Raw genomic sequence first — 129,154 nt, forward strand, 5'->3', positions numbered from 1 at the left:
TTACTGGTGAAAACCTTTGGGCATAGAGCCACCTCTGAAAGCCTGAGCCTGTGCTGCCCACAGACATGGAGAAGAGTGAGGTGCAGCCTGGTAACAGTAGCAGTGAAAAGGTAAAAATTTCATAATCTACTGCCTTTGTCTTGAACTCACCCCACCTAGCCCATCTTCCTGCTTCTTGAGGAAGATTTATTTGTCATCCCTAAAGACCTGATCATTATTTTGTTTACCACACACAGCAGCTCTCATTGCAAGGATACAACCAGCATCCCTCAGCTCCAGTTCTCCAGGGATTCATGCTACTTTTGTAGCCCTGAACCTCTCCTCTTCCTGAGGGCAGGACTCCTAAAAAGAACTGCATGTTTTATACACAATTTCAAGGTTGCTAAAACAATCAGTCCACCACAGATTTCCTCCTTAATGTATGCAGCTCATTAACCACCACAGCTTTATGTTCGTAATTCAGCCATTCTACTGGAAAAAAAAACAGCCCAAAACCTGTGTCAGGTAGAGGGACATGCTCTGAACTCGGCTGGTGGAGCACATCCAGTTTTATATAGCTGTATCCAAGATCAAAATTTGATTCCAGCATTACCTTGAGCTTAACCAAAACCTCGAGTTGGGACCTGCCAGGAACAATGGGGTCTAAGAGGAAGAGACTTCGCTGGCTGGAAGTTCTCCTGCAGCTTGCCTAGCATTCTTGGTAGCTCCTATGGGGAACTCTATGTTCAGATATCCATCGACAAACACTCACATCTTCTGAGTGGGTATTTTGTGGGATCTTTTGAGAACTGTTGATGTACTAGCCTCCAAAGGGAAGAAAGAAGGAGAAGGAGAAGGAGAAAGAAGGAGAAGAAGGAGAAGAAGAAGGAGAAGGAGAAGGAGAAGGAGAAGGAGAAGGAGAAGGAGAAGGAGAAGGAGAAGGAGAAGGAGAAGGAGAAGGAGAAGGAGAAGGAGAAGGAGAAGGAGAAGGAGAAGGAAGGACAAGAAGGAGAAAGGGAGGGGAAAGGGGAAGGGGAAGGAGAGGAGAAGGAGAAGGAGAAGGAGAAGGAGAAGGAGAAGGAGAAGGAGAAGGAGAAGGAGAAGGAGAAGGAGAAGGAGAAGGAGAAGGAGAAGGAGAAGGAGAAGGAAGGACAAGAAGGAGAAAGGGAGGGGAAAGGGGAAGGGGAAGGAGAGGAGAAGGAGAAGGAGAAGGAGAAGGAGAAGGAGAAGGAGAAGGAGAAGGAGAAGGAGAAGGAGAAGGAGAAGGAGAAGGAGAAGGAAGGACAAGAAGGAGAAAGGGAGGGGAAAGGGGAAGGGGAAAGAGAGGAGAAGGAGAAGGAGAAGGAGAAGGAGAAGGAGAAGGAGAAGGAGAAGGAGAAGGAGAAGGAGAAGGAGAAGGAGAAGGAGAAGGAAGGACAAGAAGGAGAAAGGGAGGGGAAAGGGGAAGGGGAAGGAGAGGAGAAGGAGAAGGAGAAGGAGAAGGAGAAGGAGAACGAGAACGAGAACGAGAACGAGAACGAGAAGGAGAACGAGAAGGAGAAAACAGCAACTCGGGTTTTAAAGTTTCTCAAAACTTCAGCCTGGAAATTGCACAGGGGCTAAGGAGTCAGGCCAGGCCCCCCTCCATGCTCGACCAGATCCGCATCCAGCATTCCTCTCTATGTTTACAGCTGCGGAGAAATTGAATTACCTACATAGTATTATTTTAGCATAAACGAACAGGAAGACTGCACCAAAATTGATGACCCAGCGGGTGTTGCCCCTCCCTGACTGTACTGTATATGCAGAGCTTTCTAGACTCCAATTTATTGGTTTGTCAGAAACTTCAGTTATTTTCATCAAGTTGAGTTTTACATTAAACATTCCTCCACTTAATTGGAACCATGCGGATACATTTGGGCTGCATCCATATTCCTGCTCAAATAAAAGGGGTACTTTGTTACAAATTCAGCATACTTTGCTGTTAAATTATATTTTGCTAGCAATTACAATTAAATATGAAGTTCACACTTAATAGCAGACCTTGTAATCGTGTGGGAGTAGTTCTCCTTCCGTGAACATCATGCGTGGGTGGGAGAAGGGAGAGCCCTGCAGCCTCATTTTAATAATGAAATAAACAGTTCTGCTGGTGAGTAATTCAGGGATCTTAAAACAGGCCAGTGGCAGGATGGAAATTGTTTAAGAAGCTTATTTAACCCTCTCACCTGCTACTTCTAGCTCTCTCAAGAATTACCCACCCAACTGCAGGCAGACAGGAGCAGCACCAAGAGATTTGGGAAGGGATTAGGGAGTGAGGCAGGGGCTTGTGTCACACCTGGTTTTATTCTTGCTTTTAGTACCCTTTCAAATATTGTTCAGGATAGCAAAGTCATATTTGGAGAAAGCTTTTAAAGATCTCTTTACCCCTCCCTTGAATTCTGAATTATAGTAACAATTCTCTAAAAATGTTCTGCTTTTCTGGCATTTGTCTTGGAAAACAGGTAACGTTGGTCCACAAATCGAGATTTCATTTACGGTTTTATATTTTTTTATGCTTGTTCCTGTTAGCCATAAGTGTGCTCGTTGTGCAAAGGTATCAAGTGGTTTCATCAGAAGATGCAGAGGAGACATTTTGCTATGGAAAAGAGGATTTGATACTTTAGTCAGTACAAAGCAGGCTCTTTCAATTTTAAAAATGGAATGCGAGATACTGCAAATGTTACACGTTATGGTGGTATTTCTACTGTGCTGAAATGTTTCTACTGACATGTCATGGAATTATAGAATACAAATCACACTGAAAAATACAAAATATAAACCTTACAGGAAAACTTTCACATTCTAAATCCAATTTTGTTTTGTTTTGTTTTCTGGAAAGAAAGCTTTAAATTTGGATTTGTACATGAGGAAAACTTACAAAAGAATCTAGGTGACTAGTTTTGAGGAGACACTGGTGTGAAATCTTCTTTACTAAAACAAAGAAAACCCAAGATTAACCCAGTTAAAATATATCCACCCAGCTCAAGCTGATTTCCTAGTCTTTGCCCTTAAAATCTCTTGCTGACTTGCAAATGAGCATGATTTCCATGCTGCCCATTTAGAAGCAATTGGAGCTTGTCCTCCATGTACAGTTGGCACTGCCCAGCTATCATGACCCATCATTCAATCCAAAGCACGCCCTCCTTTCCCTCTGCTAAGCCAGGTTTGGTACGTTTGAAAGACAGCTCCATGCGTGTCCGACTCAGAAGAAAAGCAGATGACAAGACTGATGCTGTGTCAGCAATTCAAAGAAACTGCCCTTCCTAATGTTCATGGTCACACGGCAGCAGCAAATAGAAGAGACCCACGTACCACATGGGCTGCAGGAACAGGATTTGTGTCCCCAGACACACAACTTCCACACCGAGACTTGCAGCACGTACCAGAGAAATTTGCGCTGAGCACTTCCTCGCTGCAGCGTGGTGTTTAAAGGAGTGTTTTCCTTCTTTAGCCTGCACGCATATCCCATTTCTTTCCACCATTGTTCCTGCATAACGTGCACATGGAGAAGCCAGCGCCATGCAGGCATAAGCCTTTCAGTTCTCTAGGATGAGGGAATTAAATAGCTATGAGAGCTACAGAAAGCACCATCCTACAATGCTATCATCCTATTTCTGATATGGCACCGGGGATTTAAACCCACAAGAGCACACTGTTCCCACTGTACAGCCCGTCTTACTGTTTCCCTGGAGCAAACTGCTGAACTCTTCTGGTCATCTCCAGAGCTGGCATCTCTCCTGGGGGTTGGTCATCCACAGAGCTAATGTATCTCCTGAGGGTTCTGTGGGATGGCAAAACCCAGGTTCCACCTATTCTGCTTTTACCTCTCCTCTCTGCCTGTGCAGCCATTAGACCTGTAAATACTGGAAAGTCCATCTATCTCAATTATGGGTGGGTGAATCTGGTGGTGTTCCAAGCATTGAAGATCCTTTGAAATTCTTTGAGGGTTCCCAAGCTAGTTCCAACTCAGAAAACACTTTCACTTGGTACAATTTAGCTCCATGTTTCTCTCACCACGCTGTTTTCCAGTTGCAATTTCATTCTAAGCTGGGAAAAAATATTTTCTTTACACTGGAGCTTTTCTAAAAAGATGACAAACATGACTGCATAGACAGCACATGGAACTTTGGAATCTGTGCTGTTTGACTTGTGAAATTTTACAAAGTAATCATCCCTAAAACATCCTAGAAGTTGCTCCACTCTGTTACAAAGTCCCGTCGGCTCCCAAAGGACTTCCCTGGCCAGCACCTCACGGGTTTTTTCACAAGGATTCTCAGTGCCATGCTCCAGCTCACGCTTCAGAGGTGGCCAGAGTTTCCCAAAGGCAAACAGCACAAGAAAATTGCAGCTGAAAGGACAAAACCAGAAATAGTCTACTGAGCCTGAAGCACTGTATTTCTTTCAGAGCTTGGATCCAAGCCCCCATCATCCTGCAAACATGCCTGAAAGGGTATTGCACTGAAAACGACTCCACTTCTTTAAACAAGTCCCCTTCAACAACACATATTCTCATCTGTGCATTTTTAATAGAAGCATAATTTTTGTCATATGTTATAATGAATAGCATACAACTAAACAGTGCGTATAAGACTGTAATTCCATCTGGGAGTTTGTTGACATTGAGAAACCACTTGGGTTTTGCTTTTGTGGTTCATGCTATTACAGCAGCTCAACAAGATTACAGTCCTGTTAGGTATAGCTGGTTATAGGCATTATACCATATGATAATGACTGTATATTTTATTAAAGAAAAGGTTTAAATTTAAATGTGCAATTGAAAATTCTCATCAATGGTCTGATAATACGGTGTTTAAAATTATCTTTCTGTTATTACCTGAGTGGCTTGTTTATTTTATTTAAGATTCCTCATCAAGGGCAGTGAAAATACTTTAGGTGGATTTAATTATATCTATACTGAGGGACCAAAGCATTTCCCTTGTAATTTTGTGGCATCGCTACTTTTATAGGATATGAAAACCAGAACATTGCACTGCCCATAAAGGAAAGTGAACCAGACAAGTCCAGTAATTTCATAGTCTAAACTGAGTTAAATAGATACATAAAAAAGCAGACAAACAGTGAAAACTGCGGGTTTATTTTTTTTTCTTTAATTTCCAGACACTAAGAGTGATACAGTGGCACTGCTAGGGATTGCTTAAAATATATAATAATGTTTTCCTTTAATTTGATTACAATTAATAGATTGGCCAGTCCATGTGTGCATTTCCTCCAAAACGAAGCTTACATTGACACATTTCCCCCTTGTCTGCAAGTAAAGCTATGAAACCCGTGTGAACAGGAGCTTTCATTCTTCTGCACTTTAGTCCCAGGTTGTTTGGATCACCACGGGTTTTAAAAATTTCAGCCGAGCATCCTGTTTCTAGTGTGGCCTCACTCTGCTAATTGCCATTTAGTTCACAGTGAAATAACTGCACTAATGACTTCAGCAAAGTCCAGATGTTCTAGGCTGGGCAGAAGGGAAATATTTCTGATGTGAATTTTTCTACTCAGACAAACCTACTTACAGAATTAGACTTACAGACTGAGGGCACTAAGTCTGATGTCCGGCTCTTTGGCTCTGCCCAGTGTGCTCTGTGGAAAGGTTATTATCTGTGACACCCCTGTACTGGATTTCCAGATTCCACCTTTTGCACCAAGTAAACATTTAGCAGCACCGGCAGAAAAATCACCGAGACAGATCATGGCAGCCCACAGGCGCAGGGCACACGAGACAGAGTGCAGGAAAGGCTGTGGATGTTGTCTGCCCAGACTTCAGTAAAGCCTTGGACACCGTTTCCCACAGCATTCTCCTGGAGAAAGTCACTGCTTATGGCTTGGATGGGAATACTCTTCGGTGGGTAAAAAACCGTCTGGGTGGCCGGGCTCAAAGAATTATGGTAAACAGAGTTAAATCCAGTTGGCGGCTGGTCACAAGTGGTGTTCCCCAGGGCTCAGCACCGGGGCCACTTCTGTTTAATATCTTTATCAATGATCTGGACAAGGGGATGAAGTGCATCCTCAGTAAGTTTGCAGACAACACCAAGTTGGGTGGGAGTGTTGATCTGCTTGAGAGTAGAAAGACTATACAGAGGGATCTGGACAGGCTGGATCGATGGGCTGAGGCCAATTGTATGAGGTTCAACAAGGCCAAGTGCCAGGTCCTGCACTTGGGTCACAACAACCCCATGCAATGCTACAGGCTTGGGGAAGAGTGGTTGGAAAGCTTTCTGGCAGAAAAGGATCTGGGGGTGTTGGTCAATAGGTGGCTGAATATGAGCCAGCAAGGTGGCCAAGAAGGCCAACAGCATCCTGGCTTGTATGAGAAATAGTGTGGCCAGCAGGACTAGGGAAGTGATCATGTCCCCATACTCAGCACTGGTGAGGCCACACCTTGAATGCTGTGTTCAGTTTTGGGTCCCTCACTGCAAGAAGGACATTGAGGTGCTGGAGTGTGTCCACGGACTACAAAGCTGGTGAAGGTTTCAGAGCACAAGTCTTATGAGGAGTGACTGAGGGAACTGGGTTTGTTTAGCCTGGAGAAAAGGAGGCTCAGGGGAGACCTTATCGCTCTCTACAACTACCTGAAAGGAGGTTGTAGCGAGGTGGATGTCGGTCTCTTCTCCCAAGTAACAAGTGATAGGACAAAAGGAAATGGCCTCAAGTTGCACCTGGGGAGGTTTAGATTGAATATTAGGAAAAAATCCTTCACTGAAAGGGTTGTCAAGCATTGGAACAGGCTGCCCAGGGAAGTGCTTGAGTCACCACCCCTGGAGGTATTGAAAAGTCATGTGGACGTGGCACTTAGGGACATGGTTTAGTAGGGACTTGGCAGTGCTCAGTTAATGGTTGGATTTGATGATCTTCAAGGTCTCTTCCAACCTAAATGATTCTACACTGCTTCTCCTTCCCACCGGTGGCTTTACTGAGCTGCTGCTCACCCAATGCCCACACATCAGCCTCAGATGACCCACCACTGCTCCCAGATGTTTGCTCTGTTCAGTCACAGGCACTATTATACTGGGAGAGAGAGGAAGTACTCACACCATCTCCAGTCAGCAAAATTAGGGGAAGAAACTAGAGGGCAAGACTGCCCAAAGAGTCGGTGGAAGCTCTTCTGCTGGAGCCTGCATACTCTGGATTACTGTCTGGAGTCTCTGCAGGTGATGAGAAGCTTCCAGACAGAGACAATATTTGCAAAGCATCTGCTCTAAAGGCCAAGCTGCCGTTTAAAGTGTTAGGAGATATTGGGGTACATTTGCCCATTTATCACAATTTTATGCAGTTGCAGACTCCACTCTAGACTAGAAAAACTGAAACTTAACTTCCAACATAATGGTTCTTCCACCCTGTGGCTAGGGCCTTCTCTGTAGTACAAGATCTTTGCAGACGTTGCTTTCACAACAAAGTCTCCAAGTGGAGATGTGGTGTATACTGGCAAGAGATTTTTGCTGGCAGTGTTTATACCAGCTGCCCAAATGGCATAAGTTACATCCCTCGATAGAGCCTTTTGCTGGTATAAGAACATTTACCAGAACCGATGATTTAATCGGTGGCATGTTTCTTTTCTTCTCTTCCCATGCTCTTAGCTGACAAACCTGTATATGCAAAATGTTTGAATGCAGACAGACCGATTACTTCTGGGGAAGCAGCGCAATGGTCAACAAGTGATTCCAGCACTGATGGGGGAGGGAAGGGGGCTGAAGCAATACAGGCATGACGTGTGATGAAGCAGCCTTCTGACGGATCCTGGGCAATGTCCAACAGTAACATACAGAAATCTGGGTGGGATTTAGGGCTGCATGTTGCTCTTACAGAAGTTCTCCAGAGCCAAGGTGGAAGGAAACAGAAGACAACCACCAATTAAGCTAGTTTCTCAGTGATTTAAGATGCCTAAATCCTCTCACTCAACATGTGTACTAAATTCTCATTAGCCTTAAAATATCACAATGATCAGAAAACCTTCAGTATGGCACTTTCCCACCAAACGCTGTCTTTGTCATCCAGTTGTACCTCCTCACTTGACTAACCAACACAGATTTTTCCTCTGTTAACACCCTGCAATTACTATGACTCCTGGGAGGGCGAGATGGAAAAGGAGAAATGCTTGGGGGTCCAGACTCTATTCACTCTTGCACGTCGTTTACAGCATTGTCAGCTAAGTAATTAAATCATCCTCATTATAAATGCAACACAGAAAGAACACAACTGGATTCCAGGTGAGATCCACAACACTGTCAATTTTTTAAAATATTGTTTAAAGTAGGCAAATTTGATCTGGAGTCTTAGAAAGAATAAATTTGGAAGACCACCAGGTCATTTTTACCAAATCCCTTCTGTAAATGTAATGGCACTTTAATGGAAGAAGTTACCCTATATACACACATAAACAAGAGAAAATTAGTATATATCAGTACTGAAAAATTACTGGAAAACTACTTAATAACTATGTAATGTTTCCTAATACTGTCAGCTGAGTGATTTCCTGCTCCAAGGGGAAACACAGTCCTGCAGTTAATTCCACCAGGTTGCACTCAGGGATTGTTCCTATGCATATAAGTGCTCTTAGTAGTTACCTCGTTTGTGATGACATAAAAGGGGGTACAGAACCCACTCTCTGCCAAAACCCAGAGACATGAAACAGTTTTAGTACTACAGGCAGGCGGAGAGAAAAGGCCAAAGAGAAGATTTCGGTATTTGTTTTCGAAGCTTTAGTTTTATCCTAGGATGAGGGAGCCTGAGTGTCTGCCACAGCTGAACCAGGAATGCTCCAAGGTTTATTGACAGCACCACCACTGTAGAACAGCTACAAATAATTTACTTACCTCAAGACTGACAAATGAAATAATTCAGAAGAAATCAATCAGGAAGCATACAAGCAAGACTAGGTAACTCAGATGCTAGGGCAGATCTGCAGCATGAGTACATTTCCCAGAACTGTTGAGCGATTTGCAGTTGGCATTGCCGAGCACAACTAGAAGGTGCTGTCTTCTGAAAGTGGTACAGCTGTGCTGGAAACCCTCTTTAGCTCTTTCCTCCTTCTTCCCTTCATGTGGATCACTATTCGATCAGAGCTGCATCTTCCCCGTACCACGCTGATCTTGGCACGAGTCTGGACTGAAAAGAGTTTAGACCTTATCTGTTCTGCATCATGTAAGGGTCATTTCGTTTCCTGTGTTCAGTGAAAGCAAAATTGTGTGTCTTTCCTAGGGCTGGACACATTCGTGGTTTTGCCCACGTTACATATTGCTACAGCTAGATACAACTCCAAGTCCTAGCAGCTGGTTTGTACAAAAGGCGGGCACACAGTTCTGGTTTGTTATTACGAAGGGAGGAGAAACTGACTGTCCTCTGGTCTTTCAGAGTGTTTCAGAGGGGAGGAAACCCTCTAGCCGTTACTTTTTAAAACATACCATCCTGAATAAACACGCTGTGGAAGAAGTGGCAAGGATCTTCTGCTGCATTAGGTGTTTTCATTCCAAATAATTCTATTTCTAGGATTAAATAGTCTCCAAACCTGATTTAAGAGTTTCTATATCACCTTCCAGTGAAGCCAGTGAGGATGAAGGGCCCAGCTGCGTACATCTACTTGCCAATTCTTCCTTTAAAAGCAGGGGCAGTTACAGCGTGTTCACATTTACCAGGATTTGTTTAACTGACTTCCAGCGTACCTTACTGGCCGTGTGGGTTTGCAGTCTCATGGATTGCAATTTGAGCTTTGGGGTATATCCAGATTGCATGCTGAGAGCAAAACTGCAACTTTGAACAGTTTTTAGGTGGCTGTGGTCAGGGCAAAGCAGCCAGTTGGTACTGCGTACACACTATTTTTAAGCACTGACCCCACCTTTGATCTCCTTCCAATACCTTCCCTACATACAGCTCGCTCACTGAGCACAACACGCTTCTTTCTCTGTGGGAATTCCTGCATTTCTTATTCTTTTTTTAAGGAGGGAGATTCTCCCCATTCTTAGCAAATTTGGAAAACTGACAAAGGTTAGTGGCTGCTATCAAGAATGCAGTAGAAAAAAACATGGAAAAGGAAAACTAAAGGTCATTCAATTCAGGCTTTTCCTGTAACATATTAAGTCAGGGCTACTTAAATGGAGGACTCTGACCCAGACCTGGCCTGAGGTAGTTTTGTTCACAGCACCCCAAGGACCCATGCACCAGAGGTGTGCAGACATCTGGGTCAGTTGTCAGAGGCTCCCTTTGCAGTTCCTGAGCAGTAGGTGCTTCATTTCACACACCATTTTAAAGACTTACTTTAAAATGAGATTGTGACCTCCATTTTTTGTTTTCCATTGGCAAAAAGGTGAGTCAGGGGTGATAACTGTAACCTGGTAGATACATAGGTTTGACAAACTGGCCTTGAAGTCATAAACAGAGACAGCAAGGAAGAAATGAGGGCACATACCAGAAGGAAGTCAACAGCAATCCTGACATTTTGTCCCATAAACTGCTTCTGCATTTTACTTTAGAGAGTCATTAAAGAAAAAAAAAAACAAATTCCCAAGAAGTTACTTGGACTTCAAGGACTAAACTTCTCTCTCCCCATACCCAGTTCAGGATTGTATCCACTGAATTACAGACCAGGATCTCTCCCACTTCCTCTCCTTCTTGCCCCAAGACTTTAGCATTCCTGGCTGCATAGGTCCACCTTCAGCACGGCAGGAGGGACACTACCTACATGGAGAGACTGAAAAGGCTGGATTAGTTGAGAACAGAAATCAGTAAAAATCACTTCCACAGAAACTTTCTAACAGAGGAAACAGCTGAAAAAATGGGCATTCATTTGCTAGAACAAAAATATACCCAACTAAAGTATCACACATTTAAAAAATTCTTAGGCACTAAGATTTTTAAGCACAAAGGAGTGTGAAACTCTGACACCATTATTATTAAAGTCAAGAAAGAAACAGGCAGAGATAACATGAATATCTGCAAGCACATTACCTCCTTCAGGGAGGGAAACACACGTGTACGCACATTTGTACCTATATGTGTGCGAACACATGCAGTGGGGGAGTCAGGAAAGGAAACAATTTTAATTTCCTAGACTCCCTAGGAAAAAGAAATTCAGATCATGGTATATTTTTCCTTAAATAAACAAACTAAAAGTTGCAAAATAACAATGTAGAAATTTCTCCTTTGTGTCAGCACAGATTTCTGAAGTATTAGACTATAATCCATTTTATAATATGATGAATTTGTAAATGTTTTCAAGAGTCAAAGAATATTATCTCAATCTAATATATTATTTTAATATAACTGAAGAAAGAGAAAACATTAACTACTTGATGCAAACGGTAGCTGCTGTCTTGATTTTATGCAGACAACAAATTAGCTCATGTTTAAAGCTGTAGGGATTTGTTTGGGCTTCTCATAGTCTTTCTGTTTGCCTTAATGTTATCCTACCATACTATCTTCTAAGTACAGGAAGTTTACTTGGAAACATTTTTTTTTTTTCATTAGACCACGATTCCTTGGAATAATTGTTTTAATATTGCCTTTATGGCTGGGCTGTTTGAAGTCTATGTAGCATACCAAAATCATCTTGTGAGAAAACGTTGAATTTCTTTGAGTTTTCTCCCAGGATTCAGAACTTTAAAAATGCTGTTCTTTTCTTCTCTGAGGTCGTTTTCTGGTGGTAAGAGCTAGTGGGCTTCTAAGCTCTCCATTCAAAGCATCTTCAAGGCATTTCCTTCCACCCTGTTCTTTGTTTTATGAATTTTCTCATGGCTACCTAAGTAATTTTCACCAAGGTTCAGCACAAAGTTTCACAAACGACTGCTCAACGATGATCCGTGAGCAGGCTCCAGGTTTTCCAGGACATTCAGATGCTGCAAACTGCCTTCAGACCTGGGAGCTACTGCAGCTAGAAATAGCCAGCCCCTCAGAGACGCAGCACAGGGACAGATTTGCACTAAGTTTCACGGTCATCACTGGCAAAGCTGGAAAACGATCCAAGACCCGTATTCTAACTATAACACCATGCTTGCTTTCCTGGCATAAAGAGAAACAAGAACATGCCAGAGATGCAAAGCAAACGCCAAGCTGTAGAATGGGCCCCTAAAGTATTTTGTTCCCTGGAGAGAGATTAAAGTGTTGCAGTACATATAAACACCTGCCTAATGATGACAGAATAGAATTTATTGCTTCATGCAGCAAAAATGCCTCAGAAATAAGATACTAGACGCACTGTTGAGATCATCCAAAACACACCATGTGTTGTAGTTATCACAAACTTCAGGTGATCAGTCTAAAACATCTGCAGCACAGGTACTATCTGGTGAACACCAAGGCACAGCTTGTAGAAACTCTGCCCAGGACCCTCTAGAGATTGTAAAGTAGCTGAGACATGATAGACTCGAAAGAACACCTCACTTCATGAACCTCCACCACTACCCCAGCACAGCAGCTCCAGTGGAAGCACTGCCAAATGTCTGAGCTGCGCACCCTCTCCTTCAGCTTATTGCACTCTTAGGTTAGTGAAAACACATTTCTGAGGCTGGGATAGTAAGTCTGAACAGAGACCTTGACACAGAACTGCTGCACCTTTTCCTTTGGGAATCAACTATCTTCTATAAGCACACTTAAGCCACAAAGCGTTTCTATAGGAAGAAAACTGGACTTCAAAAATGTTAATCAAATGCAATATTTTAAACAAATCTTTCTAATCCCTCTTGATACCTCCACATGGTCAAAACCCAAAGCTATATGATAATGAGGACCTGTTGGAAAAAGTAGTATCAGGGCCATACAGAAAATCTTTCCAGCTCTACTGGGTTTAAATTTGGTATGAGTAGGGGTAATTTCCATTAAACTGTCTATACTAAATCTGACAGTCATGTTAAAGGTGAGGTAGTGTAATTTATATATCGGCTGTAATATGGTTAAAATCCCAGTACAAATGGCAAAACAATCTACACTGCAGTCATCTGACATTGTTGGGTTTGTTTTCTCTTATGAAAAAAAAGATTTCATGGCTTTTTATTGATGGGAGATGTAATCAAAATGGTCACTCTTGACTGAGGAGAGTTAATCATGCAGGTTGAGGAGGAACCATATTTGCAGATTGTAAATTAGGTGAAAAAGATCCATGTTTATTTATTTTCATTTCTTCTCCTCTGGACAAAAATCCCTATTTTATTATCCGGAGCAACTGGCAAATATTTTAAAATACAGTCCTTACAAATTACAAATTTAGCTTCGCTCCTCAGATCTCAAGCCAACAACAGCTAAGAGAAAGAAAAAAACAAATAAATCCTTATTCCCACTCACCCTTTCACCACCTTCACGATTCTGTTCCTCTCAGAAAAAATGAAGAGAACCGGTGAACTTTGCAGCGTGCCAGAGAAGCTGGTGCACATGGGCTATTTTAGATCAAAGGGAAAATGAGGTGCCAAAAGCTCCCTTACTATTATACCAAAAAAGCGCCAGTTTACCTTTTCTGCTGGATGAAATACCACGGAGAGAGGAGCTGATGTCTAATATGGGCAGGCCTGGGTCATTGAAGACCCTATGGAGTGGAAAAAAAAAACCACCTTTCAACTCCTTTTGGAAATAGCCCATCCCAGTACACAAAGACAATATATTTGCAGGGCAATAGCTGGTGTGTGTCAGACTCAGCCCCGGACTGAGTACAGCTTCCGAGCTGGCACGATAAGTAGTTCCAAGTGAAGTGCATCACAGCAGTGTAATTCCCAAGATGACACAGGCACAGAAGGCATGTCCTCCGCAAAACCAGAGCAACCTCAGAGGGAAAAAGCCCAAGAGCTTTTCAATGCAATTACCTACAAGTAAAGCTGACTGGATTAGGTACGTTCACAGTTCTAATATTCTCTACTGAAGTAATAATAAAAAGGCTTATAGCCTCTTTCACTTCCATAATCTACCACCCTGACTCACCTTCAGTTTCTGCTAGCCTTCAGTTTTAACCCAGCTGCTAATCAAGCAGATCCTTGAAAAAGTATAGCTTCTTGACTTCCAAAGGATTGAAGTAGCCACCTCCTCTTTGCTTGCTTTCTCTGCAAGTACTAATTCCTTTTGTACATTTTTATGGCTGTGACCACCAAACCAGAGGTTTTAGGCATCCATTTGGGCTCTTTTAACACCCTCAGGAGACTGTCTATCATATCTTTTCCTATAAGAAACGCTCCACAGGGTGAGATCAATGTCCATCGCCCAGTTTTTAGTCTCCCACAGTGGCTGCTGCAGAAGTTGCTTAGGGAGAGCATGTGAAACGAGCCACTATCTGAGGTCCAATCCTCATGTTCACTTGCATCCTGCTATTAGATTTCAGATGTCAGAGGGAACATCACTGCCTATTCCCAATAGTATCTGGTTTGCACTTTTTATCCATTAATTTGTCTACTCCATTTTGAACCTCTTGATGTGTTCAAGTTGTAGAAGTTTATCACGTTTTGAAGAAAGACATTTTTAAAAAGCTGGTTTAAATTACCTCCTATCAGTTTCAATGCATGTTCCCTGATCTACTATTGTAGGATTTGGTAAACAAGTTTAGCACTCGTCTTCTGCACTGCCTTCTTGATTTTGTAAATCAGCTTCATTCCCGCTGAGCCTTCTCTCCAAAATGAAGTGAGACCATAAGCCTGCTGTTACTTCTCCTTCATAGATTTGGATGTTCTTTTTCATAGTTGGTTGGTTTTGTTTGGTTGGGTTTTTTTTTTTTTCAAGAAGCTACACTCTTCTTGAGAAGTATGCAGTACTCAAGATGTGGAGGCAAGAAGATTTTCTACAGTGGCCAAATGTAATCTTTGGTCATGTTCTCGGTACCCTTCCTGATACGGGCAATTTAGGCTGCAGTTGAACACCGAGCCAACAATGACGAAGAACTGCTAACTCAGCATGGCTTGGATTATTCTAAAGCACCACAGAGTTGTTTTGGAGGCGCTCAAATTAATTCCAGATAAGAAACTAGATCGCACAACAACACAGGATAATTCCATGCAGAGATACTTGCTTAAGCCCTGGAAGATTTATAACTACATTAATGAAGTATGCAGACTCCTCCTAGATTTGGCAGTACCTTGCCCAGTTATGGTGCCTACAATCACAGCGCAGTGGATAAAATGGGTAGGCCAACAGTCCCTCTTGTGCATCTGAATGTCTTCAGAACAATACTTCTCTTTTGAGGAGCCTTCTCCTTTCCCCGCAAAGCAGCCAGAGCTCCGTATCTGATGCGAACAACATCTGAAATCCATGTACTATAGAGTTAATAATTATCAATAAAAATCAGCGACTAACAAATTCTCCCCAATTTAAAATGTGTTTTCAGTCACTGAGAAAATTTACCAGTACCCCATCTGAAGGCCAAGGCATAGCTGTTATGTGACAGACGAGGATGAAAACTATGAACTACTTCCTCTTCACCCAGTGCTGCACGTCTTCTCCCTCCCCGTGTACGCCACTGATGCACCTCAAAAAAAATATTTATGAGTTCTCATTCAAATACTTCAGCTGATAAATTTAATATCACATTCCCTGGGGTAAGCAAAAAAAAATAAAATATTGCATTGGCCTTCGCACATGTGGAGATTATATTACTTTACAATGAAAGCCAGCAAGCTGCACGTTACAGTTTTTACCACAATCTCCTTGGTAGGAATGTTTCAAATACATTGCATATGTGTGAATACCATATAAGCATACTGAAACGCTTTGAACACTGTAATACATCAGAGACTCGATGCGGGGGTTGGGGGGGGAAGCCTTCACCTATCTTGGCTCTTATCTTAAGTCTGTATCGTCCTTTAAGTGCTTAATTTGACACTGGTGTTCTCTAGTCTCATAAACGGTGCTACTTAAAACGTACCAAGCGAACTTCCAAACAACTAACTACTCAAACGTAACCCCCAGAGCTCTGTAAGTTTGTACCTTCATTTGCTCATGAAACATCTCCGAGAGAAAGCAGACGAGGCTGCTTGCTCTGTGCGGTACGACGCTGAGAAAAGCAGGCTGAGGGAGCCACAGCTGGACAGCAAAGCCCTTCGCTTTACGCAGGCACGTTTCCACACGCCGTAAAAAGTCCGAACATCTGACGGACTTGGATTTTACAGGGCTACAATGCTGGAAAATACGCGGAGAAATCGACAACGTTCAAAGGCATTAAAGACTTTCATTCCACATTTGTTTCCTGTGTCGTCAGCTCGCCGGGATCACGGCAGCACCTGCCGCTGGAACCGCGGCCCCGGGCGCCCCGCGGGCCGCAGCGCGGCTGCCGCCTCCCGCCCGGCCGGGGAAGGGCCGCCAGCGGAGGGGCCGACCAAAAACCGCCGCCCCGGTGAAGTGCTGGGCAGACAGAAAGGGATTTGTCCTCAGCGTCCTCCCGAAGGGGGTTATTTCTCCGTTCTGCACTTTTGGGAACCATAAAACACAAGCTACAGGCACCCATCCACGTGGAGCAGCCAATCCGAGACTCTTGTAAACTTTCCTTCTTCAGGAACAAAAACATGCTTCGTGGCTATGCTTAAAATACAACGTCAATAGCTGTGAAGGCTCACCATTCCTACAGAACAAGGCGCAGGCAAGTTCGTGCACCCAGAAAATGAAAACACACCATCAGACCCCCTTTGTGAACATTTCTAAGTGACTTACCGACCTCCACGTAGGTACTCAGTGGAAAAGACATACAGAATCATAGAATGGTTTGGCTTGGAAGGGACCTCAAAGATCATCTAGTTCCAACCTCCCTGTCATGGGCAGGGACACCCTCCACTACACCAGGTTGCCCAAAGCCTCATCCAACCTGGCCTTGAACACTTCCAGGGATGGGGCATCTACAACTTCTCTGGGCAATCTGTACCAGTGCCTCACCACCCTCAGAGTGAAAAATTTCTTCCCTATATTTAATCTAATTCTGCCCTCTTTCAGTTTAAAGCCATTACCCCTTGTCCTATCCTACACCACCATTTTTAACCACAAAACCATAGTCTTTTTTTTTTTTTTTTTCCCCCATACACAGCAGCCTTCACAGAAGAGCTCTGGCTCATTTGCAGAGTCTGCTTTGTCTTCAAATTATGTAAGACAGTTGTAGAAACAACAGCCTATGACTGTGCTTAAAGAATATATATATGCCAAGAGGCTTGAACGGGGTTGCACATGCAGCCTTTTTTTTTTCCTGTTACCTGGAACTTTGTAATTTGCCTTTGAGATGGCAAATGCATGTGTATGTGTGCAGGCATCTCCACCCCTCCGCTGAATTCTTCTGTCCCTTGACAGCTGTCCTCCCTACGGACCACTGCTAGAGGACAATGAGAAACATACCCTTGCCACTCGTTTCATGGATGATTATTGGCAAGAAATCAGTGTTGAGACAGGGGCCTCTTGAGGCTCAATACGAGATTCTCCTGTGTCTCATTGACTCAGTCTCTTGCTATTCCTGTTCCGTCCCCACCTATTATTAATTACGTTGACCACTCTGCTGAACTACCCATCGCTTTTTCTTTCCTACGCATCCAGTCCTCCCCCTTCACTGATCATCTGGAAGTGCTCCTCCTCTCTCTCCACCTTCCTATTACATCTCAAGTCCATGAACGGAAACACTTCAACTTCCCAATGAAAAGATTTTAAGAAGTTGGCTGGGGTTAAAAAAAGTAAACAACCCCCTGTCAAACAACATACACACAACAAAAGTCTCAGAAACAGCTATGTTGCTTTAAGTTAAAAAAAAAAATATTTGAGATGAACTATCTACTAGGAATATTTTCAGGTTATGGAAAATAAGCAATACAATGTAATTAGGATCTTACGGGAAGGATTAGCTATCATCATCTATATTCACAACCACACTAGCTCAGACAATAGCAACATGATGGATTTTATTGTAATATAATGGAGACAGCCATACAAAGGGCACTGCAATTCCATCCCTGTTTCTTGACTGTAGACCTGTTTGGCTAAAAGTTTTTCTTCTCTTCTGAATATATGCAAAATCACTCATAGCTCATGCCCAAGCAGCATTTTTAGGGGTGTCTTCACACAACTACAAGTAGCAGAAGCAAGTATATTCCGATTAACTTTCATTTGAAGAGGACATGTAACAGGCTATGAGGGTCAGACAGAATGATGCTGCGGCTCACAATGATCAGAAAAGGATCAAAACATGCTGGTCTTAAAAGGAAATGTTAAAAGCTGTCATGCTGAGTTTAAAACATATGGTTAGATAGCCATGTGGGAAGAGTCAGAACCAGCTGAGACTTTGGATATAAAACATATCCATGGAGGGAACGGAAGGGTGAAAGTCAGTCTCTGAAGAAACAGGAATTGAATTTATATGCTTTTAAAAGTACAGTAGCTTGCTAAATTCCATGCACATAAAGGCATTTCTTGTACATGTGCTGACAAACATATTTTGCTGTTCTGAAAAAAGCAAAGCTGAAGGGTGTTACTTGAATATTGTCCATTCAAATAAATGGATGAAAAAGAGAATATATACCATAGCTTGTATTGACATACAAATACTTCTATATATATGGATATCTGAGGGTGTTTCATTTTTTTGTGAAGGGGTTCTCCAAAACATGACCTCTATTCCCTTAAACACATACTATTAAAACTAGAAACACTTCAGGTTTTTTTCCCTATTTGCCTTCCTAAACCTGTCCTAAGCATCTGTATTATGTTATCCAACACAGTGGCTGCTAACAATACAATCAATATAAAAGGTTACTTAGGGGACATGGCTTCTTTCTGTCCTCAAAATAAAAAGCTTATTTTAACAGGGATTTGAACTCTTTCACTGTGGAAAATGCCTGTAGAACCATTGGGGGTGGGAAGGAAAAAATGAGGCATACTGGAACTACAATTTTTTGGAGTACAAAACCAGGAAATTTGCTTTAATAAACATTTTTCTGCATGCCAGCATAAAACATATTTTTTCAGTTTCATAACTGGACTGTAAAATTTTACAGGGCAAGAACTGGGCATGCCAGGCACTGACCTAAATGCCTATTATTTAATTGCTTTTAGAAAAGAATATCTGACTGCTTACGCATTGGTATTTTTGTTGAGTATTGACATACTCATACTGTTGTGCTTCAAACTTGTAAAGCAAAACGTACCTTACAGACACTAACCTCAGTCAGGCTACAGCAGAGATGAACAAACTCCTCACATTGACTGAGCTGGAAGACAACTTAGAGTTAAACTCCCACTCAGATGAACAAAACAACAGCTAGGCTGATTTGCACATAAACGTTTTTCCCATCATCTGCTCAATTTGTAAACAAGACTCTTAAACATTTGCTTGCTGACCAACAGCTGAAAAAAAAAAAAATCCTGTGTATTTCCTTAACTGTCTAAAACTATTGAGAACGCAATTTGCCATTTCTATTTTCTTTCAGACCACATATATCAAACCACAACTGTGCTCATCCAGCACCTGGTTCAATGGCCTAACACAAAGTTGAAAGTCCTACTGAAGCTTCACATCCCAAACAGATCATCTCCAAAGGAGAAGATAAGGCTGACAAATGGATGTATGTTCAGAATTCCTTTACAACACTGGATGAGACACCTTTATGAGGTCTCCAGGAAGGGGAGCAGGTTTTGAGGACCAGGTTTTGAGGACCATGTCTGCACCAGCTTCAGTAACATGGACACAAGAGGGGCACTGGCTCACAGCTGGGATATCCAGGTTCTTTAGTACAAACAAGGAACAAAACTGACCAGGTAGAGGCAATTCTAAATCAGGAACCTTAGTTAGAAAATGCTGGGGTTTATGCTTATTTGTGACAAGGTGTTCAGGATACTGTGTGTTTCAATACTAAACATTTTTTCTTCATGTGGGATTAGTGTTCATACTCCATAAAATACTTTCTGCGTGAAGTAAGACCGGAAGATATGCTTTTCTCTTGGCAAAGGAGGCAGAATAAACAACACTCTCCAATGGAGTGGTTGGAGCCCACAGAAGTGCTCCTGCAGCGTGGCCATCTGCCGCTGACAAGCCCTGATGCCCCAACGTTTGTGCTACTGCAAAACACATCAACATGTTACAATGGGAGATCCTGATGTGAATGAGCTGTCCCGATAAGAAATTACCTTCAAGTGAGCACTCAGGCTCCCACTGTGCAGTTACAAGCACAGGTACTTCCTTCTTATCCAGAATTAGCACGGAGTAAGCGTGGAATAGCACTGCAGTTCTCAGACTCCAAGGGACAGAAGCAGTAAAACAGGCACTGTCATGGGATAGTGTGGATGGCAGGGACAGCCAACTCCCCTGCAAGAGCCACAGTCAGGGCCACGATCCATCAAAGTCGGAGCTGTACAAACATGTGGTGGTGGTGGTGCTGTCCAGGTGCTCAAGCTTTTATGATTTAAGGCAAAATGCACAAGACAGAAAAGCAATACCAGCCAGGATGACACACACAGCTCCAAAACGAGCTTAACTGTTCTCAAGATATTTCTTTTAGACCTCACGTAGCAAGTTCTTTCAATACTGTCTAGAAGCCTGTACTTGGTACCTTCACAAGAACTTACCAGCACTTCTTCAAAGCACATTGTTAGCTTTCTACTTCACATGGAAATCTAAGAATTTAGGCCCAGAAAGGACTACCAAAAACTGGTATTTTAATCCAGAAAAAGAAATTCCTTCTGCCAACCAAAAGCCAAAAACATGCATCATTGAGCAACCATTCTGCATGATCCCCGCTTCACAAGGAAAATCTGCAAGGGACACTAAATATGATCAGCAAGAGGAAAAGTCAGCATCAGTCCTGGAACTCCAAAGTTTTTAATTCCCAGTCTCATGTTTAACACTGTATAAACACATCCTTTCAGGGGACAGGTAACTGGTTCCTTTAGGTTGATTACTACAGATGGCTATAATTTAAGAAGTAATCCAAAGTCTACTCCTCTGAAATCTTATCTGAAGTCCTGCAGGAAACACCAAAACCAACACATTTTCTATGATAAAACAAAAATACTATCTACCAAGAAAGTGTGAAGAAACTGGGTGTCTTTGGTCTACAAAGCAGAGGTCCCAGAGAAGCATACGCTAAGTCTTCCAGTATGAAGGAGGACTAGCCATCACTTGTCTTCCTCAGCCAATTTAAATAAAAAAATTAACTTCCATGAAAGATCACGGTGAACCAGAAAGTTTGGGTGCAACTTCGTTCTCAGGAAATTTTTGAAAATAAATTGAACACTAGGGACACTCAGTATCCTAAGTATCAGGCATAATACGTATAAAATAAACTGAGAATTTCTCAGTTCTCCAACATTGATCCTGTATAGGTCTTAAGGCCACTTCCAGGAAACAAAATGTTACAGGAAAAAACATAACTTAATACCCAAGAATTTTGACCAGAAAATTAATAACTCAACCCAATTTCTTCTGAAAAAATATTTAGGAAGTGTTGGTTCCAATGAAAAAAACTTGGCATGAAGAGAGTTGTCATTCCCTAGTATTCATATTAATTGCCATGTAAAATGATCAGGTGACTTATTTAAAAAAAAAAATATAACAAGCCCTGAACTTACATTGAGGTATCTTTCCATTGTTGCAAAAGAAACACAGCCTAACAAACTTGCTCCTGGACTACAGCTCTCCCTACCTGAACCCCTCGGGTTCCTAAGAGTTGATGAGTGATGATACTTGATAGCGATAAAGAGGAAATGGAGGAAATGGCTACCCCTGCTACTGCTGAAGTAGCAATTCCAACATCCCATAGTATAAATGAAACTTAGAAACCATTTTGATAATGAAGATACTTTAAGATAACAAGATACTTTTTTTCCTCCTACAAGTTAAATCATGTTAAATGAAGAATATTCTGTAAAACTGAGCAGTTGGAGTGTGCTGGATTTACTTCCCAAATCCTCTGCAGGTTTAAAAGATGTAAAACTCCTTAGGGACCTATTTGTATTACCATTAAGACTAATAACTTGGCTTAACATATCAGTTCACAATGTGCTAACAATTCTTAAGCGTTGTACAACTATAGATTCAGTGTGTATCTTCCCCATATATGGCTATTTAAAAAAAAAAAGTTGTAAAAGATTTCACTGCTCCTGTCAAAAATAAAGAGCAAATCCATGAAAACAGACACCTCAAATACATTTAGCATATATCTTAAACTGGTGCTATTGTATTATTCTAGCCTAACCAAAAAGAATACAGTCCTATTGCAGCCTTCTTGTAGGTTGTGAATGCTCATAGAACCTCTTTACCTGGCATATCCTACTTCTCAAAGATCTTCCTCTGAAACACTGTAAATAAATACATCCTGAATTAGGAAGTTATCTCCTTACATTGCTGTAGATCGTCTATTCTTAAGGATAGACACTCCTCCACTTGTAGGCCACACAACTCCATGACTATGACCTTGTTCCTAAAACGCAATCCCAGAAGAGATGCTCTACAGTTTAGTTGGACAGTTGGATGATACTGGAATGCAGCATATTATTTAAATATTAGCTTTCTCCATAAAGAAACATTGAAGGAAGTGCAAAGAGGAACAACTGCAGATATTAAACACACAAGGTGAACAAACTTCCCCATCCTGAAAGTATGGAGGTAAAGAAATAAAAGCCAGACAACTTCTACAGAATTTTATTAAAGCAACAGGTTATCACCTTTATTTTTACTCATCCTTTTCAGCAGTAGTTCTTTTCCTTTCACTTCAAGATCATCTCAGAATCACAATTCACCTGGACACAAACATTCCCTCTTTCCTCTTCCACCAATAACCTTTCAGTTTCCACCCCCAATATCAAATTAGGAAATAGTCCCCTCTGCAACTTTAGTGCGTTGGTTTTAGTGCTTCACAAGATACTATTAGATTTATGAGAAAGTAAGTTGTATTAGCAGAAATTTCCATGTTGAGCTGACCTCAAGCTAAATTAAATCTTAAGGTCTATTTTTGTCCCTGCTAAAGTAACCAAAATTTTACCAAATGAACCTAGAACTTTAAGCAAGTTAACTTCACATAATCATATACATCCAGAAAGTAAGTATCCATAACATGCTTTACTTGCCTAAACTCCCTTTGTAGTCAGTGAAGTGTATCTGAATTAGGGACCATTCTCTGTGGTTACTTTGTGTTAAAAAAATAACAAGAAAATGAAAAACTATTTTATCCAAAAAGCCAAGCATCTGGAAAATCTGTTTGCTTGCACAGGCTTGGCAAAGACTTCCTCAAATTTGAGAACATAGCTTGATGGATTTCATCTCTTAAAAATCTTCACCCACTAGCCTGGAGGGGCTTATTGGACTGCACATTTGTTACTCTGCGTCCAGAGCTGTAAGGGATTAAGAGGACTTTACTACAGAAGCATGTTCAATGAAGAAACAATTTTCAACCTCAGCAACACACAGGCCCTCGAACTCAGGTGTCGAGCTCCGGGTTCAGATCCCAGTTCCCTTTGTCAATTTACCTCTGATAAACAGCTAGCCAAAGAAAAGACTAAATCCTACTAGACTGCCAGCACCACCATTCCTCTAGAATGTAGCTGCAAACATTATAAAAATAGGAATATCACAACTATTTTATCCAAATCTCTTAAAAGACACAGCTTCTTAAGACAGGCAAAAGTGTGCTTCTGTATACAAGAGAGCCAGATACTCAAATGAGTTAAATTCAACTGACAATTAAAATTTTTCAATAGTGTTTCAACTCCATTTTAAAAGGAATATTCTTACAAATTATTCCTATTCTCAGTGTTTAGAAACCTCTAGTAATTTAATGAAATCAGACCTGCAACTAAGGCTCTTATCTACAGGAGTACTTCCTTAATTTCAACTATATTCGAAAACATCTAAAAATAAAATGGTAACATTCATACATTTGCATAAGGAACTCCCTTCTATTTGTAATACTAACTTGGCATTAACTAAAATGTTAAAAGCTACTGTGTATAACTCCTTTACTGAGATACTCAGGCAAGAACTGAACACAAGTTCAGCACAAGGATACATTTCTTGTTTTTAGCCAGACTTGGAACAGGTTATTCCATTGAAGTACACCTGAAAAGGCTACTACAGGAACCTCTTGAAAATCCAAGTCACCCACGTCCAGCTACTAGAAAGCTGTAACAGGGAAAAAACAAAACACCACTTCAGCCTTAATGAGAACTGCAAGAAGCACACCTGATCCCAGCACCTTGGTAAGATGCCTGCCTCTATGCTTCCTGACTGACCAGGGATGTCAAAAAAGGGGTTACAAACTAATGAAAATTCAAGCCTAAGACCCTGAGAAGTAAACAGACATGCATTCCTGTGCCTCAGTCTACAGGTACCCAGCCCCATATACTCACATTTATGTCCTCCATATCAGCACAACAGAGCAATTCCTATGACTCCTTAGAGCTGCTCCACAGAAAGTGTAAGACAAAACTTGCAAGACAGGGAAAAGAAAGTAATCTTGAATTCCAGTCCCAATCTCACCTTGTCGAAAGCAAAAAAATTGACAGAAAACACAAGTTCCATACATCATCCAACGACCAGGGAAACCAAGGCACTGGGGGCAAGTCGGAGTTCAACATTTCCTCGTCTGAGTAGTGAGATCTCAACGACTCAGCTACTTTGACTACTGAGAACAACAGATTCAGATCCAGAAGTACATGACAATACTTCTCATGAGAAACGAATTCCACCCACAATTTGCTTCAGAATTGGGAGGGGGACAGACACAACACCCAAAACACATCTCGTGTCAATTAAGTTCCCTGAGCAAATTCAGACAGCATTTTAAAAATTCCTGCAACATCTCAGAAGATTTGGGTAACGGTTAAGACTGTTCTCCTCACTTATTTCAGTAGAGGGAGCCAAATTTTCATCACAGATGCAGCAGCACTTGAGACTTCCCCTAACAAGTTACTCAGAATCTCTGCCTAAGTACAGGCCTAAGCACTGTACTTACTGACTACCAAGGTAGTCATCACCTGTCAGCATTTCTGCAGCTGAGAAGCTGTGCTAAGCTCCGTAAGTTGGCAATCTCTGAGGTAGGAACACAGAACAGAAGCACCCTAGAATAGGAATGGCAGGGATCACCGTTATCTTTTAAGCAACTCTTGTCAGCTTAACACACTAAACAAGAACACCAAAACCTGCACAGCATTTTCATCTCCTGATGTTATCCTTTGCAACTCAATGAACTGTTTTGCAGGTACCCACCCATTAATCACACACACACAAGTCAGGTTCAAAATTTATTTTCTGTTCATTTCTTGCACTTGAAGTACTCTTCGATGACATCTTTGGCCTGAGACTCCTTGCCATAGTCCTGCAACACACAATAACCTATTAGTAACATACAGACCCATTCGAAATTTTACAACCTATTTGCAAAAGGACAACTGAGATTCTGACACTTTTGCCTCAAGGCGATCTTAAATATTCCCAAAATTCCATACAAGTAACCTCGAGCAATCTGCCAGCTGCTTTCCCTTCATTCTCTAGTAAAAGGCTATTCTAATAAAGGACTCTCCTGTTTCATTCAAGCATAACGCCCATTGGTATGGATTCCAAACCAATTCTTCATTCCTGCTCACAGAAAGCCAAGTACGTGAAACAGCAGCAAAAGAAGGAAAGCACACGCAGAAGGCACTAGTCTTTATTGCAAAGATGTGGCCATCTCTTGGGACCTCAAAGACAACAAAGTCTTCAAGGCTCGTACCGTGGCTTCACTTTACCAGTGTCATTTTAAAATATGCTCTGCAAAACATTGGCAAGTTGAGCAGACACATTGAACTGGCATTTTTTTCTGAAGCAAAACGCTTTCTCTTCCAGTTAAAAGGTCTTTAATGCTTACTGGCAAGCGGACATAGATACTTTAAAGATACAACCATTAACTCACAAAATTAATGTATTTTAAATAAACATGAATAGGAACATAGAACAGGGCAGCAGTTTGGTTTTACTATCAACAACGGAAAGCAGCTGTTTAAAAAACCAACTAAGAGCTCTATTTAACAGTCCCTTATCTAAAGCAACCCTATTCTTTACTGCTTCATTTCAGAAGTCAAGAAAAACAGATACAATCAGCATCATCTTACTTTGACAACCACACAACTGCAGCCCACCACTTTGCGAGGTTTTCCTTCTCTGTCGATCTTGCAGAGACCCACCCATTCACCCAGCTTCTTGTTGTCATCGACCTGTGTAAAACACGGCATCACATCAGAACCAGCCACTTCTAAGGTAACCAGGCTCAGCAAAGCTCGCTGTACTCTCAGAAGCACTGGGTAACGGGTGGCTGCTTTCCTCACGAGTATCAGTAGAGGGAGCCAAAGGATCATCATTGTACAGCTTGGAAGTGTTTCCATTTGAAGCAAAAGTCATGTTAAGACTCCTCCCACGCTCCATGAGCACTGGCAGCATTAACTCTCTTATTATACAGGACACAAATTTTAACTTTGCAAAATACATGACCCATACTTTGCCATTAACATCCAGTTTTTGAGCTGCTTCTGTGACAACCACACAGAACTAAACCCATCTCTGCTACCAAGAATTTAGCTTAGGTAAGCCATATACAGAGTTACAGAGTAGTGTTTCAAAGGTTCAGCTTTCCAGACACTGAAAGCGGCTCACATTCCAAGCAGGATAGCTGTTCCAAACTCACGTGCGAAGTCCTGATACTCACCTTTATTAAGTTGATCTGATGTTCTGCACAAAGCGCTTCGACTAACTTTACGTAGGTGGGTTCATCGCAATTTGAAGCCAGGACACAAAGATGGGCTTGGCGTCTAAAAAAAGTGAGAACTGACAAATGTAGCTTCAGACACTGCTTAAGCTTTCTTTTATAATCTAAACTGCAAAGAACAAAACCCAGCATTTCTAGACAATCATGTCCTAAGTTTAATTCCTGGTTTTAAGACACCATATGCTTTTGAAATACTAAATATGTGTTTGCTACGATCTATTACTTTTCACATTTTTCATACACATAACAGACTACTCACACATTATTAGCTTTATTATCAGATTCTGTTCCAGTTTTGGAAGTTTCTAAGTCCCACTAAATAAATTCTCAGCCATCAGAAAAAGGTGTAATGACTGGACAAACACTAGGTCCCATAAAGAACTGGTGTCACTATTAGAAAGCAACCAAGTTACAAGTTGCTTTTTCTTGTTTACCTCAGATTACAATAATTTAATATTAGAATTCTAATTATTAAAAGCTTCCATTTCCATGTCAAGTTGTTACAAGCTCTTCAGAACAATCTTTTCTACTTACATTCCAAAAAGCTGCTGTGACAGGGCCCCAGTTCTAATTGGGATCTGTATACTGTGGTACAATGTTAAGAATACCAAAGGGATACCTGACAACAGAGAGAGCTGTATGGGTCTTCTATACTTAACCTGACACAATTTGACCACTGCAAACAGTCGTTTTTCACTACTGACTTCATCATGAGTTTCATCAGAATGTTTCAGAAACGTTTCCACGCAAGAACCATCACACACAAACCCATACAAACCAAACCTTGTACATACATTATTATCTTAACTCACAGCATACAACATCATAGCTGAACCCAAAACAACTGTTACAAACCAGCTGTCAGCTACCCAAGTTGTATTTCTCTTCGTTTGCTACCTTGTCTTGGAGCTTTTGGCATACAGGTTTGTCAGACTGCTGTTCTCACTCATATGCAGAGTGAAGGGGTATCCGACAAATCATGAAGTCATCACCCAAACACTGTAGCATCACACTTAAGCGCCATCTATTCATAAAAGCATGTGCCTATGCATAGGCACACACACAGGTGTCTATGTATGCGCATACATATACAAACATATATATATGTTGCAGCCTTCCAGGACTTAAAGGGGGCCTACAGGAAAGCTGAAGAGGGACTTTTTGCAAGGGCATGTAGCGATAGGACAAGGGGCAATGAATTTAAACTGAAAGAGGGGAGATTTAGATTAGATATAAGAAAGAAATTTTTCACTCAGAGGGTGGTGAGGCACTGGAACAGGTTGCCCAGAGAAGTTGTGTATGCCCCATCCCTGGAGATGTTCAAGGCCAGGTTGGGTGAGGCTTTGGGCAACCTGGTGTAGTGGAGGGTTTCCTTGCCCATGGCAGGGGGGTTGGAACTAGATGATCTTTGAGGTCCCTTCCAATCATAACCATTCCATGATTCCATGATATATAAAAAGTACTTTGCCCTACCAAGAAACCATAACTGCCATGGTTGGCACATATATGACAAGTTTAATATCGTTTTGATATTCTACCAAAGCAATTATTTACAGTTGCAACACCAAAAAATGAAGCTAGCAAAAAAGTAAAGGCAAGGTACGAATTTCAGTTCTTCATAAAAACTGAACCAACTCTTCCAGGTTAACTCTGACGTACATATTAACCCTCACAATTAAAATTCTTATAGTTTTGAAAAGAGTTCATCATTTCTTAAAACACAAGGCTCTTGAGCCCCAGATTTCCATAGCTACATACTACAAACAGCACTCCATCTTCTTCACAAAACCAATCCACATGAAACCTAGATGGCACTGAGGTCACAAAAAGGGATAACTTAATACACTAGATGCTGCTATTCTTGAGTCACTGAGTTCAGCATCTGCATTTTAAGACCTCAAAGACCCCAAAACAGAGACAGGAAAAGACAAAAAACTCCTTGGCAAGAAAGACATGGTCTTGCAAAAGCTTTCAACTGAACATCTGCACAAGGCAAGCACCGTATGTGTTCAAGGTACCTCACCACAACAGACCTCACTCAGTTCTGCTATTTACCACAGACAAAATGGGAACAACACTTACTTGTCCAAGGCTTTGGCTGCTTCACGAATACCACGAGCTAGGCCATCATGGATAAGTGCGGTTTTCAGCACTTCTTGCAGGGCGGTGTTAACATCCATTACACCTCCAGCAGTAATGCTAAAGAGGAGACATATTATTGCTCTGATTGTGCCAACATCTTACAACCACAATCAAAAGCTTCCCGTTCACCTGCAAACATTCAATAATTAAAAAAAAATACGAAACACAAGCTAAACATACCTCTGCTATGGAGACAGGCTGAGAGAGTTGGGGCTGTTTAGCCTGGAGAAGAGAAGGCTCTGGGGTGATCTTATAGCAGCCTTCCAGTACTTAAAGGGGGCCTACAGGAAAGCTGGAGAGGGACTTTTTACAAGGGCATGTAGTGATAGGACAAGGGGCAATGGCTTTAATCTAAAAGAGGGCAGATTTAGAATAGATATAAGGAAGAAATTTTTCACTCAGAGGGTGGTGAGGCAGTGGAACAGGTTGCCCAGAGAAGCTGTAGATGCCTCATCCCTGGAAGTGTTCAAGGCCAGGCTGGATGAGGCTTTGGGCAACCTGGTGTAGTGGAGGCATGACGGGGGGGTTGGAACTAGATTATCTTTGAGGTCCCTTCCAACCCAAACCAATCTATGATTCTATGATCCTAAAAAATTATGCCAAAAGAGAAACTGGAAAAAAGAAATTCAAAGAGAGACGAAGTCTCCCGGCAAGGCAGCCAGCTGTGCCCTCCCCGCGCTCCTTCACAACACGCGGACGCCAGGCACGCAGCGACGCCGCCAGCCGGCCCCACGCCCAGCACCCAACCCGCAGGAAGCGTGCGGCAACGCCGCGGCGGGGCCTGTCCGGGCCGCGAGCGGCCGCAGCTGCACGGCCCGACACGGAGCGGCGCGGAACGACGCCGCCGGGCGAGGCGAGACGCGACGCGGCCCCCCCGCCCGCCGCCCCCGGCCCCGCTCACCCTTCCTCGGCCATGGCGCTCTCGGTGGGTGCTGTCCCCGCCCGGCTTCCTGCTGCAAATACAGACACAGGCCGCCCCGGTGAGTGGCGTCGGCCGTCCCTGCGCCCCCGCCCGGCCCGCTCCCGCCGCGATGCCCCGCCAGCCGCGGGGATTCCGCCCGGCGGGCCCCGGCGCCATGGCAGCTACTCACCCCGGCCCCGCCGCCGGCCGCAGTCGAAAGGGGGGGCGGGGTTTCCGCCTCACGCTTTTATGCCTGGCGAGGACCCCGCCCGCGCGGGCGCGGGGGCTGTCCTCGGCGCTGCCTGATCCGCCACCCCGCCCGCCGGCGTAGCCATGGAGGTGGCGGCGCGGCGGTGGGCGCTCGCTCCCGCCCGGCCTGGCCTCCCGAGGAGGAACCCGGCGGCAGCCGCGGGCTCGGGGGGCTGCGGGCCGCCTGGGGCTGGGTCCCGCCATCTTCCCCAGGGCAGTAAGTGCTGCTGAAGCCGTCTGGCCTCAAATAGCACCCACGGTTGCTCAGCAGCCACGGGGAAGGCGGGGAGCGAACCTTACGTAGATCCCTGCCGTCTTTCCGTGAGGGTTACGCGCTTGGCTGTGCCTCAGAAATCACAAAGTGCGAGGGCCGTTCCCGTTCCTGTCAGACGCTCGCACGACGCGGCGTTCACAGGCGATTCAGCTGCTGTGCGTGTGCAGCGCGGCCGCCACGTTTCAAACGCGTTACTTGCTCAGGTGCTGCCGGTCTGACGCGGGGTCTCGTCCATCTTGTCTGCTTCAGACTTGGCAGTTTGACCGTTGAGTGGCCTAAGTATTGCCATCTCTGTGAAAAATACATGGTGATGAAATGTAACAAAAATAGGTAACAAATATTGATAGCTTTGGCTCGTGGCTAAGGTAATTGAACACTTTTGTCACCAATGTTGTCAGTTGCCTTTGCTATAATATCATAGAACCATAGAATCATACAATGGTTTGGGTTGGAGGGGCCTCAAAGATCATCTAATTCCAACCCCCCTGCCATGGGCAGGGAAACCCTCCACTACACCAGGTTGCCCAAAGCCTCATCCAACCTGGCCTTGAACATCTCCAGGGATGAGGCATCTACAGCTTCTCTGGGCAACATGTTCCAGTGCCTCACCACCCTCTGAGTGAAAAATTTCTTCCTTATATTTAATCAAAATCTCCCCTCTTTCAGTTTAAATCCATTGCCCCTTGTCCTATCACTACACGCCCTTGTAAAAAGTCCCTCTCCAGCTTTCCTGTAGGCCCCCTTTAAGTACTGGAAGGCTGCTATAAGATCACCCCAGAGCCTTCTCTTCTCCAGGCTGAACAGCCCCAACTCTCTCAGCCCGTCAATATGTCCTCCTTTGATCTTCCTGGCATCTTAAGAGGCAGGCAGTAGGCTGAATGCAGGTGGTGAGGAGACACTGCCCACACAGTGACCCGCCAGGGCTGGTGAGGGCAGGGGAGGACAGAGAGGGAAAGCAGAAACTGCTCCGATAGCTCAGAACTGCCCCACGGGCCTCCACCTCTGGCAGCACAACCTTTTGGAGTCTGCCCAGGGGAAAGGCCTGGCTGTGGGGCTGTGGCTGCAGCATTCCCAGGCTCCAGCTGTCTCTCTCCCTGCTAATGTCAGCTCTGAGGCAGTCAGGTATGTACCCTTTACATTACAGAGATCTAGAAGGGACAGAAGTAACCAGAGCCCTCTGAAAAACAGTCATGGAGACAGAAGTGTAGTGTGGGGGCACTTCTCTCCCTGCACTCTGAGCTGCCAAGGGCAAAGCTAGTAGGAACAACACTGCCTGTTAATCATGCTGACAGCTCCAATGTGCATATGGCCACCTCCAACTACTGCCATATATTGCTTGAAACTCTGAACTGCAACCCCAAGACAGGTATTCTTATTTAGCACCTCCTGTGAGACATTTGGCCATGACTTCTCCCCTCCTTCCTCCACAAGAAGTGGGAACATATAATTTCCTTCATGTTGCTCAGACCCCAGAAAGCACACAAACACACACAAATTATAATGCCCATCTTCTTTCCCTCTCCCCAGGGAGAATGTTCTTCCCTATATCCATCTATCACTTAATCTTCCTGTGCCCATTAAAAAGCCCCAAAGATGCTTAATCTATAGTGGAGTTTTTGTACTGAGTGGAACAACAAACCATTATCTCCCTCAAGGTCATCTGAAGAGAACAAGCAGCCCTTAGCCAGCCATACGACTCACCAGAATCGCCGGAGAAGTGCAATACATGTTCTGTCCAGGAGATGGGAGAATGCACCTCTGAAAGATTTGTATTACAGCAAAAGTGATAATCACAGTCAAATTATAACCTAATGTTCTAGAAGTCGAACACGCACAAATAGCTTTCCCAGGACAGTTGCAAGAAAACAAAGCTGTGCTGAGATAAAATGTTATGTATATGTAGAGGGGAGGTTTGCATTGGCACTGAACTCTGTGTCGCAATATTGGTATAGCACAGTAGGCATACATATTTGTGTGTAATAATTAATGGCTGTGTGTCATCCTGTTTGAAAGTCCACTCCGCTGGACAGTGTGCTAATATGAGCTCAGCTTTCATAGAATCATAGAATGATAGAATGGTTAGGGTTGGAAGGGACCTCAAAGATCATCTAGTTCCAACCCCCCTGCCATGGGCAAGGAAACCCTCCACTACACCAGGTTGCCCAAAGCCTCATCCAACCTGGCCTTGAATGCTTCCAGGGATGGGGCATCTACAACTTCTCTGGGAAACCTGTTCCACTGCCTCACCACCCTCTGAGGGAAAAATTTCTTCCTTATATCCAATCTAAATCTGCCCTCTTTCAGTTTAAATCCATTTCCCCTTGTCCTATCACTACAGGCCCTTGTAAAAAGTCCCTCTCCAGCTTTCCTGTAGGCCCCCTTTAGGTACTGGAAGGCTGCAATAAGATCACCCCGGAGCCTTCTCTTCTCCAGGCTGAACAGCCCCAACTTTCTCAGCCTGTCTTCATAGCAGAGGTGCTCCAGCCCTCGGATCATCTTTGTGGCCCTCCTCTGGACTCGCTCCAGCAGCTCCATGTCCTTCTTGGGTTGAGGACTCCAGAGCTGAGTCAATACTGATTTATATTTCAATACTGATTTGAAAAGAACAAAGAGCTTGATGTCATGATAACTGAACAAAACAGTTTGCTGGTTTTCGTTGCCTTGCACAGATTCTGCACTGGACTCTCAAGGATGTGGTTACATTAGAGCCATTTTAAACTCTTCCCAAATACCTGTGTGCAGCCACTATGACTTCTGGCAAAAGAAATAGCAATATGATGCAAATAAGCCCTGGATAAGTGATTTCTGGATTGTAATGCAAAAGTATTTCTAAGATCTCTACAAATATACAGAATAATAGGGGATATATATTCCCACCTCTGCCGAGCATTTCAGAATGTCCTGGATACCTATTAAGGAAGCTGTTCTTAAAGCAATTGTTCTTAATATGTTTTCATCTTGTGGACATAAGCAGTGGACATAAACTCTATTTGTAGTATTTATAAAGGGCTCAGTGCTCCAAGGCTTGAATTCTACATATGATTTGGGATCTGAAAGGAAAGATTATTTTTTTTTTTAAAGTTGCTACAGACATGACATAAGCAAGAAAGGCTTGTATGTGTTTAAAAACAAATATTTTTGATAGTTTCCTTTTGGAAAAGATATGAAGAATTAACAAACATGTTCCATCAACCAGTTTCTTCTGAAAATGATAAGCAGTGCATAAGTAAACTGTGCATGTATAGGGAGTTCATAGCCCAGTTTCACTACTGGAGCCATAGCTCATGCTGATCACAGCACATGCTGCTACTTCCCACACTTCAGCCTTCTACTGCACACATGGACATGGTGGACATCTGACTCTATGGACTTTATTGGATTAATCATTACTCACATATAATTATTAGTGAGAGGAGGACTGGGTTTTGAAAGTAGTTGGAATCTGTTGAGTCAGAGTCTAAACTGAAAAGAGCAAGTAGTTAAAAGTGAAAACTGCTTCATCCCCTGAACATAATTCACTATCTCCAGCCACAAAATGCAAGCTTTATTCTCTCCACAATTCTAATCTCTCTCTACAAGTTTGTCTTATTTGCTCTATTTGTGTGTCATGCTTCACATATATCACCTTTTTCCTATTATCCTTTTGCTGAACTCAGAATGACTTGCAACTGCTCTTCCTCTTTTTTTTGGGGGGGTAACGCTGTGCAAGGGGTAATATCTATGAAAAGGATTTAAATTTCTGCGTTTTTCTGGAGGCAGACAGGAAAAGATCAAGGTAGTTCTTAGAGATTTTTCAACTTTACAGCCATGATATATGCCACACACAATATATTGTCAAAATAGCCTTCAGCAAATGAAAGTGTGGCTGTCATTCTTTGTGGCTGCTAAATAGTTTTTAAGTTTCCTCATCTTGTGATAAGAAAGTAATTCTGCTTTTTCCTGTCACATGGAGTGTGGGATTCTAAAGTTAGGTACATGGCAATGTTTGCTCCGAAATGTCCTTATTATGCATCTTAATATTATAACTAGTGACTAGATGGAATTCTGACGGCCGAGTTAAAATAGTGCTTTTAAGAAGTAATTACTGTTTTTTCTCTTCAAGCAACAGGTCATCTGTCTTTTACTACATTTTGAAAAGGTCCTCAGCTCATGCCTGATCCCCTTCCTCACTTTCCTCCCCTCCTGATAGGAACTCCTTCCTCACTTTCCTCCCCTCCTGATAGGAACTTGTGTCAAATGCGTTGATTGTATCACCTCTTCCTCATCTCCAGCCTAAATTTACTCCTGGCCAGTTTACAGCTATTAATTCTTGTGACAACGTTGTCATTCAGCTCTTCTGTTACTGTTCCATGGTTCCTGTAACCTGCTGGAGGCTGTGTAGATAACCATCGATCCTGCTTGGTCCATCAGTCCTATGAAGCCCTCCTGAATCTCCCTTTGGTACGAAGACAGAGACGTTACAGCTCTTTTTAGAACGGGTGGATGCTTGTGCTTAAAGGAAAATCAGCAGTCCTGCAGCAACTGCCAGCCACCCCCGAGGAGTCCTGGAGAGTGAAGCTGGGTCAAAGTGGGTAAGCTTTCAGGAAATGTAATCGGGTTAGTCAGCTGTACCAAGGCAGACTCCCTGGAGCTGATCCCTCCTTCACCATCCAAATTTCGTGGGATGTACATCTTGGATCCCTGACCCCAGCTCCCCACGGTCCTGAGCACTCACAATAACGTAACGTTCATAAACTGAGCTCCTCCTGTTGTAATACGCTTGGGATTTACACTTCCATTGTGAGGCTTTTCTGTAATGTGTACTGTTCTGCTTGCCGGAAACATCTTTCTGATGTCCAGGCGAGGTAGAGTTGTGTTCAGCAAGTCCCCACGTCTTCTCGGGAAGAACCTTCATCCGCTACCGCCTCGCTTCCCTTCACCTGTGCCCTGTCGGAGCCGCTGTACCTCGAGCATCAGCCACGCTCCGTGTTTTACCGGGTCCAGCACGCAAGCGGTTCCCGGGAGCCAGACGCGCAGCGTTCCCTGCAAGCCAGCGAGCTACCATCACACTGCCCAGCGCCCGGCCCCAACTCCCGCCGCCCGGGCTGGCACGCCCCGCGGGCGCAGGGCCCTGCCCAGGGGAGGCTCCCGACGGGGCGCGGCCGGCCGCCTGCCGCAGGCCGAGCATGCTCAGTGGCGGCGGCCGCGGCCGCTGGCGTTGGCCCGGGCTGTGCCGCCCGCCCGCCCGCTGCCGGACGGGGCGGCGTCGCCCCGCACGGGCCATTGCGGGCGCGGCGCTCCTTCCCCATGGGCAGCCGGGCGGCGGACGGCGCGGGCAGCGAGCGGGCCCCAGGTGGGAGGCGGGGAGCGCCCCGCGTTTCTCGGCCGGCGATCGGCGGCACGACCGGGACTAGGGAGCAGCTGCCGCGCCGCAGGCTCTGCCCGCAGCGGCCAGACCGGTGCCGAAGGGCCGCTCCGCCGCGCCAGAGCCCGCGCTGGGAAAGGGAGCGGGGTGGGGGCGAGGTCGGGTCCCGCAGCGCCGCGTCCCGGGCTGTCCCCGGGCGGTGCGCGCTCCCGCCCCCGGTGTGCGCCGGGAGCGCGGCGGGGCGGCCCCTGCGACGGCCCGTGGGCTCTTGGGGCGGGCTGAGGGGCGGTGGCGGGCGGGCACCGCTCCGGGAAGGTGCTGCCGTTATCGGCGAAGTCCGCTCACCTGCCCGGGGGAGAGTAGTGCGCCTTGAGGTGATTCCCCAGAGCCGGGGAGGGAGAAATTTTGTGCCGATTTTAATTTTCAAACCTGATTTGAAAATTGTAATTCCCTCTATCAGTTTATAATACTTTTTTTTTCCCCCTTTTTCTTTTGTATTTTAAGAACATGGCGTGCCAGAAGCACTTGGTGAGGAGTCGAGAAGGCTTACCAGAGAGCAGCTCTTTACAGTGGCTGCGACAGCTTCTATAAACTTCAGTTCAATGCTATGCTTCTCAATCCTGGGACCCTTTTTCCCCTCAGAGGTAAAGAATTTGGCCAGCTGCTCTTTAGGCAGTTTTTCACATGTCGAAACTTTTTAAAAGGATCTTGAGCACCTGGGACCTTTATGGCTGTCTGTAAGCTCTGAGATAGGCTTTTCAGTTGCGGGAATTCATAGTGGTAGCCTGATGCTGGGTAAAATAGATTAGAGTGTATGTTACAATGACCAGGATCCTCTCCATGGACTATTTTCATCTTCCCTGTGGCTGCAGAGGAGACAGCAAGCAAACAATAAGAGAGAGAAGTTGAAATGGATACTCCGAGAAGTGGAATAGTTTTTTGCCCAGTGTTCCGTAGCAGTTTGGTAGTAGAGCTGAGATTTCTATTTCAGTGCCTTAGCCACTCACTGAATTCTTATTTATAGCTATCTCTCTGTGAACTCATGCTGGGCCATCATTCACTGTGTTAAACTTCCTGACCTAGCAACCGGTGGGAAAAAAAATAATGGCCACTTATGTTGAGTGAATGTAATGCTTAAATACAAGATGAAAAAACAAAAGGTCGAGGTGCCTTTGTAGCAGAATTTAATTTCTTTCATGACCAAGTTGTTCCCAAGTATTAACAAAGAAACATAAAGATTATTTTTGCTGTCAATGTCCCAGTGTACTGCTTGTACTGGAGGAAATGTATTTTTTCAGTTGAGTAAGTCAAAAATTTGCCTGGTGCTTGTTATGGGGAGGTGTGATACAGTAAAGATAACAGATGTCTCTGTTCACTGCCCTCTTACCACGAGGGATCAAAGCTTTGTGCTCTGTTGCCCACCATCTGAAGCCACTTGTATGAAGGCTGGTCACCTGTTCAGTCGTTCAGCAAACAGCGCAGTGATTCTGTTCATTGGGGAATGACTGTTGCTTTTTCCTTGATTACATGTAGCTTAAGTGCAACATGTCTTTAAAGTGCTGTGTTGTCACTTATGAGTTCCTGCTGCCTTTGAGAAAGGAATTTGCTTTCTAACTGTGCTAAGAGAGAATTTAAAAAAAAAATAAACTAAATGTACAAGGCATGAATGTCATTCACCTCAAGAATTTGCCTCCATCTTTACATAGTTGTGATCTTTTTTGCAGGCAGAAAAAAAGGGTGCCAGTAACACTGTTGTTGGCCTGATTTTTGGATGTTTTGCTTTGGTCAATTTCTTGGCTGCTTTAATCTTGGGAAATTATGTAAGTACAATTGAAGCTGTAACTTATTTCTGTGATATCACAGGTTGGTACATGAAGGCAGTTCTCTAAGGCTGAGAAGAGAGATGTCTCTTCAGTAGCACACCTGCAGGCTTGTGTCTGCAGTAACTGGAGCCTGCTCAGTCAGTCTGAATCTAATCTGTCTTGTCACTACAATTTAAAAATTACTCTTTGGCAGTTATTGAGGATAGTATAGGGTGGTGGACATGTAGCTGTTTTGTTTCTCTGGTTAACTGTTCTGTTTGCTTTGGAATAATCTGCTTATCAATTCTCCTTTCTATTACTTCCTTTCCCCCACCCTCCATTTTATTTACTGCACTTATATGTTCTGTTTGCCTTTGGCAATGTTCTTAAGGTGTTTTTGTTTTGTTTTTCTTTAGTTAGCTGCACCCCTTCTTCTTTTCTGGTATGTTGTCTTTTTCTTAATGTTCTCTCCTTTTATGACTCTCTGCTGCTTAGCTCTGTTTCCCCTTCCACTTCATTATACAGCAATACAAGATAAATGTCTCCAGTTCATGCAACTTCAGTTTTCCCACAAGTTGAGGACTTTTTTCATGCTGGAGAAATTACAAATAAGTTCTAAACCAGTTTGTTTATATGATGGAGCACCACTGCCTGTGCGTTTTTGGCTAGGGCTGCTCAGGATCGTACCCTAAAGTTGAGGCTGCTGCAGTTTCACGGTCTTCTCTTTCTTTGACTGAACAGTCTCTTTGCTGACCCCATGGTGAATGGTTTTCTCTGTTCTCTGGTGGTGAGGTGGCTCATCAAGGTGTCACACAAGTGCCATTGGTAAGTCCAGTCTCAGTGCCCGTGATGGCATTCAACTATGGCACAGCCTTCACCAAGTACTTTGCAGGGGAGAGAGAGAGTGAGTGCACCATCCTCACTGCAGACAGGTGACACGAGCACTAATAGAGGTGGGTGGTCCAGCAATCAGAAGTCCTGAGGGTTTCAGTGAAATTTGGCAAAATACAGGCTTTATTAATATGGCCGAAACATAGGGACTTTGTCCAGGCCTGAACAAGAAAAGAGTCTGAAATACCTGCTTTCCTTAGGGGAAGTTACAGCATGGAATTTGAAGCTCAGTTGTTCTTTGTTACAGGATTGAGTTAGCTTTACGGGATGCCTCTTGTTGTCCTTCACCCTCGTGATGGAGTCTGAAATGAGGGAAGGTGGGGTCCTTTACCTAGTAATGAATGGGGAAGCCTGAAGCTAACGTGCTTCCTACGTCAAAGCTTTGTGCTGTTAAAGGTTGCGGTAAATTTGCTTTAAAATCAGCTTCCATTGACTCTTCTGAGCTATATACATGGCAGATATTGCTGACTTGGCATCACCGACAATGCTGGAGGGGAAATCGTAGAATCATACAATGGTTTGGGTTGGAAGGGACCTCAAAGATCATCTAATTTCAACCCCCCTGCCATGGGCAGGGAAACCCTCCACTACACCAGGTTGCCCAAAGCCTCATCCAGCCTGGCCTTGAACACTGCCAGGGATGGGGCATCCACAACTTCTCTGGGCAACCTGTTCCAGTGCCTCGCCGCCCTCTGAGTGAAAAATTTCTTCCTTATATCCAATCTAAATCTGCCCTCTTTCAGTTTAAATCCATTGCCCCTTGTCCTATCACTACACACCCTTGTAAAAAGTCCCTCTCCAGCTTTCCTGTAGGCCCCCTTTAGGTATTGGAAGGCTGCAATAAGATCACCCCGGAGCCTTCTCTTCTCCAGGCTGAACAGTCCCAACTGTCTCAGCCTGTCTTCATAGCAGAGGTGCTCCAGCCCTCGGATCATCTTTGTGGCCCTCCTTTGGACCCGTTCCAGCAGCTCCATGTCCTTCTTGTGTTGGGGACTCCAGAGCTGAAATGTATCACTTTCTGTTTGTTTATAGTGAGGAATCCTGCTGTAACCTGCCGCTCTGTGGAAGCTGCAGCATGCTGCTGTGAAATGGTTAATGGCACCGTTGTCTTACCGTTCTGAAAACTGGGTTAAGTCACTTAACCGTTTAGAATATTTTTAGGTTCAGTATTGCATGAAGGCAGGCACACTGGCAGGAGAAGTGTCTCCAGATCTGCTATAAAGTGCCTGTGTTTTGTTTTCTTAACAGTAACTTACTTTGAGAGATTTTTGATCTAAGCTTGAAGTAATAACATGTAAACCTGGTATTTAATTTGCAGCTTACGCACATTGGAGCAAAATTCATGTTTGTGGCAGGGCTGTTTGTTTCAGGATGTGTGACCATCCTGTTTGGGTGAGTAATTTTTGTTTGTTGGTTTTGTTGCATATGTCTTCTAATCATTTTCATCCATTTGAACAGATGGACATTAAACAAAACCGGAAACTCTTGGGCGTCTTTTGGGTGTTGGTTAGGTCACCTAACTTCTTGCATCTTCACTTTTTATCTATCCCTTGTAAAGCAGAATGAACGCTTCTCCCTTTTAGTAGGTTTCAAAGCCTGGTTAGTACTTTGAAAGTGAAGGAGGAAGGTTCTACATATTTAAATAACTACCATAATTGATGAACAGCAAGAAGTCTGTCAAAGTGCAGCAATGAGGGAACTATTTATGAATAATGTTTTAATTATTCTTTTCTTTAAAACATTGAGTGCAAATGAGAAGCTTTGCCTGGCAGTGGGAGAGGCTAAGCCACTCATTTTAGCAAAATAAAAGTTTTATTAACAATGAAGGAAGCTCTTACCAGGTAGTTGTAACTCATTGCGTCAGGCTCCTTGCGCAGTTGCTTGGAAAAGCTATGAAATACAGCAGAAGATGACCTTGGAGTTTTTCACAGGGTACGTTTTTCATGCTCTTTTCACCACCAAAGAAAGGGTAAAAGGAGAAAGCTGCCAGAAATAGTTTGGTGGAGTTTGAATGGCTTCACCGACGTGATTCAAAAAGTTGTGGCAAAAGAAAGCATTGAGTATCTTGTAACTATGTCATTTAATGAGTAAGAAGTGATGCTCCAGGGCCTTTAGTAGATGACTTGTTGCATCCTGAGAGATCTCCGTTTACTGGTTTGTTTTTTTTTTTTCAGAATGCTGGACAGGGTGCCAAGTGGACCAATGTTTATCAGTTTGTGCTTTTTAGTAAGAGCAACGGATGCAGTAGGTTTTGCAGCAGCAATGACAGCATCATTTTCAATCCTTGCAAAGGCATTTCCCAATAATATAGCTACTGTCCTGGTAAGTGCAAAAAACATCATTAGAGCTGAGTACCCACAGGATGGTAAATTGCCAGTAGGCAGCCTAAAACCAGGAGGAGAAAATCTGCTGTCTTATGTGCAGGCATATTTGAAATTGTCACATAATGTTTGTTTGTAGTCTAGAATCACAATCCTAGAACAAGTTTAGACCTTAGCATAACTTCAGTGAGATGTAAATTAAGTGGTATGTATTAGTTGCTTATGTTTTGAGGACAGCTGAGCATTGATGGCAGTAGCTACCTCTTAAGTTGAAATCAGATCATTAAAATACTAATGCAGCTTTTAGTGACGACTCCTACATGGATGGTAAGAATCCATGTGGATTGATTCAAGAAACTTGATTAATTCATTCCAATAGTGTTGATTTAAATTACTGAAAGATGCAAAACTGAAAATAATTTTGGTTTAATTTTTCTAATACATTGATAAAAGTGGGATATGAGACGAGGAGAGCTAGAACTTCTTGAAATCTGGAGGGCACTATTTCTGGTCATCAGTGATTCATTTCAACTAGAGATATTACCCATATTTAGTTGAGTTTTATGGTGTTAGGAAAAACAAGTTTTTTATCTTTTGTAGCATTTGTAAAATGCTGCTTTTTCTTTCTCTTATTCAATAAATTCTGGTTTCAATTCAAATATAGACTCACAGAAATAACTGTTAAATTTTAATGGGCGAACAAATGTTAAGAACATCCTTCAGAACATTTAATAAAATTGGAAAAGTTGATGCTTTTATTGATATTGTTGTTAAGCTGTATAGTTACTTCTATAAATAAATGTCTATAAAAATATGACCTCCTAACTATCAGAAAGCTACTAGATTTTATCAGCAGTGAAGAGCTAGGAATTTCTTTGGAAAGCAGCTTATATATTGTAATCATGTTCAGGATTTACTCAGTCAGTAAGGTTAAGTTTTCTTGTTTTCAAATTTTAAAATATAATTTAAATAGGTAAATAAAGTAACCTTGACTTAAAGAGACTTAGTTATCTGTCTTATAATCGAACTTAAAAATGCATGAAACTTCTGTGGTGGCAACACAATAAACATGATAGGTAGCTGAAAATGGTATGTGGTGATGAAGGTCCACTGAAGACCACAGTCAGAAACCCTACACAGCAGTGGCTTGGTAGCTACCTTAGTTTAAACTCAAGAAAGGGTGCTGACAGAAGGCAGATCACTTTTAAATACTGGTCTGTTTGCGGTATTATGTACTCTAATATCTTGTTCTGCATGAGAAAAAAAGCTTTTCAAATTCACTCATGTAGACTTACTGTCCTAAAGTACCACCGGGGACATCATGGAGATTTCTCCTTACTGTGAGCTCTGCTTGTGGGGGTGGCAGAGGCAGGAGGAGGAACTGATTAGTTGAAGCAAGGTGCATCCTATGGTAAAATCATAAAGCCTGTAGGAATGGATGAGGGATTTTTAGCCTTGCTTTCTGTTGCCCTTCTTGATAGTGCTAGATACTGAAAAGCACTTTTCCTCTCTTTATCCTTTTGTTACCAGTTTTCAACCCACCTTTTACCTATTGGGTACCCTAGAGAATGTGTGGGGAAATTACTAAGTGTCGGCATGTCAGAGTTGTAGATGTGGGAAGTTCAGCATCTGTCAACAAGATCCCTCTGTTGGAGGAGGTACGAACTTCAGAACATAAGCAGTATCACTTTTCTTACAATATCAGGTTTACCTTATTCTCCCCTGATCTGTAATAATGCAATGCCTCAGCTCCGCCCCCCGCTCCCCAATAATTCATTAACTTAGAAGGGCTAAACGAGGTACAGTCTGACTTGAACTGAAGTCTCACCAATCATAAATATTTTTTATGGTTGGTGAGCAACATAAGTAAAAGCATTATTTGGATGCAGTTATGTTAAGTCATGGGCATTCCATGCGTTGAAGTTTACCAAAATGTCTCAAATCGATCTAGAACTATTTTGAGGCCTTGTGAGTCATATGCTGTTCTTAGTTATTTTCTTTCCTAGGAAAGGAAAAGGCTGGGACCTTAGGCTGACCTAGGGCAAAGAACTTGGCTGTTGCTGACCGTGCCTGATCTCAGGCCATTTGGCTTAAATCAGTAGAATTAAAGATGAGGATGAATCTCTATGTTGTCTTTCTGGATCCCAGAAATTAGCAAAACTTTAACTGTAAGCAATTATTATCACCAGCTGTTACTTATTAAAAGGGGGTGGTCTAAGCACTGATTAGTCAAGTGTTGAGGCAGATGTTGACAGTGGTGACTGTGGTGTTGTAACACAAGATTTAAGTGTAACTGTGTTATTGTCCTTTTGAAAATTAGTCTCTTATAAAAATGCCCGATTATTAAATTACAGACAAAATAACCTGAGTGATCCCCATCGCAATTACACTGTTATTTCCTGCCCCTAGTCAGTGGATCCAAACAGCTGGAGAGAAAGGTTTAACTTGGCACATGTACCTCATCTCGAGACAATGACCCATCCAGTAGGCTTGTTTGTGTCCTCCCCCTCGGGCTAGAGTGTAAGTGAAGGTGGGAGAGATGATCGCTTCAGCCCCAGTGATCCTACACGTGCTTCCCATCAGTAGAGCATTTGTCTTGCCTCAGGACTGGGATGTGTTAGGTGACAGCAAAGTGGCTGACACTGCAGTACAGGTGGTTCCCCCATAGTGAAGCAAAAGAAGCGATTGCTGTCACGAGGACAGCTGTGAAATTCCTTTTGCTATCCCATTTTGCGAGGGTCTCTGCTAGCTGTTATCCCCTTAGTGATGCTGTGCTGCCTTCTTTTCACTAGCCTGACTATGTTGTGCTGCTCCTCAGGGAAGTGGATTGCATTTATTGTTACACTAGAGTTTCTCAGCATTCCTTTTTTTGCTTGCTTTCTTTTTCATCCTTTAGGGCAGCCTTGAGATTTTCACAGGACTCGGACTGGTGCTGGGCCCGCCTTTAGGTGGCTTTTTGTATCAATCGTTTGGTTACGAGGTCCCTTTCATTACACTGGGATGCATAGTGCTGGTCTTGGTGCCTGTGAATATGTACATTTTACCAAAATATGGTAAGCACCCTTCTTCTTGTCTCTTTCACTCACCTTAATTTCTTGTGCATATAACTCTTTTAGGAAAAACACCAGTTTCTGAGGTCTGGTACAACTTAGAGGGCAGAGCTCCAGCTGAATTAACTTGTGGTCTTGATCAGGCCCGTGTTTTAACGTGAACTAAAATTAATGCGTGCAGATGGCCTGGAATGAATCCAATGCCTCATGCCCATCTCTGGAAACACTAAGAACTCTGTGTGGAAGTGAACTGAGACAAATTTTTGCTTTCTTTTGTCTCTTCAGGGCTTGTAAAGAATCAATTGTGTTTTCTTTGTATCAGCTTGTCATTGCAGCTAGTTGAAAAGCTGAAGATAGGTTTTGCCTAAAACAAGAGAACTTGACATGTTTGAGGGGTAACAGGGGAAAAACAATTACAGGGAAAACAGAAAGGGTTTATTTGTACTGAATGATGCAGGATCTGATTAACATAAAAGAACGTTAAAGTTATTAAATGAGGGGTTTAACTGAAGTGCTGGAGGTCATATAAATTTGATAAAATTTTAGATGGTCCTGCTTGGAGAGTGTGTTACCTTAAAGATAAGTTTTCACACAAGATCACAATTGCAACATTGTGGTTCCGTTAGTCTTTTCTAGAATAAAAACTAGTAACTTTAAAATATATTTTTAAAAATATTTTTTCCTCTTAAATATGAAAACCTTGGAGAATAACTGCATATATATTGGCTTTTATAAGAAACTTACAGTGGTTAACCATCTGCTGCTACTGCTGGCTTCCCCCCCCTACCTCCCCACACTTTGAAATTGTATGGAGTCATGATATTACTGGCCAATTTGAAACTACATTAAACAAATGTTGGCTCTGAGCTGGTAGATGCTAATGAATGAACTTTTAGATCTATGTGTAGTTTGACACCACGTTCAACTACTAAAGCACCAACAGCATCGGGAAGGGAGCCTGCCTTAGAAGTGACATCTAGCCATGATATGTGAAGAAGCTTCCTGCCTGGAGTACAAATTGAAAATGTAAGAGACCTGAATCATAGAATGGTTTGGGTTGGAAGGGACCTTAAAGATCCTCTAGTTCCAACCCCCCTGCTATGAGTAGGGACACTTTCCACTAGATCAGGTTGCTCAAAGCCCCATCCAACCTGACCTTGAACGCTTCCAGGGATGGGATATCCACAACTTCTCTGGGCAACCTGTTCCAATGCCTTACTGCCCTCAGAGTGAAGAATTTCTTCCTTAGATCTAATGGAAATCTACCCTCTTTCAGTTTAAATTACTGGTTGCTTAAAAATTCAGATAGATCTCAACTGATAAATATCAGTCTTTTTATTTTACTTTCAAAGGATGTTTCCCTGATTGGATATGAATTTCCCTGATTGGTCCATGCATGTGTGTGTGATTTTTTGAGACATAGCCATGAGATTTTCATTGTATAAGGGCTAGTGGAGTACATGTTTTTGCTCTTTTAGAGTTGGAGATTTGCAATGTTGGAATCCAAATTGTGTACTTTTCTTCTTTTTATTCACCTATCAAATTTGGATTTTTTAATAAAAAAATACTATAGCGCATAGTAGCCTACCATTGACTTTCATTTGTTAGATAACGAGTAATAGGACTAGAAAAAGGGAAATACTGATTTATTTTCTACAGCAAGAGGATCAATCATGAGCTTATGTTGCTGAAAATAATGCAATTTCCCCCGCCTCCCTTTTTTTCTTGAAACAGATTCGATCCCTGGCAAGGACTCCTTTTGGAAGCTCATTCTGCTGCCGAAAGTCTTACTACTCTGTCTTACTATATTTTCTCTAAGTGCATGCCTGGGCTTTTTGGATCCCACAATGTCTCTATTTGTCTTAAAGAAAGTAAGTCCTGTTAACATGTAGGGAAAAACAACTGGTTATAAATGTAGTTTAATTATCCTAAACAAAAATAAGCCTTATCCAACTATACTTCTTTAATTAACTGTTAATAATATGATTCCAATTAACTTTTTTTCCACAGTACTGACAAATCACAGTTTCCATTTACACCATCTGTTGCTGCTGGGTTTTGGTAACTTTGAGAAAGAGGAAATGTAAGGCCTTTAAAAATGTGCTTTTTCCACTTAATTGGCTTTCAACTGCAGAGTTCCTTCTCTGAAGAGGGCATAGCAGCTGGTTTTGTAAACGAAGGGCTTTTTGCTCCTTTCTTAAAGCAAATTCTGTAAAACTGCAACAGTCACTAACAGCATTGTATCTCTTAAGGTGGACACTTGTTTTCGGGTACGTGATGTCACAGCTCTGCCTTCTCTTAAAGCACTGCCAAAATTAAACTGATTGCAACTATGCAGCCTGCTGGCTGACTTCTTCACTCACTCATTAAAAAGGCAAATGCTGTTTTATTTATTAATATAAGTCATATTCATATTAATTTAGTTATTATTTATTTGTTTAATATTTAATATTTATTCATTTGTTTCCTACTTAATTTTGTGTATTTATTTTCCACATGGTGTTTAAGGTAAAGAATTTGAAGTAAACAGTTTAAGATTCTGTTCCTGTGTGAAATTAAGCAGTGCTTTTTGAGTGGTTTATTTCTTAATTGTTTTTTCCAGGGAATAGCATTTCACAGATTGTTGGGCCCCTACTTTTTGTCTGTCTAGTCCAGTACTTAGAGCACTCATCCAGGGTGGAGGAGACTTGGTGCTAACCTCTTCCATCAGTGGAGATGTAAATGTACGTCTTTCACCACCCAAGAGGCATCTGTAATTCAACTGTAGAATATTGCACGTTAGTGCAACGTTTCTTCTCTCTGCTAACAGATGCTTGCTGTGAAAGGACTGTAGCCTTCTTGGCAAGTGTTCTAACCACTAAATTAGAGTTATTATCACGTGCTTGCATATGGCAAGGAAATAGTGAATATTTATTTAGTCCACACCACATGAAACATCTTGGAATACCTTCTAACTGGTAGTTAAACACTCATTTGAGAGACTAGTGTGCTTTTGGTTCATTACACATTTTGTTTCAATAGAGAAATGTGACTATGCATTATGAATATGTAGACCTCAGGGTGTTTGCAAAAAGCCTCTTACTCATTCTCGTAAAAATCCTCCTTTGACTGAAAAACCAGTGCTGTGTTTTATAAGACTACTTACTTTTAAGATGCACTGATTAGCAGTGAATGACCACAGTATTTGTGCTTTCCTAAGTGGAAATAAAACTGAAGATTGGAAAGGTAAAGACTAAATCCATCCAAATTTCAGTGTCTGGAGTGCCTGTTTCAAATGTGCCAGACACTAAGGTTAGAATCCAGTGTGCTGATGTAAAGACATAGCATAGGGTTTCCTCCTGAGATTATTTTGGCTTTATCTGAGTACAGTTGTGTCAGGTGTTTTCACTCCATGCTTAGAAATGGAAGTGGAAGGAAACTGGAGCTCTGCTGATGACTTCAAATACTTGAAAAACTTCTGTATGGTATCAGTAAAATACTTAAAATCATGCATTTCAGTATTTTTACCTAAAATACAATTCTTGGATCGTCCTTTGATGAATGTAGTATGTATGGTTTGATGTTTTGGTGTTTGTTTTTATTTGTCTTCCTTTCCATAGTTCGATCTCCCAGCTGGTTATGTGGGCTTGGTATTCCTTGGTTTGGCACTCTCGTATTCTCTGTCTTCTCCCCTCCTTGGACTCCTAAGTGACAAACTGCCGGTGAGTACTACCCTGCTGTTTGTAAAGCGCTCTGTGCGTTTAGCTGAGACTGGAGGACTTCCCATATTGAAACGATGGATCTACGCCTGGTCCTGTAAAGGGATTTGTCTTTCAGGACCTTGCACATGCACCGGATACCTCCCACTTGAAGACCTTTTTTTTTTGGCAGGGTCCAGGTAATGTCCAGAATAGTAAAGGATGTCAGACGAGTGTCCTGCGGTTGAAATGTGTTAAGCTTTTTTGGTGGACTATGCACAATCTATTTCCAGCCAATATGGAATGGAAAACGGGAAAACATGTCCCAGTTATCCATGCTTTGGACCACATCTAATTTTATCAACTTTTGAGAAGAGGAATAAGAATGTTCTGGTTAGCTGTATTGACTTTATCTCTTAAAAAGCGTAATATCCAAATTAGGTCAGCACACCAATTGACTATGGTTCTCTAGCTCTTAACTGCCCCATGGAAAAGGACTTTGACATTGGTGTATTTAAAACTGCCTGGGTGACAGCCACTGCTGATTGATCAAGGAAACCTACACTTTGCATGCTGTGTGTGAAGGACAGTGCCAGTTTCCTGACACTGTTTTTTTCCCAACACGAACTAATAATGACCTTTGTACATGAGAATTACATGCAATTCTGTATGGTATTCCTTATGCTGAGGAAGAGTAAGACCAGAAATACTTTGCTAACAGAGAAGCACTGTTACTCAGTATCCTGGAGCAATCTCTGTGTTAAGCAGCTGCTGCCAGTGATTGCATTGATGGTGAGGAAAAATTAATTCAGTGTTTCTTGATGGTGTTCAGAACTGAGGGAGAAATTGTGAACTCCTAGTTTGTGTGTAATGATGGTCTCTACAGGAGCAGTACTTCTTCAGAGAGGAAGATTTAGAAGAGGGGTATTAGGAAATACAAAATAGTTTCATTACAAATTCATACTGTGAAATTACATACTTTGTTTTCTTTCACAGTACCTCAGGAAGTGGCTGCTGGTATCCGGAGGCTTGATGACAGCACTGTGCTTTTTCATGTTAGGACCTGCTCCTGTACTGCACATTGAAAGGTACAGAACTGCCTCTTCGTGAACCTGTCCCCTTACGTGATGTTTTTGTGATAGCTATTGTGACCACAGTCGTGTATGTCCACAGGTCTATAACTAGCACCTCTGACCATGAAACAGGGTTTTCTTAACTTCTAACAGAAGATGTTAGAATGTAAAGCAGTGGAAGCATCTGAAAATGGAGATTTTACAGCTTCATAAAATGAATACTGCTTTTTATTTTCCTTCCCTCCCAATTCTGTGACATTTTCAGTGCAGCAAAACCAAGTTCTCTTTCTGTCTTATTTTTCAGTTTTCTTTATTTCATCAGTGTTTCTTAAGTATGGTTTTTATTCAAATGCCTGTGCAGCAGTATTGATTTTTCTCCTCTCTATATATGGCTTACTGAGGAAAATGCCAGATTATAGCTTTGGTTTCAGCTAGCTAAGTAAAAATAATGTCTGTTGCACCTGAACACTGCATTGCCACGTCACTGAAGTTAATTCACAATGAAAAACTCTGCTACATTTGCAAAACAGCTATACAGTCCTTTTGTCCTGGCTTTATATACTCTGTTAAGGATGATGATAATCTTGTTAACATACAGAATTAGTCAACTCCTTCCTCCTAGACTTCTAATTTTTAAAGATCATCATACGTTTGAAACTAGTCAGATCATACGTTTGAGCCGGTGAGAAAAAGAAATGAGTAAAATCTTCAACATTCTTTTCTTTAGCTAAGTCTGTTTGAGTATAATATATTAGGCTACAAAATTTTAGTGACAAATCCTTCACTTTTGCAACAAACCAAGTCTGGAGCTTGGACATATGTATTGCTGAGTTAAGCTCATCTCTCTACCTCTTCTCCATGTGCTCCTCTTAGAATGAACTGCATTTGATAAGGAAATATTTAACTTGAGCACAGAATTTTCAGATTATTTTACGAAGTCTTTTTTTAAGCATAGAACTGTCTTTTCAAGTCTTAGTGTTCTATTAAAGTAGAGTTCTTCTTGTTTTCAAGAAACCTGGTTTTCTGGTCAGTCATGGAAAGCTGATGTAACAGCCTTCAGTCAAATGGGGTCCTTACTTGAAAAGAGTCTTCAGTAGCTAACTTCTTTTAAATGCCTCTTTTTCAGTCAGCTGTGGATGTTTGTGCTAGTGCTGGTTTTGATTGGCTTTTCCCTTGGCATGAGTGCTATCCCACTGTTTCCAGAGATACTGCACTGTGCATAGTAAGTAACTCAGTCCAACACATCTTTCATGATGCTGATGGTAGGAAACTGCAACTAATTTTCAGGGATTAATATGAAGTGAGGTTTTGATGTGGCTTTTTCCCCCTTTTTGAGACAAAGGCAGTGAGTAACACTTAAATGCTTCCACTACTCTTCTGTCTTAGTTTTTCTGACTGAGGACCCCAGTTATGCTCCATGTAAATGTGTACCTCAGTACTGTGAACACACTGATGTCCATCAGACTTTGGGTCTCATAGCGTGGGGCAGCCTGTGGTTTCACATACAGAGGATTTATTTCAGCTTCTGAGGACAATTAATAGCAAGCAGTTTTCACTGAATTTTCAGACTGCATTGGCTTTAACAGCTTCACCTACGTTATACTTGCTCCAAGTACAAGATCTGTGATGTGGCTTGGTGGTAATGACCTAGAAGGATCTTTATTTACTCTTATTAGTATGTTTCTCTTGGAACAAGGTCTTTCTTAAAAGTGACCTGTCACTGTTTTACACTTGCCATGTGAAACACAGGGAATAAGCAATGGTGTGATGCTAGGAATCTCACTTGGAAGACACCAGAGATGAGAAGTAGCGCTGCAATCTTCCAGAGGATTCCAGATTCGGATATGATTCCACTGTACGCTTTTGCTTGTTAATAATTTACGTTGTGTGTAAATTAAAAGGAGGGGAAAAAATTTCATTATAAGGGAAGGTTATAGACTGAGACACAACAGTATGTTGTAGTATTATAACTGGTCTGTCTTTCTGCAGTGAGAATGGATTTGAAGAAGGTCTGAGTCTGCTGGGACTGGTGTCTGGGCTCTTCAATGCTGTGTGGTCCCTTGGGTAGGTATATGGTCACCTTTTTGTAAGCTGTGAGCGTTCAGTTGTTCTACACTATTACCACAGGAAAGCCTGCTGCATGACAACCAGAAGTCTTAAATAAAGTAAACTAAAGCTTTTTGCACAACAAAGGGAATGTACTCTGAACTTGTCTTCCTTGGAATGTATTGCGCTGCATATCAAAAAGCTGCAGTGATTAAGTGGATGTTAGGCTGAGAGAGTTGGGGCTGTTCAGCCTGGAGAAGAGAAGGCTCCAGGGTGATCTTATAGCAGCTTTCCAGTACCTAAAGGGGGCCTACAGGAAAGCTGGAGAGGAACTTTTTACAAGGGTGTGTAGTGATAGGACAAGGGGCAATGGATTTAAACTGAAAGAGGGGAGATTTCAATTAGATATAAGGAAGAAATTTTTTACATTGAGGGTGGTGAGGTACTGGAACAGGTTGCCCAGAGAAGTTGTGGCTGCCCCATCCCTGGCAGTGTTCAAGGCCAGGTTGGATGAGGCTTTGGGTAACCTGGTGTAGTGGAGGATTTCTCTGCCCATGGCAGGGGGGTTGGAACTAGATGATCTTTAAGGTCCCTTCCAACCCTAACCATTCTATGATTCTATGATTCTGTGTTAGCTTGTGCTTCAATATGGTCATTTTTGTTGTCACTGAGTTATTTAATGCTTAATACAGAGAGCAGTTAACACTCATTTTTTACAAAACTAAAGTCCGTCCACATGGAGCAAGCTAGAAAGTATCTGCTCCTGACTAATTCTGTTCTTCCTTTCTCATTTTTCACATTTCCTCCTTTTGTCTGAGATAGCTTAGAGTAGAATCTTCTTTTCTCTTTCAGCCACAGCCATTATCTAAGGTCTGTGTTTGCATAGCTTAGCAGAGCATGTCTGTGTTTATTAGCCAGTGGTTGTCACAAATATGAGTGAAAGGTGCTACTGGCTGCGTGACCCATCAGAGCTGTCATTCAATGGGAGGTGACAGAGTTCCCCTGTTGACTGCCACGTCCAGGACTTTTTTTATCTGTCCTTGTAGTCTTCTGTAGACCTGTAGGTGGGGTTTTGGTAGTACAAATTTGCACCATTTTATCCAAGCTAGCTGGAGTTCTAGCTGTCCTGTTTATTTGACGTAGGGTTCAGTACAGATAAAGGTAGTATAAAGTTACCAAACTCCAGCTTTATGCTGTTACCAAACATGGTTTTGTTATGTGACTTGCTTCCAGGAAATCTCTAGTTTTACACATTTGTCCCTTTCTGTAGCAAAAGACCATATCATGTAAGACCTTTCATAAAGGGACAGCAGCTGCATCATAACCTTTCATACCATTCTTAGACAGGCATGAAAATGCAAGGCAGTTACATACAGCTCAACCTGCCATGACTGCATCTGTCAAAATGTGCCTCCTCACCTGCCTACATCCATCAGTCTTCTATCATGAAGTTTGGAAGGTTTACGTTTTGAAGGATGAGAGTTTCAATTTCTGTTACGGTAGAAGTGATCTGTGTAGATGCCTTCTTAGAACGTGGTCCTCAGTGGGGCCTCTAAGCCATTCCAGATACAGAAAAGAGTGCATTCGGCTTTCTGATGTGGATCCTGTTTCCAGCTGAGGAGGTAACTAGACAGATTATTGGGGCCATGGCAAACAAAGAATTAATACTTATTGTGGGTTATAGGAAAGCTTGGTGTGTGGAAGACAATCTCTTTGTTGACAAAGGAGAAAGAATAAATGGAGGAAGGCCACAAAACGCAACAAAAAAGTTTTCTGAGATGTTACCTTTCTTGTTTGGGATGCCAATACCTCGTTTTTTGGTTTATTGCAGGGCATTTGCAGGTCCCACTCTAGGAGGATTTCTAAATGAAAAGCTGGGTTTTGAATGGGCTGCAGCTATCCAAGGAGGATGGACGCTGTTAAGTGTAAGTAATTTGATATTTTTTGCTTTTTATATCTGTTGCAATTATGAATGTTGCATACGATTATTATTATTAAAATCATAACTGACTGTTTCCTCAAAGGGTCTTGCAACTGGAATATTCTATATCACTGAGGCAACAAGGAGAAGGTATGCTGAGATATCTATTCTGTATTTTACCTGCAGCCATATAAAGCAAACCTTTGAAAGCTGTGCTTCCACTTTTTCCTCACTACTTGATAATAAATGACAAGATGAGCAGTAAAAATATTGCTTAAAGATTTTGTATACTTTCCTGAATCCCTACTGACCTAAACAGAGACCTAAACCAGGCAATGCCTGTTCTATGCAAGCAACTGGACTGCAGCATTAACAAGGAAACTCTACCAATGGTTCCTCCGGCAGGGTGTCTGTGACCTGGAATTGACTGGATGGTCACATCCAGATAGTAGTGGTCAACAAATTGATGTCTAGATGGAGATCAGTGATGAGTGGTGTCCCTCAGGGGTCTGTACTGGGACCAGTACTGTTTAATACCTTTACTAATGGCATAGACAGTGGGATCAAGTGTACCCTCAGCAAATTTGCAAGTGACACCAGGCTGACTGGTGTGGTTGACATGCCTGAGGGATGGGATGCCATTCAGAGGGACTGAGACAAGCTTGAGAAGTGGGCCCATGTGAACCTCATCAAGTCCTGCACCTGGGTCGGTGTAACCCTGGTGTCAATATAGGCTGGGGGATGAAGAGGTTGAGAGCAGCCCTGCAGAGAAGGAATTGGGGGTACTGGTGGATGAAAAGCTGAACATGAGCCAGCAATATGTGCTTGCAGCCCAGAAAGCCAACCGTATCTTGGGCTGCATCAAAAGAGGCGTCGCCGGCCGGTCCAGGGAGGTGATTCTGCCCCTCTACTCTGCTCTCAGGAGACCCCACCTGTGTTCAGCTCTGGGGCCCCCAACATAAGAAGGACATGGAGCTATTGGAGCAGGTCCAGAGGACAACCATGAAAATGATCTGAGGGCTGGAGCACTTATTTCGTCATAGGAGAGTTGGGGCTGTTATCCTGGAGAAAGCTCTAGGGAGACCTTATTGCAGCCTATCAGTACTTAAAGGAGACTTTTAAGAAAGATGAGGACAAACTTTTTAGCAGAGCTTGTTGCAGTAGGACAAGGGGTAATGATTTTAAACTAAAAGAGAATAGATTCAGACTAGGTATGAGGAAGGAATTTTTTATGATGAAGATGGTGAAACACTGGAACAGGTTGCCCAGAGAGATAGTAGATGCCCCATCACTGGAAAAATTCAAGGTCAGGTTGGGTGGGGCTCTGAGCAACCTGATACACCTGAAGATGTCCCTGCCTATTGCAGGGGATTTGGACTAGATGACCTTTAAAGGTCCCTTCCAAACTAAACCATTCTGTGAAGTGATAGATGTGAAAGCAATAGTGCGTGGTTCTGTGCAATAGTGTGGAACCAAACCCAGTGATCCATGTAATGTGTGGCTTTTTTGCTATACTATTTGGTATTGCATTGAAGTATCTAGAGAATGTTAAACCTGTTTCTTCCCTCCTGTTCTTTTCCTTGTGCAAACAGTTCCAGTTCCAGCCTGCCAAATCCTCCTGGTAGTAATGAAGAAAGAACTCATCTGATGGGCAGTGAAACATAGCCAGACATACTTTCAATTCTCCGTTTACTATTGTGGTTTAACCTGGTGTTGAGATGAGTGGACGTAACAGTGTTTTGTTATTCTGGAGCTGGGATACATGATCCCTTAGTCAACAACCAGTTGTCGTTCAGTTGTAGCTGCATTACTGTTTTGAAACACTAAACACTGACTGCCTTTGTTTTGGAAGTTCTCTTATGGATTGGCTGAAGTGATGAGTAACCCTCAGATGTCAGCCTGTTTAATTGCACTTCATGTACAGTGCACCACTGTATGTGAAGAGGTGTGTTTTCAAATGGCTGGTTTCTACACTTGAGCCTGCTGTGCATTGTTCTTGGGTAAAGCTACTATTTTGCTACCATAATTTTCTGTATTTTTTTAAAGAAAGTTCACTGTCTTGTAATACTTTAACTGATAACAGCAAAGGTTGAAACAGAATTTGAAATGACAAAGCATTAAGCACAATACTGTTTTCAATAAAGGAACTTTTTTTCCGAAGTTTTCTGAATTTCTTAGATAACAAGAGTCTAAGAGACTTTGTGTCTGCCAACACTTGTATCATCTCGAAATTGCCTGAAAATGGGAGGCAAAGGTAATGAAGAGAAGAGTTAGCATCTCCACACAGAACTAACTGATCTTCAGTCCCGGAGGAGGCTTGGCATCATGTGTGTATGTATAGATGCACAAACTCATTATGTATGTTTGTATTATATATGAAGACTCAGCTCAGTGCATGTGGGATCTGTTTTCCTAGTAAATGCCAGCTGGAGTATTTGTACTAATTGCCTCTGCAACAGTAAATCTATCAAAAGTCTAGGGCTAGTATTTTCCACCAATGCGGGGGGGGGGAAATCTCCTCACCTCATCCAGATACTTGGCAAAACAAGGCAAGAGGACCTGACACAAGGACATTCCTGGCAAACTCACACTAGACTTCTTGACCTCGGTTGTGGCAAAAGTCTTGTAATTTGTCCTTGAGCCCAGAACTGGATCCTAGAAGGGGTTCTCTATGGTACTCATTTTTCCATAAATAAGAAAAATGTTCTAGTCCTAGCAATTCCCAATCAGTTTTTCTTTTGAATAACTACTGGAATTTACGTAAGAAATACTTCTTTCTCTGCCCGAGCCCCTTTCGGAGCGCTAGCAAGAAAAACTGCATCAGGATACCAAAGGGCAGGGTTCCCCTGGGAACGTTGTGACAATGGGTCCTGTTCTTTTTGTATCAAGTGTTAGATTTTACTGAAACCGGGAATGTACACCTCAACCTGTTATGGAGTTTTGACCCTGCCGGTGTTGATGGTGAGGCAGGTGAAAAGGAGCTGAGAGGACTAGAGGTAGATGCAAGGTGCACAAGATACAGATCTGTAGACGTGAGTGTTCTCCTTGTGGAATGACTTGTTCACTTATTGTCTGGTGCTGTTAGGACTCCTAAGTGGCCGGGATTACCAGAAGGAGCACAAATGCCATTGGAATTCATGGGCTCCCCTGCAATACATGAACTTCACCAGAACTCCAGTAGAAACTAGACAGGCTTAACTAACCCCTCTAATTTTCTGGCAAGTCATCATCTTCCCTCTTTGTTCTTTCACGTACACAATGGAGACAAAAGAAACCTGGAGACGAAGCCTGGTTTCGAGGTTTGTTGTTACAATTATGTTCTCCTGCCATGATTTTCCAGAGGTCCTGGCCACATGGTTAAAGCAGAGCAGTGGGATCTCCTATGGGAAACTTGGCAACCGCTTGGCTAGCGCTGTGCTTGCCTCATGCGGTGGCAGGTCTGAATGTGCATCGGGTGTTACCAACAGTTGTGCAATCTGGGACGCTGTGGTAAGCAGGGACTGTGCCGGATTCGCCAAACTACGCTCGGCTAGATCGGAGCAGCCCTGAGCTGGGCTGGCACCAGCAGTGCCCGTGCGGCAGCACCGAGCTCGGGGCTGGCCACCTGCCTCCTGCAGCCCTGCCTGCACCCCGCACCCTCGAGTTTGGGCAGGAATGTGTCCGTGCTGGTCTTTGCTGAGACTTCCCAACCTCTGGCTTGTTTTCCTGCTGAGACCTGGGCTTGCCTTGAGCTGCGTTACTGTAGCAACGCCACACCTGAATCATTCGCTGATCGGGCGGGCGATGCCTTTCTTCAGCTGCAGATGTGTGGTGACTTCTCCGTGAGTTCTGTGCTGATTGAGCAAGGCAGAATTGCCCAATGCTGGCGGCACTTTCATGTTGCGAGACTTTCCCGGCAGGCTGATTGCATCTCCTAGTGTTGGCTTTCTGCCACTCCGGGGAATTCCCAGGTCTCATGCAAGATTTCCTCTTTTAAAGCCCCCTGCCTTTGCTCGCCCCTGTCCTCCCCTTGGGTGACTTCCAGGCTGCAGACATGGGGCTTCCTAAAGCTGGTGCCTCTGCTCTGCTTTTGGTGCTGTCTGCTCTGGAGGCCAGTGCCCTGGACAGCTATGTCGCAGCTGTCTATGAGCACAACGTGGTCTTGTCAGAGGACACTGAAGTGCCGGTTTCTCCTGCGGAGGCCTTGATGCTGATGGAAAAAAATATGGCAATTTTGGAAGTGGCCGTCAAAGAAGCAGCCAGACAGGTATTATGGCAGAGTTAGAGACATTCATTTTGGTAAATACTGACCATTTCTTCATTTTCTTAATGGTGTTTTTTGGGGTTGTATGTTGGTACCAGGGTGCCCATATCATTGTGACTCCTGAAGATGGCATATACGGCTGGGTCTTCACAAGGGAAACGATATACCCTTATCTTGAGGATATCCCAGACCCACGGGTAGACTGGATTCCATGTGCTGATCCTGGAAGGTATTGTCCCTGCTGCACATGGGGGAACAGTCAAATGGGAAAGACAGTCTACCTTTAGGAGTGGTTGTTGATAGTTTTAAATGTCTTGGAACAACTACTGTGAAACGACAGGTTATGCAGTATGTAGTTGCCATAAAGAGCTTCAGACAACTTCCTTAATAATTTTTCTGTTTTTTCTTTCTGTAATAATTTTGATTTTAGTTAGTATACTCATAAAGGTTGAGATTCATTTAGAAGAAAAGCAAAAACTTACAGAATCTGCGTTTCAGTAATATATTCCATGCATGTTGTAGACAATGGTTAAGATACAGGAATATTAGGAATATTTGTGAATAAAATAACAGCTACCATTGAAAGGATATACTGCACAGTTTCAAATTTATATTTTTGCATCACGATGTAGTAGCCTTTTTATTCTGTTGTTTTCCTTAATAAATTGCACCATTTTTTGAAGCTGCAGTATTTGCCAAAAGACAACAAAGTGCACCATAGAAGAAACAAATCCTAAGCTACCTCAGCACAGCAGCCAAATGGAGAGCTGAAGCAGAGCAGCTGAGATTAGCCCATGTCTTGGTATAACATCAATGCTGTGCCACATGCTGGCAGCAGAATGGAGACTTGAAGGTGCAAAGGTTTGCTTTCACGGCATGGAAACTCCTGTGTTCCACATTTCATTAGTGTGGGGTGAAGCCAGAGTTTCACTACACTGAGCTTTGAAGCACAAAACTGCTGCCTTCTGTTGAGTAACAGAAAACGACAGTCTTGTATTAGACATGATAACTTAAACCTGTCATTCTTGCGATCTGTAGTCTTTGTGTTGGCGTTTTTATGGATTGACTGGTTTTGATGTTTTGTTTACTTCCTTCCTTCCCTGCTGTTTAGGTTTGCTCCCTCACCCGTGCTGGAAAGACTGAGCTGTCTGGCAAGGAATAACTCCATCTATGTGGTTGCGAATATGGGAGACAAGAAGCCGTGTAATTCCAGTGATCCAGGGTGCCCAAGTGATGGTCGCTATCAGTACAATACCAACGTTGTCTTTGACTCAGAAGGGAAACTGGTGGCTCGTTATCACAAGGTAAGAGGATTTTACAGTGTTGAGGAAGGGCTTGATCCTCGGGGGATTAAAGATGTGAAACAGAAGCTGCTTCCCAGGCTTACACGTATTTGTACTTAGAGTTGTTGCAGAGCAGGTGTCGGAGGGCAGGTGAAAGCCACTGCCTTAAGATACCTTCATTCCTGCTGTTCTGAATTTAATAGCAAGTAATTAAATGAAATTAATTAAAACTCCATAAGACCTCTATTTTTACTGCTTCTCAATAGGAGGTGACAAGCGAAATCTTAAAACATTAATATCCTAAACTCTTGCTAACTATATACAAATCCCCTTCACTAGTATAAATCAACCACTGAGATTTGTGCTTGACTCCTCTTGCACTCATATGAATTCTCCTTTTTGAAATCAAGATATAGCGTGTTCATAAAACATATTCTCCATTACTTGTATTTAAGTGAGTGTTATATTCAATATTAGTCTGATTTAAATGGTTTGATTCCTTTTCTGATCCTTTTTTTCACCATTCCTTCCTTTCCATGAACAGTACAACCTTTTTGTGACAGAGAAACAGTTTAATTACCCCAAGGATCCAGAATTTGTGACTTTCAATACATCCTTTGGCTACTTTGGCATCTTCACTTGTGCAGACATACTCTATCATGACCCAGCTGTGGTCTTGGCAAGCAGATTTCAGGTTGACACCATTCTGTTCCCAACCGCTTGGGGTAACACTCTCCCACTGCTGTCAGCGGTCCAGTTTCACTCAGCATGGGCCATGGGAATGGGCGTCAACTTTCTTTCAGCAAATACACACAATTCTACTTTCAATATGACAGGTAATGTAATATTTCTCTAATTGATCTTGCTCACGTGGGCAAAATCTGTATTTATGTAGTGCAGTTGATCTGAGCAGAAATTCCCATCAGCTTTAGGCATGCATGCATATGTCAGCAGGATTAGGACAAGAGAACTTGTACAGATAAAAAGAAAATAAAAATGTGATATGTAAAAACTCAGAAATGCTTAATTTGACTAGAACGCTTTTAGTTATTTGTTAAATGATCAGTCCTGAGAGTTTATGTATGTGATTCTTCCTCTTCTGACCCTGGTGTTTATCGATGTTTTGGTCATGTGGTGGTCCAAACCCTTTTTCTCCAGTAGGTGGAAACCTAACTCTGAGAAATGCGCTTGTGACTCCCGCAAACAGTACTTCGGGGCTGGAGACCTTGTGTCAGGTTTTCTCTGCAGGCTCAGTTTTCACTGTATGTTTTTCCCGAGCAGATGCTAGAAGTCAAGCACAGGTTTTGTAGGCATGTGCTTGCAGAACTGAGAAACTTACTGGTGTTGCTAAAATGTAGCCCTAAACTTTGCCTTCCAAATAAAAGCGGATACAGGCCATTCCTTTAGTTCTCAGTCGTTGATGATGACCCTATGTCATACAACTCATGTTCTTTATGGATATGGGCTTTAAAGATTTATGTATTTATGTAAAGAGCTTGCATAAAGATGTGACTTTTGGTAATATCTTTTCCTTATGGAATTTTTTTGACTTGACAGTGTTACCATTCATTTTAATCAGAAATACCGATATTTAATGCAGCTAAACTCAATGAGGAATGTATAGCTTCAGCCACTGAAGTCATATATAATGGCATATGATTGGCACACTAATCTCATCACAATACATGAAACATCAGAGTTTGGTCTGCTTTCCACTGATTGCAAAAAGCATAGGTCAGCAGTGTAGTCTGTGAAGACTTAATCGAGTTTCCAAACAATCTGATAAACATTAGAGTAAAATTTGGCACATATTTAGTTTGTGAAGCCTGCTTTCTTGTCCTATATGCTTGCTTTCAGATTAAAAGCTTTCTGGTGTTATGTGTTTGCAGGGAGTGGTATTTATGCCCCAGATGGTCCAAGAGTGTATTATTACAATACAGAAACAGAAAACGGTCACCTCTTGGTGACGGAGCTGAGTTCACGCCCACGTCTCTCTCCTGGCTATCCTGCTGCTGTTAACTGGAGCCAGTATGCCAGCAGGATCAAACAGCTTCCATCAAACAACCACTATTTCAGTGGGGTCGTTTACCATGATCTCTTCTCCTTCACGGAGCTCACTGAACCCGAGGGAAGTCGTGCCATTTGCCAGCAGGACCTCTGTTGCCATCTGAATTACAAGATGGCAGAGAAGCAGAAAGATGACATTTATGTTCTGGGTGCCTTTGATGGGCTACATGTTGTTGAAGGAGAGTATTATTTGCAGGTAAAGGTTTTCTGTTCTTGTTTGGACACTGGGAAGGCTGCAATACTCTCTTTGCTGCCTGATTGCATTTGTCTCATTTTTGATTGAGGGGGTTTAAGAGGAGGCATTTTTTAGGCCACTCTGAAAACATTTGCTTTCTTCGTGATGTGTTTCGACTTCATTAGGGCTGTTGATCCTATTTTTCTGTCTATGTTATAGACGGTGAAAATGAAGACCGAGTTGACCCTGTGCTATAATGCTTCAAGGAGGTTTCTGTATATGTGTACAAAAGGGAGAGGAGATGGTAGAGTTCTTCCTGTCTTCATAGGGATGCTCTTGTCACGACTGAGAGCTGTTTTCTGCTTGGTGGTTTGTACCACTGTGCTGATGTGATTCTCTAATGTGCAGTTATCTAACAAAATTAAGAAACTAGATACAGATGTAACCTTTGTATTCACATGGCTTATCAGTGTGTTGATTCTTTTAAATTTCACTGTTAGGCTTTTTTTACTGTGCTGTATTTTTATATCTTTTCTCTGTATCTTTAGAGCATTCCCACTAGAGTAGGCAAATAAGTATGGCTTCAGTTTCTTAGAAAACTCAGCCGGAGCTGAAGTAACTTCCTTAGATAACTAACTATTCCATATCTGTGACTAAATGTATATTTGTGAATGTACACATAAATTATAAACACACCTGTGTATACACAGACACAGTGCTTTGCTGCGGTGCTGGCAAAGAACTGTCTTTTTACAAAGTTTCAAGTGCCACTCACGGATCCTCTTGGCCTAAATAAATGAGTAGATGTATTGGATCATTTCTTCATCATGACAGCTTTTGTTGTAATCGAATCCAGCTCTTGATTGTTGAAAGCTCAGTGGTGTTTCACCTTTTCTGTATCCTTCTCCCCGCAGATATGCACGCTGCTCAAGTGCAAGAGCACAGACCTGAGCACGTGTGGGCAGCCGGTGGAGACGGCGCAGACCAAGTTTGAGATGTTCTCCCTCAGCGGCACGTTTGGCACAAACTACGTCTTTCCAGAAGTCTTGTACAGTGGGGTGCAGCTGGCCCCCGGGGAGTTCGAGGTAATGGGGCACCCTTGTGAGTTGTCAGACTTGTAACACAAATGGTCAAAAAGCCACTACTAGACACAGGAGCAACTTGGGAGTTTCAATAACTGGCTTGAGTTCAAGGCAGCTTTATTTCTGCATTATTTTCCTGGTTACATTCATACTACACGTCCATGTTGTGGGTTCCCTTCTTCCCTGTCCCCCTAAATCCTCTAGAAGAAGATATGGCTCAAGACAGAAGTGTAGTTTTTCTCAGACTTCGTGGTAGCTCCAGGTGAGCTACCGCATCTTTCAACTAGGTCGACATTAATGGATATGTTATTTTGTGTTTGTCATACAATAGTACTGCTTTGCTGATGCTCCTGTTTATTTCACTCTTCCATAACTAGGTGCTAACTGATGGACGTCTGATAAGTCGGACTACTACATCAAAGCCAGTTTTGAGTGTAACACTCTTTGGGAGGTGGTATGAAAAGGACCCTCCACACACAGAGCAAACTTCACCATGATTTCACTGCAGATCCTTTAAGATCTCATCTGCTTGTTTCTGTAACACTAATTCATCATAATTAATCATAATGTTAATTAGTGTTAATGTTAATACCCATAATTATGACATTCTGTTTCTCAAGTTGCCTTATCTAACAGCATAGTCATTGTACATTGATTTGTTGACTTGATTTTGCAACAAAAATAAATTACTCTACTGGGCAGTTCTGTGTATGTTTTATATGATAGCATTGGTCGATCATAGGCTTGACCTTGACCCTGGAGACAATAGAAAATAAATTCCTCTGACTTTAGTGGTGTAGAGTTCAGGCACATAGCAGGGGGTTGTGGCCCAATAACAACTCATTCTTAATTCATTGAAATTTTTCGTGGAGTATTAGAAGTCATTTCCACAACACTGTTCTGCCCCATCTCTGAACTTTTCTAAACCAGAGATTAACAGAACCTTTGAAGGCCAATGGTTGAACTTCTATCATTTGCTTTGAAAAAGAAAACAAACCTTGAAACACCGTTGCTTCAAAACCAGTTGTTCAGCTCAGCGCACAGTGTAATGTGTTATCATGCCATGCCCTAACTTACAGTTGGAGGAGTCTACTTGAATATTTCTGGCCGCAGTTTTAGGGTTTGGAAAATTTCCTTTCCACAAAACTATTGACAACCGCATCACCTTTTTCAAGCAGTCAGGTAAGTCCATATCAAAAATTCTCCAAGTGAGCAATTTTGCAGGTGTATACCTGTCTTCCCGTGAAGCGATTGCTTTCGCTGGTGTGAGGGAGAGTCAGGACTGTGCAGACACATGTTGGGAAGGGCTAGGGAACAGCTTGAACAGAGTGAATGCACTGGCACGTGCGTGGGAGCAGACCCTGCAGACTGTGCTTTCTAAGCAAGTGGACTCGATTACTTTGTGTGGCACAGCTGAGATTTCCATATGCAGTTAATTCTGTTGTTTGTTCTGCAGGTTTGTTTCGAAATAAAAACATTGTTCACATTTAATCTGACCAAAGTCATAAAAAATAGACACGCAGGATGCAAAATACATTTTTTTACAACATTTTAATCTGTAAACGTATTAAATTGTTAACCTTTACCACTCATGTAATAGGAGTAATGGAAAAGCTCTACTTGCTTGTGGAAAAACTACATCTGTGCCCTAGGATGTGGTGTCCTGTTACAGCGAAGCGACACAACTCTGTGGCTGTTGACAAAAATGAGCAGCCTCTGATCTCCTCAGCCCTGCCCGCGTGCCCTCAGTGCTTGGCAGTGATTGCATGGTTGCAGGTGTGACCCTTCCCACGGGCTTCTCCGCAGCAAGATTAACCTGTCGAATAAGGAGCAGTCTTCCTTCCACGCAGTCTCTCTTGGCACAAGAAAAGGAGCAGGACCAGGACCTGAAGACAGGCTACCTCCACAGCTAAGCTGATTCAGCATCGAATTGCATCCTGTTTCACAAAAGTAAGTCCTCAGATAGCCACCATCCTCAGGTAGTAACAGAGACGGGAAAGAGTGCAGTACAGGGGTGGGGAGAGTGGATTGGGAGGATGGAGGTGTGAAAAGTAGAGGGAGCTCTAGGATGAGCTTCCTCTTACATTGCCTGCAGCCGTGTATAGCCCGGACCGCTGTAGTTTCGTTAAGTTTTATTCAGTGGGTCTGTTTGTTTCACTGGCATTAGTTCCTTGTCCTTGGGTGAGGTCCCAGCTCTGCAGGTAGGCAGGGATGGCTCCATCCCCCCCTACTGCAGAAGCCTCCCTGCCCTGGCAGCGTGACTTGAACTTTGCGGGGCAGTACCCTGGCCCTGCACTTGTAACTTTTTCTGCTCAGTCCTGCCAGGATAGTCACTTCTCTGGGCTGACTGTCGTCCCAGCTGTTGCTAAACAAGGAAGAAAAACTGCTTCCTCCTTCAGACTTACGTCTGATAGGACTGTGGTTACTGTGACTCAATCCGTATTTCATTTGGTAAGAAAAATGGGGGGAGGGAAGGCTTCCAAGCTACATTACTTCAATTATCACTGAAATCTTTATTGCAGCCTTTTAAAGGCTCGTATTTAAGGCTCTCAAAGGAACCTGCTGTATCTAGCAATGTATGCAGAGAAGTACTTAGAGGTGAACGTTACTGGATGCAATGTTCCTAAGGGTTGAAACCCTCGATCAGAGCTGCTCTTGCAGGGAATTCTCGGCTAAGAGGAATAAGTCTGCTGTCACTGAAGGCAGACAGCCTGTTCAGCGTCCCACTATTCAGGAAACCTTTTCCAAATGAGAATACTGCAGCTACTAGAAAGACAGAAAAGGGAAAATGTCATAGCAAAAAATGCAAGTGAACTGTATTGAAGTAAAAGATGGAAAATGAAGGCCTCTCGATACTCAGCATGTTCCTGGGGACAGGAAAGGTGAGCAGAGGAGCAGGCATGCCACTGCACCTGGTGAGCTAGCCTGCCCTTCTGCTCAGGCTAGCAGCATCCAGGCAATGAAGTACTAAGTTAATGGTCCAGCTGGTGGCTTACCTGTCTGATTTCAATGGAAAACATTCTCTCCAGATGCATATTTTCTGGTGGAAGGCTGTTGGAAAGTGACATACAGCTAAACAGAAGCAAGTGGGAGAGCCACTGGCATACATGCAAGGGACAATTCTGTTGCTGGCATGTTAAGTGTATAATATCTAAGTACAGTCAGATGCTGATGTAATGACTTTGGTCTAAAGAAACCCAGGGAAGCAAGCTGCACATACTGGCACACAGCACAAGAACTGGGGAATGTGAAGACACTAGAATAAAGCAGTTTTTAAGACCCTCAGTTTGGCCACTCGGACTTCACAGAAGACTAGCTCCAGGGGTGACATATCCACCTTTCACTCAGGTATCAGAGTTAAGCCAGCATAGACAGCAAAAGTCTACTGCTATCCATGACAGAGAAAAGCGTAACAACAAAAATTGGACTGTTCTTTCTAACCATGTGTTTACTGACTCATATTTTTATTGGCACAATTAGTCTTGGCATTGCCTAGTTTTTTAGTCTTGTTGAGTTGCAACATCCTTACTGTGCACTATGTACTGTAATTCTTTCCCATATGTCACCAGTGACATTTGATTCCAAAGTAATGTTTTAACAGACCAGCAATTCCTCCCTCCTTCAAAGTTAAACATTGTCCCTCTCTTCTTTACTATGCATGCTCCTTTTGCACTGTTTGTCCATGACTCAGAGCATTCTAGGAGCTGCAAGGCAACAGCCATGCTCCCATCCCAGCCTCTCCTGCACGCTGTGGTGTTCGCCCTCGCAGTCCTTCAGGCCCTTGCCTCCGACACCTTCACTGCAGCTGTCTACGAGCACGCAGCCATCCTGTCAGATGTCCCTGACAAGCCTGTTTCTCCTGATGATGCTTTGGCCCTGATGAACAAGAACATGGATGTCTTGGAAGGGGCCATCAAGGAAGCCGCCCAGCAGGTACTAGCTGTATCGTGAGTGCTGTTCATTAGTGTTTTCTGCTGACCCTCCTGGCTATCTGTTGGTGAGTGAAATCTTAATGGAGCCTGTTGTGTCAGGGCGCCCGCATCATTGTGACCCCTGAAGACGGCATTTATGGCTGGCGTTTCACAAGAGAAGCCATCTACCCCTACCTGGAGGATATCCCTGATCCGGCAGTGAACTGGATTCCCTGCACCGACCCCGCAAGGTGATTCCTTCTGGATTGATTTTTGTGGTTTCAAACTAGTGCCTCCTGGAGTCATGAGCTGCTCCCAGTAAATGCCAAAGAACTGCTAATGCTTTTGACATGAGGGTATGTTTCAATTAAAGTTGCATATGAAGGTAAGTTATGTGATAAAATATATAGCATGTCCATGACTAATTGACTAGGGAATCCTGTTAAAAAAAAATGTTTCTTGAATGAGACACTTCAAAGACAAATTCATACAATATACAGAATTTGGTTGCTAAATGTAGAGGAAACTTCTTTTTTTTTTGCATTTGGAAAAGCTTTGGTGCCAGAATACGTTGCTTCTCATTCTGCTTTCAGTTTTTTCACACTGTTTTCAACAGAACTCAGTGGAAATTCTTAACGCTAGTTTTTATTTGTTTTGTTGGTTTGTTTGATTTTTTTTTTTAGAAATGCTATGTTAATTTCTATAAAATATAGCATGCATAAAAGCGCATGTACCATTTTTGTGGACAGCCGAGAAATAGTTTGTGAGCAGCTAATAACAGAGGTGGTGAGTTCAGTAGTCAAAGTCCAAATCTCTGAGTGATACAAACCCAGAAAGTTTTAATCTCAGTTTTTCACAATTAAGATAAGATAAAGTCTGGATTGATAGTGTCTCTGTGCTGTAGAACCTTATCTGTCATTCCATCTTCAAATTCCAGCCGGGACATGATAACCTGTAGCTGAGTGCTGGAATTCCGATCTGTACAGCATGCAATCAATGCTCAACCATGGAACTACAGCTGTGACCTGCCTTTTTCACCTGGATTTTCTGCACCTGCTCAATGATGAGGTGCTTAGAGCATGTTATTACATCTGTGAGGATTTAACTCCTCAATGGTCCCAAGAGGAAGGTTCACAATGGGGAATATGTGCTGCACGAGGCGCAGGATGTGCAGATTTTACTGAGACAATAAACAGCTAAAATATATAGATCCTTTCAGTGAATGTGGGGTGTAGGGCAGCAGCATATCCAAGCAGGTCTTTATTCCAGTTCTTCGCACAGTTAATTTTTGTGAAGGTGGTCTGTGTGTCTCTTTACTGTCCTAAATATAATGTGGGAATATAATGCCTGCCATCACAGTCTGGCATGCCCTATTCTTTGCTGCTATATATGTATCTTGCATGATGATCCTCCTATATGACCTATGACCATCCCACCTATGACTTTTCACAGAACGACTGCGACAAGCTTGCCAAAGCTCAAGCACACCTTGCAAAACCAAATGCACACCTTGCAGAGGGCGATGTCTGCTCTCTCTGGCCTGCTACAAGTGCTTCAGAGGTGCTGCCAGTGCATGGCACATGGCCTGTCACATCTTGAAATATCCCACTGCTGTTCATGTCATGGCTAGAGGACTATGTGCTCCTATCCATTGGAGGAGGTGAATTGTCTTGAGATTAATTAAGCACAAGAACAGGCTGGGCAGAGAATGGATTGAGAGCAGCATGGAGGAGAAGGACTTAAGGGTGTTGGTTAATAAAAAGCTCAACATGAGCCAGCAATGTGCACTGGCAGCCCAGAAAGCCAATTGTATCCTGGGCTGCATCCAAAGCAGCGTGGCCAGCAGGTCACGGGAGGTGATTCTGCCCCTCTACTCTGGTCTCGTGAGACCACACCTGGAATACTGTGTTCAGCTCTGGGATCTCCAACAGAAGGAGGACAGGGAGCTGTTGGAGCGGATCCAGAGGAAGGCCATGAAGATCATCTGAAGGCTGGAGCACCTCTGCTGTGAAGACAAGCTGAGAGAGTTGGGGCTGTTCAGCCTGGAGATGAGAAGGCTCTGGGGAGACCTTCTAGCAACCTTCCAGTACCTAAAGAGGGCCTACAAGAAAGCTGGAGAAGGACTTTTTCCAAGGGCGTGTAGTGATAGGACAAGGTTTTAAACTGAAAGACGGTAGATTTCAGTTAGATATAAGGAAGAAATTTTTCACTTTGAGGATGGTGAAACACTGGAACAGGTTGCCCAGAGAAGTTGTGGATGTCCCATCCCTGGAAATGTTCAAGGCCAGATTGGATGGGGCTTTGAGCAACCTGGTGTAGTGGAAGGTGTCCTTGCCCATAGCAGGGGGGTTGAACTAGGTGATCTTGAAGGTCCCTTCCCACCCAAACCAGTCTGTAATTGACTGCATCAGCTGCACTATTCCACAGCTCAATTCTTCTTGGCGTGTTGAGGTCCCAGAGCTATGGTCCTCAGGTGCTGCTATGGCAGACGCTAAAATATTCTCCTGTGCAACACCAAATTAGTTTCTTCCTCTGCCCAGCGATTCCTCTCCTGTCCTTTCCCATTCCCAGGGTTACCCGCTTGCTCCAGAGTACCTTCTGGAGCCTGAAGGAATTGAGAGGAAGGCTAAAGCCCTGAAGGAATTGAATTTGGCAAGGGATATAAAAAGCAATAAGAAATGCTTCTATAGGTATGTAGGGGACAAAAGGAAGTCCAAGGAGAATGTAGGCCCCCTCCGGAAGGATACTGGTGCTCTGGTCACCCGCGACATAGAAAAGGCTGAGGTACTCAATGAATTTTTTGCCTCAGTCTTCACTGATAAAGCCTCTTGTCTTACCACCCAAGCTGTGGAAAGAACTAGCAGGGACTGTGAGGATGAACCACCGCCCACTGTACTTGAAGAGCAGGTTCGGGAACATCTGAGGAACTTGAAGGTGCACAAGTCCATGGGACCTGATGAGATCCATCCGCGGGTCCTGAAGGAACTGGCGGATGAAGTTGCCAAGCCACTGGCCATTGTATTTGAGAAGTCGTGGCGGTCTGGCGAGGTCCCCGATGACTGGAAGAGAGGGAACATAACCCCCATTTTTAAAAAGGGGAACAAGGAGGACCCGGGCAACTACAGGCCGGTCAGCCTCACCTCTGTGCCTGGCAAGGTCATGGAGCAGATTCTCCTGGGAACCATGCTAAGGCACATGGAGAGCAAGGAGGTGGTGGGTGACAGCCAACATGGCTTCACCAAAGGCAGATCGTGCCTGACCAACTTGGTGGCCTTTTATAATGGGGTGACAACATCGGTGGACAAGGGTCGACCAACGGATGTCATCTACCTGGACTTGTGCAAAGCTTTTGACACTGTCCCGCACGACATTCTTCTCTCTAAACTAGAGAGGCATGGGTTTGATGGATGGACCACTTGGTGGATAAGGAATTGGCTCAATGGCCGTACTCAGAGAGTAGTGGTCAACGGCTCGATGTCCATGTGGAGACCGGTCACGAGTGGCGTCCCTCAGGGGTCCGTGTTGGGCCCAGCCCTCTTCAACATCTTTGTCGGTGACGTGGACAGTGGCATGGAGTGCACCCTCAGCAAGTTCGCCGATGACACCAAGCTGTGTGGTGCCGTCGACACGCTGGAAGGGAGGGATGCCATCCAGAGGGACCTCGACAGGCTGGAGAGGTGGGCCCGTACCAACCTCATGAAGTTTAACCAGGCCAAGTGCAAGGTCCTACATCTGGGTCATGACAATCCCAGGCACAAATACAGACTGGGCGGAGAATGGATCGTGAGCAGCCCTGAGGAGAAGGACTTGGGAGTACTGGTGGACGAGAAGCTCAATATGAGCCGGCAATGTGCTCTTGTGGCCCAGAAGGCCAACCGCGTCCTGGGCTGCATCAAGAGGAGCGTGGCCAGCAGGTCGAGGGAGGTGATTCTCCCCCTCTACTCTGCCCTCGTGAGACCTCACTTGGAGTATTGCGTCCAGTTCTGGAGTCCCCAACATAAGAAGGACATGGACCAGTTGGAGAGGGTCCAGAGGAGGGCCACGAAGATGATAAGAGGGCTGGAGCACCTTTCCTATGAGGACAGGCTGAAAGAGTTGGGGCTGTTCAGCCTGGAGAAGAGGAGGCTCCAGGGTGACCTTATAGCGGTCTTCCAGTACCTCAAGGGGGCCTACAAGAAAGATGGGGAGAGGCTGTTCAGGAGGGCCAGTTGTGATAGGACAAGGGGTAATGGTTTTAAAATAGAGAGAGGTAGATTCAGGTTGGATATTAGGAAAAAATTTTTTACCATGAGAGTTGTAGAACACTGGAACAGGTTGCCCAGAGAGGTGGTGGATGCTCCATCCGTGGAGACGTTCAAGGCCCGGTTGGATGAGGCCCTGAGCAACCTGATCTAGTTGGAGATATCCCTGTTCCTTGCAGGGGGGTTGGACTAGATGACCTTTGAAGGTCCCTTCCAGCCCTAACGATTCTATGATTCTATGATTCTGGGTGCTGAGAGGTGCTGGCAGGCAGCCCAGGGGCGGCGTGTGCCTCTGGACACTGACAGGAGGGCTCCAGGACCTGTCCAAAGGTGCAGGAAGCAACCTGAGGAATTGCTGCAGCCACCCTGTGTATCTGCATGCTCTGCCATGACTGCAGGATGGGTGGTGCTGCCGGCATGCCCTCAGCACTCCAGCAATGGACACGACTGACAGCACAGTTTTTGTCTTTTTTTTCTTTTCCCTAAAATACATTAGATTTGCTCCAGCACCAGTGCAGGAACGACTCAGCTGCATGGCCAGGAATAACTCCATCTATGTGGTTGCAAACATTGGGGACAAGAAGCCATGTAACTCCAGTGACCCCAGCTGCCCCAGCGACGGTCACTATCAGTACAATACTAATGTCGTCTTTGACTCAGAGGGGAAACTGGTGGCTCGTTACCACAAGGTAAAGTGGCCTTGGAAAGTCAGGAGCTATTTTTCCGCTACTTCCTAAAGGTCTCCCATCTGGCAAGAGAATTAAATGCTAGTCATTCTCTCATGGCAGATTTTTGCTTCTGTTTATAGTTCAAAAGAATATCTCTGTTGCTGTGAAATGTTAACTCCAAATTTGCATTTGCTGTCCTGTTTCTCAAAGCAGATTAGAATAAAAAATGGTTCCTCAGGTCCAATTCAGCAGCATATGTTTTTGGTTGACTTCCTCAGTTTGTTAACTTCCTGTTACTGGGAACCCTGCTGCTTGAGCAGCTTTAGTTTTCAATGCCAGCTTCTCACCAGATAAACCCTTCATGTTCCAGCATTTTAAAATGTTCATCTGCATCTCATCTTACATGAATAGTCTGATTTAAGGAAGATGAGCCCTTTTGTATCTCTTTTTCTTTTTCCAGCACAGTTTTTGCATAATGGAAATTATCTGGACAAACCCATGCTGGGTGTAAAAAGAGACGAGGGCATTGAAACCTTTGTACTCAATGAAAGTATCTTCTTTCAGTTTTATGTGCCTACCTGCAAGGGTCATCAAAGTTGTTTGGGGTTCGTGTGCTGGATAGTACGTCCATGTGGCTAGAATGAAGTCAGTTGTTCATTTAATGCACTTTGAGCTCAGCATTTCACCTAGTTCTTCAGAGATTATGGCAAGTCATTTGTTTGTGAGCAAACTGGGTGAGGTGAACACTGATACTGTGGAGTCTGGTCTCCTGTGCATCAGACTGGCACGGCCCAGGCACTGAGTTACAAGTTCAGTAAACTTGAACCTATTTTTTGTCTCATTGGAACATGTTTATTGTTCAGGCCACCTGGAGATTAAAGGACTCTTTTAGTAAAGGTGATCTTGAAGGAAGAATTAAACTGTTGGAAAGCTAAGAATGTTGCAAATTTAGATTTTTCTGTTGGCTAAGATCATCTGCCTTTCCCCCATGACCATCATCTTTGTTTTTCTCTCCACTCTGCAGCCCCCCTGTACTGTCTCGTGTTTCCTACTGGTGCTGTGGGCTCCACATCCTCCTGTGTGTCTCCACACCGAGGTGCCCAATCCTGTCTCTTGGCACCAGATCCTCCATGCTCCTCTTCATTACTATTTCTCTTCTTTCTGATGTCTTTCAGGTCACCAGAATGATAAAGTAGGTAAGGAGACTGGAGAGATTATTTTTATGGAAGTTGCAGGCAGTTGACACCAACAGACCTGCAGATAGCTGGTTGCTTTCCTAGCTAGACGCTAGGGCAATATAAGTTTCCCCATATCCACCTTTTGGGCACTATGGTGACCGTACAATTTTAGGCTGACTTCGTAGATGTGAAGACTTCAAACACAGGTTAAAAAACTTCTCTCATCATTCTGAAAACTTTTAGGGAATGACTCCAGGATATTGCAGTAGGTGCCTTTAACTGGTTTCTCTTTTTTCCTTTCTCTACAGTATAATCTCTTTATGTTAGAAACTCAGTTTAATTACCCTAAAAAGCCAGAAGCCGTCACCTTTGAGACCCCCTTTGGGAAGTTTGGCATTTTCACTTGCTTCGACATCCTTTTCCATGAGCCTGCTGTAGTCCTGGTGAGTGAGTTGCAAGTGGACACTGTGCTGTTCCCAACAGCTTGGATGAATGTCCTGCCGTTTCTGACTGCGGTTGAGTTTCACTCTGCCTGGGCTATGGGCATGGGTGTCAACTTCCTGGCTGCCAATACACACCGTACCAACATCTCTATGACAGGTAATTCATTCTCACTCCGTCTGAAAAATCTTTATAGCCATGAATCTTTATTCCCCATTCTGCAAGGTGATTTTGCAGAGGAAGACAATATATACATTTGGAAAGTGAAGAGTCTAGTCACCAAATTTTAAAACTGACAGTCCCTGTTGCTACTGGTTCTATACAAAGCACGGCAAAACGTGGTGTTTTCTTTCCTTCTGCCTGGCTTCTTAGGATTTTTCCTTTCTTTCTTTCTTTTAATGCCTCTAAAGAAGTAGTAAGTTACTGTCCCTTCTGTCTGAGTAGAAACTTCTGAAACTCAGGCTCTTTTCCTCTCCACCGTAAGTCTGCAATTGAATGCCCAACGATAAATATACATGTAAACCCAACACATGGCTCCATTGATTCTGGCCAAAAGAAAGACTTATTTGTAGCAGTATTTAACACTGTTGTGGAAAAGTGTTAAGGACAATTTTTCAGACCTGTTGCAGTAACACTGCTAAGAAGTCTTTATTTTCTTTTGAGAGTGTAGCACTGATTTTCTAGAGCTTGGCTTATGGGATAGTGTATTTCAGCTAGACTGGTATCTTCACTGAGCTGTGAAACCACAGTATTGACTTGGGACTTCTCATTTGAAATGCCTAACAGGCTACTGCTTGTTGTCCAGTTTTGGGGGCTCTTTGGCAGTAATGGGTATGACAAATCTTCTTTGATTTCCCTCTATCAGTTAGCACTGGTCAGGTGTGAATTTCCTACATGGGGAGGAGTCCTCAGCCAGTCTACACTGGGCTGGACAGCTGCTATCTCCTTCTGCGTTCACCAGGATGGGCCTGTGATTCTTGCCTGTGGTCTGTTTTGGATGGTCTCAATCCGTAGATGGTCCTTTTACATCAATTTGGCAAGACTAAAGGAATTCTCAAGCAACTGTGTTGTGTACAGAAGAAAAGAGAACTGGGGAGGCCATAAATACAACCATAACATAACATCCTCTGCCTTTGGCTACACTGAGCAGACCTCACCCAGGGAAATAAATGCTATTCTTTGCCAAAGCATGAGTTCTATGTACTGAGCTGCTAATTGTCACCTTTTGGTGAGACTAAAATTTCTGTTATATTTATAAAATGGTGGATAAGCTAGCAGCAGGGACAACTGAAAGGACAACATGAAATTTTTTACTCTTTTTGGACTGACTATTGTGCTTTCCTCAGGAAGTGGTATTTATGCACCAGACGGAGCCAGAACATACTACTATAATACGAAAACTGAAGATGGTCACCTCCTCGTTGCTGAACTAGATTCCCATCCTCGCCTTTCTCCTGCCTTCCCACCTGCTGTCAACTGGAGCTCATATGCTTTGACTGTCAAAAGATTCTCACAGAATGACCATGATTTCGGAGGACTCATATTCCACGACTGGTTCACTTTCACCGAGCTCACTAAGCCTGAAGGGAATGTCACCGTTTGCCAGAAGGACCTCTGCTGTCACTTGAGCTACAAGATGGCAGGGAAACGAGAAGATGAAGTTTATGTGCTAGGTGCTTTTGATGGGCTTCACATTGTTGAAGGACAATACTATCTGCAGGTAATGACTCTTCGGAGGGGAAGTACTTATTTTAGGAAGCTTCTTTAGAAGGAGAAACCTTCAGCGCTGTAGGGGAAAAAGACAATGACTTTCTTGTATGCTGGAGTCCTGGTGTCCTATGTGTTAGAAATGGGAAGTAGTTGCTAAAACAGCCAAGCCTGCTTACGTTTAAATCCAACAAATGCAGTGGAGACGTCTCTAAACCTCTTTTAAGTCCCCAGAGTGCGCTCACTATTTTTTCAAGCGTGCACTATTGGCTAAGTTTGGGTTCTCTTTTGTGACTGTCTGCAGTAAGTGCTCTGAATCTCCTCTGTAATCTTCATCAAACAGTTGCTGTTAAAAAATCCATTGATTATATTTATCTTTATGAGACGGTCTGATAATTTAGAGCCACAGAGATGTCAATGTTTTGTCAAATCGTAACAATGAAGTTTACTGAAATGGTATGTGACTTTTACTGGACTTCCTCTCTTTAAATCAAATGCTTGGGAAGACAAGTGAGTTACATCCTGGTTGAATTTGCTTAAAGCCATATTTGAAAACCTTCTTTGCCTTCATAATTAAGTTATCGTGCCACCAAATTATTCTTTTTTTAGTTACTCACATCTGTCTGTCAACATGGACTTTGTGTATCAGCTGGTGCAGACTCCAGGATATGGGTGGTCTTTGCCAGAAAACAGCTCATCTAATACATTTCAGAAGGTAGCTTGAATAAATTCAGGTCTTGATAAGCTCGCTTAGAAAATTTATTTCAGTGATTGTGGAAGCTGTCAGATGGTCTCTACCATTAATGAGTTTTCTAGAGAAGACAGGAATTTCTACTTTTCCTTTTATTACCCAACAATTTCTACTCCCTCAGTATTTTTTCCATTTCCTCAGAACATACTGAGAAAATTTTATTCTTAGTTTCTCTGCTTATTTACATTTCAACACAAAACCGTATTTGCTGATGAATAGTACTTCTGATGTTTGCAAACACACTTCTATCCTCCAATATTTCACACAAATAGAAAAACTCCTCCATCACCTGTCAGTAAAACCAGCCAATATCCTTTGAATCTTCACAAGAGTGCTATTTCATATTTCTTCATGATGTCTATAAACATTTATCAGCTGGATAATTAAGGACAAAAGGAAAACATTGTCATTCTTACTTTCCTCTATGTGCTGCAGCTACTAACACAAAACACTAACAGAGGATGCTAATTTCATCATCTTGGCATATATTGACCAGGAGTCAGATGGAGAACATGAAATTCAAGTTTCCTATGGACTACCAGGCCATCTAGTGAGTTTTCATTAGCAACATGTACAAATACCAGTAAGAGAAGCTGTGTGTGCAGTTGCACAACGTACTCGTGAGGAGGTCTTTGTTCGTTTGCCTAAAATTTCAATTCACAAACTTATCTTACTAAGATATATGGGAAAGGAACCTTCAAACGAGAGAACTGGCATTTGGAAGAATTAGTAGAAGTGACAGAATTGGGCTTCAGGGATGAAATAAGGTGCTCTGGCAGCACTTACGTCAGAAACAGGTTATTTCTAACTACTAAGGCAACGCAGGTCTGGAATACCCTCAGTCAGATCAAGGGGTGAAAAAACAAGCTACAACTAAGAAGAAGTTGCTTAAAGATTATGAAAGAGATCCTGTGATGGTCACCTGCTCCGACACATACCAGCTTTGATGACACAAGGCTTTCCTGCCAGACTGTTTCCATCTTGCTAAATATGTTGTTGTCTTCTCCTCTCCACAGATATGCACGCTGCTCAAGTGCAAGAGCACAGACCTGAGCACGTGTGGGCAGCCGGTGGAGACGGCGCAGACCAAGTTTGAGATGTTCTCCCTCAGCGGCACGTTTGGTACCAACTATGTCTTTCCAGAAGTCTTGTATAGCGGAGTGCAGCTGGCCCCCGGGGAGTTTGAGGTAATGGCACACCCTGGAGCTGTGTCATGCTAGGTTCTCTGTGGGACAGTGATGGAATAAACTGTCTCAAAGCAGCCACTGGCTCATAGTGAATAATCAGATCTATTAAATACCTTTTAATGAAGTCACTGGTTTCAGTAAGAGATATGGTCTGACGTACCTACTTCCTGTTTTGTCACATCTTTCTGAGCTCTTAGCATGTTCATATGGGTGCTCCTCTAATCGTGTCCTTCTCTTACCATTTTCAATCAGGTATTGAATGATGGGCGCTTGATAAGTAAGACAAGACCAACAAAACCAGTTGTCACTGTAACGCTTTTTGGACGGTGGTATGAAAAGGATCATCTGAAACAAGACTCACAACCACCAGCCTTCCTCTGATACTACCATAACTGAAGCTGTACACTATTAATCTTACATCCAAATGAGATACAGCATCCTTTATTACAAGAATTCCAATTATGTTTCCTATTTCCTGTTGTAGAAACTTCTTACCAATGTGCTTCGTTTAGTAATAATGCAGCAATATTATTTTATTGCTACCATCTATTGAGAAGTACCTACTTCTATATCATAAGATTAATAATATTTTATTAGTGCAAATCAGTTGTGTTTCTCTCTCTGTTTTCTGGATTTTTATTTTTCTAGCCCTCAGAAAAACCTGTATTGTGGACCAAAGGATATGTTCTTATTAAAATAGCATTGCATATTTTATAATTACAGTTGATTATGAGACCAGTAAATAAAGCAATGAAAGATGTGACTTGTGGCAGGTCTGTACAAAAAAGCTCAATAACGCTTTGTCTCTGATATACAACTACTTATGCTGACCTGTGCAAGTCTGATCTTTTACTCCATTTCATGCATTTTTTTTCCTATTTGTGTTCCTTTGGTTTTGTTGCCTTTATGCCACTGGCACACGTCATGTGGCACATGGCAGCACAGAAAAGTGCATCATGGAGCCTGAGCAGGGACTTCAATCAACGAGCCAACCCTGAAACGAAACCTGCCACCACTTCCTGGTCTGAACTCAACGTGAATCATCATTTTTTTTGAAATCTCTGTTGAATCAAAACTTGGAATGGAAACCTCAAAATATTCTGCTTGCCAGTTCTGAACCAATGCCTGCTGGCTGCACTGGATGCTATTCATTGCTGGAACTCTTTTCACCCAGTGAAGAGGTCACTGAGCAACCTGGTATCATACAGCAGGTCCTCCCTCCTGTCGTCTCTATTTCTTTCTGGTTGTATAACACCAACATATGTGAAATATGGAGATATCCCTGTTCCTTGCAGGGGGGTTGGACTAGATGACCTTTGAAGGTCCCTTCCAGCCCTAACCATTCTATGATTCTATGAAATAAGCCTTGTCCTTTGCTCCTTCATGACAATGCTGGATGGTGCTGCCCAGCAGATGAATTTATTGCATGGATTAGGGGTTTTAGATTTCTACTTAAGACCAGCTGCTTCTGGTGAGAAGGCACTGCTCACACCTCTGCTTCCTCTTCTCCCCCAGCGACCTGTGCTTTGTTGCTGCTGCTGGAACTTAGTGACCTTTCCTTCTGTTCTCTTTAAGAGGGTTCAACACCCCTATTAGTCTGCTTTCTCCTTCCTTTTCCCCACACCAGCACCATTCCTGGCCTCAGTATGGTGCTCTCAAGGTCCTCAGTCCCATGTACTTTGATTCTGGAGCTAGCAAGAAGTTGCGAGTGCAAATGCTATCCAAACTCCTGCACTGATTATCACTGCTGTGCACCATATGACTTTCTGTTTTGAAATGTAAATACTCACATGTGACATAACACAGTGTCATGTCTAACATAATGACATGTTTATCAAAAGCCCCGGGTGATGTGCTCTGACTCATGGAAGCTCAACATCAGTGTTGCCAGAGCCATGCTCTCTCAAAACCTTGTTCACTTGTGTAGTCAGTTACTGTCTAACCACAGACTGATCTCAGTCCAGGAAGAGGTTATCCAGTGTGATCCTCTTCCCATGGGTACATGCTCAGAGCAGACACTGTACTTGTCCCCCGGAAGCCTGGTGGGTGATACCACAATGGTCTCCAGGGAAAGGATCTGGATATAAGGGAGGCTACGGCATGCAAGAAGGTCTCATCTTACAACAGAAAGGATTCAGTGGGACCGCGTGGCTGGTGCAGGAGCTGAAAGGCAGCTCCTTCAGGTCCGTTCACTGCTGATACCAGTCCTCTAGCTAAGGGAACGTGTGTGCAAGTAGCATGTGATTCCAACTGTGAATCTGGTGAGTATCTTGAATTCAGGATTCGATTCAAGGCCATTGTGGTTTGGTTTAAGTAAATTTGTATGTTGAATACTTTCCTGTAGAAGACTGGCATAAGCTATCATGGCACTAAATTCTTTTTGCTACAAAGATTGCGTAACATTTATCATTGTGAAATGTATTGTTGTGTGAAGTGAGTCAAGCATACGGAAAGGAATTTGATGCAAGTCTACCCAATATCCACATACTGACTCACTCAGTATAAAGACAAGGCTGCCTGTAACCACTGATAACAAGAAACAATTCTTCCAGGGAAGAGTGGCAAAAAGACATTTTGTTACCTGACAGCTGGGTCAGAACCAAAGGAGGTAAGAAACTTGGGCAACTAGATACAAGGGATTTTTGGGAATGTGCAGCTTTAGCTTCAAGATTTCTGATGGAGTGATCTGTAGATGTAAGAAAGCTGATTGCAACAGGCAGAATTAATTGTGGCTCCCATTCATGATGCTTTCCCACAGATACCTTTGGGGATCTGAGATCTTCACAGCTCAGTTACTGCTGACAGGTTTGCTCAGACAGACAGCCTGCCTGGCAGCGCCCTGGGATGTGGAGCAGCCCCGAAAGGCCACACACCTCTGAGCTGGTGCTGTGCTGAGCTGAGGTGGCACCGGCAGCGCCAAGCTCGGGGTTGGCCACCTGCCTCCTGCAGCCCTGCCTGCACCCGCACCCTCGAGTTTGGGCAGGAATGTGTCCGTGCTGGTCTTTGCTGAGACTTCCCAACCTCTGGCTTGTTTTCCTGCTGAGACCTGGGCTTGCCTTGAGCTGCGTTACTGCAGCAATGCCACGCCTGAATCGTTTGTAAAGTTGGCAAGTGACATGTTTCTTCAGCTGCAGCACCGTGGTGACTTCTCTGTTGGTGGAGCAAGGCAGAATTGCCCAATGCTGGTGGCACTTTTGTCTTTGATGTTGTGAGACTTTCCTGGCAGGCTGATTGCATCTCCTGGTGTTGGCTTTCTGCTACTCCGGGGAATTCCCAGGTCTCATGCAAGATTTCCTCTTTTAAAGCCCCCTGCCTTTGCTCGCCCCTGTCCTCCCCTTGGGTGACTTCCAGGCTGCAGACACGGGGCTTCCTAAAGCTGGTGCCTCTGCTCTGCTTTTTGTTCTGTCTGCTCTGGAGGCCTGTGCCCTGGATAGCTACGTCACAGCTGTCTACAAGCTCCATGTGGTCTTTTTCAAGACATTTAGAAAAGAATAAAATAGACAGACTATTTCAGTTGGAAGTGACCTAAAACGATCATCTAGTCCAACTGCCTGACCTATTCAGGGATGACCAGAAGTTAAAGCATGTTATTAGGGGCATTCTCCAAATATCACTTAAACACTGGCAGACATGAGGCATCAACTGCCTCTCTAGGAAGCCTTTTCCAGTGTTTGACTGTCTTGTCAGAGGACACTGAAGTGCCTGGTTCTCCTGATGAGGCCTTGATGCTGATGAACAAAAATAACACTTCTGGGTGAAATTCCATAGTGAAGAGGAAGATATTGCGAGGATGAAGAATATATTCCTTGGTTTCTTATGGAGCAGTAAATACAATTAGCCAGGTTATGTTCTTTTACCCTCACGGACATGCCACAGATTCTTTTTTACGAAGCACCTGAAACTACAGTAGTAATATGCTATTTCCAAAATACTAGGCAAAAATTACCTTTCAGAAGAAAAAATGTACTTCATGTGAGCAATTTCAAATTGCTTATTGTGCAAAAATTGCTTTTCATAACAAAAAGAGTAAAAATATCTGAGCTGTTTAACTCTTTCTCACAAATCAAACGAGTATGGTAGCTCCAGGCAGAGGTATCAGCACAGTTCAAGGATTAGCTGATATTGCAGTATGAGCCTGGGAGGCAGGAGGCTCTTAGGGCACCTGCTACAAACATAATAAGCCGTTGGCCGAAGGCAAGAGGCATGGCAGGACCACGTGTCTCGTAAGCATAAATGAATCAACTACACTCTGAAGCACAAGGACTGTTCTCCGTGTAGGTGCTCCACTTTCAGCACTGGCTGACTTTTTAACCGATGGCAGCCACACGCAGTAAGGTTATATGGAGTAGTGCGCCCTAACAACGAGAGTCTGGGCTCCCTCCCAGATGGGCTGGAAGCCTGGAGAGGGATGTATGAATAGAATGTGTAAGTGCTCCTTCCATGGAAGCTCTTGTAGATCAGCATGGCTTCTGACATGCTCTCTTAGCTTTTTGTGCATGTTTTATTTACAGCATTTTAAATTGGAAACAAGATCCAATTCCTAGAAATGTTCCTTTGACTTCTTACTATAAATAAATGTCCTGATTGTTGGCAGACTATACTGTACCTTCCCAGATTACTCAACAGAAGATTATTTCCAAAGCAAACTTATTAGTCTTTACTCCTCCTCTTTCTATCCAATTTATATTCCCCATGCTCGATCCAGGAGCTACAAAGCACCAGCCATGCTCCCATCCCAGCCTCTCCTGCACGCTGCGGTGTTCGCCCTCGCAGTCCTTCAGGCCCTTGCCTCCGACACCTTCACTGCAGCTGTCTACGAGCACGCAGTCATCCTGCCAGATGTCCCTGACAAGCCTGTTTCTCCTGATGATGCTTTGGCCCTGATGAACAAGAACATGGATGTCTTGGAAGGGGCCATCAAGGAAGCCGCCCAGCAGGTACTAGCTGTATCGTGAGTGCTGTTCATTAGTGTTTTCTGCTCTGCTGACCCTCCTGGCTATCTGTTGGTGAGTGAAATCTTAATGGAGCCTGTTGTGTCAGGGCGCCCGCATCATTGTGACCCCTGAAGACGGCATTTATGGCTGGCGTTTCACAAGAGAAGCCATCTACCCCTACCTGGAGGATATCCCTGATCCGGCGGTGAACTGGATTCCCTGCACCGACCCCGCAAGGTGATTCCTTCTGGATTGATTTTTGTGGTTTCAAACTAGTGCCTCCTGGAGCCATGAGCTGCTCCCAGTAAATGCCAAAGAACTGCTAAATTTTTAATGTATTTAAAGTCTCAACTGTTGTAGAAATGAGATGCATCAAAGAGAATTCTTAATGAAATGTTACTGGGAATATGCAAGGTAAAAAGCATTAAGACAGTCTCACTTTTAAAAATTGTAAAAAGGAGAAAAAGGAAATTCTGGGCAAAATCGTTATTTTTAAAACACATAAATCTTTATCACTTCAGATGAATTGTGAAAATCTTCTGTAAGTATAAGCTAGTTTATTATCATGTCAGATGCATAGATTAGACAAAGTGATTCAGTCCCCAGCTTATACGGCTGAAGATTTAAACAGTGAAGAGTCTTAAAAAAGCCTAAAACGGTCTTTCGAAATCAAGGCTTAGATCTGCCTGAAAAATTATTTTTAGGCTATTTAATTTTATATCTGTATACCAATTTATTCTCTCCCTTGTTTTCTGAAGCTGTCCATATCTCAGTATGTGTTAGCTGGGAATTACATCCACACAGAAAATCACATTGTTAAGGGTATGGAAAAGAAGAACACTGGGAGACTATTTTTTAAAGCCAGAAGAGACCAGGAGTTTAGCATGATGCACTCAACAGAGAAGAAAATGAATGGAAACTATGATTTGATCTATCCCTTTTTCTGCACCTGGGGATGCACAGTTAGTGAAATAGTAATTTCAAATGCGTTTCTTCCACATCTGAAATTAAACTTGTGAAGTTTTTTCCTTTTTTTTTTTTTCTTCACCAAAAATACATTAGATTTGCTCCAGCACCAGTGCAGGAACGACTCAGCTGCATGGCCAGGAATAACTCCATCTATGTGGTTGCAAACATTGGGGACAAGAAGCCATGTAACTCCAGTGACCCCAGCTGCCCCAGCGACGGTCGCTATCAGTACAATACTGATGTCGTCTTTGATCCGGAGGGGAAACTGGTGGCTCGTTACCACAAGGTAAAGAGGTGCCTCAGCATCACCCTGTAATCGATTATCAGTATACACTTCATCTCTCTGGCATAAATATCAGCTAGTTTGTACAATAATTTTACGTAATTGTAGAGTGACAACCAATCCAGGATGATCTGATGCAAGGATCTTAGGGTCAGAAGAAAAAGCAGGCAAGTGCTTGATTGATCAGGCATCGTTCCCAGAGGCTCTGCAGCTGCAGAGCACGTCAGATACCAAACACATAAGGGCTACATTTCTGACAGTAAATGGGAAAGAGGCAGTGACAGAGTTTTGCATACTCAGTAAGTGTTAGCTGGTCCTCGACACAATTTTAGCCAAGCCAGACAGCGCTTTTGCAGGTGACGTCTTGGCAGGGTTTAGCAGTTAATACTGGCTGGGCTTTGCTTCCAGGAGGCAGCTGGGGTGCAGCCACCCCGTTTTGCAGGGGGACAGGGTCAGCTGGATGGATGCAAACCTGCTGTGCTGGCCAGCTCAGGAATCTAAACCCTCAGATTTGCCTTAAAGCCTATCTCAGAGGCAAAAGTAGCTGTTCATAATCTTGCCTTATTTTTAGTTTCTAATATGCCATTTTCTTCACCTGCAGTACAACTTATTCAGAAGAGAAACTCAGTTTGATTACCCTAAAAAGCCAGAAGCCGTCACCTTTGAGACCCCCTTTGGGAAGTTTGGCATTTTCACTTGCTTCGACATCCTTTTCCGTGAGCCTGCCGTGGTCCTGGTGAGCGAGTTGCAAGTGGACACTGTGCTCTTCCCAACAGCTTGGATGAATGTCCTGCCGTTTCTGACTGCGGTTGAGTTTCACTCTGCCTGGGCTATGGGCATGGGTGTCAATTTGCTTTCAGCAAATACTCACAATATCAGCATGGAAATGACAGGTGAGCTGCATTTGGGAAAAGGGAAATTGTCTTCAGAGTACTGGATTCAGAAGCAGGCAAACTGTTTTACAAATAATGAAGTCTCTGGAAAATAGTGTTTCAGTCAGACTAAAAATATTCTTGATGTTGCATTGAATATAGTAAACAGCTTTCAGGCAAGGAAATATTGAGTGTTCTGAGAGAGGTAGAATTAGACAGTCCATGACATTAAATTTTGATATTTCAGAAGTGAAATGTCCTTTAAAAAATAGCACCAAGATTCACGTAAATTTTCAGCCTCTTCTTTAGGAGAAGCGTTTATTGATTAAAATTCAATCATAAGTTAAAGGGAGGAAAAAATGTTTTAAACAGAACTTAATAACCTAAAACCAAAAGGAAGATTCCTGTCTTATATTGAACAAAGCATTTTCAGGTTTTTGTTGCTGCTGAAGAATTGGAGACATTTATGTTTGGGTTTGATCTCAATAGATCAAACTTACTGCCATTTTTTTTTTCTGTAAACTGGGAAAACACTGTAGCTGCCTCGGTAACTCTTCCCCAAAGCAGAAATGAAAGCCACAAAGGAATGTTTTTGCCTGCCCTAAGTACACTGAGCTGAGTTTAGTCCACAGCCCTGGCTTTCCTTCTGTGAAATGTAATTAGCCCCCTGGTTTCCTCCTTTGGCAAGTATCCCACTCTTAGAGCTCTGATTTATATTTAAATCAATCTAAGTTTTTAAAAAAAGACATGGTGGCATGTCAAATTGCCATTTAAGGCTCAGATTCAAGATCCAGTGAAGCACAAAACCTGTAAAGTTTAGCTCATGTTTTTACACTGCAATAGGTATTTTAGCGGTTCTGCACTTCAAAATTCTTCGAAAATTTTCCACAACATGCTGACTGAAAATGGCATCATGTGCCATGTGAAAATGGCTTTTTCAAGCCTTCTGGTGTGGCACGGGGGGCAACTGTCCCCCCCTGCCAAGCCACGCTCCGAGGTGCGGGCTGACGGAGGGCTGGTGGGTGTCCTTGGCAGGCAGCGGGCTGTTCACGCCGGAGGGACCCGCCGCCTACCACTACGACAGTGGGACAGAGGAGGGACATCTCCTGTTAGCAGAGCTGAGCGCACACCCCCGTCTTTCCCCCACCTACCCCCCTGCTGTCAACTGGAGCTTGTATGCCACAAGAATCAAGAACTTTCCAGGAGAAAAAGACACTTTTTCGGGAACTGTCCGGCGGGATGTATTCACTTTCAGTGAACTCAGGCGAAAATCTGGAAATTACACAGTTTGCCAAGGAGACCTCTGCTGTCATTTGATCTATCGGATGTCAAACAAGAGCAAAGATGAAGTTTATGTCCTGGGTGCTTTTGATGGGCTTCACGGTTCTCTCATAAAATACCATTGGCAGGTAATTCTTTTTATAGAAGTGACTTGTATATGCCTACATCCCAACCATCCCAAAACACTTGTACGTTCCAGCATTGTGAGATCTTTTCTTGCTATCAAATCCAGCTCTTGATTGTTGAAAGCTTAGTGGTATCTTGCCTTTCTCCTCCTCCCTGCAGATATGCACGCTGCTCAAGTGCAAGAGCACAGACCTGAGCACGTGTGGGCAGCCGGTGGAGACGGCGCAGACCAAGTTTGAGATGTTCTCCCTCAGCGGCACATTTGGTACCAACTACGTCTTTCCAGAAGTCTTGTACAGCGGGGTGCAGCTGGCCCCCGGGGAGTTCAAGGTAACAGGGCACCCTGGAAGTGTTTGGCACAAGGTTTTCCAGTCCATGGCACTGGAAAAAGATACAGCAGCAAAGTCCCATCCAAGAACCACTGTCTTTTGTTCTGCAGACCATAACTCATTATGACATTTAAATGGATGGATTGAATTAATCCTTACTGATGAGAATGCATAAATGCTAAGGCTGACAATCTTTTCAGTGCTGTCTTTAGCAAACATGCCTTCCCACTTCAGGTCCCAAATCTATAAATTGCAGCTTTCAAGGAGCTATTTTCTACAGGTTTCTGCTGATGAGCATTTTAGGAGACAAAGAAATCAAATGCTCTGAGAAATTGTTTAAGAAAGAAAAATTACTAATGAGTATCACACATAAGAGCAGAGATTCTATGCAGTTAAAAATGTTAAAAGGGATTTTTGAGGAGTTTGTATGTTGTTTTATTTTTATTTGAAACCTCATCATTTATTTTTGCCAAAAAATGTTTCATCCATGAACCTTGGATTTTGTTTAGGTAAGAGGCTGGACAAAATCTTAATCAATTTGGAAGAGGTATTTCATAGCTTACAAGAGACAATGAAGACGGTGAAAAAGACTTGAAAAGTTTTAGGAGAAACAAGGCAGATTTTTTTTGCAAGGTAGAGAATGGAAAAGCATTGTTGATCCTCTATATTTGTTTTGTAAAAAACATAGATATCAAAGAATTTACTGGTAAGCTAAAATATGATCATGGTCTAATTTAAAAAAAAAATCATATTTTCTTAACAAATACATGCTTTTTGTTTGTCACAGAAGCTCTTAAAAAGTTGCAGGTGTTCACAGTCTATGAACAACAGAGATTTCAACTTGATCTGTAAAAAATAACTAAGAAAAGCAATATATGGCCAGTAGCTTGAAATTCTCTACTTCCATCTGGAAAATATTTTGGGTCTACAAATCAAAAAATATTTCAAATTACTGTCCTAGACATGTATGTATCTTTCATCACCATGTATGACTAACTAACGAGAACCTAACAAATCAGTTATTCTTACTCTGACCTTCTTATGAGGTGGAGAAGATGATGTTTTTTTCTCAAAGATTGAGCTGGAGGAAATTTGAGAGACATTCAGGTCCAAAGAAATGTGGGAAGGTTATGGCAAAGTCAGAGAGAATTCTGGTATCTTTTATTCTCAGGATTGTCTTTTAGAAGTGCTGCATCAAATTATTAAACACCTAAGGCCTATCCTTTCTATGCCATGCAGTATTGCTACTCTGTTAGTGGACTATTAGTATCATCCTTTCTCTTTTCAACCAGGTGCTACGTGATGGACGTTTGAAAAGTAAGCATGGCTCATCAAAACCACTCGTAACAGTGACGCTTTTTGGAAGGCTTTATGAAAAGGACCTGCCGCATCCTCTGCGAACCTCCCCATAACGTAACTCCTTAGCTGTTACACAGTCACCATAGACAGGAGGAGAATTTCCTACAGTGACCCACCTCCTCGTGAGCCATGGCAGTTATCCTGTATCCCTCCTGTCCTGCAGTCTTTCTCAGCAGCCGCAGCAGTTGAGTTTATTTAGAAGAAAGCAATGTGATCGCTCTGTTGTGTACCTATATCAGTGGTATATTTTTTTAATACTGCTTGAGCCAGTGCAACTATTTTTCAGTATGAATGCTCTGTCATGTGAAATCTTTAATGAGAAATGATTGTTTTCCCAAAGATATCATGCAGATTGCCAGGATAACACTAGAAAAAAGACTGATACTGAAATGTGTGAAATGTGAAGCTGGCCAATTTGCTGCAGAACAGATCTTTGCCAAGGAAGCCTTTTTATCCCTTTTGCCCCTTCCTGTTTTTCAGACTGTATAAGCACCAAGTGCCTGTGTTGCTCAGCCTCACACACCAATCAACAGTGGCTCCCTAATGCTCAATGGGCCTTGGCCCCATTCTGACCAAAAGACTCTACAATGAAGAGAAAACCAGACTTGAAATGGTTTTAGGTTCAGCCTTAGAGCGAGAAAGTAGTCCTCCTTGACCCACGCAGGTGCTGAGTCTGGCTGAGCTCTATAAAGCACCTTCAGTTCTGCAGTCCCTCCGAGCTTGCAACACTTTGTGCATGGCAGATGCATGCTGGGTCCAACGCAATGCAGACCAGGCTTACCATATGAACGTAATATGCCAAAGCCTTGCCATGGGTATTTTGAAAATTTCTTCAAAACTGTGAAAACATAGGAAATAGGCAATCTTTCAGTACCTGAAACACATTTTACCATGTAGTGTGAAAACCTGGCGTTATTTGGGACTTCTGCAAAGATGTATAAAACTTGGGAGTCCTGGGCCTGATTTCTGTCTATCATGTTCTGCACCAAACAGGTCTCATTTGCATCGCATAAGCCTTGGAATGGTCCCTGCCTCAATGCTTATGCCATAGTGTTTTGCATCTACTGCCCTTCACATCACTGACTTACAGCCTGCACCACGCTTAGCACGGAGCTGCCCTGAATGTGGCACGTAAGAAACACTTTGTGGCTTCCCACCTTGTGCACACTAATGCATGTTATCCAGAAGTTGTTGAAATCACATGATTTCTGTTTTCCCAGCATGCAACTTCAGACGCTCCTTCCAGGAGTTGTTTCATCCTGGAAACAGAACAGTTGAGCTCATGCTCTGGGGAGGGGCTGCACCGCTGGGAGCAGTTATTCAAGACAGGCAGGGCCTCAAGGTCATGCTTGCTAGTGGCTTGTCCAGCACCTCACCCTTTTCTCACCTGACTTATGGTTGTAACTCAGACTAGTCTTTCATCAAACAGGTTTTCGTCAAGAGAGATTATGACTAACCTGTAGCAGCAATAATCCCACGTGATTGTTGGATGTGCAGCAGGTACGGAGGCCAGAATTTCAAGATGCAAAGGGCCAGGCTGAAGGGTGGGAGCTGATCCCTGCTCCTAGAACCAGTCTGGTACACTCCAGGAGCCCCTTGTCTTGCACTTGAGGAGCACAGTTTGAGAAGGGCAAACGAGACTGAGCGTGCTGGTTATGAAGGTCTGCAGTGTCATCCTGTTGACCACACGGGTTTGTTGGTTTGCACTGGGATTGGCACAGTCAGGCACATACGGTGGAAAGTGTCTCTGCAGCAGAATAGCCAGGAGCTTTGCTTTGGGGGTGGTCCCCTCGGTGGTGCTCCTCTGTCCATCCTCAGTGCGACTCACTCAGCTGTCTGCCCTGGGAGAGGTCAAGTGTCGTGGTTTAGCTCAGATGAAGCTAAACTACCACGCAGTGGCTTGCTCCATGGGGTGGAGAGATGAAAAGTGTAACAGAGAGAAGAACAGAGAGGGATCACCGACCAACCATGGCTCCGGGCAAAAAAGACTCAGCTTGTGACAAATCAATTTAATTCATTAACAGTTACTTGACAGGACAAGAAATAAAGCCAGATCTTAAAAACAACACCCCCACCCCCCACCTCTCCCTTCTTTCCGGCTCTACCTCCTCCTCCACAGTGGCACAGAGGGACAGGGAATGGGAGGTTGCAGGTGAGTTTGTCACACACTGTTTCTGCCACTCTTTCCTTAAAGAGGGAGGACTCTTTACACTCTTTCCCCTGCTCCATTGTAGCCTGTCCTCATGAGAAAAATAGTCCACAGACTTTCTCCAACATCTGCAGGATGCAATCCTTACCCATCGGATTGCTCCCAAGTGGGCTTTTCTCATAGTCACAGCTTTTTAGGGCGCAGCCACCCGCTCTGGCATGGGGTCCTCCACGGTCTGTAGATGCATCTCTGCTCCACTGTCCCCACTCCAGCAGTGTGGGGGAGTCCTTCTCATGGAGACAATCTACAACTTCCCTTAGGCACAGATATCTCTGCTCCAGCGTGGGGTTATCCATGGGCTGTGGGTGGGTCTCTGCTCCACCGTGTCTCTCATGGGTGGCAGGGGGGCTGCTGCCGTCTCACCACAGGCTGCAGGGGAGTCTCAGTTCCGGCACACCTCCTCCTGCTTTGTCTTCGCTGAACTTGGTGTCTGCATAGCCATTTCTCTCAGGTCTCAGTCCTCTCTCCGCTGCAGCTGTGCCAGGCCGACTATCCTTGGCAGTCCCAGCAAGATGAACTCTGCCCAGTGGGCACCCCACTGTTCCAGTCATGGTCTCTCTGAGATGGCTCAGGCCATGGCTCCAGCGGGGTACGGCTGGAGGAAAGAGGGAACCCTGCTGTGGGGGCTGGCCATTGCCTCCAGCGGCCCTTGGACCACACAGGTGCTGTGAGAGCTGCGAACGTGGGTCCTGCTGCTCAATTCCAGCTCCGCTTGGCTGCACTTCAGGCGAAATATGCTTTTATCACCTGGCCTGGAATTGCTCAAGCGGAAAAGAAAAAAAAAAGGAACTGCTACCAAAGTGGTATGTGAACGCAATTTGACTTTTGATTTTGTTGTTGCAGTCAAATCCCTTGATTAAAATATTTTTTCACTGGTTGCCATCAATAACTTTACATGCTAACTCACAAAAAAGAAGACGTTTTAGAGAGAAATGCCTTACAGACGCATCATTGGCCGTCTTGAAACAAAGAAATACCTTGCAGGTTGCTGGTACTCTAAGTCCCGAGTGTTACATGCGCTCCAAATGGATGTGGAGTTTATAAAAATCTTTCTGAAGCTGAAGAGGAGTACAGTCAGGAGACCTGTATTGAGCAGAACTGTAGACATTCAGTATATTATTACTAGGTTTATCTTTATATATTAGGTTAAACTTTCCTACACTATCTATACCAAAAGTCAGTGAGAGTTTATTCAATCTCCTTAGTTAGGGTTAGGAGATAGGGCTCCTGGGGAGATAACTAGATTTTAAAATGCTTCCTCTTTATGCAAGGATAGAGTTTATGTCACATTCTGCTCATTTGTCACTCTTCAGGATGTGATAATTGAACGTAAAAATCTCTCACATATTGCTTGCTGTCATTTCTGAAGTATGGAGTACCTTCCAGATACAAGCACAGCTGCCTGTCTTAGGTTGTCAGAGCTGGAAAAGGGTAAGATACAACTGGTATTCCTAGTTAAGTATCTTATGCAATACCAGGAAAAAAGACTCTCAAACCTCATCCATTAGGGATGCAGAAGTCCAGGATTCTTTGAAAATAACATTAAAACCAAATTTGAAGTACAATTGACCTGTAGTTTTCAAGATTTTCTGCACAGCTTTCCTCTCTCAGAGGGTAATGAGGGTGCCATATGATGGACCACTCAGGAGTGTTCCTTTCTCATTTCTGATGATAAAGCAAGAATTAAAACAAGCAAAGGATGACGTTACATGGACTGTTGCAGCAGTCTCAGAATAGCTCCTTCATTTTAACATGCAGGAACCTGAACTCTGCTTTTGGGTAAGGGTTCCCTGGGAGGACTGCAAAAACCAACCAGATCTTCAGCTGAGGAACTTGATGGTTACAGTGACCAGATGAAGTTCAGTTTCAGAAAATGTGAGATTTTGTAATAAAGATGAATTTCAGATGATGCAACTTACACAAACATCCAGAGTGCAGAAGCAGAGAGAGAATGAGTGACCGATGCAACAAATCACATTGACCTAGAATGGCTTCTGTCAAATGTACAGAAAATTAAAGAGCTAGGCGCTTACTTCCTACCTGCTAGGTAGGAGTTAGAAAAGGGATAACATTAATTCATCTTTAGGAAAAAAAAATATCTTGTTTTCCTTATGCAACAGAATTTGAGTTTCTGAAAGAACAGTAGTATTTACTGACTCTGGGACAGATATGCCAGAGAAGGATTAAGTTAATCCTTCTTAAATTAATCCTAAGTGCAGAGTCCTTCACTTGGGATGTAGAAACCCCAAGCATCGCTATAGGCTCGGAGAAGAGTGGCTGGAGAGCTGCCTGGCGGAGAAGGACCTGGGGGTGTTGGTTGACTACCGGCTTGATATGAGCCAGCAGTGTGCCCAGGTGGCCAAAAAGGCCAATGGGATACTGGCGTGTATCAAGAATAGTGTGACCAGCAGGAGCAGGGAAGTGATCCTGCCCCTGTACTCGGCACTGGTGAGGCCGCACCTGGAATATTGTGTCCAGTTTTGGGCCCCTCGCTTTAAGAGAGATATTGAGCTCCTGGAGTGGGTCCAGAGAAGGGCGACTAAACTGGTCAAGGGGCTGGAAAATAAAACTTATGAGGAGCGGCTGAGGGAATTGGGGCTCTTTACCCTGGAGAAGAGGAGGCTGAGGGGTGACCGGATTACGGCCTACAAATCTTTGAGAAGGGATGGTGGGGAGGTGAGGGAAGGGCTCTTTACATTAGTGATGGGTGACAGAACAAGAGGAAATGGGTATAAGCTTAGTCAGGGGAGATTCAGGTTGGATGTTAGAAAGAATTTCTTCTCTGAAAGGGTTGTCAGCCACTGGAATAGGCTGCCCAGGGAGGTGGTTGAGTCCCCATCCCTGGACGTGCTTAAGAAAAGGGTGGATGATCTACTTAGGGATACGGTTTAATGGGGGATTAGGGACGGTTGGACTGGATGATCTCTAAGGTCTTTTCCAACCTAGAAATTCTATGATTCTATGATTCTATGATTAATTTATATCTAATTCATGTCGATGACTCCACCTCAAAAGCTACTCCAGATGGTATCCTAACAAACTCTATCCTTTTCTGAGCTGGAAAAGCCTGCTCTTCATGTGTTAATATTTCCTGCTTATACTTTGACGCTGGCCAAACAAACAAGACCCACCTGTCCACAGTGTTTCTAATCACACAGAGCGAAAACCAAGTTCTTAATAGATTTTATTGATGCAAGGCTTCAGATGCAGGTAGAAAAATACTGCGTTAAAACAGGCATGATCCAAACCTTATGGTTGACTTAAGTAAGACTGGTCACAACTTTAGGGAAACTTTAGCTCTGAGTAAAATCTAATGTACTTTATTGTACATATTGAATTAAAGCAAGCAGACCTTGAGCAAACATAGAGTGACAGAATCTTGATAATAATATTTTATTTTTTTTTTAAGGAGAGCAGGACACCACAACTGTGTCCTTGTATGCATATTTTAGTCACCATAACCTCAAGTTATCCATTAAATAATGTGGGACAGTGAAGTGCAGACAGAGATTGTGCAACTATTAGCCTCAGTAATACAATACTAAATGTTTAACAACTTGTGTTATCATAGGTGAATTATTGGCAGCATGGGACATCGTTCCTAGGTACACTGAATCAGTGCAGATACAGTGAATGATAAACAGAATGACCATAACCTCAGTTTGCATTGAAGAATTCATACATTTCTAATTAACCAAGAACCAGATTGTAACCCCACCTCATCCAGACAGTGTTTGCAATGTCACCGTCCACCATCACGACAGGAAAGCTGAAAAAGAGAAGTAAATTGCACAGGTCAATAAAGACAGCAGCAATTATTATAAGGCTCACCACAGCTAATACAGCAATGCTTCTCAGTGGCTTGTGATGGCCTATGAGATGTCATGGAGCCCAACAGAAAAATAATTCCAGTACACTTCCTAAAAATGAACTTCTTGAAAACTGACACCGCAGGCAAACAGCACCTCCTACAGATGCCACAGATGAGCACAACAGTATTACCCAGTGCTGTCTACCTGCGGACCAGCCACAGCTAGAAATGATCTGTCTTGATGAAACAGAAGCTTAGCATATTGACAAATTCCCTTAATTTCTCTTTCAGTTTAGAAAATCATTAAGAATTAGCAGAAGCACTTGAAGCCTCCATCTGTGAAAGTATTAAATGTGTCTTTTAGCTATTCATTACTATGAAGTTGTAAGTGAAATGCTCCGTTGTCTGTTCAGATATTCTATGGCAGCAGTGAATTTCCACTACAAATATATACAATATAAGAAATGCATTGTAACTACATGATTTTAACTTTGCCTATCCATCTTCATTTGCTGCTTCTAATGTTAATGTTAATTTTGATTAACGCAGAGTCTGGTAGCTGTGGTGGTGTCAGAATGCAAGAGCAGCAACGAGTGTAGGAAGCAGTAATATCTTTTAATGTTGGAAAAAATAGTCAACCTTTTGGAAAGCCCATTGCAGAAAAAAAGAAAAATAAGTATTTGCATACAGTTGGTTGCCCAGCTCATGTACTGCAAAATATAACAGAGTATCTTAGAGATAGTCTTCAATATCAAGTGATGACTTTAATAACATAATATTTTTTAACATTTACTTCATCTGCTAAATGAGCATTACAAGTGTGAGATACTTGAATTTATCGAAGTCCAATATACAGAAATATTAAGGTCAGTTTTTATAGAATGGTTATTTTTTCTGTTCTGCAACTCGCCTCGCTGTGTTTTCCAGCCATTTGAGATTGCTTTTCATGCTCTGAGGAAGGACTATTCAGTTATAGTTTTGGGGTTCTTTAAGGAAAAGAACTTCCTTAGTAATTCATGTCGAATTTATGAATGGTTTTGGAAAAATCTAAACCTCATTCTGCAACATTTATGAAAAATCTTAGGCAAAATATAATAGTGATAAGCAGTTTTAATGCCTTAGCATCAACGCCAGTAAGTTGAGCAAAAAGAGTACAGTGAACTTTAGGCCTATGCCATTGCTAAGTTACCTACAGACTCTTTAGGATACACTCCTCCACACCTGTTTAGAGACCAGTCTAAGTTTTCCATACAGCATTTATTACTGTGCTGGCTAAGTGGTACTATCTAATACCTTAAATTCTCTCTTTTCTTTTTCAGTTTTGTCTCCACTAAGAGCCAGATCTGACCTGGTGCTCTTTTCATTCAGGTCCAATGAAGTCAGATGGAGTCAGTGAGTTTGCAATACTACTACTAGATTCGATGGTGGTACATCAGTTTACATCTGCTGATTGTACATCTGTGAAGACAGAGATGTTCTGCATTTAGTTATGAATTCAAACAGTGAGATTCTGTGTTTTTTTCGGTGAGCCCTGCATGGAGGCTCATGTGCCACTTGACTGGGTTTGGTTGGGGCTGGAAGTCATCAACTCTGCCCAGAAGAGTTCATAGAGATGGTGATCCATATAGCTCTCACTCCAGCAGAAATTAGGTGCACTGGCCCTGTAAAATCCCCAGTATCTTGGTGTGTCACCCAGCTGACAAACTAATCAAAAATTGATCAAAAACATACAAACCTTTGTTTTCTTCCCATCCTCTACTTGGTTAGTAGGTGTCTTCTGTTAACTCAGAGATGTTCTTATGCTGAGTTGCTGCAATAGTTAACCTAACCAAATTGTGAAAGCACATTATAATTCGTTCCTGGAAACTTATTGTTTGACAGAAGAATTATGCTTGCTTCAATAGAAATCAAATATATCTGACATTGAGATATAAAAGGGAAAAGCAAGCTGTAAAAATGTGACCATTAACGAACAGTGATGTACTTCCTGGTAGCCAGACTGAAAGACAGAAAGCTTTTGGCACATATGGGTAAAATATATGTGTGGTGCCTCTTGTAACAGATGTCAGTTAGCTCTACCTCAGGGGTATCAAATGGCTACATATATAAGGACCAGAGCTATTAAAAAAAAAAAAAAAAAGTGCTTGAGTTTGATCAATCATCATTACCTAGCAACAGCCTTAAACATTTTGTTAAAGACTTTCTGAGCCTATCTTTAGAGTCACACTAGGCAATTTAGATTGTTTACTCATGTTGACATTAGCTTCTGTTTGCAGGGATTCTTCCAAGTTCAGCGTCAGGCTGAACAAAAAGCAGGCACGAAACTTCTCACGTTTGAGGGTTGTGCAACACTTAATGTAACCACTATTGCGTTTCGCCAAGAGTTTCACAATTCCAGTTGTTGCCTGCTGAGACTTTTCTTACAGATTGTTGCTCTTCTACCACCAAGGATGCGACCCATACCCTTCCTTGATTTGCCAAGGCTCATCATCGGATATCTTGATGCCTTAAGAACATTTGCAGTGACAGCACTTCCATGAAGCTAGGAGTAATTTTTATCCTGTAATGTAGATGAGGAGATGCAGTGCAAAGAAAGTGATGTTTACAGGAGACACTAATTTAGGTGGCTAATTTGAGACGCCAGAATAATTCATACTACAAAAATACAGTATATAGTCAAAACATGATTGACACTGGCTTCAGCTGCAAGTGCTGACTATCTGTAAAAATAAACCCCTGGCATGGACTCAGAAAATGAGGAACACATCTTCAGTGAAAGTTTCAAAACCTGTAGAATGAAATGACCCACCTAATAGCGTGTGGTAACAGATGCAGATAGAGCATGTCGGTAAGGAGGGAAAGGGGGAAATGGACCTGTACAAGGGTCCATTTAGGGCATTAGTCCACATGGGCAGCTGGGGAAACAAGGCTTGCAAGGCACAGAAGGAAGAAGCAGCAACAATTGCAGGTAAGAACAAAATGGACTACAGGGGGAAAAAAAAGGCGAAGGGGGGAAGAAAAGACAGAGATACTTACTTTCTCTTCACCAACCCTCACCAGCAGGAACAAAAAGTTTTGCAGGCTGGTAGGGGCACATTTAAACAGCTAAACCTCCTGTTGCTGCCATCAGTTCCCTCTCAGTCTCACAGGTATTGGTCAGGAGATGGCTGGCAAGCAGGAACTTGATAACAAGTAATAAATCAAATTCAAACTGACTCCAGTGCATCCTCACCTCCCCTTCAGTGATCCAAAAAGCATATTCAAATGACATACAGTAGCTACTGAGAAAACAAATTAAGCTCTTCTGGTGAAAAACCATGCTGTCCATGAATGTCTTCCTGAGACTACGCAGCAGAGGGTGGGCACGAAAGGGCACAGCTTCTGACACTGGTACTTTCTGCACTAGTTGAGTTGCTGTTCCCGCAGTGCCATGATACCAGCGATGCTCATGCACAGCCCTGCTGCTCCTTGCAGCAGCAAACAGCTGTGGAAGAAAAAGATGGCACCGGCAGGTCACCCCCCGTAGAAATGGCCCACAGTGCAGAAGCACTGGCATCTGCAGTCTGTTGGACTTGGAAACGGGCAATTGGAACCAATCAAGCTTGTTCAATATTTCTAGGAAGACAGCATGCACCTATTGTAGTCAAATCCAGCGTTTGTGAAAGGCAACAGGGAGTAGTGCGTGAGAGCGGAGGCTCCAGCAGATTGTTTGCTGACATATGAGCCTTTATTGTCAATTCAAGGTTTCAGTGGCTTCCAGTAGAGTAGCCACACTTTCAAACCAGAATGTGACATTTCAAGACCTTCATTTGCAGGGCAAACAAGAATTGTCCCTCTTGTTCAGCCTCACGTCCCCTGTCCCAGCTTACCGGGATCATACTTTCCAATCTCCCAAGCCCACCTCGATCCCAAATGCCAGGGAGAAGCTGCAGCCCGAGCCACACAGGTCCTGCAGAGGGCTCAGAGAAACCTCAGGGGAGCAGGAGCTGGAGGACATGGCTCTCCACCAGTGCAGCCCACCAGCTGATGCATGCAAACTGACCCAAAGTGAGTCAGTTCTCCTCCCTGGGATTACTTCTTTCTGGAAGGACTCTCTACTTCAGGCTCCACGGTGATACTAAAACTCTTATTGTTTGAAGATGCATATGTTGGTCAATGAGCTGTGCTTTAAAAAGCAACAAGTTGCAGTTTGGTCAATGCTGATTTGCAGTTTGGTGTAGTTCCTCTGGTATGGTAAAAGATATATCAACAGGCAAGCAATATTTTTCAAGTCCCTGCTTCAAAGCATATAAACAGCAGAGCATTGTAAATAAAAGACAAGCAGATTTTTTTAATTAGTAGGAAACAATATCTTTTTAATTGGTCTAGTTGTCAGAAACTGCTGAAAATTGTGGTTAGATTTTTTTTTAAATATCCAGTCTGGGATCAACAAAATTTTCAAAGATAACTGAAATCACTGAAGTTTGGCAACACTACACAAAATTGAAAGGAGGGAGAGAAACATTGGACTAGCTTAAGAACAGCTCAGTGCTGTTAGCTCCATCTGTACTTTGACCATAATAAACATTTGTCTTTATTTTGTATGCTTCTTTCCATGAGCCTGGCTTTAACTTCATTCAAATGGAGTCATCTTTGCGTATGCTAGTGGCTCCTGTCAGAACAGATTTATTAGCTGAATATTTAATATTTACGTCATCCTGTTGATGAGATTTTTCCAGCAGGCTGTAAACCAGAGTCAGACCAAGCCTGCGGCCGCTCAGCTGTGGGGTTCATGTGGGATGAGTCACTATCGCGCTGTATCCGCAGGCTGCACCGGTTCGTGATGAGGAATTAACTCCTGAGCAGGTACCGACTCCGTGTCACGCAGTCTGAAATATGATGAGCTGCTAATATGATAGTCTGGGATGTTATTCTGTTTCAGAGGCGAATCTTCTATGGTTAGCACTGAAGACAATAGTTGTTATTCTGCACAGATCGCTGCGTTCTTTCTGTAGCAAACAGCAATAGCACCAACAGCAACGAGGTTTCAGTGGTGGCCGAGAGGATGATTTAAAAAGCCATTCATTCCCAGTAGCTGAAGGAGAAGCATAGCTAGGGGTCAAAACTCTTTTCAGACACGGCTATGAATTCAGACTAAGGCTCTTCACTTTTTATGAAGTTATTCCAGGGCCACAAGGATGCAGAATGATGAAGCTGGGATCGTACCTGCTTACTGCTCACTGCCTCCCTCCTCCTCGTTCGCCTTTGTATTGGAGGCGGTGTTCAGAGGCCACCAAATATCTACAAACCAGCCACGGTTCTAAATTCGCTCCTGGAGGATCAGTGGGTGCACAGGAGCACTGGAGGGGCTCAGAGAACCTGCCCCTCTGCGTGGGTGCCTCTGCTCTGCACCCACTCCGTGGCTTGGGGGTTCGCTCGCCGTACGGGGCAGAGAGGTGAGGGGCTGCCCCTGCCCTCCGTGGACCCCACTGCTGCTGTCTGCCCCAGCAGCTTTTGCTACCGAGCGGAGACGATGGGCTGCGTTATGGCATTACTTAGCAGGGATATCGAATATGTAGGAAACCCCCCCGTCCCTGCTCTGTGCAGAGAGAGTTTCTTGGCTTCAGATGGATGTGTCTTGTTTTGCTGTAAAAACATTTATTTTCTTGGAATTTCTTCTTCTTCTATGCATTTCAGAGATTTGTGTTTATCTTGGGGTTTGGGTTTATAGTCCTGATCCTAAGAGCTACGCTTTGAGAAAGAGCACAAACGTGGCATTCTTCTGTATAAACGGCTATTTTTACTTGGCAAGGAAAAGTGATGGTTTCCACTGAAAAGTAATAATATAAACCATGGGAGAAGATCTAGAAGTCAGTCATTTCATCCATTACTCTTTAAATTCCCCTGGTATAAATCTGGGCTGATCTCAGATTGTCTTCAGTGGAATCGCACGAGGTTTGCAGCAATAGCATTCAGATCAGTAGTTGGCACATCTTCTCGTTTAACCCATACAATGAAATATTTATTTTGAACTAATGGCTTGTTGGGAATTTGTGTGTTTTCCCCCAGATTTCAAACATATGAACGGAAACTTAAGAAGATAGTTTTTTGTAATGCTGTGCTTTTTTTCCTGAGGACTGCGTGAGTGGAGTTACATACTTCCAAAATTCCTCTCCAACCATGGGGCCACCTTAGAGCCTCCAGTAGTTTTAAATCCATGGTTCCCCTCACAGAGAGTGAGTTTTTAAAATGAACTATATGAAAATGAGAAACTTTCCTCTGTCTACTGGATACTGTAAAATGATCTTTTCTGCCAAATGACCAAACTGTACCCATAAAAATGCAAGCTAAAAGAATCACAGTAGAAATCAATGCTGTCCTGCTTTTTTTTTTTCATGGCAACAGTTCTCATTCCCAAGCCTTGTTCTGTTCCTTCCCAGTTCCATTGTCTCTTTCACAGCCTTCCCTAAGAAGGAGAGAACCTTTTTTCTACATATTGTTTGAATGGGTTTGATGTCTGGCAAAAGTGCTATTTCTGTTCCCTTCTGTGCTGTTTTCCATTTTAATAATTTTATGTTTTAAAAACAAACCAACAAGAAGTGTAGATGAACCAAGGTATGCTAGACAGTATGACACCTCTACTTCTTGATTTTCTAAAAATCTGAAAACAAATTGTTGCAGAAATATAAATTTTACAGAAAAGAAAGGCACAGCAATGATTTTGTAGACAAGTTTTTACTTTGAATTTTGATGTATGACTGCTTTACTATATTACAGACTCAAAAGACTGTGGAACACTGACTATTTATAAGTGCTCTGAGGTCTCCTAAAAATAGAGCTTGACATATTTCTCTCTGATATTATAAATAGCAAGCTTGAGAATATTTTCATGATCCACATCAGCATTGAGCCACAAGAAAATGCCTGTTTGAAACATCTGAACCAACAACGCAAAAGCTTGTTACCAAAGTGTTCCTTGTTGTTCTACATCAGTTGACAATTTTGCCTGCTTAATTACTTAATTATCTTGATATCTTATAAACTGCCACTTTGCATTCATTTTGGTAAACATACCACTAAACACCACCCTCCCCATGCTCACAGCTTCCTCTTGGTCTGTGGATCTTTCCCTTCTGACATATGAGTCCTGCAGTACAAGCTGGTGTATTCAGAGATAACGAAGGCTAAGTGCTATGCCCGTGGGTTGACGTTTGGTAGAAGAGTGAAGAGCATCTCCAAAAATAGTCTACACAGAGACATCCTGCTGTGCCCTCCAGCAGCTCTGGTCATGGGCAGCCTCCTGCTGCCATGGGGCTGCCGAAGGCACCTGCTGGACCCCACACCAGTCCTGTCCCTGCCATGGGCAGTCTCGCTCACCAGCCAGTCTCAGCCCACTCTCTCCTCTATGCTTTGCAAAGTACATGGTAGGTGTTTTGCAGCCCTTGGCCCCAACAGGATTTTGGTAGGAGCAGGAAGGCTGGCCAGCCCCACAGACGAGTCTTTTCTTCTTTAGAGGTGAAGTCAAGGTGAGAGCCCAGCCACACTGATATCAGGGACAAAATCCACCTTTAGTATCACTGGGTCTCTTTCTCTGCATTTTTTTCTTTTTAAAAATACATTTAATTATTTGAAAGTATATAGCGTTGCCGGTAGTCAGCTAGAGAGCACACATGGCCTGCCCCAGGGACCTGCACTCGAACCAGCTGCTCTCAGGTTTGTCCTTTCAACCTCCCCTCCACCACCATATTCCAGTGATAAGTGCACAGTGCAGGCAGACAAGATAGGACTATCATACAGCCATCTGATAAATATAATAACCCTACAGCATATCATTTTGCATTATCAGGTTTTGACTCTTCCTTTTAATTTTATTTCATCTCCCTGAGGACTCCTAACCCTTCCAAAGTCCTCGGCAGGTTTAAAAAGAAGCAGATTGCCTCCTGGAGAAATGTCACTCATGAAAGGAAGAATGGCGAGTTGTTCTTGCGTTTTATTGCAAGTCAGAAACTGGAGGGAAACGCTCCCTGACTGGAGCCTGGTCATGAAAGGAGGCAGAGATAAAACCCAGGCTTCACAGCTGGCTGCTGCCAGGTAGCTGCTTCTGAAACAAACACTTCAAGCAGAGCTGCCTTTCCAGATGGTCCTCTTGAGTTTTGGCCACTGCATCACTGGAAGGAGAGATGTGGCAGGAGAGCAGTGTGTGTGCACGCATGGGTGTCCATTGACTAAGTCCCCATGCCGAGCTGGCCGCCAGACCTCTTTATGAGTTTTGTACAGGGTAAGGCAACACGGATTTGTTCCCCTGAACTTTACCTTCCTATAATATGTATGTGTCAAGATGGTAATGACCAAGGCCTAAACCTTCACTCCCCATAGAGAAGTACCTGGCTGCAAGGGAAGCCCACAGCTGTGAATCTCAGAAGTGTGAAGGCCTCTCTCAGAGACCAGTATTTGAGCACCTAACATCACTTGGACATTTCCTCAGCTCTGAGCACTTGGACTTGTCTCCTCTCCTTGACATGTCTTCTTGACTATCTCAAGTGGTTTCTCACTCAGCCTGCTGTTTTTTCCTGCACTTTTTTTAGTTGGTAAACTCTCTTCCCATAGCAAGGAGAACCTTGGGTTGCAACACCCCAGTCTTTTTATGAGTGTAGCCACAAGAAAAATAAAGGAACTGAGTTGTTTCAATGCATTTAGATTTTTGTGCACATAATATGATAAAGCGGTTAACCCAGGTCACGTAGCAGAGTTTGCAAGAAGTAGGATGTTAATCTACTTTGTTGCTTATGTCCCTGAGGCACCCAGCATAACTGGACTTTAGCTGACAGACACCATACTAAGAGTCTTTTATGTTCAGCAGTATCACTGTTTTAAAGGGCTGCATGATTCTTTGTTGAGCAAAAAATTGATGCTCCTCAGCTGTGACTCCCGTACAGCCAACAGCAGGTGTTTAAACACCTTTTTAATAGCTGTATCTTGCAAATCGCTGTTAACTGATCAGGCTGTTAGATTAAACCTGCTTGTTCAGCAGTGTAATCAGAACTAGGCTGGACTCCAACCAATTTTGATGAAGAAGACTAGGACTGTTATGAAAAGGACTTCTCACCTGCCCTCTAGACAAGACATGGCCCAGTGGAGGCTTCTGGGAGCCACCGCTGTTCTGGTGCGAGGACGTTCCATTAAGCAGTTTATTTCATCAAGTATGATTCTCATTTCAAGAATGAGACATTCTAATGTTGAAAGTGTCATTCTGTTAGAAGTATAATTACAAAATAGTTTCATCCTTCATAAATAATGAAATGTGAATTTCCTACACATCCAAATAAATGAAAGTGTTTACAATTTCCCTTTTTTTCCCCTCTGCAGGTCTCCCAATACAGAAAAGGAACAAACAGTTGTAAATGTATCTCAGCAGTAGGAAAAACAGTACCTGTGCTGCATACGTGCATTGATTTGAGACCTCAGTGAGGATGCAACTGTGCTGTGAATCCATAAATGGCTCTTGCATAAGGAGCAACTGGTCAAACAGTATCCGTGTTTCCATGTACATCTCCATGGTTTGCATTATTCTGGCCACAGTGGTTGGAAATTTGACGGTTATCATCTCGATATCACATTTCAAGCAGCTCCATACGCCTACCAATTTCCTGATACTTTCTATGGCTACAGTAGACTGTCTGCTGGGACTCCTCATCATGCCTTGCAGCATGGTGCGCTCTGTTGAGCACTGCTGGTATTTTGGGGAGCTCTTCTGCAAGATCCACACAAGCACCGACATTATGCTGAGCACAGCTTCCATCTTCCATCTTTCTTTCATATCCATTGACCGTTACTATGCTGTGTGTGACCCTCTAAGGTACAAATCAAAGATAAATACTTTTGTTATCCTGGTCATGATAGTCATAAGTTGGATGGTCCCTGCTGCTTTTGCTTTTGGGATGATCTTTCTAGACCTAAACTTGCGAGGGGCAGAAAAGATTTATAATTGTGTCCATTGTGCAGGAGGATGCTTTCCCATTTTTAGTGAAACATCAGGTGTTGTGGCCTCCATTGTGTCTTTTTACATCCCTGGATTTGTTATGCTGTACATCTATAGGAAAATATACTCTATAGCCAAGAGGCAGGCAAGATCCATTGATGCAATTAGCCAAAAAAAGATGCAATTTGAAATGAAGCACCACATTTCATTCTGCAGAGAAAGGAAAGCTGCCAAGACATTAGGCATAATAATGGGAGTGTTTCTCATTTGCTGGAGTCCATTCTTCTTCTTTACAACAACCAATCCATTTATGAATTATGTGATACCTCCTGTTCTCATTGATGCTCTAGTTTGGTTTGGTTATTTAAATTCTACATTTAACCCAATTGTTTATGCATTTTTTTACATGTGGTTTCGGAGGGCGTTAAAAATGATTCTGTTTGGAAAAGTTTTTCAACAGGACTCTTCCAAGACTCATCTGTTTTTAGAGTAACACACTTTAAATGGTTAGATTCACGGCTTTGAATTTTTGTCTGGAGGCTGAACTCCTGGAGGTAAGAGCGGAAAGAAACACCTATCTGTTTACTCATTTACCAAATCTGGTTCAAGCAGATAAGTTCAATTATTGTACTTTACGTCTTCTTTTATTCTGGATTGCGAATTGTATGTGGTATTTTGGTTATAGCTCTTCATATGCAATGCACAGGAGAGCAATTCTTATGTTTAAAAAAGATTACAGCAGTTTATATCCCTGCTCTTAATCATTAAGAAATTACTCAGATGTAACAGATTCATTTCTTGAACAAAGAGTTTATATTACAGTATTTGTGTTTATTTATTGCCCTCTAGAAAGAGAAGAAAAGCGTTTCCTTTTGAATTTGTAGACATTTTTGAGTAATAACCCAAAGCTTTTAAGTTTTGTCAACATGTGTGCAGAGGTCAAAACAGGCCCATAACCAGCCATACTAGCACATTCCATGGAGGGAAGATGAGACAGAGAAAAGTTGTGCTGCTCCTTCTGTTTCCATTTCAACTAGTGCTTGTCACTTACTTATGAGTTTGTCACTTAAAAGCTTTTCTGCTTAATGAAATCAAAAGCATGTATAATGAGATCAACGACAAGGAAAAATAAAACATACAGAATGAAAAAGCAATAGTGAAAAGCAACATTGAACCTGACAATGCTAGAAAATGATGCTTGTCTAATGAATGTTTCGATGTAAAATATTTGTTGATTTGCATCTTACAGAACTTCTTTCTAGCTTGGACATACTGTTATTTTTTCTGATGGCAATGCTGTGACAGCTGGTGGGGAAAGTATGTACAGAATTGTGAAAAAATGCTATGGTTGTCCTGAATGGAGAATGCATGGGGCAGGGTGGATGTGGAAGCACCAGGAGTGGCAGAAGAAGGGCTATTGGAATGGCTTAGGGTGACGGCACCTGGATGAGCAGCCTGTCAAGGTTACATCTGTGGACAGCTTCTCAGGACATCTGGATCGGCAGAGCTCCACCTTACTTGGGAAGGCGAACACTGCAACTCTTAGCGTTCCCCTTTCTCCTTCGTCCTTCATCCCCCAAGGTTTTATTGCAGACCACAAGGTCATATAGTGTGGGGTATTCCTTAGGTCAGTTGGGGTCAGCTGTCCCAGCTATGCCCCCTCCCAACCTCTTCTGCACCCCCAGTCTACTTGCACAGAAGTCCTTGATGATGTGTAAGCACTGCTCAGCAATAGCTAAAACTGGTTTTGTCACAAATCCAAAACATAGAACTACACAAGCTACTATAAAGAAAATTAACCCTATCCCAGCTAAAACCAGTAGAGAGGGCATCCCAACATCATGGCTGCACAAGATCACCACAAACTATTTAGTGTAAGTGGAAATAGTAGAACTTTTCAGTGTACAGACCAACAACTCTCCTGCAAGCTAGTCTAGCCAAGATGTAACCAATATTTATTCTCTGTGGAAGTAACAAGGGGCTTCTACACACAGACTGCTGGTGATCTTCATCCACACCTAGAAGGCAGTTCAGCTCTGGAGTCCCTAACACAAGAAGGACATGGAACTGCTGGAGTGAGTCCAGAGGAGGGCCACGAAGATGATCCGAGGGCTGGAGCATCTGTCTATGAAGACAGGCTGAGAGAGTTGGGGCTGTTCAGCCTGGAGAAGAGAAGGCTCCGGGATGATCTTATTGCAGCCTTCCAGTACCTAAAGGGGGCCTACAGGAAAGATGGAGAGGGACTTTTTACAAGGGCATGTAGTGATAGTACAAGGGGAAATGGCTTTCAACTGAAAGAGGGAGATTTAGATTAGATGTAAGGAAGAAATTTTTCCCTCTGAGGGTGGTGAGACACTGGAACAGGTTTCCCAGAGAAGTTGTAGATGCCCCATCCCTGGAAGTGTTCAAGGCCAGGTTGGATGAGGCTTCGAGCAACCTGGTGTAATAGACAGTTTCCCTGCCCATGGCAGGGGGTTGGAACTAGATGATCTTTGAGGTCCCTTCCAACCCTAACCATTCTATGATTCTATGATTAATAACCTATGAGTGAGTGTAAGTCAGATTTGTGCATGGCCCAGCTCAGAAAGTTTCAGAAATAATTTTTTCCTTTGGTGTCTCATTACCTAAAGGTGGCACTTTCCCAACGAGCCTCCTTGCCTTTGGTGACAGAGAGCCTTCTCTGGCAGAGCAACTGTAATGAAGTCCCAGGTTACTTTCTCTTATCAGCTCTAATCACAGGCAGCACAAAGCTATTTCTCACTGCGAAGGGGATGTACAAATGAGAGGTGTTAATGAGGCCACAATTTGTACTCAAGGTTTTGATAAATCAGGAGAACACATGCAAAATGCCTCATGCTGTTGTCCGATCAGATGATGAGTGAGGTCTGGTGAAGCAAAATGCACCTGATGGCAATCTCAGAGTGTCATCATGTAAATGAAATGCAAAGGGTATTATTAAATTCCTTATCAACACTTTTAATTAATGACCTTATTAAACACTTCCCAGATGGCTACCTTTTTCAAAACAAATGAATCTCCAGTGGGTGATTTCATATGTTCTAACTTCCCTGAAAACTTGTGCAAACAATTACTCCAGCATGATGAAAAGATCTGTTTCACCAGCAAACCTACATCTGCACGTTTTGCCACCAGTGAGCACAACTTGCAATGTCACCTTCCTCTCATCCTTTGTACAAAACTGACAGTAAATTTCAGAGTCATGGACTGCTGCCTGTCCCCTCTGCCTTAGTGCCTGTAGCTCGTGTTTTGATGGTTGTAACACGGTGCTGCAGTCTGTGGGCTGCCACCTGCTAAGGCCTCACGCAGGGTGATCCCATCTGCGGCCAAGTCTACTGGCCTGCCCCTCAGTCACCAGATGCAGCAGGACAGGGGAAGAGAAGGAACACCGACTGTCCAGGCAGGACACTTCTAGAAGCCTCACAAGGAAAGCCTTGCTCCAAAATGTAGTATTTTTAGTCGTGGCAATATGGTGAAGTTCCCACTGACTGGAAAAGGGGACACATAGCCCCTATCTTTAAAAAGGGGAAAAAAGAAGACCCAGGGAACTACAGGCCAGTCAGTCTCACCTCTGTGCCTGGCAAGATCATGGAGCAGATCCTCCTGGTGACTATGCTAAGGCACATAGAAAATAAGGAGGTGATTGGTGACAGCCAACATGGCTTCACTAAGGGCAAATCCTGCCTGACTAATTTGGTGGCCTTCTATGATGAGGTTACAGCATTGATGGATAGGGGAAGAGCAACTGACATTGTCTACCTGGACTTATCCAAAGCATTTCATACTGTCCCACACGACATCCTTATTCTAAACTGGAAAGACATGGTTTTGATGGATGGACCACTCAGTGGATAAGGAATTGGCTGGGTGGTCGCACTCAAAGAGTTGTGGTCAACGGTTCAATGTCCACGTGGAGGCCAGTGATGAGTGGTGTTCCTTAGGGTTCAGTACTGGGACCAGTGCTATTTAACATCTTTGTTGGAGACATGGACAGTGGGATCGAGTGCACCCTCAGCAAGTTTGCAGATGACACCAAGTTGTGTGGTGTTGTGGACACGCTGGAGGGAAGGGATGCCATCCAGAGGGACCTTGACAGGCTGGAGAGATGGGCCTGTGAGAACTTCATGAAGTTCAACAAGGCCAAGTGCAAGGTCCTGCATGTGGGTCGGGGCAATCCCAAGCACAAGTAGAGGCTGGGTGGAGAATGGATTGAGAGCAGCCCTGAGGAAAAGGACTTGGGAGTGCTGGTGGATGAGAAGCTCAACATGAGCCAGCAATGTGCACTGGCAGCCCAGAAAGCCAACCGTATCCTGGGCTGCATCAAAAGAAGGGTGGCCAGCAGGTCGAGGGAATTGATTCTGCCCCTCTACTCAGCTCTCGTGAGACCCCACCTGGAATACTGTGTTCAGCTCTGGAGTCCCCAACACAAGAAGGACATGGAGCTACTGGAACGGGTCCAGAGGAGGGCCACGAAGATGATCCGAGGGCTGGAGCACCTCTCCTGTGAAGACAGGCTGAGAGAGTTGGGGCTGTTCAGCCTGGAGCAGAGAAGGCTCCGGGGTGATCTTATAGCAGCTTTCCAGTACCTAAAGGGGGCCTACAGGAAAGCTGGAGAGGGACTTTTTACAAGGGTGTGTAGTGATAGGACAAGGGGCAATGGATTTAAACTGAAAGAGGGCAGATTTAGGTTAGATGTAAGAAAGAAATTCTTTACATTAAGGGTGGTGAGGTACTGGAACAGGTTTCCCAGAGAAGTTGTGGATGCCCCATCCCTGGAAGTGTTCAAGGCCAGGTTGGATGAGGCTTTGGGCAACCTGGTGTAGTGGAGGATTTCCCTGCTCATGGCAGGGAGGTTGGAACTAGATGATCTTTGAGGTCCCTTCCAACCCAAACCATTCTATGATTCTATGATTCTATATAGCATAAATCATTCAGAGTCAGCCCATTACATTACACCTCCTACAAAGACAACGTTTCTTCCGGATGGGAAATCTTCAGGGAACAATTTTGAACTATCTGTGAGGCTTCAGTATGTCGTTTCCTTGTGTGTTTCCTTGGATGTTAAAGGAGTATCTACTTAGTCGGTCTTGCTACTCAACTTGCAGCCTGCAGCTCAATCTTCTTCAGTAGTTCTTATGGCCAAGGGGTCCTGCAGATCTGTCAGATGGTGGGATTTGGTTCCTGAACAACTTTGTGGCACGATGTGCTGTTCCACTTGCTGTTAAACTTGATGCTGGTACTAAACCTGGTGCTAGACAAAGCACTGCTTTGCAAAAAACCTAGGGCATCAGAGTAACGGATTTTTTTGTGGACTGTGCCTGCTGGTGCACAGAAGAACCCGCGTGTTTGTGGTTTTTGCTATAACATATTAAGCACACCAATTCAATAGGGTATAGCATTGATGTTCCTCTCCTTAAATATAATGGTACTTTTTTGTTGTTGTTTTTTTCATAGATTTCATAGATTTCTAGGTTGGAAAAGACCTTAGATATCATCGAGTCCAACCATCCCTAATCCCCATTAAACCATATCCCCAAGTAGATCATCCACCCTTTGCTTAAACACATCCAGGGATGGGGACTCAACCACCTCCCTGGGCAGCCTAATCCAGTGGCTGACAACCCTTTCAGAGAAGAAATACTTCCTAACATCCAACCTGAATCTCCCCTGACTAAGCTTATACCCATTTCCTCTTGTTCTATCACCCAACACTAATGTAAAGAGCCCTTCCCCTACCTTCCCACCATCTGTTCTCAAGTATTTTGTTTTGTTTTGTTTTGTTTTCCTGAAACATATGCTCACTCACTAATCTATTTTTCCAGACTTCACAGTGAATAGTTTTAGCATGAATTCTGGTCTATATAAAATATCAAATCTATATCAAATCCAGACCGTGTTCTTCTCCTCAGGGCAGCAGCCAGAAAGTTTAGGAATTCTTGTATCTTTTTTTACTGTGAATGATCCAGCAAGAGCTAACGTTGCCCTTGGGGGATATATTTCCAATCCTGGCTTCAGGAGAGAGTTCAAGCTCCCACATCCAGGTGGGCACCTGAGTCTGAGAGCTCCCCCATGTTCCTCTTCCTCTCTACTACATCCCCATTTGAACACGCAGGACAGCAAGACACGCTTAAGAGCACCCCAGCCAGCTAATTCACACTCAGCCTCCCTCTTGCAATGCTTCTAACAGCAACAATTAGACCTGTCTTCAAAGCCAGTGATCTATATTCAAAAAATTACTATATTTTTATTCTGTTTTTATTCTTAAATAGCTTGCAACTCAGAAACTCACAGAAATTACCTGCTGTGCCTGCTTGTGGTCAGAATAGACAAGTTTAGTATCTTTTTTTTTTTTTCTTTTGATCTTATCTGTCACAGCCTAAACTATGAGAAAGGATTTCCTACCCCCTTGTGGAGTCCATGGGCAAAAGCAGCTTTCAAGAAAAAGGTCGTCAACGTCTTAAATCGACAGGGGTAAAAAAAAAAAAAAAAAAAAGTAGTTAAAACCTTGGGTCGCAAAAACACCAGCTGAAAACTTTTTGAGTAATAGATGGGTTTATTTTTGCAAGCTCTGTTGATTTTTATCTTATACCTTAATACTGCAGAGCACTTAAATATTTAGCATGAAGTCACTGACTTAACTATGGCTTTAAAGGCAGGCATGTTCTAGAAGGGAAGAAAGTGAGCAATAACATAAGACATCCAAATGGCAATTCTCTGGAGATACTGTGGTAGGATTTCCAAAATAAATTCTTCAAGATTTAAACTAAAGGTTTTGGTTTACAGGCATTAATTTTTCTATTCAAAATGAAAATATGCCAAAGAAGTCAGATAAGTCCAGGTAAACTAATGCTCAATAGTCAGCATCCAGTTTTCAGTTAAAATAGTTTTTTGACAAAAAAAACTCACAACATTATACTCAGTTTTAGTGAAAAATAAATAAATGAAAATAAACGTTCCAAGAAACTACTGACAAAAGGGCATATACAGTTGTAACTGTAATACATTAAAGTAACTTATTTATTCTTTCATTTACATAACCTAATCAAATCATCTCCCCACTGGATGGGTTGCGTGTCAGCCTTCATGCCTGCAGCAGCAACAAAGCATTGATTAAGCATCACAGAGAAAACTGACATAGAAAAGGATATGCAGTTTCTTAAGCGACAGCCGTAAGTCTTTTTAGCTATATATAAACCAAGAGCATTCCAGTTTTTCTTGCAAGAAAGGAGGAGTGTTTTCAGCTGTATTTTTAATTACACATTTCCACCAAAATGCAGAACAGAGAAAATCCAAAGCAGCTTTGGATTTTAATAAGAGAAAGGATATTCAGACACAAAAACAAACCCCAAACCTGAGAGTGCTCCGGGGGGCAGATGGGAGCGGGAAGGAGAAGCAGGGAAGGGAGCCTGTTTGGCTCCAATCGGGAGCAGCCTTCTCTCTCACTCCGTGCCTTCAAGCAGAGGCTGTAGATGCAGCAGCTCTGGCGAAGCCAGCTGAGAAGGGGGCAGCTGGCCAGGGCCACCAGCCCGCATCAGCATTTTCATACCGGGCAGCTGGGGGCATCTCAGCTTCATCTAGGGACATCTGAGCTCCATCCCGAGCTTGGGATCCTGCTCTCAGACACTTTAATTTCAGAGCCCATGCATGACCGAAGGGCGCTGATGCTGCAGGTACCCGACATCAGCGGAGCTAAGGGCCAGATTTTGTCTCCTCTTCCTTCAGTTGGTGGACGAGAAGCTCAATATGAGCCGGCAATGTGCTCTTGCGGCCCAGAAGGCCAACCGCATCCTGGGCTGCATCAAGAGGAGCGTGGCCAGCAGGTCAAGGGAGGTGATTCTCCCCCTCTACTCTGCCCTCGTGAGACCTCACTTGGAGTATTGCGTCCAGTTCTGGAGTCCCCAACATAAGAAGGACATGGACCAGTTGGAGAGGGTCCAGAGGAGGGCCACGAAGATGATAAGAGGGCTGGAGCACCTTTCCTATGAGGACAGGCTGAAAGAGTTGGGGCTGTTCAGCCTGGAGAAGAGGAGGCTCCGGGGTGACCTTATAGCGGTCTTCCAGTACCTCAAGGGGGCCTACAAGAAAGATGGGGAGAGGCTGTTCAGGAGGGCCAGTTGTGATAGGACAAGGGGTAATGGTTTTAAAATAGAGGGAGGTAGATTCAGGTTGGATATTAGGAAAAAATTTTTTACCATGAGAGTTGTAGAACACTGGAACAGGTTGCCCAGAGAGGTGGTGGATGCTCCATCCCTGGAGACGTTCAAGGCCCGGTTGGATGAGGCCCTGAGCAACCTGATCTAGTTGGAGATATCCCTGTTTGTTGCAGGGGGGTTGGACTAGATGACCTTTGAAGGTCCCTTCCAACCCTAACGATTCTATGATTCTATGCTGAGGGATAGAAGTGGCAGTCACAGCACTTGTGATTTCACATTTGTCTCCAGACCCGATGTAATTCTGTAATCATGCTGGTTTAAAGAGACTTCTGAAGATACAAAGGTACGTTTTAAATAAATCAGGAGAGGCAATATTTGACCCAAAACAGAGTTTGTGTGCTCAAGAACATATTTTTCCCCAAAAAACTTTCCCCTATAGATCTTTTTCTTGGAAGTTTAAGCAATTTTGTTTTATCAGGTTTTCTTCCCCAGGACTGGCTGTGTTGCAATGCTTCGGTGAATAATTCATGCTGCCAAATCATGACTTCATCCAGCCTCTGGAGCTCACCGCTGGTGTAGTATTGCTTTGACTTTGTTAGGATTTTAGAGCCTAGAAATGCAAGATACAGTTAACAATTCGGGCCTAGAAACGCAAGGCATGGGCTTTGTCCCTGTGCTACTCACACACACGCACTCCAAAATGGGAGGTAATACGTCTGTGACTGCTTCCATCCATCATCTCCAGCAACTTACTCTCTTATCAAGTTTCTGGTCTGCTCCGTGGTCAAAACTGACTTTTCCTCAGTGTCATGTTATGCCCCACAGCACAGGCAGCTCCGTGAAATCGTGCTGGTACTCTGGGGCTCTCTCAGTTGTGTGTAGCACCTCTCCTTTTTGTCTTGATTTCTTTCTCTTGACTTTGACCCATTGCATTACACCACCAAAATGACCATCCCTATGACAGAAGTAATTTTCTTCGATAGCTAGTCAATTTTATCCTTGTTTGCCTTTGGGACAGTTTTCTCAGGGTTGAATATTGACATTATTGGAGAATATATGGCACCCGTTGCCTGCAGCAGTTTCTGTTTTCCCTTCATACTTAACAAATTTTGAGGAGTCATTCAAAAAATGGCTTCTCCCTTTGCTTCCTCTTTTCCAGACACAGTGATGGTAGAAATACATGTCCACATATTTTCTGCAGCAAGAGAGCATTCCAGAAAAATTACTAAAATTTTCCATGTGTCACAAGAATCAGAATTTCTTTGAAAGTAATGGAAACATCACACGTGATCATGGAAATTTGGGGTTTTTTTTTGTTGTTTGGTTGTTTGGTTTTGTCTGTCTGTCTTGCAATAATTGATATTTTCATTAACTTCTCAGTACCTAAGGACTTGTGCAATGCCTTCTTCTAGCTGGATTATTTCAGCTCTGCCTGTAGCCCTATCATTTACGTTTCAAAAAACCTTTGAAAATGATCATTGCAGGTGCAATATTCAGACTCTTCTATTTTCAATATACTCTACTGCCTTTGTGTGAGAACTTGGTTAGCTAGTCATGCTCTTTATAAATGAATTAGCAACTCGGAATTACTTTCAGAAAACTTTGCAAATATCTGTACGTGTTTATCTTTACAGTATTTGTGTATACTGACAAATAAAAATAAGTAACCTACGGCTGGACGTGCATTCAGCAAGATAACACAATTTGCTAGGAAATGTTGTGTCCAGATACTGGGAAATGACCCAGCACACTGACAGGATACATTATCCAGATTCTCTGCCGTGCGCACAGAGACACAAGCTACACGGCCACCACACTGAAGAACCATTGTGTCCCAGGGCCAGTGTGAACTCTCAAGTTTCAGCCGCATGAGGTAGTTATTCAGATATCACTGTCTGAAAATTAGCACCTTAGTCACCCCGATCTATTAGCCAAACTTTCCAAAAGAACAAGGGGAGCAGAATGGAGCCAAAACGCTTTTTCCAGCTGAAAACGCTCCGTCATCTTTATCCACTCACAGGACTCCACAGTCTTACAAGCGCTGGTAAACCAGCCTCAGTCTGCTTTTGTAAACGTAATTTTTCAGTCTGTAACTGAAAAATGTTTTAGGTGTGGGTTGATTTAGGGTACGATGGTCCAGCTTCTGAGCAACCTCCTCTCTCCCCATGTGCTGCCCTGCGCTGCTTACGAAAGTGAGTTACCATCAGAATAGTCATCTATGAAGGTGGGTACATTGCCTCAGAGGAATTAAAAGTTAGATTTTAAAAAAGGGAGTAAATCAAATATAAATAAAAAAAAAACCCTACCATATTTGTCAAGGTTTCAGGAGCGAAGCTTCAGTTCTCTCCTCCCAGCAGTTACTGCCCCGTGCCCCTTCCCCACAGTCAGGACACCAAAGTGATGGTGGGGTGCTGCCAGGCAGCTGCTCTGTTGTGGGAGCACAAAGGGAGTGTCATCCTATTTGGAGAAGCAGGACATTACAGTGCATCTGGCTTTTCTAATATTTTTATGGGCAGAAAAGTAATTTTAATACCTCATTGTGACAATTAAGTAGAAATTAATATCTCATTCAAGTAACATTACGAGCAGAGCAATGTTGCTAGGTCAGACAGGAAGAAAATGTGTTTCTACAGGCCTCAAGAGTGATGTTGGATGCCCATGGAGATGAGAACATCCTCTCTAGTCTCACAGGCCCCACACCACCCAAGCAAGGACAAAACTGTAGGCAATTACATTGGCCATTTCTGCTTCCTTCAGTGCAAATTGCAGGTCAGTGCTGTGCAGGTGCCTCAAACCAGCAGCAGATGGGCGATGGGGAGGTCTGCTTCAACCTGCCAGGTGCTCTCCTACTCCTTGTGCTACCCAGGGCAGCCAGAGCTGCTCATGCCCAAGGGAGTTCAGCCACCTCTGCCCAGTTTGTGCTGTGAAAAGATTGCCCAGTATAAAAAGGCAGCTTTGCATGGGCCACATCCAGTTGGTTGAAGGCCATTTGATGCTTTTCACAAGCTGGACTACTTGGTGGCTTGTATTGCAGTATTAACTCTTTGTTCATTTTGTTCTGCCAGTGCTGTGCAGCACATATCTCACTTCTCCTTCTTCCTTCCCTTTTTAACAGCTTAAAATATCTCAAGTTTCTAATTTTTCTTCTGAAACGTTGTCCTAGTTTTAGCTGGGACAGAGTTTTTAACAGCTAGGAGAGCTCCATGTTTTGGTTTTACTCAGAGGCTCACTCTGAGAAGAATGCTGATAGCAAGCTGATGTTTGTGGTTGGAAGTGAAACTCCAAGGACTTTTCAGTGTGCCGGAGTGCAGAAGCACAGTGGGATAAGGGGGGAGCATAGTTGGGACAAGGGGGACACGATTCCCCTTGTGATTTGTGGCAAACTTAAGATTGAGGGCCAAACTGGCCAATTAGTATTCCATATCATGCAGCGTCATGCCCAGTATAAAAGCGAGGGGCAGCCGGGAAGAGGGGCTTTTGCGCTTTGGCTCTTCTGCGCTTGCTGCGCTGTTGCTCTGCTGTTTTTCTTTCTTTTCTCTCTCTCTCTCTCTCTGCCCCTCTCTATTTCGGGGCCTTGCGTTCGTCCGGGATTGCAGCTTCGGGACGAGACGGGCTTCGCATACGAGGGGGTGGTGAGCATCTACATTGTATTAAATCATCTGTATTAAATCATTCTTATCTCAACCCACGGGTTTCACGTTTATCCTTTAATTCTCTCCCTCATTCCTGGGGGTGGGGGAGGGGGAGTGACCAGCTGTGTGTGTGTGTGGGGGGGGGTGTTCAACCTAACCCACGACAAACATGAATTAACAGGCCTTATTAACATGTTGCTTGTTTTGGTTAGGTTATTCCCAGTTGACGTGTTTCGCTTGCTGCAAGCAACAGCAAAGGGAATCGGGAGCTCTGGGGAAGGGCTGTATCAGTTGTACCTGCAGCTCTTTTTTGCAGTCTTGGGATTACCTTCGACACCTGTTATTAATGAATTCTTCTCCAGAGAACTCTTGAACCAGAGTATGTCACAATCAACTTTTTTCTGTGTGCGTTTTGCCTTTTTCTGTCATATTTTTTGCAATTCCTCTGCTGCATTGCTAAACACTAAGTTCACTAAAAACTACACTTTTGGGTCACATTCAGAAAAAAGTTTGGACAGAAAAAATTGTGAGAGGGAATGCTTTGAAGATGAAGAACTACTGGGATTTTTCACTTTATTATGATATTTATAATTTCAAATTTGGCAGAAATTGGAAAAAAAGGAGACAATAAAAGGATAAAAAGATCAAAAACTGAAAGAAAAACATTTTATTTTAAGACAATCCTAGACTGAAACAAATATGTGAGTTAATTTCCAATATAACAGACAAAATATTTGAATTTATTAATTCTTTTTATTAACTTCCTGAACTAAAATATAATTCTTTTACTTCTTTCTCTAATCCACAACCTCCTCAGTTTTGATAGCTCAATGTAGGTCATTTTAGTAAGCCCACAGCCTTCTCATACTATTAAATTCTATTTAGGGATCCCAGACTGACCCTTTTGGAACCTGTGAGGAAAGATTTCTCAGCAAAGGGGCATTAATGATGGCCCTCTTAGAAAGTCCGTAATCCTTTGAAACTGTCTTGTTCTATTTTAAGGAACTCAGACTCAGAGGTTAATCAAAGGAACTTACTGAAACTGTGCAGCAGTTTCAATAAAAAAAGATATTTGCTATGCATGTCTTCACTGCAGGAGATCAAATCATAGCAGATAATACACTTTTCCTTCTATATTTTTTGTACTTTCCTGCTGATCACTAGGACACATAGTAAATTCAACAAAAATGCCATTTGAAATTATATCCAGCAATTTTGTCTGATGAAAGAAGGATAAAGAGAAGGAATATCATGGGAATGATTGGCATTTTTCATTTTATGATAGTGTTCTGACTGTCAAAGTTGATACATGTTAAAAAGCTCTTCTGGTTCCAAGGTATAGAGACCTACATTGTCATTATCTGAGCCTTCTGTTAATTGTGAACTGGTTTCTTTTCCCATGACCAGACGAGAAGAGGGGGAAAAAATGCAAAGTGACTCCAACAAGTAGTGTGCACAGGAAGAGCAAGCTGAGATTGTTTAGTTACATGTTGTTCCCTTTAGGGGTGGTGATAATCACTGCAAAAGCATCATGACAGCTAGACAGGGTAAGCATTTTGACAAGGACATGATTTTACTTGGAATTTGAATGACAAAATACTTGGATGAGAATGATACTTTATTACACATAAAATACAGGAAGAATGAAAACTAACAAAAATGTCAGAGCATCAAGGACAAAAAATCTTTGTTAATATCAAGAGCTATCCAAAAGCCTCTGACAATCTCTATATAAATGATCATTTATAGAAGTGTAGAAATAGGAGAAGGAGAAATAAAGATCTTCGAAGTGTTACAGCAAGTCTCCAGCTAAGCACAGTGTGTCAGAGAACTATGTAAAATTTATACCTTTTTGTACTGGGATTTTTTGATAGAGTGGAAATGTCACCTTAAATGGTTGTTGAAGCAAAACTGGAAAAAAAAAAATCTTTCTATTGCCGGAGATTTTAAATCTCTGTTGTAATAGCCGCTACTCATGTCCCGACATAAAACAGTTTAGATTAGTATGAAAACTGATGCTCACTTTAGCTCTTTCTTATATTAAAAATGCAGTCTAAAAAATTCTACCAGTCTCTCTGCTGGATGACAGTAGCCTTTGGCACATAGGGTCTGAAAAACGTCAAGAGGGAAGGGAGGAGAGCTGGGCAGTGGGCAACTTGTTAATCAAGGAGACTCATAAAGTAGGGAAGACAAAGGACAGCGGTCATATTGGAGAGCTTGTAAAGAACTAATTGCAGAGCAGGGAAGAAGCCAAGCTCTGAGAGACATACCATTGGAGTCCCTTCAGGAGATGGTATGTGGTTGCCCTGACTGAGAAGGAGATGAAACTGGAAGATCTGGGCTTCAGGAAAACTTTCACTGAGAAGTGAGAAGCTAGTTTTAAAACCCCATATCCTGTCTAGGATGAAGAGTCCAGGACTTTCCTGCGTGATATTTGTCTCTATAGAGTTCACATTAAAACAGACTGTTCCACTGCATCAAAGAAATATCACAAAATTTTTCAGGAGGTCTCCACGGGGTGAGAGTCACTCATGCCCCAGGATGAGCTGGCATTAGAAAGAAAGAAAATTCACAGAGAAACTGCAATAAATCTTCAGAGATTCAACAGCAGCTGAGCACATATCTATTTAAGCTTCTTTTTTGAAAATGGCAATTTTTGCCAAATACACAACAGTCTCTCAATGCTCCTAAGGTATATTAGTCACCTACAGGGACTCTCTCTCCATTTGGTTTCCGTAACATCTCACACTTTCCACTCAGGCAGTAGACATGTACTTCAAAAAGGATTTCAGTGCACTGCAGTACCGCTCCCATTCTACGAAAAGAGATGTTTTACTGTAAGTATTCCTGATTTAAAAGTTTATGGAAATACAGTTAAGACAGTTTTACTATTATATTTTGTTGCTGCTGGGAAGGGTGGAAAAGGTGGGAATAATTTCCAGACATTTCAAGAACAAAAATACATATAGAAAAATGTCATATATTTAACTGTAGTTGCCTTACTGTTAAAAATCATACAGTTCAGTTATCTGATTTATTAAAAAGATTACTGGAATAATCCATTATAATCCATTAATATCATATATTTCTTACAGTTCAAATTAAAAATTAAATAACTTAAACAGCAATTTCATAAGTAAAAAGCAGAGGCAATCTTTGGGCCATATAATATTTCTGTTTGCCTTGCTGAATATTTATGTCATCAACACAATGGATATCCACATATATCCCCATAGCCAGAACACTGCCCTGAGGGGTTTTCCTTGCAATCAGATATTACTTGTTTTATAATAATCACTTCACAGCTTCTACTTAATAGAAAGAAACATAACTAAAACAGAACTTCATTTCCAGGGAAATTCACAAGAACCACTGTACCATTTTACTAGAGTCAGCTTTCAAATCCCTTAAGGATCTTTGGCTTGCCATGCCTGATACTCAGCACTGGTTTTCTTTCTAAGGCAGAACTTCTCTTCATTGATTGCTTGCCCACACACCTCTGGGTTTGCTGTATTTCCTGCTCTAATCACGGTATTGGGTGAAGGAAAACCAAAATATAATATAAAAAATGATGCCACAAAAATTGAACATACTAATCTGAAGCTGCTTTACTTCAACAGAGATATAAACCAGATAAATCAGGCTCATTTTTTTGCTTGAAATATGGAAACTGTCCAATGACTTTAAAAAAAGTATTTGATTAAAAGGCATCTCTCCTTCTGACCTGTCTTTTTATCAACTTTTTTTCACTTCTGCTAGAAAGTCAATCCTTTCCAGGCTTGTGGCACAGTTGAGGGAGGCAGTGGGACCTGGGCAGGCTGGCGTGAGCTCAGCCCAGGGCCCTGGTGCTGAGGAGGGGATGCTCACCACCTTGCGCTACGAGGCAAACAGCTCCTGCCCTAGGACCCCGCTTCTGTTGCTCACCAGCCTGGGCTGTAGCACCAAGGACGCTGTTGCATCCTCCGCAGCCAGGAGGAAATGGCCTGCCTCTTGTAGGCAGGATAGGTACCTTAAGTTGAGTAGTTAATTAGTAGTTTATTATCTCAACTCAGTCCAGCTGGGTAAGAATGATTGGTGCCATAATTCCCCCTTTTCATTTTTAGTATTTTTGTTTTCACAAAGGCTTTATGGGTGAGCAGAGACCCGGCCCATTCATCCAACTCCAGCACGCTTCCCTCCCACGAATACCACATTGGGGCTTGCGGCTTTACCTTCTTCTCCGAAGGACTCTCGCTCGAGCTCCCGGCTCCGGCTCTTTTGGCTCGGGCTCTCGGGGCTTCCCAGGGTCTCACGGATGTATCACATTGGGGTCACCAGTTGTTGCTCACCAGCCTGGGCTGCAGCACCAAGGATGCTGTTGCATCCTCCACAGCCAGGAGGAAATGGCCTGCCTCTTGTAGGCAGGATAGGTACCTTGAGTTGAGTAGTTAATTAGTAGTTCATTATCTCAACTCAGTCCAGCTGGGTAAGAATGATTGGTGCCATACCCTTCGGGATCCAGCTGGCCGTTTATCTGGCCTCTGCCATAGGCACACTGACCACCGTGCTGGGGCTGTCGTCATTTCCCATTTCAAAGCCCTGCCCACCCCCTGCTCCTCTCCCTCGCCCTTGCTGACCTCCTCCTGGGGCTGACCGTGCTGCCCTTTAGCACCACCAGGTCCATAGAGAGCTGGTGGTGTTTCGGAGATGACTTCTGTAGGCTGTACACCTTTCTGGACGCACTCTTTTGCTTGACCTCTGTATTTCACCTGTGTTTCATTTCCGTTGTTCAGCACTGTGGGACCCTTTGCTCTATCCCACCAAGCTGACTGTAAGAGTGGCCTGCATTCACGCTGGGGTGGGTGGGCAGTGCCTACGGCTTATACCTCTGTCTTCCTCTACACTAAAGCGATTGCAGAAGGACCAGGCCATTTTTCGTAAGACGTGCCTGGTGTTGGTAGCTGCCCACTACTGTTCAACGAGCTCTGAGGGTGGCTGAACTTCCCAGTGTTCTTCTTTCCTTGCCTCATAATGATAGTTTTGTACGTAAAAATATTTACTATGGCTAACAAGCAAGACAGGCTGATAAACAACATGAATAGGAGTATTAGATCTCAGCTACACATAGGAGCATCCAACAGCGAAAGGAAAACAGCAGAGACTCCTGGGGCAGCTGTAGGAGTCTACCGCCTGTGGTGGGTGCCCTTTACTATTGACACCATGGTAGACAGTCTTCTGGATTTCATTAACTCTCCAGTTCTGTTTGACATCCTAATCTAGTTCACTTCAATTCTGCCTGCAATCTCTTGATCTACATATTCTCCTACAGCTGGTTCAGGAAAGGTGTGCAACTAGTCTTAACTCATGGGATCTTTTGTTTCAGGACATTTACAGTAGACTTGTATCAGGAATGATCACAGCCTTCACACGCACTGTAGAGAATATTGTAGGCCATATCATAGCATTTTTCATCAATATTCTTCAACATCCACTTTGCTAGTATATCTCTTCTTATTTTCTATTTTTTTAAAAACAGTTGGCTTGGGTAGGTCCCAGGTTTAAATAGACATGGTCTTCTGCAACTCATCTTCCACAACATTTGTCCCAGCACACATGCCTTTAATATTAAAGTCTTGCTTTTGTTATGTGATGCCAACAAGCATTTGAAACTTGGCTGTAATCAGCTACAAAAGAGGACCCTGCCCATACTATCCTGAAATAGTTGCTGTCTGTTTCTGAAGAGACTACCTTACCAGGTAATTGTCATTTTTTTTCTGGAGAAAAAGAGCTTATGTGTTATCTTCAGGAATGTCCTGACTAGAGAGTGAGCATAAAACACTGATATTTTTAAACTGAGACATTTATGAAGCCTTACACCTGTAGCTGGAGTGTCATTCAATCTCACTTCATTCTCTCAGTTCCTGATATCCCCAGTTGGCTATATTAGTCTTCATTGTTTCTTAGGACAGAAACCAAGGTTTTTTCTACTGTTCCTCTGTCTACTCATGCTGTAGCAAAAGGTAAAAATCTGACCCCTACTGCACACAGCTGTAGCTTTCTATAATAAAGGTACCAACCTAGGGACCATCCTAACCATAGAAATATATAAGAAAGCTGTGTTGCATCTTGAAAGACCTAGATTGTAGGACGAGCTTCAAGATTAAGACTCTTAAATTTAGTGTGTATGAGTAGGTGTTTATGGTAAATGCCTAAGCACTGCTTATAGCTATAGTCAGAACGGCTGTTTAAACTCAGGCTGTAGTCAGTGGATATTTAGGATATGAATCATTTGCCCAGTGCCACCTAAGGCACCTTAGGGAACTTCGGATGTCCATGGTGCTAGAATCCAGCACCAATGAAGGAGCAGCTGAGAACCAGAACATCTGGGCATCTAAAATGGCACTAGATACTCCATCTGTGGGGCATCGAGCTCAAGCAAGGCATATAATAGAAGTTTAGACATTTAGCTATGTAGGTATCTGTAAGTCTCAAACTGAGTCATGTCCTATGGGCATCCTGACAACATCTTTCATTGACATTTTTTGCTCTGAACTCATTGCAGCCAAAGCAATAGAGAAAGGGAATTTCCACTGAGCTTCTAGCTGGTTTTTTGAGATATTTTCTACCAGTCTTCAACAGATTAAAGAGGGTATATGCCATGAATGTGTTCAATTGGCCACTTCTTTTTTTAGTTCCATTGCATAAACTGTCTTTATAATTTTATTTTCTTCTGTGGAAGTGGATGAGCCTTATTCCCTCGATGGGTTACCGCTGTCTATGCCGCAGTATAAGGACTATGCCATAACATTGGGTGATTGTTGCTAGATCTCCTTTTTGGCTTAACAGCAGGCTGGAATGATGGAGAGGGGGAAAAGCAGAATCCATACTCCGGATATGTACAGTGACAGTGGTAGAGGAAACAAGAGAGAAGGAAAAGCTGCTAAAACTCTGGGATTAGCCATGATCGCTATTCTGATTTTCTGACACTGCATTTTGCAACTATCATTAAGTGATGTTTTCCTCATCTTTGTAACCCCCCCTCTGTCTCTTTGCCTTTGACACCTGTTTGGTTTACATAGCCAAATTCTGTCAGGATCCCTTTGTGTGTGTTTTTTTTTCCTCCATGGTTTCAAAAAGCAACAAAGGTAATTATGAATTGTAAAATGATGGTGATGATGATGACAAGGAGGAGCTGTAAAATGATGATGACTGATTGCTCAACAGTGACCTCATTTTCAAAATGACAATGTATTGGACTCTATCAGAGCTAGCTGGTGACCTCAAAGTCCATAAATTTTATTCTTTTTAATATATTTCCTTCTGTACATTTGTATTTCTTTATCAGGACAAAATATTGCCATTTAATTTTATGCCCCTTATAACTCTTCATCATTTTAAAATGGTCTGGCTAAAGTTAGAAATATTATGTAATTCCAGGTACTTCTTCATGAAAAACTGGGCTTTGAAATAATAATGTCAGCTCATTTCACTAGTGCAGATTAAATTATATTATGGTCTTTGAAAATTAAACAGAAAGGCACAGAAAGATTTGAAAATAAGTTGCTAGCAAACTTAATTTTCTTTTTTTTTTTTTAGGAAACATTATCAATTATGAGAATAGAATTTTTCTGTTTATTTAAAATGTATGCTATCACCTTAATTACTGCTGCTGGAGAGCAAGTACCAGCCTAAATAACATGCAAATGGTCAATACAGGTTTTTTAAAGAGATTTTGCAGGCTATTCTGCAATATAATTAACTCTTAAGCTTGTTTAGGCTGGAAACTGTCATCCATCATAATTTTGTACGGCATCGGATGTAATAGGAACCTAATCTCATTTCAGGTTCTGGAGTGGATATTTTAATTAAATTAGCAAATGACGATGACAATAACAGGAATTCTCCGAGCTGGTGGAATGCATCACTATCAACCACCTGGGCTCTGCCAGGTGGTTTGCCATCGGTACCAAATACCAGCAGCATTGCTTTTCCTATCTATTCGATAGCAAAGAATGAAATTTGCCCCGAAGGTAAATTACGCCCCACGTAGGCACCACTCACGCCTAGGGAAGAGGACACTCACCAGGGATATGAGGCCAGGGCTGGGCTGCTTCCCTCTCATTTCATCACGCATGACGCAGGCATGGGGACGTGCGCGGGAATGAGTGCCTCGCTCCTGTGTCACAGGCAGCCTCCATGTGCCACCCACCCTGCTGTGCCCGCGGGCATCGTGCCAGGGCAGGAGGAGGATGTGGGAGGCAGAAATAGAGAGTCAGGAAACGTGGGGCAGATTCGGATACTGGGCTAGGAAGAAGGCGTGCCCTTTCAAAATGACACTATGCTGGTTCTGGTTTAATTTCCAATTCTTTCAAACATCAGAAACCATACTGAGTACAGATCCTCAAACAGCGTGTGTTTGAAGCAACATCCCTTTTAGTTCAGCTTTACATAAAGCAACAAGAATATAAATGGCGTATACTCCGATCTTCAGTCAGTGAACCTCCAGAGCATCGTCCATGGTATGCTGTACCTATGAATAGCAGGGTCTCAACATTTTCCCCTTTTTTTCCCCAGAGCTTCCCCTATTTCATTTAATCAATTGAAATCCGATCAAACTCCAAAAGCAACAGGAAAGGCCCATAAGTATGTGAAAATAGGATTCCAAACTCAAACCTCAGGTAACACTGGTGAGGGAGCTCTAGAATTAAGCCAATTAAAAGAGCATTTTGTTCATAAAACATCCAGCATCACTAGGAAAGTATTTGGATACCTCTTTTCCATAGCATGAGAATGACCATTGATCCGTGATGACTGCATACTACCTCCAAGCTACAAACAAAAGTAACCAAGCAGTGATCTCTAGATAAAATATTCTCACTGACAAAGGGCCACTTCTCAGTATTTTTAATTGGAAGTACGTATTTGAAATCAGATAGCAAAAGATGTATTGTTTTCTGGAGAGAAGCTGTTGGTGACCTCAGTTGAATCTTTATAAAGCAACAGTGACCAGGATCAATCAACAGAGTTTATGAGACAAACACTTGGGAGACACAAATCAGGGCGAGGCCTTAATTCAGAAGGGATGTGCATTATACTCTCATTACCACACCATCTAGTGGGATCATCTTGGATCAGCTTCAGTATGTCAACAGCATGGGGCAAACACCTGCTCATGTAGCAGCACTAAAATCATTGCTAATCAAAATAGTATATTAAAACTAGAACAAAGATGTATACAGCAAACAGGCATATCAGGATGTTTTTTCCTTAGTAATTTTACTTTATGAAAGTGAGAAAAGGACATTTCCAAGCATCAATTAACTTAAGAACCACATGTAGGTATACGAGTCTCGGAGGCAATGTTGCCTTTCCTTTCAGCGTGCTTTGAGACACATCAAGAACCACTTACGTAAAGGGCAGTCTGTCTGTTTCAGGCCTTTAACTTCACACTGTTGTGTCAGCAGATTACTGGACTTTTCTGTTAGTGTTATTTGGTTAGGATGTTATTAAGGCTCCCATGGCTCTAGTTATTCCTAACTCTTAGTGATGACTGAGCTCTATGACATAGCAGAAATAAACTTGCACTTCCCAACTTCCGTAGCTCTTCCCAAGCCGAGGCCGGGCTTTGCGGAGGAGACAGCGTTCCCAGCAATCAGGTGCTGCAATGTTTGCTCTGCAGTATTTAACGCACATGGGGGTATCCTGCAGGTGAAGCAGCCCAGCCCAGGGCTCTGGGGAGCATCAGGTCCTGTAATTTTCCCTTTGACAAACTGGGGAGGATCCAGAAGTGCCCCAGCTGCTACACAGGCAGCCCTGAGGCTCATTTGTCCTCTCAGGTAGCTGAGTCAGGAGGAGACCTGGTTTCCTCACATCTCTGCTCCCATTGCTCCCCAGAGCTGCAGCTCCTGCTGTCCTGGCCTGCTCCTCCGACACACCGAGCCCAGTGCCACCAGCCACGTGAACGCACCATTTTCCATCATTCCCGGCATCACTCACCCCCCTCTCAGCTAAATATTGTAAATCTCCTCATTTAAAGGCACCTTTAAACATATCTGCAATCTCCCACTCGTTTTCTTCTAAGTGCCCATTCCCATTTAGACATGAAGCAATCGAGACTGAAGGGAGTGCTTCAAGCAGGGTATTAACGTACTAACATGGTATTTTTCACTATAGTGCCGTTTCCTTACTCATGTTTTCCCCCTAATTCCTGACGCAACAGCACCTTTTCCTTAAGTTACACTCTCCTCCCCCATTTTTTCTACTCGCGCAGGACCAGGGCTCCCGGAGTGGCCCCGGTCCCCTTGGCAGCTGCCGCCGCCCGCCCTGCGGAGCCCGGACCGCGGTGCCATCCGGTCGGCGCTCCGCCCGCCGGGCGGGGCTGCGGCGCGGCCCCGCCTGCCCGCGCCTCCGCCGTCACGGGGGACGGGGCGGGGACGGGACGGGGCTCGTCCGCCCCTCCCTTCCCCGCCCTGCCGCTGCCGCGCCCGGTGGGAGCAGGTTCGTCGGAGCCGGGTAAGAGCAGCGGGAGCTCCGCTGGGGTCCCGGCGATGGTCGCCGCCCGCCCGCTCGGTGATGAGGGCGGTGTCCATCCAGCCGGGAATGGGCTGCCAGGCGGGGGGAGCCTGTCGGAGGGCGGCGGGAAGGGCCGCAGTGTCCCGCGGGCCCTCGCTGGGGCCGGGGCCGCCCCCCGGCGCGGAGCTGCCGCCTGGCCTGGGGCGAGCGCGGCGGCCGTGGACGGGAGGGAGGTGACCGGGCCGCGGGAGCGGGGCCGCGGGCGGGGAGCGGTTCTGGTGTGCGGTCGGCCGTGTCACCACCCCCATCCCCCTGTCCCGCGCACTCCTCCCCGTGACATCCCCCTGATGTCACGGCTTCGGGCCTGACGCTGGCCGCGATGCTCTGGGGAGAGACCCGGGGCCTGCGGCCGGTGTTGTGCAGCGGCTTGTGTCGGGCCGCAGGGTGGGACGGTCACCGGCGCCGTGCGAGGCGCTCTCCGTGCGGCTGCGGATGCGAGGTGAGCCCGGCGTGCAGCAGGAGGAGGGGCGGTTATAGAAATCGCCGGTGTAAACAGCGAGCAGGGCCCGGGCCCGGCCTTATCGCCGCTTTCCCGGCGAACCGGCCCGCCGCTCCATCAGCACTGGGCGCTGCTTGAAACCGGAGAAGGAAATGGAAGGTTTCACTGCGTCTGAATGGAAGCTCAGTGGTAAAATCCCGGGATACTTATTGCCTGAAGCGGTGTGTGTTGTGAACCCCTCCGCTGACAAACAGGCTGTGCAAAGGCAGAGCGCAGTGCCGGCAGGGCCCGCGGAGCCCTCCCGACCCATCATCATCATCCTCCTCATCCAGGCGTGCGCTTTGCGGGCAGTGCGGCCCTTCTGCGTGGAGCTTGGGGTTTTGTGCAAGTGCAATTAGAAAAGAAGGAAAAGAGGAGGAAATAAAAGCTAAAATATGTGGTGTTACAAGCTGTATTTGTGTTCCCTTCATGAGGACGTCTCTTGTAGTCTTAGAATATGAAGTAGCAGTCTTCTCAGTGGCTGACACTGAAGTGAAACTCTTTTGGGGGCGGCTAGAAGAAGGAAGAGGCCACGAGCTGTATATAGTCGTTAGCAGCCTGGTAGGCCACAGCATCCAGAGCAATCAGATTTTGTGCAAAAATAACTTTTCCCTCCGTGTACTTGATCTGAGCCTTCAGTTCAAAGTGAACAAACTGCTGTTAGGGAGATTTGGGCGCGAACGTGCAGCGCGCTAGATGTCCTGTGGTTCTGGTACATCTTCGTTTTCCTGTGAGGCACTTGTCTGCCAGCAGCACAAGAAGCTTGGCACTCAGAAACAGTCATCGCAGGTCTGTTTTCAGCCCCCCTGTTCCCTCCCCTCCCCAATAGTTTAGGTACCCAGCGTGTGTTTTCCTATTCCTGCTTCATCGTCAGGCCTCTCAACGCTTTGTATGCTCCTAGGAAACATAATTCCCTTACTTAAGGCATTTCCCGGAGAACTAATGTGTTCTGTTAGGCTTGTGAAAGCTGTGTACTTCCTTCACCTAGTCCATTATAAATATTGGCCTGGACGAATTGGACGATGATAAGCATATTTTTTTTTTTAGCCATATGTGCTGAGCGTTGGTCGTGCATTAGGCTTAATAGTATTTCAGGCTTCCATAATTTAGTTTTCCACACTGGGCGGTTCTAAGTGCCACTGATTCAAACTACATATTTGTTGGACAGAATCATTTCTAGGGAAAATGACTAAAACACTGACCAGTGGCACAATCTTTTTTTTTTTCTCCTTTTTAAAAAAAAAATACTTCTTTCAGCAGTCTGTCATTTTTGCCTGCATTTTCACCCTGCTTGAAGGATTATGCAGGGTTTTTTTGGCCGTGGTTTACAAAGGAAGTCACATTTAGGAGCTGTTTGGGAGAAGCTTTGTTTCTGTGACCTTTGTTTAGGGAAAAAAATAAATCACATATGAGAAAGCCCCATGACTTGTCTCTGGATATTTAAAGGCATAAAATCCTAATTCAGATCAGATTTAAAATTTTCAAGTATTTCTATGGAATGCAATATGTACTTTTTGCTTTCTGAAATTTAAGTATCCATGCAAACGTTTCTAGGTTCTGCTGCTAAAACATTGTTTAAACAGTAAAATTATTGCTTGAGAGTTCTTATCCTAATGTATATGGGCTTGATTTAATAGAAGAGGAACACTCTTACAATATCTAAATGATAAAATACAAAATAAATTAGGTGCTTATTAACTGTAGCTGACTGGAGCTTGCAAGATACCTTGATGACTGCTGCTGAGGTCAAGCATTTGCTGCTCTTCTCATGTCGCATGTCCTGATGAGTCTTCCAAGAACGGCACTGGCAAGCTGCTCGGTTGTGCAGTTCCCGCTTTCTTGTCTCTGCATTTGGCAGTGATCTGACTGGAAATAGCCAAGGGAAAAATGGATTTTTTCCATGCTCGACAAACACCTTTCTAGAAGGCAAGTTGATATTAAGATTCGTTTTTCCTTGGGTATGGAGTGACAGCGTGATGCAGGAACCAGTCAATGCAGAAATTAGGAAAAATGTATAGCAATCCTTTGAATTCTTTAAACTTTGTACATGTACAGGGAGATCTTGCTTCAGTGAGTGTTGATGAAGCGTTCTGATTCTTTATTTCATTTGTGCGAGTAGACTCAGTTCTTCAGACTTTCTTCAGTAGCTTGACAAGCGGAGTTGCCACTAGGTATGCTCCCATTCAAAGACAGTTGTTGAGCAGAAGGGTAAAAGGTACAACAATCCAAAGCTCACACCCGACTGAGACTTTTAGAGGAACTGAAGGCTACCACAGATGCAGCTCTGTTCCAGTTTGAATGCAAAGTGTGCTTCCCTCAACTGCAGCTGATTATTAACTTTCCTGTTCTAAAACTTATGCAGGCAGCAATACCGAACTATGTCATGACAGAGTAGTTAAATGCTGTGGAAGTGAAAAGGGGTAATTTCTATGGAAATTCAGAGTCTTGTTGAATGTTCCTGTCGCTTTGGTGTGGAAGGAAACGCTTGGTGCAGACATTGGTTTTGTTTCCTGGTGGTTGAAACCCTGACCTTGTCAAAGCCATTAGCAAAACTCCCATTGACTTCCCAAGGGCTCGGCTGTCTGTGTTTTCAGAGGAGTTTGAGTAACTCAGTGCTAACAAGTGAAGGGTGTGTGAGTGGAAGTAGGGTGTTCATTTGGTTCAGACGCCCATGTTACTGTGAGAACTAGAATGAGGAAGAAGTTGATACTTTCAGTTTAAAAATTAATAAACAAATAAAAAAATTGCCTTCTCTTTGGAGTGTTAAGTTTTGTTTTTTCTTGACTTGAGGAGTTAGTGGTGAAGATTAGGAAGTGATGAGAGCTGATGGTTGACCCCTTTCCTGTCTTTCTGTCTGATATCCAGACCAGTAGCTAACCCTGTCACCAACCAGTATTATTAGCATGCTCGGGAATAGCATTGCTGGTGGAAGAATTTGTATGGAGTAAACCAGCTGTGAATTTACAGAGCTGTCCTACAAATTTGCTATACATCTCAATTGAAATATGTATATTGATACAAAGAATTGTATCAACAATTAGATCTACCTGTGCAGACGAAAAGCTAAACTGTATCCTGGGGACTTGCAGTCTGTCCTCTGAACATCCTCTCATTATGTGTTGTGTTTGGCTGCCCAGCTGTGCAGCTAGACAGTTGAAAAGCTCAAGGCTCAATGTATTGTACAATCTGTACGTTTGTCAGTATAGTGCAGTGTAACATGTTTAAAGATACTTACAGTTAGCTGCAGAAATTTTCAAGATGAAAAAAGAAAGTCAGTCACTGCTTTTGTCAAGAATGAAGTATTTGGTGTATGTCTCTTGGTTGTAATGCTGTTGCTGAGACCAGTGGTACAGGCAGCTGTCTGGTGAATACAGATTTGAAGGGAGAACAAACAGTCATGAAGGACTATGTCAGTTAGTTCTGCAGCCTTTCTGCTCAAGGGAATTTGGTGTTTTGCTGTCTCTTCTCTCAAGCAGCTGCGTTTTAATGTTTAACTTTTAACATTAAATAGAATATTTAACTAGGAAGTATTTTTAGCCACTGTTGGTGTTGTAGTTAGCGTCCTATTAACATGACTAGAAACAGTCGTAACTTTTAAAAGAAACTATGTCAACAGTTCTCAGAAATGGTCTTTTTCTAACTTGTTTTAGGCAGTTACTTTGGACTTTATGCCTATGATTGTATTTTCTGCTAAATAGGTAGAATTTCCTTACTTCTTCAATACCCAAGGCATAGAACCATTCATTTGCTATGAAGTTTGCATGAGTTTGGTCTTACAATACAAATCCAATGCAATATTGCCCAGAGTTTGCAAAACGATCAAGGGTTGTTATGCCAGCCTCAGACTGGATAAGTGGGATTTGGGCTGGCTGACTGACTTCAGACTTCGGCTTGTGACCCAAAATAACTTGAAACTGCAGGGAACAATACTGCAGAGAGCCAGCATGACTCACGGGTCATTGATTGAGCAGCAAGTACCTAGAAGAGTGCAAATATGCTCCCTATTGCCTCATCTGCCATCAGGTTGTTCATTACTGGGACTTCAGGGCCTGAAGACTCCAAGCAGGGTTTGGGACGCTGGTGCAGCAGTGGTTTCAAGATCATGCAGGGTTTGTCTTCACAACAGCAGCAGCTTGTTCATCCAGCATAGGAAATGGAACCTGTGGGGCAACAGGGATGAGCCTGACCTCTGTAGTTATATCCCTGGTGAAGTTCTGGTGGGATGTGTCTGATCAGTGCAATGTCTTGGCAGCTCTACTGGAGATCATTTCATATCATTGAGATATACAAACAGTCATGTTTTAAAACAATCAGGGTGTTGCTGTGCTGTATTAGTACAGGCATTTTCAAAGATGAAAGAAAATAACATTTGGCAACAAGGACTGTTAATTGTGGGTTTTTTTTTTTTAAAAACAATTTCATAAGGACTTGACTTTACAAACTGTAGCACAGCTGGTATCACACTTGACAAATCAGGTTTTTTTTCATTTCCTCCTTTTCTGTTTAAATATTTAAATGTGCTTTCTCTCTCTCCCTGAAACTGAGTTTTAGCTGTGTCTGTTGACCAGAAGCTGACAGGCCAGGAGAAGACAACATTGCATAGAAGACATGTGGTTTGGGTTGAACAGTGGAAGTGCAGGGAACTGGTGAGGTTAAAATGTTGAACCGGTGAAGGTGATATGCGGGAGACTGGAAAGTTAAGTTAAGACTAAGCACAGCCTGGATGAAGTGGTGGGATTGTGTTGGATGCACATATGCTTGATTAGTCTGCATTCTCATTGCAGAACAGATAAATTGTCAGTTTTGATTTGCATGTGTATCCTCAGCTATGTCTGTGTTTAGAGTATCTTTGAGCTTGTGCCGAAATTTGGTCTGTAGGGATTGAAAGCAGGCTAAGACATCTCTG

The 129,154-nt window shown here is 43.3% G+C and overlaps 7 protein-coding genes and 4 non-coding genes across 14 annotated transcripts; 6 read left to right on the forward strand and 5 right to left on the reverse strand.

Annotated features, from left to right (window-relative positions):
- Positions 1-24,717: 24,717 nt before the first annotated feature.
- Positions 24,718-24,802, reverse strand: LOC147529144 (small nucleolar RNA SNORD100). Its single transcript, XR_015222061.1, has one exon. It is a non-coding gene; the product is annotated as a small nucleolar RNA SNORD100 (small nucleolar RNA).
- Positions 24,803-25,151: 349 nt separating this feature from the next.
- RPS12 (ribosomal protein S12) lies at positions 25,152-29,920 on the reverse strand. 3 transcript variants are annotated; one of them, XM_086632068.1, is made up of 6 exons: positions 29,894-29,920; positions 29,704-29,755; positions 28,743-28,859; positions 26,601-26,703; positions 26,011-26,112; positions 25,152-25,238 (listed from the first exon to the last, which is right to left on the reverse strand). In XM_086632068.1, exons 2-6 carry the CDS (start codon positions 29,715-29,717, stop codon positions 25,176-25,178), a joined length of 399 nt encoding a protein of 132 aa, XP_086488194.1. In that variant the 5' UTR covers positions 29,718-29,755; positions 29,894-29,920; the 3' UTR covers positions 25,152-25,175. The 3 variants fall into 3 exon arrangements, with proteins under 3 accessions (XP_086488194.1, XP_086488196.1, XP_086488195.1); XM_086632070.1 differs by lacking the exon at positions 29,704-29,755 and having other exon boundaries at positions 29,894-29,910; XM_086632069.1 differs by lacking the exons at positions 29,704-29,755; positions 29,894-29,920 and adding an exon at positions 28,983-29,033.
- Positions 25,578-25,712, reverse strand: LOC147529145 (small nucleolar RNA SNORA33). Its single transcript, XR_015222059.1, has one exon. It is a non-coding gene; the product is annotated as a small nucleolar RNA SNORA33 (small nucleolar RNA).
- On the reverse strand, positions 26,178-26,264 carry LOC147529146 (small nucleolar RNA SNORD100). The gene has a single exon (XR_015222060.1). It is a non-coding gene; the product is annotated as a small nucleolar RNA SNORD100 (small nucleolar RNA).
- LOC147529147 (small nucleolar RNA SNORD101) lies at positions 27,584-27,658 on the reverse strand. Its single transcript, XR_015222045.1, has one exon. It is a non-coding gene; the product is annotated as a small nucleolar RNA SNORD101 (small nucleolar RNA).
- A 5,592-nt stretch (positions 29,921-35,512) lies between the features above and the next one.
- SLC18B1 (solute carrier family 18 member B1) lies at positions 35,513-54,095 on the forward strand. Of its 2 annotated transcripts, none has more exons than XM_086632071.1 (14): positions 35,513-35,558; positions 36,075-36,214; positions 37,295-37,390; positions 39,582-39,655; positions 40,438-40,585; positions 43,481-43,637; positions 45,369-45,505; positions 47,234-47,335; positions 48,308-48,399; positions 49,511-49,606; positions 50,374-50,448; positions 52,262-52,355; positions 52,455-52,501; positions 53,944-54,095. In XM_086632071.1, the coding sequence occupies exons 1-14, from the start codon at positions 35,513-35,515 to the stop codon at positions 54,014-54,016; spliced, it is 1,377 nt and encodes a 458-aa protein (XP_086488197.1). In that variant the 3' UTR covers positions 54,017-54,095. The 2 variants fall into 2 exon arrangements, with proteins under 2 accessions (XP_086488197.1, XP_086488198.1); XM_086632072.1 differs by having other exon boundaries at positions 53,950-54,095.
- Positions 54,096-56,517: 2,422 nt separating this feature from the next.
- On the forward strand, positions 56,518-61,727 carry LOC104382842 (pantetheinase). The gene is made up of 7 exons (XM_086632073.1): positions 56,518-56,597; positions 56,693-56,823; positions 57,706-57,898; positions 58,422-58,713; positions 59,767-60,140; positions 61,034-61,204; positions 61,579-61,727. The coding sequence occupies exons 1-7, from the start codon at positions 56,538-56,540 to the stop codon at positions 61,696-61,698; spliced, it is 1,341 nt and encodes a 446-aa protein (XP_086488199.1). The 5' UTR covers positions 56,518-56,537; the 3' UTR covers positions 61,699-61,727.
- A 3,194-nt stretch (positions 61,728-64,921) lies between these two features.
- Positions 64,922-75,666, forward strand: LOC104383016 (pantetheinase). Its single transcript, XM_086631960.1, has 7 exons — positions 64,922-65,134; positions 65,233-65,363; positions 69,850-70,042; positions 71,508-71,799; positions 72,987-73,360; positions 75,115-75,285; positions 75,538-75,666. Exons 1-7 carry the CDS (start codon positions 64,922-64,924, stop codon positions 75,664-75,666), a joined length of 1,503 nt encoding a protein of 500 aa, XP_086488086.1.
- A 4,312-nt stretch (positions 75,667-79,978) lies between these two features.
- Positions 79,979-85,567, forward strand: LOC104383006 (pantetheine hydrolase VNN2). Its single transcript, XM_086632074.1, has 7 exons — positions 79,979-80,222; positions 80,326-80,456; positions 81,282-81,474; positions 82,073-82,364; positions 83,379-83,752; positions 83,910-84,080; positions 85,372-85,567. Exons 1-7 carry the CDS (start codon positions 80,010-80,012, stop codon positions 85,489-85,491), a joined length of 1,494 nt encoding a protein of 497 aa, XP_086488200.1. The 5' UTR covers positions 79,979-80,009; the 3' UTR covers positions 85,492-85,567.
- A 15,340-nt stretch (positions 85,568-100,907) lies between these two features.
- LOC104376064 (trace amine-associated receptor 1) lies at positions 100,908-101,909 on the forward strand. Its single transcript, XM_009982556.1, has one exon. The coding sequence runs from the start codon at positions 100,908-100,910 to the stop codon at positions 101,907-101,909; it is 1,002 nt and encodes a 333-aa protein (XP_009980858.1).
- Positions 101,910-117,690: 15,781 nt separating this feature from the next.
- On the forward strand, positions 117,691-118,612 carry TAAR5 (trace amine associated receptor 5). Its single transcript, XM_086631961.1, is given in 5 exon segments — positions 117,691-117,782; positions 117,784-117,995; positions 117,998-118,051; positions 118,054-118,473; positions 118,476-118,612. Coding segments are annotated over 5 exon segments (915 nt in total).
- The last annotated feature ends 10,542 nt before the right edge of the window (positions 118,613-129,154 follow it).

The sequence above is a fragment of the Tauraco erythrolophus genome, chromosome 2 (assembly GCF_009769465.1).
Source record: "Tauraco erythrolophus isolate bTauEry1 chromosome 2, bTauEry1.pri, whole genome shotgun sequence".
NCBI classification, from domain to species: domain Eukaryota; kingdom Metazoa; phylum Chordata; class Aves; order Musophagiformes; family Musophagidae; genus Tauraco; species Tauraco erythrolophus.

What these genes read in the sequence shown, in the direction of transcription:
- SLC18B1 (XM_086632071.1), top strand. Translation starts at nt 35,513, where the DNA reads ATGGGCAGCCGGGCGGCGGACGGCGCGGGCAGCGAGCGGGCCCCAG. An exon ending in TGTGTGACCATCCTGTTTGG is followed by an intron (nt 39,656 to 40,437) that starts GTGAGTAATTTT and finishes TTTTTTTTTCAG; the next exon opens with AATGCTGGACAGGGTGCCAA. An exon ending in TCCTAAGTGACAAACTGCCG is followed by an intron (nt 47,336 to 48,307) that starts GTGAGTACTACC and finishes TTTCTTTCACAG; the next exon opens with TACCTCAGGAAGTGGCTGCT.
- LOC104383016 (XM_086631960.1), top strand. Translation starts at nt 64,922, where the DNA reads ATGCTCCCATCCCAGCCTCTCCTGCACGCTGTGGTGTTCGCCCTCGCA. An exon ending in TGGTGGCTCGTTACCACAAG is followed by an intron (nt 70,043 to 71,507) that starts GTAAAGTGGCCT and finishes CTTTCTCTACAG; the next exon opens with TATAATCTCTTTATGTTAGA. An exon ending in AAGGACAATACTATCTGCAG is followed by an intron (nt 73,361 to 75,114) that starts GTAATGACTCTT and finishes TCCTCTCCACAG; the next exon opens with ATATGCACGCTGCTCAAGTG.
- LOC104382842 (XM_086632073.1), top strand. Translation starts at nt 56,538, where the DNA reads ATGCTGATGGAAAAAAATATGGCAATTTTGGAAGTGGCCGTCAAAGAA. An exon ending in TTCTACTTTCAATATGACAG is followed by an intron (nt 58,714 to 59,766) that starts GTAATGTAATAT and finishes ATGTGTTTGCAG; the next exon opens with GGAGTGGTATTTATGCCCCA. An exon ending in AAGGAGAGTATTATTTGCAG is followed by an intron (nt 60,141 to 61,033) that starts GTAAAGGTTTTC and finishes TTCTCCCCGCAG; the next exon opens with ATATGCACGCTGCTCAAGTG.
- LOC104383006 (XM_086632074.1), top strand. Translation starts at nt 80,010, where the DNA reads ATGCTCCCATCCCAGCCTCTCCTGCACGCTGCGGTGTTCGCCCTCGCA. An exon ending in CCCTGCACCGACCCCGCAAG is followed by an intron (nt 80,457 to 81,281) that starts GTGATTCCTTCT and finishes AAAATACATTAG; the next exon opens with ATTTGCTCCAGCACCAGTGC. An exon ending in TATCAGCATGGAAATGACAG is followed by an intron (nt 82,365 to 83,378) that starts GTGAGCTGCATT and finishes TGTCCTTGGCAG; the next exon opens with GCAGCGGGCTGTTCACGCCG.
- LOC104376064 (XM_009982556.1), top strand. Translation starts at nt 100,908, where the DNA reads ATGCAACTGTGCTGTGAATCCATAAATGGCTCTTGCATAAGGAGCAAC.
- RPS12 (XM_086632068.1), bottom strand. An exon ending in GCAGCCAAAGCCTTGGACAA is followed by an intron (nt 26,704 to 28,742) that starts GTAAGTGTTGTT and finishes CACTTTTTTTAG; the next exon opens with ACGCCAAGCCCATCTTTGTG. An exon ending in ATCAGATCAACTTAATAAAG is followed by an intron (nt 26,113 to 26,600) that starts GTGAGTATCAGG and finishes TGTTTTACACAG; the next exon opens with GTCGATGACAACAAGAAGCT.